This window comes from Eschrichtius robustus, chromosome 11 (genome assembly GCF_028021215.1).
Source record: "Eschrichtius robustus isolate mEscRob2 chromosome 11, mEscRob2.pri, whole genome shotgun sequence".
Classification (NCBI taxonomy): domain Eukaryota; kingdom Metazoa; phylum Chordata; class Mammalia; order Artiodactyla; family Eschrichtiidae; genus Eschrichtius; species Eschrichtius robustus.
In genome coordinates, this window is record NC_090834.1 from 107681212 (window position 1) to 107814829 (window position 133618).

General features: G+C 53.5%; 12 protein-coding genes, 1 long non-coding RNA gene and 1 other non-coding gene across 33 annotated transcripts; 7 read left to right on the plus strand and 7 right to left on the minus strand.

Annotated features, from left to right (window-relative positions):
- Positions 1–4887: 4887 nt before the first annotated feature.
- Positions 4888–14611, minus strand: LOC137772632 (uncharacterized). Its single transcript, XR_011075508.1, has 3 exons — positions 14254–14611; positions 6539–6822; positions 4888–5006 (listed from the first exon to the last, which is right to left on the minus strand). It is a non-coding gene; the product is annotated as an uncharacterized lncRNA (long non-coding RNA).
- A 1428-nt stretch (positions 14612–16039) lies between these two features.
- On the plus strand, positions 16040–25873 carry SNX32 (sorting nexin 32). Of its 11 annotated transcripts, none has more exons than XM_068556317.1 (13): positions 16349–16517; positions 21712–21816; positions 22208–22318; positions 22403–22560; positions 22757–22880; positions 23027–23131; positions 23326–23431; positions 23594–23669; positions 23901–23940; positions 24715–24801; positions 24907–25066; positions 25142–25227; positions 25554–25873. In XM_068556317.1, the coding sequence occupies exons 1-13, from the start codon at positions 16482–16484 to the stop codon at positions 25605–25607; spliced, it is 1248 nt and encodes a 415-aa protein (XP_068412418.1). In that variant the 5' UTR covers positions 16349–16481; the 3' UTR covers positions 25608–25873. The 11 variants fall into 11 exon arrangements, with proteins under 11 accessions (XP_068412414.1, XP_068412412.1, XP_068412418.1 ...); XM_068556318.1 differs by having other exon boundaries at positions 22439–22560; XM_068556313.1 differs by lacking the exon at positions 16349–16517 and adding exons at positions 16040–16324; positions 17024–17124 and having other exon boundaries at positions 24715–25227.
- A 1161-nt stretch (positions 25874–27034) lies between these two features.
- CFL1 (cofilin 1) lies at positions 27035–30743 on the minus strand. Its single transcript, XM_068555482.1, has 4 exons — positions 30492–30743; positions 28264–28571; positions 27931–28007; positions 27035–27706 (listed from the first exon to the last, which is right to left on the minus strand). Exons 1-4 carry the CDS (start codon positions 30726–30728, stop codon positions 27594–27596), a joined length of 735 nt encoding a protein of 244 aa, XP_068411583.1. The 5' UTR covers positions 30729–30743; the 3' UTR covers positions 27035–27593.
- A 2032-nt stretch (positions 30744–32775) lies between these two features.
- Positions 32776–38522, plus strand: MUS81 (MUS81 structure-specific endonuclease subunit). 5 transcript variants are annotated; one of them, XM_068554186.1, is made up of 16 exons: positions 32776–33176; positions 33270–33399; positions 33643–33713; positions 34218–34316; positions 34432–34500; positions 34661–34746; positions 35034–35174; positions 35347–35442; positions 35529–35650; positions 35744–35841; positions 36405–36521; positions 36616–36711; positions 36893–37021; positions 37098–37201; positions 38003–38098; positions 38178–38522. In XM_068554186.1, exons 1-15 carry the CDS (start codon positions 33042–33044, stop codon positions 38088–38090), a joined length of 1581 nt encoding a protein of 526 aa, XP_068410287.1. In that variant the 5' UTR covers positions 32776–33041; the 3' UTR covers positions 38091–38098; positions 38178–38522. The 5 variants fall into 5 exon arrangements, with proteins under 5 accessions (XP_068410287.1, XP_068410285.1, XP_068410286.1 ...); XM_068554184.1 differs by having other exon boundaries at positions 38003–38086; XM_068554185.1 differs by having other exon boundaries at positions 33270–33396; positions 38003–38086.
- Position 38523: 1 nt separating this feature from the next.
- EFEMP2 (EGF containing fibulin extracellular matrix protein 2) lies at positions 38524–45262 on the minus strand. The gene is made up of 11 exons (XM_068554190.1): positions 45178–45262; positions 44753–44870; positions 44478–44526; positions 43651–43857; positions 42924–43046; positions 42526–42642; positions 42262–42381; positions 40781–40900; positions 40567–40693; positions 40129–40324; positions 38524–39257 (listed from the first exon to the last, which is right to left on the minus strand). The coding sequence occupies exons 2-11, from the start codon at positions 44861–44863 to the stop codon at positions 39096–39098; spliced, it is 1332 nt and encodes a 443-aa protein (XP_068410291.1). The 5' UTR covers positions 44864–44870; positions 45178–45262; the 3' UTR covers positions 38524–39095.
- Positions 45263–48481: 3219 nt separating this feature from the next.
- Positions 48482–51881, plus strand: CTSW (cathepsin W). The gene is made up of 10 exons (XM_068556822.1): positions 48482–48570; positions 48819–48903; positions 49744–49857; positions 50253–50407; positions 50515–50611; positions 50694–50774; positions 50908–51033; positions 51240–51304; positions 51381–51590; positions 51676–51881. Exons 1-10 carry the CDS (start codon positions 48484–48486, stop codon positions 51784–51786), a joined length of 1131 nt encoding a protein of 376 aa, XP_068412923.1. The 5' UTR covers positions 48482–48483; the 3' UTR covers positions 51787–51881.
- Positions 51882–52108: 227 nt separating this feature from the next.
- On the minus strand, positions 52109–55838 carry FIBP (FGF1 intracellular binding protein). 2 transcript variants are annotated; one of them, XM_068556824.1, is made up of 10 exons: positions 55654–55838; positions 55254–55452; positions 54926–55052; positions 54321–54421; positions 53656–53810; positions 53226–53334; positions 53085–53148; positions 52749–52835; positions 52564–52661; positions 52109–52230 (listed from the first exon to the last, which is right to left on the minus strand). In XM_068556824.1, the coding sequence occupies exons 1-10, from the start codon at positions 55736–55738 to the stop codon at positions 52161–52163; spliced, it is 1095 nt and encodes a 364-aa protein (XP_068412925.1). In that variant the 5' UTR covers positions 55739–55838; the 3' UTR covers positions 52109–52160. The 2 variants fall into 2 exon arrangements, with proteins under 2 accessions (XP_068412925.1, XP_068412926.1); XM_068556825.1 differs by having other exon boundaries at positions 53677–53810; positions 55654–55837.
- Positions 55839–57723: 1885 nt separating this feature from the next.
- On the plus strand, positions 57724–58726 carry CCDC85B (coiled-coil domain containing 85B). Its single transcript, XM_068556828.1, has one exon. The coding sequence runs from the start codon at positions 57891–57893 to the stop codon at positions 58497–58499; it is 609 nt and encodes a 202-aa protein (XP_068412929.1). The 5' UTR covers positions 57724–57890; the 3' UTR covers positions 58500–58726.
- Positions 58727–59328: 602 nt separating this feature from the next.
- Positions 59329–65227, minus strand: FOSL1 (FOS like 1, AP-1 transcription factor subunit). Of its 2 annotated transcripts, none has more exons than XM_068556826.1 (4): positions 64918–65227; positions 62893–63090; positions 60855–60962; positions 59329–60404 (listed from the first exon to the last, which is right to left on the minus strand). In XM_068556826.1, exons 1-4 carry the CDS (start codon positions 65005–65007, stop codon positions 59985–59987), a joined length of 816 nt encoding a protein of 271 aa, XP_068412927.1. In that variant the 5' UTR covers positions 65008–65227; the 3' UTR covers positions 59329–59984. The 2 variants fall into 2 exon arrangements, with proteins under 2 accessions (XP_068412927.1, XP_068412928.1); XM_068556827.1 differs by lacking the exon at positions 64918–65227 and adding an exon at positions 63804–64909.
- Positions 65228–79104: 13877 nt separating this feature from the next.
- Positions 79105–81328, minus strand: C11H11orf68 (chromosome 11 C11orf68 homolog). 2 transcript variants are annotated; one of them, XM_068555812.1, is made up of 2 exons: positions 81195–81328; positions 79105–80526 (listed from the first exon to the last, which is right to left on the minus strand). In XM_068555812.1, the coding sequence occupies exons 1-2, from the start codon at positions 81311–81313 to the stop codon at positions 79770–79772; spliced, it is 876 nt and encodes a 291-aa protein (XP_068411913.1). In that variant the 5' UTR covers positions 81314–81328; the 3' UTR covers positions 79105–79769. The 2 variants fall into 2 exon arrangements, with proteins under 2 accessions (XP_068411913.1, XP_068411914.1); XM_068555813.1 differs by lacking the exon at positions 81195–81328 and adding an exon at positions 80807–81109.
- A 127-nt stretch (positions 81329–81455) lies between these two features.
- DRAP1 (DR1 associated protein 1) lies at positions 81456–83774 on the plus strand. Its single transcript, XM_068555814.1, has 7 exons — positions 81456–81744; positions 81988–82060; positions 82170–82263; positions 82557–82676; positions 82797–82890; positions 83117–83205; positions 83556–83774. Exons 1-7 carry the CDS (start codon positions 81703–81705, stop codon positions 83659–83661), a joined length of 618 nt encoding a protein of 205 aa, XP_068411915.1. The 5' UTR covers positions 81456–81702; the 3' UTR covers positions 83662–83774.
- Positions 83775–100669: 16895 nt separating this feature from the next.
- On the minus strand, positions 100670–100776 carry LOC137772772 (U6 spliceosomal RNA). The gene has a single exon (XR_011075574.1). It is a non-coding gene; the product is annotated as a U6 spliceosomal RNA (small nuclear RNA).
- Positions 100777–103762: 2986 nt separating this feature from the next.
- TSGA10IP (testis specific 10 interacting protein) lies at positions 103763–112367 on the plus strand. 3 transcript variants are annotated; one of them, XM_068555900.1, is made up of 9 exons: positions 103763–103909; positions 104789–104922; positions 105028–105725; positions 105895–106042; positions 108176–108346; positions 111185–111284; positions 111414–111429; positions 111470–111617; positions 112244–112367. In XM_068555900.1, exons 1-9 carry the CDS (start codon positions 103763–103765, stop codon positions 112365–112367), a joined length of 1686 nt encoding a protein of 561 aa, XP_068412001.1. The 3 variants fall into 3 exon arrangements, with proteins under 3 accessions (XP_068412001.1, XP_068411999.1, XP_068412002.1); XM_068555898.1 differs by lacking the exon at positions 111414–111429 and having other exon boundaries at positions 111493–111617; XM_068555901.1 differs by lacking the exons at positions 104789–104922; positions 105028–105725 and having other exon boundaries at positions 105939–106042.
- A 1106-nt stretch (positions 112368–113473) lies between these two features.
- Positions 113474–129710, plus strand: SART1 (spliceosome associated factor 1, recruiter of U4/U6.U5 tri-snRNP). The gene is made up of 20 exons (XM_068555462.1): positions 113474–113855; positions 115683–115740; positions 116117–116172; positions 116710–116836; positions 116954–117059; positions 117311–117388; positions 117513–117612; positions 117704–117846; positions 117940–118146; positions 118890–119014; positions 119094–119227; positions 119361–119494; positions 126068–126241; positions 126429–126539; positions 126865–126952; positions 127461–127551; positions 127641–127776; positions 128267–128356; positions 128458–128579; positions 128682–129710. Exons 1-20 carry the CDS (start codon positions 113540–113542, stop codon positions 128698–128700), a joined length of 2415 nt encoding a protein of 804 aa, XP_068411563.1. The 5' UTR covers positions 113474–113539; the 3' UTR covers positions 128701–129710.
- Positions 129711–133618: the final 3908 nt, after the last annotated feature.

A 133618-nucleotide genomic window follows, 5' to 3' on the forward strand; every position in this document is an offset into this window, starting at 1 on the left:
CCTGAGTAAGGTCATTCCTGAGGAGATAACATCTGTCACACTGCTAACAGGCCTCTCCGATGACCACATTTTCAGAACTGAGAATTGGTGGCAGTCTGACGCGTGGCCTGGCAAAAGGCCAGTGTCTTCTGTCTCTGAAATTGAGATTGTCCCAGAAAGGTGGTTGCCCACAGCACAGTGTGAAGAAACCTTTCACTGCTGCACTCAGCTTAATAGGTGAACCCAGGGATCTCTCAATCGTTTCACCCCTCAGCTCCCTCCCGCTGCCCACTCTCCTTGGACACCAGAGTTTATCACGTTGATTAAAGCAGACGTTCAAACAGTACTCCAAACTGACCTATCCACAATTTTCATTTTCATTTTTCCCCATCAAATCAGCGCCTGTCCCCCCTCCCTTTAAAAAGAGATATGTCAGCAGTACATGAACATAACTTCGCCTACTGATTCCCAGCAGGAGGTGTTTCTGCTCTCTATCGGACTGGCTCTTTCCAGATTAAAAAGTAATTCTTCCAAAAGAAGGTTTTATGGTTAAAATTAAACCACAGTCCAAAAGCTATTAGAACCTGGACTGTGGACAAATGCCAAAGACGACAGTTCCTGGGCATCTTCCAGACAGAGGAGAAAAGAGACCCACTAGAAGGACGAAATCTTCAATGATCACATAAAAAAGCTAAGTAAAATGTTGGAACCTGTTCAACCACCCTACTTCAGTTAGAAGGTACATTTTAACAACATTAGGAAAGCGAAACTAGCTGTGGGTGGGGTGGAAATGCTGCCAGGTCATCCCGCCTAAAGAAACCCCAAGATTGTGCCTACATGATGGACGTGCTGCGGTGGCACCACGGTGGCACCGCCGCACCACGCGGCCATGAGGATCACACTAGCATTTTCCGGACTCCTGCCCGGAGGGCTCTACCCATGTTTGGTGATCACTAGCTCATCACTTGAGGTCACTTGGGTTACTAGCCCTGATTTGTTATTCCACAGCATGATTAAGAAACAATCATCTAGGAAAACGATGTGTGCATGAAAAGGCCCGAGGGTGCTGAGAGCTTGCTGGGTCAGGCGTCTCGGTGGGAGGGTGGGAGGGGAGTGGGCAGGAAGGCAGGACCCGGGGAGGTCTGGCGAGATGACTCCGAGGCCAGCCTAGCAGCGCCCTCCCCTGGAAGGCTGGGAGCACGCCATCTGGGCTGGGTGGATGCTGACCAACGTCTTCTTCCAACCAGATGTGCGACTGCCCTCTATTGGAAAAAATGCTTTTCCATTTTGCCGGACAGATGGCTGAAGGGAAACATTGGCTAGAAGGCCCGCCAGGTGGCATTAGGCAAGGCAGGACCTTCTAAGTCTCAGTTTCCACATCTATAAAATGGGAGGGATGGTAACAGTATCTGTCCTTGAAAGGGTCATTATCAGGAGGAAATGAATGAAGTACCACTGTTTTCTACCTTTGCCTGCCTGCTCACTCTCTGCCCTGACATCATCCAGGTCACTTTCCTGAGGTGATCTTTCACTCCAGTGTCTCTGAACCAGAGGCACGATGATAAAAACAATATAGTCATGTTATTCTAAGGTCTAATAGCTAGTGGCATCTCACTTCTGGTAGCTTTAATAACTTCACAAATGTTTTAAACATAATTTTTTTTTTTTTTTTTTTTTTTTAGCAGTGCTTGCTGAAGCTGAAGACTTTTTTTTTTTTTTTTTAATTTACTTATGGCTGTGTTGGGTCTTCGTTTCTGTGCGAGGGCTTTCTCCAGTCGCGGCAAGCGGGGGCCACTCTTCATCGCGGTGCGCGGGCCTCTCACTATCGCGGCCTCTCCTGTTGCGGAGCACAGGCTCCAGACGCGCAGGCTCAGTAATTGTGGCTCACGGGCCCAGTTGCTCCGTGGCATGTGGGATCCTCCCGGACCAGGGCTCGAACCCGTGTCCCCTGCATTGGCAGGCAGACTCTCAACCGCTGCGCCACCAGGGAAGCCCTAAACATAATTTTCAAAGCATTTTTTCTTATAAGCATTTATATCATAATTTAAATCAATTTTCTGATAACTTATGTTCATTGTCTAAATCCCCCAGTGGATTATGAGTCCTCTAAATGCAGGGACCTGTGTGTCCTCTGTAACCCCAGTACCTACCCAGCATGGTGCCAGCTGCACAGCAGATGCCTGATAAACAATCTGCTGAATAAACACATGGATGAATCATAAGAATTGGTGAAGGCCAGCCAGGAAGGGCAGTCAGATATGGGGAAAAAAGTCCTTTTTCAAGAGTGGTAACATAAACTAATATTAAAAGTGAAAAGGCAGGGTGATGAAAGTTTTGGAACTAAATAGAGGTAGTCGTTGCACAACAGTGTGAAGGCACTAAATGTCACTGGATCATACACTTTAAAATGGTTAATTATACGTTATATGAATTTCACCTCAATAATAAAAAAAATGAAAGGGCAGAATCGTAATATAATAATTACGATCCATGATGATTTAGACATTCTACAAATACTTGATAAGTCAATATAAAGAGAATAATTTTGATACAGTGCCTGATGGTTTACATAAATGTTTCCACATAAGTGATTTCGTCTGTTCCTCACGACAAGCCCATGGACTTGCAGAGGAGGAAACCGAGAAGTGCAGAGGTCCCGGCAGCGACTTCCTGCTCCTCAGACAGGCCAGACGCACTCGCCACTGGGAGGCGCTGTCCGCGAGGCCTCCTGCCTGAAGAGGACTTCCTCCAAAAAGGACTTCCTCCAAAAAGGACTTCCTACTTCTCTCTCACCTCCGTCTGGGCCCCACTTGGAGAGTCACCTCATCAGAAAGGCCTTCCCCAACCACCTTATCTAAAAGAGCAGCCCAAACACCCCACTCTTGTCATTCTCTCTCCCTTACTCTGCTTGGTTTTTCTTCAAAATTCTTAGCTCATATTACATATTGACACAATTTTTCTGTCTCCTGCTTACAATAGCATAAGCAACAGAACAGGGATATCTGTCAGTTTTGTTCTCTGTTACAATTGTGACTTCTGGAATAGTGCCAAATAATAGGTGATTGATAAATATTTGTTAAAGAATGAATAAGTAGTAGAATTTTACCATGAACCTGGCTGGATCTTTTGGGGAGCCTAGGCTTTTTAAGCCACACCACAAAAATGAAACTGTAATGTGACTGAGATACAATACCAGTTGTTATAGTGGGAAGCAGCTGCATTGCACGGGGGGGTCAGCTCGGTGCTTTGTGACCAACTAGAGGGGTGGGATAGGGAGGGTGGGAGCGAGACACAAGAAGGAGGGGATATGGGGATATATGTATACATATAGCTGATTCACTTTGTTATACAGCAGAAACTAACACAACATTGTAACACAATTATACTCCAATAAAGATGTTAAAAATAAATAAATAAATAAATAGAGAAAGGTTAAAAAAAAAATACCAGTTGTTAGAGCACTATGACAAAGTGCTACGTTGTTCAGGAATGAGTCCCTTCATGCTCCTCTTGTCTCCAAGGGTGGGGCACCTGTCTCTTGTATCTCTGGCTCAGCACAGTGCCAACCACCTAGTATGGGCACTTGTCTATACGATATCAATAAGACATGATGGATTCTGGGCAATACAGCCGAGAATGGAAGAACTGAACACAACACGCGTCCAGGACCCACCCTGGGAGTGCACACCGGGGACTCTCTGAGGAGGAGAGGAAGGAGGAAGGAGAACGTGCTAGGCAGGGGTCAGAGTCCAAGGAGCACCAGGGTATGGCCTCGCAAGCCTTGAGTAATCAGGGTAGAAATGGCTCCTGAGACCAAATTGACCTGCAGTGCCAACCTTGTACAATTAATTCAGGCTCTCAGGGAAAGCTTGCAGGGCTGGCCTCCTAACAGTTGGGTCAGGGTGGTCTGACAGGATGGGTGACCCTTGCGAGATGGACAATGAACCTCTGAAACCCAGTGGCCATCCCAGAATGATACCCAGTGGCCTCTGAGAAATTCGTGCCCAGCAGCAGCAGCTGCCTTTCTTCAGCCTCTGAATCAGGCAGCCAGGCATGGTGGAAAACTGTCTGGGGTCACACCGATTAGGGGCCAAACTCCTGAAGCTCTGGTGTCAGCTCTGTTCCTTGCACCTGTTTGAACCTGTGTCTCTAAGTGCAGTTTTCAAATTGCGAACAAACTCACACAAGCATAAAAATCTATCATTTGTCCAAACTGACTGCTGCCATGGGCCTTGTTGCATCTTAAATGGAACAACATATTTAACATGGACAGATACCTGTTTGCCATCCTGTGCCTCACATTCTAACTTAATGGTACGGAAGCATGTTTTCAACTTTTAGTAAAGTCGTAAAATCTTTTAAAAATGTTCTGAAATTGAATTTCTGCAGAGAATTCCAAGCTATGTAAGCTATGATACACACACACACACACACACACACACACACACACGCATACACACACGTATTTTCTCTAGAAGCTTCCTTATAATACGTCCAAAGTACACAGCTCAAAATTCAAGCAAATTATTAATTACAAAACAAATTAAACAGAAAAAAATCACAGCATGATTTGTATAGCTGCCACTACTTTGGCCATTTTCCATGGGATGATTGATATTTCATTTTAATGGGTGCTGGTTTCAGGAACCATGACCATTCACCTTTGGCCTACACTGCCTGTATGTAACCCTCCTCCCTGTGGGCACTCAAGCATGGGTGGGTATTTAGTTTTTCTCAATTCCCACAGCATGAAAGAAAAAACAAACAAAGCAAAACACGTTACTGTTTTTATCTTATATTCTCTAACATTCAAAAAGAGTATTTGGTCATCAATGGAGGCCTCAGCTTGACACGAGATCAAATGCACAAGCACAGCTTGGCATCAAACTGGACCAGCAAACTCGGGCACCTGCAAATGTGGGCAGGGACCCCAGGCAGGCAGGCGGGCTCTGGCCAACTGCAGAGCACAGGAATGCAGACAGGCAGCAAGGGTTGCCATATGGGCCCAGGGTGGTCAGATCTTCTTACTTTTCAAGAAAAAACAGAAACCCAGGTTTTAATATGAACTCTAGATTTTTAAACATTAGCAGTTCGTTCTAAAAACTGCTTTAAGAATATTCTATCCAAACACTACACGTCTGTGGCTTGATATGGTGCTTGGGCAGCCTGTTCCTGAATCTGGGGAGTAGTAGGTGGTTCCAGTGGGTTCCGGCCTGAATCTGCCACTCATTAACTGCTCCCTGGTTGGTTGCGTCATGTCCCTCCCTTGGGTTCAAGTCCTTAGGTTCAAAGTGATGTACCTGCCTAATCACTTTGATTGACCAGTCCAGGCTCCAACTTCCTCATCTATAAAATGCAGATAGTAACACAACCCTGCTCATATGGCGATTATGGGAGTAAAGGAGATCCTGCAGGCAAAGCATCTAACTGCAAAGTAAGCATTTGGTGATAGATATCAGACACGATTAGCTGTAAGCTTGGTGCCTCCCTCCTCACCGTCATTCACAATTAATCAGCAAATCCTGTTAAATAGGTCTCCTAAAACCCTCTCCAGTCTATCCTCTTGTTTTCATCCCCACTTTCTGTGCCGTAGTTCATAGCCTCGTCCTCTCAACTCTGAACTGTTCCTTACATCGATCTAATGAACATACCTCCTGCTTTACTGAGCAGGGGACTCTGTGCCGGGGAGCTACTTAGTGTCCCACTTTGACCCACCCTCATACTGCGCCCAGCTGATTCGATCTCTCGGCTCAGCAAATTACTTAAAGCAAAGATCTGCTGGCGTCATTCTCCCTGTCACCTACAGAACAAAGGCCAACTTCCTTAGTCCTGCATTCAAGGCTGTCCCCAGGCTCTCCCCCAGCTCACATCCTACCGGTCTCTATAATCCTCTCTCTGCTCCGGCCACACCAAACTACTTTTCTCGCCTTTTCCAGAACGAGCCACACGGTTCCTGGTCATCATACATCAGCAACACTATTCTTTTTGCGTAGAATGTTTGTTTCTCTTCTTCTGACCCAACGTCAACACCTTCTCACCCTTTGAAGTCCAGCCCTAAATGGTCATCTCCACCATGAAGCCTTCTCTGATCAGCCCCCTAACCAGCCCCCAGAGTCAGGCCCTCCCTCCTCTGCGTTTCCCACCACACTTAGTACCTATGTCCCTTCAAGCCCATCTCACAATGTGTGGTAACTGGCTTACTGAGACATCTGTCTCAACGTGAGATAGACAGGAGGCCAAGGGCAAGAACCTGGTCCCTTATATTTGTTGCATTCCCAACTAGCACATGGTGAGTGTTCAGTGCTGGCTGAATGAATTAATGGGACCAAGAGGACATTTGAGCAAAAGCCAAACAATGATGTCATTTTTAATACAACCTGTTGTTAGAAACAGGGATCTTTGGGAATATGCAAAGAAAGAATAATAAAAATACATAAAATCACTCAGGAGCTCTTAATTCCCTGTAGTGTGTGCATTTTGGTTAAGTTTAGTAAAAAAGGATATTATATATATATGTAAAGTTGTAACTACCCAGATGATTGAAAATATCTGCACTTACAAAGCGGTGTCACAGTTTCTTGATCTTCACTTTTTCTTTCTGTGGTCTCGGTGGAATGCATCTGATATTCCAGGAGAAAATGTAATCCAGCCAAAGAACGAGTCTGATTATTTGGTTCACAATTTATATACTGCGAGGCGTAATCTGAGAGACCCACAAAACCAAAAACTGCTCGTCTTGACCTGGTGCCTGTGCAGGCTTCTTATAAGAAAGGCAACAATTTCTCGGTACTCAGATAATCACCAGAGGAGGCCAGCAGTGGATGGTCTTGGGAAGGCAGAGATCTGGGAAAGAAAATAAACATCATTTTTTTTTGGCATTTATGTTCTTAAAAACTTGTCTCTGAAGCGCTCATTCAACAAGCATTCACTGGGACTTCCCTGCCGGTCCAGTGGTTAAGACTCCGCACTTCCACTGCAGGGGGCGAGGGTTCCATTCCTAGTCTGGGAACTAAGATCCTGCACACCTTGCGGCAGCCAAAAACAAAATTTAAAAAACAAAACAAACAAAAAACAAAACAAAACAAAAACAACAAACATTCACTCAAGGAATGGAAGGGTGGCTCCACGGCCTCACTCCCCGCCCCCCAAGCAGGATGGCAGACCTCGCTTTGGCAGGCTAGGAGAACAGGTTGTGGGGTTTGGCTAGTAAGAACAGAGGCAGTTCAGCAGGGTGGTTTCCCATGCGGGTCTGGGGTCAGGCTGCCTTGGCTCAGGGCCTGGCCCGGGGAAGTTTCTAGTTGGTAGAGCTGATAGAGTGATAGTTCTTATCTCAGAGAGTTGTTGGAAGGAATAGATGATAGAGAACATGTAAAGCGCTCAGCATGGTGCCTATGAGATGATTCTGATTATTATAAGAATTCAGTAAATGTTAGCGATCCTCATTTGTTAAAAACATCCTACTAATAGGCTTAAGCCTTCTGCAGCTTATCTTTACAACTCTGCCCACACCCAATATCTCTACTTTATTGTCTTAACTATGAGATCAGAGCTCCTAGAGAATGGAAGAAAGAGCAAGCTATAAACTTCTGACCAATAAATAAGCAGAAATAATGGAGCCAAAGAGAAGAAAACAGCCCACATACACTGAACACCTGGTTGTGTACAGTGGCTCAAGCATAAAATAGATCTGGATGCTTGATGGCCATACTTGAAGGGAGATAACGAAGGGGCATGCCTTCGAACTGCTGAAGGAAATTCTTTACCTAGACGAGCCTAGACAAGTGTGGAATAAGACATTTTCAGGCATCTGAGCCTTCAAAAAGTCTGAGATATTCTAAGGAACAGCATAAATTATTACAGCAACTTCTCAATAGATGTTAAATAGTATTAAGACAGGTAAAGTCACTGGATGTGAAGGACTGATTCATACCACAAATACATGCTGAGTGCCTGTGATGTGTTGGTTAGACAGTGGATTAGAACAAGTAACCCAGCAGACATACGTCATTCCCTCATGGAGCTTACATTCTAGTGGGGAGAGATAGATAGTAAACAACCACAGAAGGGAAACTCCGATTCAGATGAATGCTCCAGAGAAAGAAACTGGGCCAAAAGCCCCAATTTTGGGTATACAAGAACTATAGCACATAGAACATCCAGCTAAATGACATCATCTAGACGCAATCAGATAAATCCAGAATGTTGGCCATCTATAAGAATACAGGCCAGAATTCGTTAAAAAGTCAAAGTTGTTAAAAACAAGTGGGAGATTAATGTAGATTAAAGAGTTAACAATCACATTCAACATATGAGCCTTGATTGGATCCTGGACCACGGGAAAAATTTTATAAAAGATATTTTGGGGACAAGGAAGGACATTTGAATATAGATTGAATATTAGATGATATTAGGGAATTATTCTTAATTTTTAATTTATTAAATTAAAAAAAATTTTAATTTGCTTAGGTATTATGGGTATGTAGGAGAATGTCTCTATTCTTCGGAGATATATGCTGAAATATATAGACATAAAGCAAATAGGGCAGGGCTTCCCTGGTGGCGCAGTGGTTGAGAGTCTTCCTGCCGGTGCGGGGGACGCGGGTTCGAGCCCTGGTCTGGGGGCATCCCACATGCCGCGGAGCGGCTGGGCCCGTGGGCCACAGCTACTGAGCCTGTGCGTCTGGAGCTTGTGCTCCACAACAGGAGAGGCCGCGATAGTGGGGGGCCCCGCGCACCGCAATGAGGAGTGGCCCCCACTTGCCGCAACTGGAGAAAGCCCTTGCACAGAAACGAAGACCCAACGCAGACAAGGATGAAAAAAATAAATTAAAAAAAAAAAAAAAAAAAAAAAAAGAATTCCTTTAAAAAAAAAAAAAAGCAAATAAGGCAAACTGTTATCAACTGCTGAATCTAGAAGAGAATATTTAATTGCCTATTGCTCTAATATTTCAACTTTTCTGTATATATTAATATGTCCAATATAAAAAATTGGATAGGTCTTCCCTGGTGGCGCAGTGGTTAAGAATCCACCTGCCAATGCAGGGGCCACGGGTTCGAGCCCTGGTCTGGGAAGATCCCACATTCCGCGGAGCAACTAAGCCCGTGCGCCACAACTACTGAGCCTGCGCTCTAGAGCCCGTGAGCCACAACTACTGAAGCCCACACGCCTAGAGCCCGTGCTCCGAAACAAGAGAAGCCACCGCAGTGAGAAGCCCATGCACCGCAACGAAGGGTTGCCCCGGCTCACCACAACCAGAGAAAAGCCCGTGAGCAGCAACAAAGACCCAACGCAGCCAAAAAAATATATATATGTATATATATACATATATACATATATATATGTAAAACTGGATAAAAAGGAATGGAGGAGAAGTAAGCATAGATAACTTTTTGGAGGAATTTAGCTGTGAAGGGAATGTATTAATTTCCTAGAGCTGCTGTAACAGATTACCACAAACTCGGTGGCTTAAAATGACAGAAGTTTATTCTCTCACAGTTCTAGAGGCCCAAATCAAGGTATTGAGAGAGGCCACACTCCCTGCAGAGGCTCTAGGGAAGACCCCATTGTGTTCTTTCCACCCTCTGGTGGCTATTAACATTCCTTGACTTGTGGCTGCCTCACTCCGGTCTCTTGCCTCTGGGGTCACACTGCCTCCTCTTCTTCTGTGTGTGTCTGATCTCCTTCTGTCCCTCTCCTTATAACGACACCTGTGCTGGCATATTGGGCTCACCCAGATTATCCAGAATAAGCTCCTTCTCTCAAGGTCTTTAACTTAATCACATCTTTCACCATATAAAGTAACATTCACTCTTCTGCCACAGGGGTAATAGTCACAGGTTCCTGGGGTTAGGAAGGGAATATATCTTTTGGGGCCGCTTCTGTGCCTAGCACAGGGAGGAAGAAAAATGGGACCGTAACTAGAGGGGAATGTGCAGCCAGAAAAGGTTTTGTTTGGTTTTTTTTAAGATACGAGAAATTATAGCATATTTACAATAACTGATTTGGGACAGTTTGTTGTACACTGCAGTAGCAGTACAATAATACAGTTGATTTGTTCATCGTGTTAGCCACTTGCACACAGGAAAATTCATACAGAAAATAGCAAGGCCATCATCAAAAAGCCTACAAATAATAAATGCTGGAGAGGGTGTGGAGAAAAAGGATCCCTCATACATTGCTGGTGGGAATGCAAATTGGTACAACAACTATAGAGAACAGTATGGAGGTTCCTTAAAAAACTGAAAATAGAGTTACCATATGATTCTGCAATCCCACTCCTGGGCATATATCTGAAGAAAACTATAATTCAAAAACATACATACACCTCAATGTTCATTGCAACACTATTTACAACAGCCAAGACATGGAACCTAAATGTCCATTGACAAATAAATGGATAAAGAAGATACGGTACGTGTGTGTATGTATGTGTATATATATATGTGTGTGTGTGTGTGTGTGTGTGTGTGTGTAATGGAATATTACTCAGCCATAAAAAAAAATGAAATAATGCCATTTACAGCAACATGGATGGACCTAGAGATTATCATACTAAGTGAAGTAAGCCAGACAGAGAAAGACAAATTTCATATTATAACGCTTATATGTGGAATCTTAAAAAAAAAAAAAAGAAGATACAAATGAATTTATCTACAAAACAGAAATAGACTCACATAGAAAACAAACTTATGGTTACCAAAAGGGAAAGGGGGAGAGGGATAAACTAAGAGGAGAAAAAAAGAAAATAGCAAAGTACCCTCAAGATGAAAATAACAGTTACTCTCTGAGAATTTGATTAAGAACAATGAAAAGGTAACGGAGGAGAACTTTTGTCAAACATGGCAGATTGAACAAATATATATGTTTATCTCCAAACCCCACCAAGATGAAAATAAAGGAATAAATATGGTATAAAAGCACAAAGACAGGGGCTTCCCTGGTGGCGCAGTGGTTGAGAATCTGCCTGCTAATGCAGGGAACACGGGTTCGAGCCCTGGTCTGGGAGGATCCCACATGCCGCGGAGCAACTAGGCCCGTGAGCCACAACTACTGAGCCTGCGCGTCTGGAGCCTGTGCTCTGCAACAAGGGAGGCCACGATAACGAGAGGCCTGCGCACCACGATGAAGAGTGGCCCCTGCTTGCCGCAACTAGAGAAAGCCCTCGCACAGAAACGAAGACCCAACACAGCCAAAAATAAATAAATTAATTTTTTTAAAAAACTTAAAAAAAAACCCACAGAGACAAAAGGAGCAGGAGAGCAGACAACAGTGGATCAGAGAGGTCAACAAAATTTTGGAGATGGAGGGGGAACTAACTTAACAGAGTGTGGGAAGCTGGGACTTAAAGAGGAGAATACAAACCAAAAGAGTAACAGTTCACTCTACTTGTCCCCCCAAAAGTTCAGGACCTGAAGGGACCAGATACCTCAGGTGGAAGGAGAAAGTCATGGAGCTGAAAACAGGGAAATTGATTAGAAGTCTGTATATAAATCAGTTAAACTCACAAATCCCTTCTCCAGCCCTTTTTAGCCTGGCAATGACCCCTTGCGGGATATCAGACGGTTTATTCTTTGGAGAAATTGAGTCTGCAAAACATTGACTCAGGGCCACCAGGCACAGCTGAAAGTAGTGGTGAGCACTGAGCTGAAAACAAAAGGACTGGGTGAAAATAGGCGTGCTGAATGTTGGATCCAAAACCCTACCCCCCTTGCCCTGCTGCCAGAACCTCAACAGTGGTGACCATGCAAATAATCCCCAGATAGGAGACTGGACAATCTTCTCTGGAGAAACTGAAGAGTTGCTGCAGTGTGATCTACAGATTCTGACATTTGAGGGTACCCACTAAAAAAACCCCGCTGCTCCAGTCACCTTAGAATGAAGCCCATCAATTAACAAGCCCCATCTGTGCACCTAGAGTTTCCAATTAGCTCTGCTCAGTGTCCTGTTCTTACATATGAATAGACAAATATCAAACATTTGAGGAAAACCTCCAACAACACACACACACACACACACACACACACACACACACACACACTCACACACCAGAAAGGGTGGAAGGGAATTCAGAGGAAACAATGTGAAAACCAGAAGAAAACTTAAAACCAGGAAAATTCCTCAGAGAGCTAAGAGCACATGTACATGAAACAAAAACAGAAATGCTATATGTAAAATAAGAAGCAATCAGTGAACAAGAGAGTTAAAATTAAAAATCTAATAGAAAGGATAAGAAGATAAAGTTAATAACATTTTCTATCCAGAGAGTAGAAGAAAAAGAGGGTGACATAAGTAGAAAAAAAGATGAGTATAATGCAGGCTCCCACACCCTGAAAACCACAGAAAATGGGGTGAGAGTGCAGGTTGGGCCGTGGTGTGGTAGAAAACAGGTAATTTACATATGAAAGGAAAACAGGTCACATCCATAGAGTTTAAAAAAGAAGACGAACAAAACTGTACTTATAAACAGCAGCACTTGGAAGTTAGAAGAGCGTGCCTTCGAAATTCTAAGGGAAAAACATTGCCAACCTAGAATCGCACACCCAGTTAAACTATCAGTCAAATATGAGAGAAGAATCAATATTTTCAGATAGATAAGGTGTTACAAAGTTTACCTCCCGTGGTTACTTTCTTTGGAAGCTATTAGATGATGTGGTTGACCAAAATGAGGCTGTAAAACAAAAAAGGGGAAGAAGATCTAAGATCCAGGCAGCAGGAGAACCAACACAGAAAAACAGAGAGAAGTGTTAAGAAGCTCAGGAAAGCAGCTCTGGAACAAGCCTAGAATGAGCCACCCTACATCAGACCCAGAGGACAAAGGACTCCAAGAAGGAAATTGCCAGGAAAAAAAAAAAAAAAGGAATTGATAGATTATCTGTTAGATTTGACTATATGAACAAAAATATGGCATAGAGTTTAACAGCACTTTTGGAGATGGGAAAATTAGGTAGGGGTGTGTAGAAAACTTAACAATTCAAAAACATGAGGCTATTATAAATTTGTGTTATGAGACTTATGATATGATGAAGTTTCTACCCCTTATAAATTGTAGACTTTAAAACGTATGTGGAGGAGAAAGGGTGACGTATTCCTTTCATCCTAAGTATCCATGACTGCTTTTTGCCACCTCTTAGATCCCTACCCAAGAGTCTTGATATTGATGCCTTGACACTAGATACTCAGAGAATCTTCTCTCTTCCCTGGGGTGACAATGGATGGTGGATGACATGTGGAAGACATAAAAGAAAGCCCCAAAGGAGACAGACACAAGGGGAAAAGTCCATGTGATTAGATGCATCATTAAAAGTCAAAGATGGAAATAATAATAATACAAAATAATTGAGACCGCTTCAAATTCAAATTTGATGTGGAGGTAAGGGGAACTTGTGGAAATGGTGATCATGGTGAAGTGACTAAAAAGGTGGAGCCCAGGGACTTCCCTGCTGGTCCAGTGGTTAAGAAACCCCCTTACAATGCAGGGGACGGGGTTTGATCCCTGGTTGGGGAACTAAGATCCCACACGCCACAGGGCAACTAAGCCCACACGCCTCAGCTACTGAGCCCGCATGCTCTAGAGTCTGCATGCCATAACCAGAGAGCCCACGTGCTGCAATGAAGATCCCTGCGTGCCACAACTAAGACCCGATGCAGCCAGATAAATAAATAAATACATATTTTTCAAAAAATAGTGGAGCCCGGGACTTCCCTGGTGGCGTAGTGGTTAAGAATCCGCCTGTCAATGCAGGGGACATGGGTTCAATCCCTGGCCCGGGAAGATCCCACATGCCGCAGAGCAACCAAGCCCAAGCGCCACAACTACTGAGCCTGCGCTCTAGAGCCCGTGAGCCGCAACTACTGAGCCTGCATGCCACAACTACTGAAGCCCACGTGCCTAGAGCCTGTGCTCCGCAACAAGAGAAGCCACTGCAATGAGAAACCCACGCACCGCATCGAAGAGTAGCCCCCACTCGCTGTAACTAGAGAAAGCCCGTGCGCAGCAGCGAAGACCCAAGGTAGCCAAAAATAAATAAATAAATACATTTATATATTTAAAAAAAAATAGTGGAGCCCAGCAATTATTCTGGATACAATCTGGGGGCTAGTTACAGGGAAGATCAGGGAGGCTGGGCTCAGTCCAGATATACAGGGCCCTGCGAGAGGCCTGTCCCCTTACACTGTAAAATTGGCTACATGGGAGAGGAGGGTACAGAAATAGTAAAGGAAATAACTTTAAAATCCAACAAACATAATCACTGTTGTGGGACTTGGCTTCTTACTTTTTTTCTTCACTTCTTTATTTTCTTATCTCTGCTCTTGCCTTTGTCACTTTGGAGCCCTTCATTATTCTTTAGGATCCTCTCTCAGAAACTGCACTCCAGCCTGCATCTCTGTCCACAACCTTCATGACCTATCCTTATCCTGCTGTAACTTTCCATTTTTCTCACTATGCATTCTCCTACATCTCATAAACCCAATCATGTGTTAAACTAAATCCTTCTAGCCTATCCCAAATCCATTTCTCAAACATTTCTCTATAAGCTCCTCAGTCACAGCTCTTTTCCAAGAAACCAATGTCCACTTTTCCTCTACCTATCAACACATTAACAAATCTTCTCTTTCTTCTCAAAATGTTCCATTTCCCTCTTTATCACTCTTCTTCACTTCCTTTGGTCCTGGTCTCCGCCTTCATCCCCAGTAGCTCTTCATTCCCACTCTCTCTTCTCTTAGGCAAAGATGCTCTCCTTTCCCTCTCATATTTACCCCTTCAGGGTCAGTAACTTTCTGCTTGTCTCTAATTTCTCCTCTCTGACTTGCAATACTTCCCCTATCTCCTTCTCTTTCCTTCTTTACCTTAAATCCTTCATCTGCCTCATTCACTGGTACCTTTGTCTATAATCTTTCTCTTCCATAGAAACGGATTCATCAGTATTATCATTCACTTCATCCAAGACATCCTCCTCAACCTCCACCCCTTCCTCAATCTCTTCATTGTTCTCCTCTACCTTTTCAAAAGGAATGTCCATCTCAGCATCAGTAATTTCTATCAATCTTTCATCACCAGTAACTTCCACCACTCTTTCAATTTTCTGTTCATTTATGCTCCCCATTCTTGAACCCTACAATTTCTCTCCACTAGTCCCCAGCTTCTCTCCCCTGGATCCCCGCCTTTCCCCGCTGAACAGCAGCTTCTCTCCACTTGACCTCTGCTTCTCTCCACTCGACCTCAGCTTCTCTCCACCTGACCTCAGCTTCTCTCCACTTGACCTCAGCTTCTCTCCACTTGACCTCAGCTCCTCCGCATTCTGCCCTAGTTCGTATCCTCTGCATCTCGAGTCCTCTCCACTGGTTCCCACGCCAATAAACTTCAACCTCTATTTAAACCCAAATCCCCCCCTAGACCCTGCTGTAGTCCCTGCATTCTCAGATTCAGCCTCTATTTCGTGTCTGACTTCTTGCTTTCCCCACACCTCGAGTTGTCTTTCCGCAAACCCGCGGAAGCCTGTAATGCACTTGCTACACTGCGCACTCGTTTCACATCCATCCTTTCCTGACTCCGGCCTGACTTTCCTCTCAAGACTGCCTTTTCCACATCTTCCAGTCTCCAGTCCTCAGACTCAAGCTTCGGGTCCCACATCCTAGGCTTTTGCGTGTTTCTACCCAGGAGCTCCATTCTCTTCCCGATCACGATGAGCCCGTTCCAGGGCATCCACAATTTTTCTCGCATCGTCTGCGCCCCTCTGCTTCCAGGCTCCAGTTGCGACCGCCCGCGGGTCCGGGCCTGGCTTCGGGCGCCCTGGCCGCGGGCCCTGTCGCGCCCCCTCGCCACCCTTTGCGGCTTACCCAGCCACTCCCTCATGTCCCAGAGCGGATGTCCAAACGGAACCCCTTTCTCCAAAGACATTAGCCCTTGTCCTCGTCCCTAGTCCGCCACCCCAACCCCGGCTCCCCATTCCCCTCACCCACGCCACCCTCCCACCCAGCCTTCTGGCCTGCCGCCCCGCCCACCGCCTGGAGGGCGCGAGACTACGGCAGTGCGCACGCGCAGGCCGCGCCAGGCCATTAGAAGGCGCGGCACAGAGGGGCGGCGGGCCGGAGTCAGCCAGCCTGGGGCGTGGGCTGACGCGACACTAGACCTCTGCGATCCTAGAGGCCCCCCGCCGCCCCGACTCCATCCCCCACGCTGTCGCCTGTTCCCGGCCCTCTCAGTTCCGTGCTGCCCCTTAAAAGCTGGGGCCTGGGCACAGGAACGACAGGCGTTGCAGCCAATGGCGTCCCGCACGGTAAAGCTGCTACCCAATCAAAAGGCGCGGCTGCGAGGGAACGGCGTGGAACCACGCCCGGCTCCAGGTGACTACTTGGCAGGGAGGGGAGAGTTCCTCTGTCAGCTGATAGGATCCCCGCTGGGTCCGTTTCTCGGGGAGATTTACCGGGGACCAACCTACGGGAGCGCGCGGGCAGTGACCCGCCGCGGAATTCCTGTGTGCTGTAGTCGAGAACGAGAGTGATGGAGGAGCATCGAGAGGCTGGGAAGGAGAGCAAGGTAGAGAAAGGATGCAAACACCCTCCCAATCTTCACCTCACTCCATGATACCCAGTGATGCCCAATCAGGGAGTGGTGTGTGTGTGTGTGTTCGTGCCCACGCATGAGCCAGAGAAAGGCGAGACCTGAGCAAGGGGGTGGGGCGCTTCTGTGGCATCAGCATGGGGGCTGGTGAGGATGCCAAAGGAGGCAGGGTTTACCGTGGCCCTGACAGATGGAAAAGGACCCGTCACTCTTACTCATCCCCTCCCCAGGACCGACTCATGCTGGTTTGATGGGGAAGAAGAAGGAAGGATGTTAGGGATTGAGAAGGGGCTGGAGTACCCTACTCCTTTCCCAAGATGGGGGAATACTGTTCAGCACTAATGGCTTCCCTTGTGTATCTATGTTCATGTAATCGTGAGACCATTCATTCTTTCCTCTTGACTTCATTCAACAAATAGTTTCTGAGCATCCTTGCGCCAAGGATGGTTAGGGGTGGGGCATACAGATGTGCACACTTTTAGGGGTAGGAGGAATGTGCCTACTGGTCTGTGACTGAGGATGAGGATGGAGCAGCTGTGGTCCACCTTTGAAGTCCCATCTCCCTCAAGCAGTTACCAAGCAGGTAGGAGACAGGGGACTTGGGGGCCTATTGCACCAATGAGCCAGACTTTGGGGGTGGGGGGCAGTTGGACGGAGGAAGAGCCTGCCATGGGGGTGTTGGAGAAGCCAAGAAGTGAGGAGTGGGGATCAAGTGGAATATGAAGAAGTGAGAGGGGTGAGAGACCAAAGTATGGAACAGAAAGCATCTGTTTCAGTGTTTATCTATGTTCATATTCACGGTTAAATTAGTTAACACAGGGACTTCCCTGGTGGTCCAGTGGTTAAGACTTTGCCTTCCAATGCAGGGGGTGCAGGTTCGATCCCTGGTGGGGGAGCTAAGAGCCCACATAGGTTGTGGTCAAAAAACCAAAACATAAAACAGAAGCACTAATGTAACAAATTCAAAAAAGACTTTAAAAATGGTCCACATCAAAAAAAAATCTTTAAAAAAATTAGTTAATATATATAAACTGCTTAGAGCAATGCCTGGCATATAGGTGGAGCAAATATAAGTGTTAGCTATTATATTACTACTACTGTTACCAGTAATAGTGGATGCTATGTGTTCTGAGGATATACTGGACTGTCAAACTGAAGGGTGCACCCCTAACATTTGTAGATGCCAGACTCTTTGAAAATCTATTATTAGACCATGTCCTCCAGAGTAGTCATTGCCTTCTTCAAAATTATCCTATAAATATAGAGAAATGAAAAGAGTAATAAATGAATATGTAAGTAAAAATATGACAGAGAAAATGAAATAACATAAAATACTTGACTAATCTAACAGAAATCAAGAAAGAAAGAATAAAGCAACTATACTCCAATAAAAATTAATTTAAAAAATAAAGAAAGAAAGAATAAAGGAACAAAAAAACAGATGAGATGAAGAGAAAACAAAAAGTAAGATGGCAGGTTTATAGCCTACTATATCAGTAATTACAATAATAATGAATGGAACAAAAACTACAGTTAAAAAACAAACATCTGGGCTTCCCTGGTGGCGCAGTGGTTAAGAATCTGCCTGCCAATGCAGGAGACACGGGTTCGAGCCCTGGTCCAGGAAGATCCCACATGCCGCGGAGCAACTAAGCCTGTGTACCACGACTACTGAGCCTGTGCTCTAGAGCCCACAAGCCACAACTACGGAGCCCAAGTGCCACAAATACTGAAGCCTGCGCGCCTAGAGCCTGTGCTCTGCAACAAGAGAAGCCACGACGATGAGAAGCCCGCACACAGCAACGAAGAGTAGCCCCCGCTCGCCACAACTAGAGAAAGCCCGTGCACAGCAACAAAGACCTAACACAGCCATAAATAAATGAATAAATAAATAACTAAATTTATTTTAAAAAATCTTCAGATTGGATTTTTAAAAAACAACTTAATTCTGTTAAAAGAGACATACTTTATAAGGACACAGAAATATTGAAAAACTGATGGAATATATACACTATGAGCACACTAACAAAAAGAAAGCTGGTGTGGCTTTATCAATTTCAGACTGGAAGACAAGAAAGAAGTATTACTAGAAATAAAGAGGAACATTTTATAATGATTAAAGAGTCAATTCAACAGGAAAACACTCCTCAATTTTATGCACCTAATAACAGTTTCAAAATATGCAAAATAAAAAATTACATATGCCACAGAGCAGCTAAGCCCGTGCGCCACAATTACTGAGCCTGCACTCTAGAGCCCACGAGCCACAACTACTGAGGCCCACGCACCGCAATGAAGAGTAGCCCCCGCTCGCCGCAACCAGAGAAAAACCGCACACAGCAACGAAGACCCAACGCAGCCAAAAATAAACAAATAAATAAATTTATATATATATAAAAAAATTACTGAGAAAAAGAAGACCTAAATCACTGGGAAGATATTCCATGTTCATGGATTGGAAGGTTCAGTATTGTAAAAACATCTGTCCTTCTCAATTTGATCTATAGATTCAATGTAATCTTAACCAAATCCCAGAAAGTTTTTTGGGGGTAGAAATTAACAAGCTGATTCTAAAATTTGTGTGGAAATGCAAAGGACCTACAATAGCCAAAATGATTTTGAAAAAGAACAAAGTTAATTCTACCTGATTTCAACGTTGCCTGTCAATTACAGTAATCAAGAGAGTGTGATATTATCAAAAGTATAGATATATACATAAGTGGAACAGACTAGAGAATACAGAACTGATCACACTTATGAATAAATAAAATAAAATCAATTGATTTTCTACCAAGGTGTACACTAAAACAAATCAATAGTGAAAAAATAGTGTTCTTAAACAAATAGTGCTAAAATCACTGGCTGTATATAGGGCAAAAATGAATCACAACCCATACCTTACACTGCATACAAAATGAATGAAATGGACCATAGACCTAAAACTGTTAATTTCTAGAAGAAAAAAATAGAATATCTTCATGACCTTGGGGTAGGAGTGCTTCTTCAAGAGTACACAAACCACAAAAGAAAAGATTGATATGTTGAGCTTGTAAAATTATAAGCCATTAATAGAGTGAAAAGGCAACCCATAGAGTAGGAGATATTGGCAAAACATATGACTGACAAAGGGCTTGTCTCCAGGATATTTAAAGAGTTCCTACAAATCAATAAGAGAAAGATGATCTGATTTTTAAAAGAGGATGGCAGGGAGGAGCAAAAGGCTTGAATAGGCACTTTACAAAAGAAGATATCTGAATGTCTAATAGGTACATGAAATGGTGTTCGATATCATTTCTCACCAGGGAGTACAAGTTAAAGCCACAATGCACTATTTTTTTTTTAAAGATGTATTTATTTATTTGGTGGCGCTGGTCTTTGTTGTGGCATGTGGGATCTTTTAGTTGTGGCATGCGGGATCTAGTTTCCCAACCGGGGATTGAACCCGGGACCCCTGCATTGAGAGCATGGAGTCTTAACCACTGGACCACCAGGGAAGTCCCCACAATGCAGTATTACTGTACCTCCACCAGTAAGGCTAAAATTAAAAGGACTAACAGTTCTGGGGGGCTTCCCTGGGCGTAGTGGTTGAGAGTCTGCCTGCCAATGCAGGGGACACGGGTTCGAGCCCTGGTCTGGGAAGATCCCACATGCCGCGGAGCAACTAGGCCCGTGAGCCACAACTGCTGAGCCTGCGCGTCTGGAGCCTGTGCTCCGCCACAAGAGAGGCCGCGATAGTGAGAGGCCCGCGCACCGCGATGAAGAGTGGCCCACGCTCGCCGCAACTAGAGGAAGCCCTCGCACAGAAACGAAGACCCAACACAGCCAAAAATAAATAAATAAAATAAAGAATTATTTTAAAAAATAATAATAATAATAAATAAATAAATAAATGGATCATCACGTTTAAAAAAAAAAAAGGACTAACAGTTCTAAATATTGGCAAGGATGTGGTGCAACTGGAACTTTCATTCAATGCTGGAGGGAGTGTGAATTAGTACAGTCACCTTGGAAAACTGTTTGGCAGTATCTATGAAAGCGTTCTAAACACATGCCTACCCTCTGACCAAGCCATTCTCGTACCCAACAGAAATGAGTACTTAGGTCCCTCAAAAGATATATGCAAGAATGTTCATGGCAGCTTTATTCATAATAGCCCCAAACTTGAAATAATCCAAATGACCACCAACAGTAGAATGGATAAACTACAATACGGTCATATGATGGAACACTACACAGCAATGAAAAAGAAACACTGCACTCAATGACATAGATGGGTCTCACTAAAGAACATGGACACAAAATAGTATATACTGTGTAACTGCATTGATATGAGGCTCAAGGCCATGTAAAATTAATCTATGGTGCTAGAAGTCTAAGAGTGGTCCCACAGTGTCCCAAATAAGTGCTAAAGCCTGAGAGGAGAGAGGGAGGCCTCTGGGTGTGAGAGGTGGGCAGGTGCCAGTTTATATACTGGTGAGTAGTACTTGAAGGGAGAGTGGCTTCTGAGCCTCTACCTCTCTCCCTAGTACCTCTTGGCACAATGGTGTGGACATAGCAGGTGTTCAATAAATGCTTGTTGAGATAGCTCAGTGTAAGAATGAACTAGTAACTTGGTGCCTCAGGGATCTTTTCACTTAGAGAAATACAAGTGCTTGGCCTCCAAGTCAGTGCCTCTTGGCACCAAACGTAGTGAATGGAATGGTCTCAGGAGCCCCTCAAAAGGGGTGGGACCGTCTCATCCAGCTCACTTTACACCTGGTGAAAGGTACCTGAGGTAACCAGCTGAGAAGGGGTGGGCAGGTAACTGAGGAAGTGCATGGGGTTTGGAACCGAGAAACTCTGTTCAAATCTGGCCCTGCCACTTTGCAGCTGTGTGATCTCGGCCAAGTTATTTCACCTCTCTGGTGGTCGCAGCTTCCAGGCCTATAAAACGGGGAGAGTTCTGCCTACTTCAGAGGATGGAGGGGTGGGAAAGTGTCGTTGTGAATCCCTGAGCAGTGACTTATCAGGATCCCTCGGGAGGTGGGGGGGGGGGAACAGCCGGCGACCCCAGGGCGTGGGGGAAGTAATGCTGCTGAGGTGGGCTCTGCAGGAGGACCAGAAGCCTGCGGCGAGGATGGGCGGGGGGGGCCGTGGTCAGTCATGTCAGGGAACCTCCCTTCCCCCACAGCCCTCCTCCATGTCCGTGGACCTGCAGGGAGACAGCTCCTTACAGGTGGAGATCTCTGATGCCGTCAGCGAGCGGGACAAGGTGAAATTCACTGTTCAAACCAAGGTGAGGCTGCACGGGAGCGGGCGTGGGGGGGAGTGGGGTTCACATGGCTGCTTCAGGAGCCTGAGGAGCCTCCTTCCCTCAGCCTCTGCTCGCCTGGCGCGCAGATGCCAGCGCAGCCTCTGGGCCCTGCTCCTCAACCTGGCTCTTGGCCCCTGGCCCTCTGAGAAAGAGGGCATCTTGTCTAGTCTCGTACAGCCTCTGCCTAAGGCCCCAAGTCCTACCATCCCCTGTCCACCCTCCTGAGAGTAGTCATGGATGTGTGAGCCCCAACTTGGGCCTCCCCTGGGATGTGGGATTGGCGAGGCCCAAAAGTGGGTGCCCAGGAAGCTTGGTGGGTGTAGGGCTTGGGCAGGGGAGGAAAGACACCTCAGATAGGCTCCCCGGCTTCCAGAGCTGCGTCCCTCACTTCGCCCAGACCGAGTTCTCAGTCGTGCGACATCATGAGGAGTTCATCTGGCTACACAATGCCTACGTGGAAAACGAGGAGTACGCCGGTCTCATTGTGAGGAGAGGCCGGCCTGGGCACCCGGGGGAGGCCGGGAGGCTGGGCCAGGCTTCGGGTTGCAGGTGACGCCCTTCTCAACAGCGAGAGGACTTCCAGCTCTGTCCCTCCTTGGAGCAGATCCCCCCAGCCCCTCCAAGGCCAGACTTTGAGGCTTCGAGGGAAAAACTGCAGAAGTTGGGTGAGGGAGACAGCTCTATCACGCGGGAAGAGTTTGCCAAAATGAAGGAGGAGCTGGAAGCGTGAGTGCCGCCCCCCTTTCCTGTCTGTGACAAAGCCCCAGCCCAGCCTCTCCTGACAGCCCCAGGGTTTCTCCCCTGACTGTCCCCCGTGGATGTTTAGGACCCTGCTCCTCACTCCAGGGCTGCCGAGGGGCAAGGGGGCAGGAGGGGGGAAGGAGCCAGGGAGGGCCCGTGAGCTGCCTGCTGTCCTCTGCAGGGAGTATCTGGCCATCTTTAAGAAGACAGTTGCGATGCACGAAGTCTTTCTGCAGCGCCTGGCGGCCCACCCCACCCTGCGTCGAGACCACAACTTCTTTGTCTTTTTGGAATATGGCCAGGATGTGAGCTGGGGTCCCCCCTGGGGGTGGGGGGCAAGGTTCTAAGTGGGCTCAGGCCTCTGTCTCATCAGCTTGGCGAGTGGTATATGCCCGGGGTGGGAGGTGCAAATGCCCACCCTGACGTTGCACCCTCCCTACGTGTGCCTCAGCTGAGTGTCCGAGGAAAGAACAGGAAGGAGCTCCTTGGGGGGTTTCTGAGGAATATTGTGAAGTCTGCAGATGAAGCCCTCATCACTGGCATGTCAGGGCTCAAGGTGACTTGGGGGGCCCCCTCTCTGGATTCAACCCAGGGCCTCAAGTCCCCAGCAAGGATTAAGACCCTGGGTGCCTGTGGGAGGGAAGCCACTGATGGGGCCCTGCCTAGAGGGAGATTGTGCCACGCCCGGGAGCCCGAGGCTGCGCTGCTCCTGGTGACTCGGTGTGAGTGGGTCCTGTCTGGCTCCCTTAGGAGGTGGATGACTTCTTCGAGCATGAGAGGACCTTCCTGCTGGAGTACCACACCCGCATCCGGGACGCCTGCCTTCGGGCAGACCGAGTCATGCACTCTCACAAGTGTACGCAGGGCCCCAGGGACCCTGGATTCTCCCCAGTGGCCCTACTCCCCAGGGGAGAGGAGAGAGCAGGAAATGCCCTGTGTCTGTCCGTGGCCACAAACACCAGGGGTGGGGCTTGACGTGCAGACCAAGGGGCTCTGATAGAGGGCTCTTCCCCAACAGGCCTGGCAGATGATTATATCCCTATCTCAGCTGCACTGAGCAGTCTGGGAACACAGGAAGTCAACCAGCTAAAGACGTGAGGACTCCCTCTCGCCCCTCTGCCCTCTTTCTTTGCCTGTAATACTGTGTCTGTCCATGAGGGGTCACTCCATGGAAGCCTACTATCAGCTCTAGTGGGAGATGCAGAAGCTCCTCTTGGGCTTTGGGAGAGAAAGAGAGGGAGGGTTCCCCAAGGGGGACCCAAGGGCAGGGAAGCTTTAAGCAACCCCTAAGACCCCTGCCCTAACTCCCCCCCACCGTCTCCTAGGAGCTTCCTCAAATTGGCAGAGCTCTTTGAACGATTAAGGGTGAGTACTGCCTTCTGTGTTGAAAGGCCACCCAATGATCCTTTGCAGGGAGGAGAGTGTCCCGGGAGAGGGGAAAGCTGCAGGGTCATTTTGGAATGTTCAGTGATAACTGGGGCTCAGTGAGGCCCTGGACTCGCTCTCCAGACTAGTTTAATAAGAGATGGAGTGGAGACAGGGATCCAACCTCAAGTGTGGGTGTGTGGTGATGGGGGAGGAGGTGGGAAGTGGGCTTGGCGAGGCACTTAGAAGGATGTGCCGCGTGCCTCTGGCAGACTGTTCTGTGCTGCCAGCATCCTGCCCCAGACACACTCTTCCTGAACTCCTCTCCAAGAAAGTCACCGGAGTGTGCCAGTCTTCCTAAAATGTCCGTTGGACCCCATCTCTTCCCTGCTCAGGGCCCTTCAGTGACCCTATCCCTCCTAGAAACTACCCAAGACACAAAGCTCGAAGTCCCTAGCTTGCATCTTAAGCCTGTTGTGATCTGGCCCACTGCTGCCCAAGTGCCCCACTGAACTTATGGTTCCCTGAAAACATACCAGGCCTGCACAACTGCAAAGCCTTTGGCTGTTGTCTAATCCCTACTCAACCCTCAAGATCCAGATCAGATGCCACCTCCTCTGTGAAGCCTTCCCTGGCCTGCTCCCCTGAACCTCAGGGCTTGACATAGCGTGGGTATCAAGTGACCCTACTTGGTATTTAGATGAACAGCAGCACCCCCAGTCCTTAGCTGCCCCCGCACCAGCTCCCTCCCCAGCCTCCACTTTCCTGATTCAGAAACTGGAGGGCCGAGTGGCTTCTGATGAGGACCTGAAGCTGTCGGACATGCTGAGGTACTACGTGCGCGACTCACAGGCAGCCAAGGTGAGAGGTGGCCCCAGAGCAGACCTCAGGGCTGGAGCCACCAGGGAGGGCGGGCAGGCAGGCAAGGGCCGTGGGCCAGGGATCCTGTGCCCCTGCCGGCCCCAGGACCTGCTGTACCGGCGGCTGCGGGCGCTGGCAGACTATGAGAACGCCAACAAGGCACTGGACAAGGCGCGCACCAGGAACCGGGAGGTGCGGACCGCTGAGAGCCACCAGCAGCTGTGCTGCCAGCGCTTCGAACGCCTCTCCGACTCAGCCAAGCAGGGTAAGCCCCACGGCCCTGGTGCCCCTGCCACTGCACTGCTGACCCTGCCGGGGTCCCCATTCCTCTCTTCTCCAGAGCTCATGGACTTCAGATCCCGCCGCGTCTCCTCTTTCCGCAAGAACCTCATGGAGCTGGCGGAGCTGGAGCTCAAACACGCTAAGGTGAGCCCTCCAGCCTCCCCAAGCCTTCTTGCTGCTTTCCTGGCCTCCCACCCCTGGGCCTCTAGGCTCTTATCAAGTGTCTTGGTGCATGGGGGGGTGCGGTGGAGCTTGGGGGGAGGTTAGGCTGCCAGGAGCAGCCCCAGCTGTTCAGGGCCACAGTTCCCCATCTTGGATCAGGACCATTCCCTTCTGTCATTGGTAGTGAGGCCTCAGTAAATGGTAGCTGTTATTGCTGAGGACAGGGATGGGGACAGAGGAGCTATCCAAGGTGGGGTAACAGAGGCGGTAGCAGCAGATGGGAGACATCAAGAATCTCTCCTCTGCAGGCCAGCACCCTGCTTCTCCGGAACACCCTTGTCATCCTCAAGGGAGACCCTTAGAGCCACCGGAGTCCCCCCAGACCTCCCACCCCAGCAAGATGCCTCCTTCCCCACCCCAGGAGCCACTCACCATGCCCCGTGACTTCTCAGGGCAAGGCCCACCCCTACCCCAAGGTGCCAGGCCCTGCAAGATAGGGCAGCATGGGCACCACACTTGGCCACAGGTAAGCAGAGCCCTCACCTGGGGAAACCCAGGGGCCCTGACCTCCCTCCCCAGAGGCTATGGGGCAGCCGCAACCCACCTCTGGCCCCCCAAATTCATTTGTCTCCAGCTTGTTCACAAATAAAAAGCCTGGTTCTGTAGCAAGGAGGCTTGCTTGTCCTGACTTCCCAGTTGGAGGGCCCACCAAGTACATCCTCTAACGGGGCACCATGGTAGAGACCAGATCCGGGGGGGGACACCCCTGCAGTTTCTTCAGCCACTTTTCAGAGTGCCAGTAGTGCTCTCTGTGGGAAGGTACAAGGCCCAGAACTTGGAATCCAGGAGCAGTGTTCAAGGCGTGCCAACACCCCCATAAACCCTGGCACAGACCACACATAAAACGAATTACAAATCCTCTACACCCACTTCCTAATCAGTAAAATGGAACTACCCCTTCCTGCCTCCCTACCAGAGATACTGGCAAGCTCCAAGGAACTAAGGAACCAGCTCTAACTCCAGGAGGCAGGGAGGGGGCCGGGTATAAATCCTCCATCACCACCACCCCTAGGGCAACACTTCCACCTTTACCTGCGGGGCAGGTGAAAGCCCAAAGCATGGGCTGGAAAGAGCCCACAGCAATGCCAGCAAGAAGCGTGGGGCTCCAGCCAACACCCTCTTAGTTAAACACAGGCAGGTGGAGCCCAAGACACTTGGGTCTGAAGTCCCGGACTCCACCTGGCTGGCCCCGCCCCAGACCCCGGCCACATCTGCAGAAGGCCAGAGACTCAACCTGGCGTCTGACTCACAGCAGCCGCTGGACCCAGCGCTCATAAATGAGTCAGCCATCCAGGAGAGAGCGCAGAGCAAAGACCAAATACTGAAGGTGGAGAAAAAGCTCAAGAAGCAACCAGTGACTTGCAGTCTCAGGGCCCACATCTGGGTGAGACTGCACAGGGATCAGAGAATGGGCCTCACTGTCCTGCTGCCCACCTGGGTCAGGGCAGCAGAAGAAACCAGTTCAGGGATTAAGCCCCTCTGTTCAAGGAACCCCTGCGGCCAGTAGCAGACACACCCTGGCTCAGCTACCTTCCGCACAGCCAGGCTGGTGCCAACTATGACACCAGCATGCAGAGAGGGAACTGTCAGAAGGGAGGCTCAGCTAGTCACTGGGGCCAAATGAGGGTGTGTGGGGCTGGCTGGAGGCAGGGTCAGGGAAGAGATGCTACTCATTCTCCCAGCCTACGCCCCCCCCAAGGTCCCCTGGGCCCCAACCTCGAAACAAACATCCCATTAGTGAGCCTTTTTATTGTTGTGTGTTTTTTTGTTTTTTTGTTTTTAATTGAGGGTCCCTTACTGGTCCTGCTTCCATGAGTGGCTGTGACCAGGGGCAAGGGGGAGGGGAACCAGGCGGCGCAGGGAGGGGTCATCTCCACAACATTCCATTTATACACAGAACTAAACAGACAAGCACAGAGTCACTATTGCGGTTAGAAGTTGGCAGCATGGGAAAAGGGAGGAACAAGGGGGGAACTGGGGTGTCGTTAAAAAAAATACAGGTCCCCCCCAAACAGGGGTTCCTGGGGGGAACTTGGTCTGTTTCAACCCAAGAGGAATCAGAAGATCAAAAGCGGTTTGGGAAGGCCAGAACCGTCAGGGATGGAGAGAGGAGGAGGAGGAGGAAGGTCCAGGGGGTGGGGGGGCTGTTTGGCAACTGGGTGAAGGGACTGCCCTCCCCCTGCTGGGATCCCCCCAGCCCCTCCGGTCTGGCAGGAAGGGGGCAGCCTGCAACCCCCATGGGCAGGTCTGGGGCTGCCAGATGCTCCAGGCAGGGGGCTGGAGGGGGCTCACAAAGGCTTGCCCTCCAGAGAGATGACGGCGCTGCCCCCCAGCTTCTCTGCCAGGGTGCAGCGGTCCTTGACCTCCTCGTAGCAGTTTGCTTGCAATTCATGCTTGATCCCTGTGGAGGAGAAGGGGGAGCATCTGTGAGGAGGAGCACTGGGGCGGGGGTGGGTATGCTGCGGCTGGGAAGGAGCCAGTAGAACAGATGGCGGGATAAGGCTACATCCAGCAGGCAGTGAGGAGGAGACAGAGAGAGGGCTCTCCTCCACCATGCCGTCTACCCCACCCTGCAGCCAAGGCCTGAACGCAAGGGCATATGGCACCACCAACGCTGGCCCTTACCCGTCAGCTTCTTCTTGATGGCGTCCTTGGAGCTGGCATAGATCATTTTGCTCTTAAGGGGTGCACTCTCAGGGGCCCTGGAGGGAAACAGAATCAGAGAACTTGCCGCAAAGCCCCCTCCTCCAAGTCTAGCAAGTGCCCTCAAGTGATACAGGACTTCCAGAAACCCCTGAGCTGGCCCCTAACATTCAAGCTTTTATCAAGTTCCTCACTGACAGGCATTTTATTACAACACCCTACCCTGAAACGCACACCTCTGGGTTAACAAGGAGCCACAGACCTTCCTGTCCTGAGAAAAGGGGGTGGGGCAGAGCTACGGCAGGAGAAGCTCACCAGAAGATGAACACCAGGTCCTCCTTCTTGCTCTCCTTGGTCTCATAGGTTGCGTCATAGAGGGCGTAGCGGCAGTCCTTGTCTGGCAGCATCTTGACAAAGGTGGTGTAGGGGTCGTCTACAGTCTGGCCCACATCACCTACCAGGATCTCCTTGCCCTCCTCCAGGATGATGTTCTTCTTGTCCTCGCTCAGGCAGAAGAGCACCGCCTTCTTGCGCTTCTTCACCTCCTCCGGTGTTGACGACTTACGCACCTTCATGTCGTTGAACACTTTGATGACCCCATCAGAGACAGCCACGCCAGAGGCCTAGAGGACGAGCCACACGCACCTCATAAGGAACAAGTTTCTGGGACGTGCCCTTAAGTCCTTCCTTTGCTTTCTTAGAAAATCTGTCTAGATGTCTATAATCCTCAGCCCCAAGAGGTCATTAATCCCCTTCCCAAGACAAGTATCACTATTTTCCCACCCAAGTCACTGTCAAAGGATCAGATGTGACACAACCCCAGAATAGCCGCCATAGAAGAGACCTCTGATCACATAATTCAACACCATTCCTCCCCACCCCGACGTCCTGCAAGCTAGATTAAAGACCTGTGAAAAGCAACGTCTTGGCCAAGATGTGAACCCAGAATTAAAAGAACCTACAAGCTCACGGTAAATAGAACCTACAGACTCACGGTACTCAGTCTCAGCTTTTGCATAGTGCTGACTCAGAACTTCAGAGAGTAGAGGGGACCCAGACAACCAGGTCATAGTCATAGATAGATCTAAGAGAAAAACAGGACCCACAACGCTAGATGGGTCACCAACGGTGCTCAACGGTTCTAGCAAGCCCATCAGAACTGTTCAACGCAGTTATCACACAAGGTATCCCTTTCTCTGCTGGGGTCTTCCTAAACCAAAGCAACAACAACAAACCCCTAATTACGGCCCTACCCGACAAACTCCCTGTTCTCCGGAAAAAAATGCAGGCCCCAAAGATCGCTGATAGAAGTTAGCAGTCCAAACTCAAGGGCCCACGGTCCGTGAGAGCTCTTTAAACTTCTATTCCGGGTCGTGCTGGGGGCCACCCTAGCCAGGAATGGGAGTGAGACTGTCCACGGTGAAATCTGCCCCCGCTCCCGGAACTGCAGAGGAAGCCGGCCACGTGATTGAGCCACTTCCGGAGTAGGCGGGGAAAGGAGATCGGCTAGACTCAGCCCCCTCCCCGAAAAAAACCCGTACCTAGAGGCAGCAGCACCTCCAGGGCCTCAACCCTAAGGAAGCGCCCTTACCGACAAGCTTATCGGCCCTCCGCGCTGCGGGCCTGGGCAAGTTACCCAAGCTTGGGCTCTCGCAGCCCTCGGGCCGAACACAGAGGACGGGGTAGTTTCCGGGCGGTGCCCGCCTGGGTCACTTCCCTAAACTCGGCTCCACCCTCAGGCCCCATCCGGGAAAGCCGACAGCCCCGCTGGTCCACGGCTTCGGGCCCAGCAGCCAGGCCTGACCGTGTGCGCACGCGCCGGCCGACAGCGCCGTTCCAGCCTCCGCCGGGTGTACTCTGCGAACCCAGCTCGCCTTGTGGGCTCGCTAGCTCCCGAGCACGGCCGTGATCTCCGCGGTGTCCGCTCTGTGCTGCGCGGTGCAAGTCCCTAATCCCAGGCGCCTGCGCCCGGACCCGGACACCCCCGCATCCCCACTAGCCGCGCCGCCCCCGCCCCTTGCGAGCATCCCTGCCACCTGCTCTCGAGACAGACCCGCCTGAGAGGGAGGGTGACGCGGAGACAGGAACAGCCCTTGGGTGGGGCGCGCGCGCCGAGACCGCACGCGCGCTTTTCCTTCGCCGCTCCCGGGCCAGCTTTGGATGCCGCGTGCTCCCGTCGAGCGCGCCCCCGTGAACCGACTCTCTTCGGCCCCGCCGCGGCGCGCGACACCGGCTGCTCAGCGAGGGACGGGCGCGCGCGCCCTGGACCCCTCCCCCACGGCCCTTGTCCGCGCGGGCACAACAGCGGGGTGGGGGAGGGGAAGGGAGTCCAGGGGGCGCGCGAGCGACGTCCAAGCCGGCCCTCACCGGCGCCCGCGGGCGCGCACGCGCGTCCCGGCGCCGCCCGCCCCTCAGCACGAGACCCTCATCCCGCCCGGGGAGCTGGGGGAGGGGGTTCCGACGTCGCTCCCCCGTTCCCTTTAGCGCGCGCAGATGATCGACTCGCAGCCACCTCCCCTCCGGCGCCGTGGCCTGCCGCTCACCATGTTTCCGGAAGAGAAAAGGAGATAGCAAGGAGAGCCAGAAAAGACAAGAGCCGCTGCAGCTGCTGCCGGGATCCGACTGAACGCGGCCTCTCCCGGCCCCTTCCGTTTAGTACGAGCCGCACAATGAGGGGCGGGGCGGGCTTCCGGCGCTCCCCCCGCGGGCCGACGGGAAATGAAGTCCGAGGGTCCTGCGCCGTCTTTTTCATCTGACGGCCTCCTGGCTCCACGTTGCATACTGGGAAATGTAGTTCAAAACAGCCGAGAGAGGCGGGGCTATGGCACGGAGAGCGCACCCGCTGGTCGAACTTCCCAGGAAACGCTCGGAGCTGAGCGAAGGCCTCGGCGTTGGGTAGTATGACCTGAAGATGAGCCCCGACTTCGCGGCTCTCTCCCCCCGAGGGAAACGGTTTTCCTAAGATCTATTTTGGCACTGTCTGGATCCTTTGGTCTGAAAATTTTCAGTGAGTTAGTATTTTGGTTTTCCGAATTGAAGCACCTATTCATTGGCCTGGAATCCAGTCCTAGAGCAAGGAGAATCGCAAGTATAAGGCACCTTCTATCCAATAAACATTCGTTAAGCATCCTCCGTGTGTAAAGCCACTCTTGTCTACTGAGAAAAAGCCATATGCAACGTCAATAAAATAAGAGAAAAAAACACAAGGGAAAGGCTACAAGGAAATCTTTGAAAATAGAGATTTGTACTTGTTTTTAGGGTGTTTGGCAAAATCATGAGGTAATAAAGGGAGAAGGACAGGGGTTTGTGCATTCAATTCAAGGATATGTGCCTTTTACTAAACAGTGAAAAGCGGAAATAGATATTAAACCAAACTTGAGTCTCATTCTCGACTTGATAACCAGGCATATGGTTAATTAGTACCCGCAGAAATTGAGACAGAAGCTCTGTGGGAGCATAACCTTCAAAAAAAGAAACTGGGGTGGGGGACTCCGGGAAGATTTCTTTGGCCTCGAACAAAGGCCATGGCCTCTTACTCTGCAGGAAGAGAAGACAGGGTCGCAAACAAGAGAACTGGGGGCATTGATCCCATATGCAGAATAAAGGGTGTAAATGAAGAGCCAGAAGCCTGGTCTTCAGGACCCGGGGAGCGACTCCCGAGAGTGGGGTACGTCGCAGAGCATGCCGGGGGTTGTAGTCGGGGACCTTCCGCCGCATCGCCCACCAACCGATCTCCCGGGAGCCTCAGGTGGGGGCCGCAGCTCAGCCGCCTCCCGCAAGCGACCCTGCCTGGAGAGGAGGCTGGCTCCACCTTTTTTGAGCTTCGGAGTTTCCTAGAGCAACGACGAGGGGGAGGGAGACTTCGCAGTTACCCTGGAGACGCGCTCCCGCCCGCCCCTAGCTGCGGGATGCCCTAGATGTCCTTATTAGGACATGTGGCTAGAGGGGGCGGGGCCAAACCGAACGCCCGCTAGAGGCTCCTTATAAGGCAGCGTCGGGCGGGAGTGTGGAGCAGGCTGGGGGGTGAGGGATCGAGGCGGGGCGGAGTTTGAAGGGGCGGGCCTGGAGCTCTGGCGCCCGCCTCTCCGCTCCAGTAAGGCCTCAGATCCGCACCTCGCCACTTCCGGTGTAGCAGATGAGGGCTGCTCTAATTTGCTGGCGAGACTTTCGTGTTCAACTGGGTCCCCTCTGCATAGTTCCCATCTTAACCTCCCTGAGGGTCCCCCACCTCCAATGACTCTCAAAAACGATGAAGTGTTTTCCCCTTGTCCGAGCTTCTTACTCCCAGGCTGCTACCCCGAATCCAACAACGTGCCCACTTCAGCCCCTCCCACATATCCCGATGTCCAGTACCTCCTATTTGTTCCCTCTTTACTTGTCCTCTGTCCCACTCTCCCCGTCCTGCAAGCTTTGGCCTTCCCTGCGTGTCCCCGACTTCGCGCCCCTCCCCCATGGAGGCCCCAGCTCGGGATCACCATTTCCTCGGAGGGTCTTTCAGCTGCTCTCGCGTTACCTTTGTGTCCTCATTCCCTGTACCCATTTCTAATGTCCCTCCGACAAAACTACCTGCAACCCATTTGTTCCCCCACCCCCACCCCGGACTCTTCATAAACCCAGTCTCTACACAGTCCTCCGCTAGAGCGAGCCTGAAACTGACAGCCTTATGTTACTCGGTATGCACCGCCCCAACCAGACCTCCCAGCCACAGGGCGGCGCTGTCCACCTTCCTCTCTCCTGCACAAAGAGGACCCCCCCCACACACACCCCCACACCCCCGCTCTCGAATCTGGGGTGGGAGGAAGGGGCGGGTCAAAGCCTGGGGCGGGTGGGGCGCGTCCGAAAGGCCCGTCCTGTCCCGGGGCGGCGGGAGGGCGAAAGGCGGTAGAGACTGCGCTTGGCAGCGACCACTTAGAGTAGTACGGGGGCGGGGAGGGCAGCAGAAATCAGTCCTCTGGTTAGTTCCCCGCGTGGGACCACGTGATTGGAGAGGTCCCGCCCTCCTCCGCCGGAACCAGGTGTTAGAATCCCGTCTCCAGAACTAGCGGCATTTCAGTCCTGCCGGCGTGAGAGCTGGGGCTCACACCTCCGGGCTCATGGCAGCGCCGGTCCGCCTGGGCCGGAAACGACCGCTGCCCGTTTGCGCCAACCCGCTCTTCGTACGCTGGCTGACCGAGTGGCGGGACGAGGCAGCCAGCAGAGGGCGCCGCACGCAATTCGTGTTTCAGAAGGTGGGTTCTGGCCGGGCCTGATGGGGGACAGGTGCTGGCCGGGCCAGATAGCCCCGTCCACCCTGACCCAGTACTGTACCTCTACCCCGCCAGGCACTGCGCTCCCTACGGCGGTACCCACTGCCCCTGCACAGCGGCAAGGAAGCTAAGATCCTACAGCACTTCGGAGACGGGCTCTGCCGGATGCTGGACCGGCGGCTGCAGCAGCACAAAGCATCAGGTGGTGAGCGCTGGGAGCAGGGGTCGGTGGTCCCCTGAGCCTCCCCCAGATGCAGCCTCTGTAACCACCTGGGATACTTTGGCTTCAAGCTCCCTACTCCTGTCCAAGTTGCTCTTTGACGTCGGGCTAGCGGCTGACCTTTTCAGAACCTCACCGCTCTCACCAACCACTTGAGCTGGCAGCGTCCCAGACCATCCTACCTGCTGGATTCCAGGGTCCAGGGTTGACTCTCTTCTACTCCCGCAGGTGACCATGCCCCATGTTCACCACCTGGAGCGAAGAGTCCAGCCCGGGAAAGGCCTGCGGGAGCACCAGGAGTAAGATTCTCTGGCTTGGGGGACTTAGCTGGGCTGGGTCCAAATCCCACCAGTGACACCTGGCTCTGGGCAAATGACTTATTCTGTCTGATGCTTAGTTTTCTTATCTGTAGGTGTAGATAGTGAGTTATAATAGAGTCAGTTGAGAGAATTCCATAATCAAACTATTTAGGGGGCCAAGCCCAGTAAGTTATGGAATTTGCTGTTGAGTCTTCTTGTCTTATCTCCTTTGTCCTGTGCTAAAACTGAGGCTGGGCCAGGCCGATTACACCCCTACCCCACCCCCCCCGTCCCCTGAAACTGTCCACCGTCTCATCCCAAGTTTGCAGGAGATCATACTATCACACGGCCCATTTTAAAGACACAGAAGCTAGAGAGGCAGCTGAGTAATTTGCTCAGGTCCATTTAGCCTGCTGAGGTAGAACCTGAACCTCAGCTTTGCCAGGGATTCCGTCTGCAACAGCTGGCTGGCTTTTGGCTTCAAAGGCCCCCTGTACCTTTCAGGGTCCAACCCAGCTCAAAGCAGGAGGCTCTGGCAAGTATTGGCCAGCTCGGCACTCGGGAGCTCGAGCAGTACTGCTGCTGCTGTACCGGGAACACCTGGTGAGCGCCCGACCAAATCGGGAGTCCGGGGAACTGAGGCCACGGGCCTGCGGCTCCTGTGGCAGGCTGCTCGGGCACTGAACCTAAGTTGGTTACATTTCTGCCTTGGTTACAGAATCCTAGCAGTCACGGCTTCCTAACCAAGGAGGAGCTGCTGCAGAGGTGTGCCCAGAAGGCTCCAAGGGTGAGCACTGAGAGGGGGAAGGAGGGAGCCAAGTGGCTCTGGATCTGACCCTGAGCCCACCACAGGCTGCCCTTCTTGGGAGCAAGCAGCGGGGTGGGGCAAGGGAGTGGGCAGGTGGTAGCCCTGGGAGCTCTCTAAGGGTCTCCTCCCCTGCGAACAGGTGGCCCCTGGAAGTGCTCGGCCCTGGCCAGCCCTCCGCTCCCTCCTCCACAGGAACCTGGTCCTCAGGACGCAGCAGCCAGCTAGGTGGGGAGAACTACGTGAGATGCAGGAGGCAGGGTCGGGGAGCAGGCGTGACGTGCTGAGTCTGACATGTACTTGTTGCCGACCTGAGGAGTGGCCCTGGGCAGGTCCAGAGGCAGCTGGTCTGAGGGGCGAGAACATGGCTAGCAGGAGGGGGGTTGGGCAGCCACTGGCCTTGTTTGCGAAGGGTCGCCCAGGCTGGTGAGACCAGCCTAGCTGGGGGCAGGCAGGGGAGCCCGCCAGGCATGAGTGAAGAAGGGAGATCTGTGCTCTTCTTTTCCACCCACCAGGTACTCACTGACCCCAGAGGGTCTGGAGCTGGCCCAGAAGCTGGCTGAGTCGGAGGGCCTGAGCTTGCTGAATGTGGGCAGCGGGCCAGAGGAGCCCCCTGGGGAGGAGCCTGCGGTGCCAGGAGTGGCCTCGGCTGAGCTGTGAGGAGGGGGAGGGGGGAGAACAGGGTTGCAGGAGTCGTCCCCAAAATGAGGCCGGGACCCCACCCTGTCTCCATCAGCTCCAGCTGAGCTGTGGCTGCCCCACCTCCTAGGGGTTAGAGCAGCAGCCCCGGCCTTGCACACGCTGACTCCCACCTCTTCTCCCTGGTAGTGGCGCCAGCGAAGGGAATGTCCAGCAGCCACCGCTGCAGCTGGGGCCTGGAGCGTACAGGGTGCTGTTGTGCGTGGACGTTGGCGAGACCAAGGGGTGAGTGAGGTGGGGGGAGGTGAGGGAGAGGATGCGGCGAGGGCCCTGGCCCGCCCTGTCTCAGGCCTCCCACCGTGCAACTCCAGGGCGGGACCCAGGCCAGAGCTGCTCCGAGAGCTGCAGCGGCTGCATGTGACCCACACAGTGCGCAAGCTGCACGTCGGGGACTTCGTGTGGGTGGCCCAAGAGACCAGTCCCAGGGACCCGGGTAAGGGGTGTGGACGGGCAGGTGGGGGTCAGAGGCAGGGCCTGGCGGGTGAGGGGACGTGAGCCGACGGGACCCTTCTTGGCCTCTCGGCAGCACGACCTGGAGAACTAGTCCTGGACCACATCGTGGAACGAAAGCGGCTGGATGACCTGTGCAGCAGCATCATCGACGGCCGCTTCCGGGAGCAAAAGGTTCCTTCACTGGCCTCACCACCCTCCCTGCCCCGGGCCCGCTCAGGGGCACTTCTGGGTGGTATCCAGGCAGAGCTCCCACACCTCCAGCCACACCCCCTCTAGAGCTGCTCCAGGGCAGCCCCGAGATCAGACCCCCCTCGGGCCCCTCCAGGCGCACAGTAGGTGTGCAGGGTCTCTGGGCGGGGCTGAGGAGCATGTGAAGACCCCTAGGGCGTCCAGCCCCTGCAGTCTGGGGTAAACAAGGCTCACCCCTCCAGGACTGGAATGCAGCAGCTGTGTGTCAGTGCTGGCTGCTAGGCTGACCCCATAGGCCACGTATAGGCCAAGGGAAACTTGAAGAATGGGCATCGCTCAGATGGTGGCCGGGCTTTCTGTGCAAGAGTAGCAGCGTGAGCAAACGTGTGGAGGCCACTCTGAGGCAGGTGGAGAAGCTAGGGAGGATGAGGAGGCGAACTGGTGTGACCAAGGTCTCGTGACAGTTTTGAGGGTGACCTGATGGACACCTAGCATGTGAGCATCCAGGTCTTGACCCACCTCACCCTCCCCAACTGCCTGCCCAGTTCCGGCTGAAGCGCTGCGGCCTGGGGCGTCGAGTATACCTGGTGGAGGAGCATGGCTCAGTGCGTAACCTCAGCCTTCCCGAGGGCACGCTGCTGCAGGCTGTCACCAACACTCAGGTGAGCCGGCAGGGCAGGGCCAGGCTGGCAGGGACCCTGTGGTCTACGGCTCCGCTCAGGAGCCACTCTCCTTCCCTTGGATGCTCTTCTCCAGGTCATCGATGGCTTCTTTGTGAAACGCACAGCAGATATTAAGGAGTCAGCAGCCTACCTCGCCCTGTTGACAAGGGGCCTGCAGAGACTCTACCAGGTGAGCAGGTGCATCTGTCCGGCACTGGCCCCTTACTTGGGTCCCGTGTTCCCTCAAGGAAGGCGAGGTGAGTGAGATCCCTGTTTCTCAAGCTGGCCCACTGAGGCCTGGAATGGGGCAAGGCCTGGCTGGGGGTTGTCCCCTAGAGCTCTGGCCTGGCCTCAGCTCCCTCTTCCCTCAGGGCCACACCCTCCACAGTCGCCCCTGGGGAACCCCAGGGGACCCTGAATCAAGGGCTGGGCCCTCCGCAAACCCTCTCTGCTCACTCCTCACCTTCAACGATTTCAACGCGGGAGCCATCAAGAACAAGGTACTGCCTCTGCCCAGCGCCTCCTTATAAGGTCCAGTCCCGGGCCGCTCCTCATATGGTCCTCCCCCGACCCCAGGCCCAGTCTGTGCGGGAGGTGTTTGCCAGGCAGCTGATGCAGGTGCACAGAGTGAGCGGGGAGAAGGCGGCAGCCCTGGTAGATCAGTACAGCACCCCTGCCAGGTAGGCCGCCACAGAGCCCCTGTCCTCTGCCCCCGCCCACCCTGCGTGGACGTCAACTCAGCCAGTGCCTTGCGGGTGGTCTGGCTCTGTGAGGGCTGGACAGACCCAGCTGATACCTGAGGAGTTCATGGAGGTTAGGTGGTGAGGAAGACAGAGCCAGCCAAGACCAGACAGAATCTCAGGCATTGGGAGGAGGGAGAGAAAGACATTCTACAGTAAGTCGCCTGCATACGAACAAGTTCCGTTCCGAGAGCACGTTCATAAGTCCAATTTGTTTGTAAGTCTAACAAAGTTAGCCTAGATACCCAACTAACACAGTCAGCTACATACTGCTGCTTGAAATAAAGATACTGTACTATTGTACTCTATACAGTACTGTAGAGTAAAGCACACGAAAGCACAACCACCTGTAGAGGATACACGTGAGTGAGCGTGTACACCAGACACGTGAACTAACTTACGTGATTGGACACGCGAACATATGTTCGCATCTTTGAAAGTTCGCAACTTGAAGGTTCGTATGGAGGGGACTTCCTGTACCTGGTGCAGCAGAGAAGGCTTCCTCGAGGAGTGGGTGGGCCATGAAGACTGGGCCAAGAACAGCCATACTTGGGAAACATTTGCAGGAGCATGAAAGGGTGAGCAGGATGGAGCAGGGCCTTGAATGCCAGGTTCAGGAAGTGCGGCCATGGTCCTGACTCCTCTAACCCATGCCAACCCCTTCCGGCCTGTCTCCCGTGATGGGCCGGTAGTCAGCCATTGCCGAAACTTAGAAACTCATACTCCCCACCCCACCCTCAGCCTACTGGCTGCCTATGACGCCTGTGCCACCCCGGAGGAAAAGGAAATGCTGCTGAGCACCATCAAGTGTGGACCGCTGCAGAGGTGAGGGCAGAGGTGAGACCCTGGAGAGAGCAGGTGGGGTGCGGTGACCCTCACCCAGGCCTGACCCTTACTTGCCTTTCTCTTTGTGCAGGAATCTGGGGCCCGCTCTGAGCAGGACCTTGTCACAGCTTTACTGCAGCCATGGCCCCCTGACCTGAGCTATGCCACAAGACAGGCCCCCGCCCCCATCTTCCCAGGCTATGCAGCCTTTTAACTGGGATCTTTGGGCTACAATAAAAATCTTAGGAGGAGATGCCAGGTAGGAACTGGGGAGACCATTGGGTCCAGTTTGTAAACTGAGCTCCTCAGGACCCCTGGGGTTCCCTGGCAGGGCACTGAGACTGCCAGGGAGATGAAGTCAGTGAGGCGTTGCAACTTTGAATCTAGTTTATGTCATCAGAGTTCTCTGATCAAATAAAATTTCCTTTGAGAAGAAGTTCTGTAGCTTGGAAAAGAAAAGTTTATAAAGCGCTAACAGTCCAGTTGCCTCATTTTATGGATTGGAACACTGAGGCTCAGGGAGCTACTAGGATTTCTCCAAATTGATCATTTGAGGCCAAGCTAGGATTGAAACCCAGGGCCTCCTGGCACTGTCTAGAGCAGGATTGTTCGGGCCCACTGCAGACCAGCCAAGCCCACGTTTCTGGGCTGGGGCCTGGAGTCTGCAGCCTCATTACCTCTTCCCTTCTCAGGGTGATTCTGATGCCCATGGTTTATAGGCCAGTTCCAGTCTTGGGGATGCAGCTCCCAGCTCCTGTCAATGGAGCCCTTCAGCCTGGACAGAGACACCCCCCGCCTTTAGGTGGACGTGGCCCGCCTCCCATGAGCCTGCCCTTTCCCCACTCTGGGGTTCACTGCAGTGTGACCCACCCACCTCAGCCACCAGGACTCCTTCTTTCTCCCTTTATTGCCTTTCTCTCTCTACCCTTCACAACAGCGTCATCCCTGAGCCCCAGGCTCCTCGGCTACAGGGAACCTCCCCCTCCCTGAGAGCTCCCCCGCCCACTCCTCAGAAGGTGTAGGCCCCCACGAAGACGGTGAGTCTCAGTACAGAGCTGGCCCGGTAGCTCATGAGGGAGTTCATGGTGACCATCTCGAGGTCCAGCACGTACTCCCGGGGGCCTGTCACAGGCCGCGCGAGGACCAGCATGGCGCTGACATTGTTGATTTGCTGCAGGGTACAGTGGGTGGGGGGACACGTAGATTGCGTCAACCTACGCACCAGGACCCTACCCCGGCATCACCTCCCTGCCCCGAGTCTGGTATCCACAACCAGTGGCTGTGAAGTGGAGAGAGCCCTGGCCAGCCTGGGACCCCAGGCGCTCATCCAGATCTGTGACTCCCTCGACATCTGCACCCGGGCTCCTGCCCTCAGAAACATCCCACTGGTGCTCTTCCCACCCTTTCCAGCTAGTTCTTCTTTTGTCTAACCACGGTCAACTGATTCAGGGCCAGGTGTGAGACTCTGGGGAGCAGTGGGGTCTTTGGTGACCTGGAGCAGGCAGACTCCCCTTCAAAGCACTCCATTCCAGAAAGAGAAAACCAGCACCGGAACCAGACAAACCCTTACACCCCTCTCACTGTGTCATATCCGGACCGTGCCCTCCTCCCACCTCCACCAGCAGAGAGCTGGATTCTCAGACCCCAGGCCCCTGCGCCAACCCCTGCTGCCTCTCTCTCCAAGATCCAGCTCCACTTGCTTGCCCTTCCCAGACTCTGCTGTGTCTGTTACCTCCAGCCTCTCATGCTGGTCCCTTGTCCTGAGGGTGAAGCAGTTGAAGCCAGATACGCAGACCAGCACAGGGACTCAAACCCCAGTGTCTGAGTGCCTTGCTAGAATTGTATTTAACAATCTGTAGTTTGTACCAAGAGAACTTAGAACACTCCTACCTCGCTACAGAAATTCTGACCCCTGGGGGGAGGGACACTGAGAGAAGAGGCAGGGCATGGTGGCATAGTTGAGTCTCCCACTTAAGGTTTCCTGGAATTCAGTTTTGGATTATGCAAGTCAGTTGAGGGGTGGGGTTAGGGGAAAGCCTTACCCTAATGTAGAAGTCTCCCTGCGAGTTTCCAGCACGGATCTGAAAAGCATTGTAGGCGCCAGGGTAGACGGAGGTCGCTTGGATTTGGAACACGTCGGCCGGTACGCTCCGCTCCGAGGTGATGCTCATGTAGCGGTGCACGATGGACGAGGGCTGCTCCCGGCACAGGGGGTTGGAAGCCGGACAGAGGCAGCGACTGGAGACCCCGAGATGGGAACACGAATGAGGTCATAGCCCATCCTCCAAATCTGGCCCACCCCCAAAATTAGGGATCCCAAAAGGATCCTCCCACTCCTGCTGTAACAGCATGTGTGGTTTAGTCGGACTACAACTCCCATCGGCCCTCAGAGCACTCGCCAGCCCGAACAGGTGCCAGTCAGCCGCAGAGCTCTCTGGGAGTTGTAGTTTCTGCCATGGCCTGGTGTCGAGTTGACTCACTTGTCCGACACCTGGACATAGGGCTCCACGCAGCGGTTGGTGTCCACGCAGCGGTAGCCCCCGTGGAAGTTGACACACGTTTGGGCCTCAGAGCACTGGTGCGCACCCGACTCACACTCGTCAATGTCTGTGCCGGGGGAGAGGGGCTGGAACCCGGATGCCAGGCCACCAGCCCCTGACACCACCCTGCCCGCTGCACCGGGGCAACCTGTACCTTGGCACAGGCGCGTGGCCAGCAACTGGTAGCCCTGCGGGCAGTGGCAGGAGAAGCGGCCTGGTTCGTTGACACAGCGGTACTGGCAGAGGTAACTGGAGTAGCTGCATTCATCGATATCTGGTTGGGGGGGGGGGTGGCGGGGCTGAGGACTGGGCTGCGGCAGTCCTCCAGCTCAGCCCCACACATGCTCATCTCATCGACTGAGCCTGGCCCCAGGTTAGGCTCAGTGTAGGAAGAAGCAGAAGAGACAGGCCCTGCGGAACTCAGCAGCGGACAGAGGGTTCGAGAAAGAACTGCCCAGAGGACTTTCCTGGCGGTCCAGTGGTTAAGACTCCACGCTTCCACTGCAGGGGGCACGGGTTCCATCCCTGGTCTGGGAACTAAGATCCCAGAAGCCACGTGGCCAAAAAAAAAAAAAAAGAAAGGACTGCCCAGCTCACAGATCTCTCTTTGCCCCAGGACTATAAGGTGATACTAAATGAGAGCACTGGGAATCTAGAGGTTTGGCTTTATATCCTACTGACTGAGTTTGGGGAACCTCAGTTTTCCTGTCAATAAAATCAGTGGCTTAGACTGATGAGCCCTCGAGGCATCCCAGCCTGCTCTGGGTTTCAGTACTTTGCCCGAATTCTGCAACCTACAATCCGCACAAGCACACAGTCACCTCCTGCCAACCGTGAGCAGCACAGGCAGGAGCCAGGTTTTCTCCTCTGTGCCCCTTACGCTGCCCGGCACCTAGCCAGGTACCAATGCGGCCTGCCTCGGCAGCAAAGCACAAAGCGTAACAGAAACAGCATACGTGGCCGGTTGACATGGAGTGAGATAGAACCCTGGCCCCATTGGGCAAGTCACTCAACCTCTCCTCATTGAAGTATTTTATCTTATTTTTTGTAATCCTCCCAACAAAACTTGAGGGAAGTATTAATGTCAATTTGCAGAGGAGGAAAAACTGCTATTTATCTCATAGGATTGTTGGCAGGATTAAATAAGGCCAAATATGTAAGGAAAGCATACTGCACAGGGCAGGTTCTCAATAAATGCTAATTCACTTTAAAGCGTTGCTGCTTGGGACTTGAAAAAGTCTGTCGTCATTTTCTCACTTAATTCTCAAGACAACCTATTCTACAGAAGAAGAAATGGACTCAGAGAGAAGAGTGACTTGCCCTGGTCCAGGATTCTCATGCACATCAGCCTGATTCCCAGGGAGGGGGGCACCTACATCTTCGTTCAGTCTCCCTACTGAGCTTCAGTGGGGATCTAACTACTCCCCTCTGTGCCTTCCCCACCAGGCTGGGAGTTCTGGTGGGCAGCTGTGTAGGTGCCCAGCCACCAGCTGGGGTGGAGTACCAGGAGGCACATGGGTGCAGGATGGACAGGACGTGGAGTCATCAAGGGGAGGGCTGTGTGGCAGGAGGTGCAGCATGACACAGGGCCTGGGGGACCAATGGAGGGACACGCGGCAGGGGCGGAGCTCTCACCACTGCAGGAGAAGCCATCCCGGTGCAGCTCATAGCCCTGGTGGCAGCGACACAGGAAGGTCCCATAGGAGTTGAAGCAGCGCTGCTCACACGGAGCCCCCATGTCGCATTCGTTCACATCTGGGGGTGCCGGGAAGAGGGGGAGGGGTGAAAGCCGAGGAGCAGCCCAGAGCCCCCGCTGCCCCTGGGCTGGTCAGGAAGGGAGCTCCCCCACCCCACACCACCCTGCTCAGGACCCAGTAGCCTGGCCCAGCCCGGCCTCACCCACACAGGAGCGGTTGTTGGGCCCCAGCTGGAAGCCCGGCTCGCACTGGCATCGAAAGGAACCAGGCAAGTTCACGCAGCGGTGCTGGCAGTAGCGGTAGCGGCACTCGTCTATATCTGGGATGGAAGCAGGGAAAGGACAGCAGAGGGCAAATATCAGGTGCGGCCCAGGCCAGCTGGGACTCATCACCCGTAGTCTTGCTTGTGTCTGGGCTGGGCCAGATCAGCCAGGACTCACACATACACGCATACAGTCCTGTGTCTGGGGACAGTAAGGCAGAGGTGGCAGGGGACTGGGGTGAAACCTGGGGGTGGGTTGGAATGGGGATCAGGTGCTAGAGTGAGAGCCAGGCCATGGGCACAGAGCAGGGACCAGAAAGGCCGCTCCCCAGACTCACCCACACACTCGGGCCCGATCTTGCGGTAGCCGTCGGGGCAAGTACACTGGTAGGAGCCAGGCAGGTTATGGCACTCCTGGCTGGGGCGGCAGTCGTGCAGGGCCTGGGCACACTCGTCCACGTCTGCAGGAGACACCACTCAGCCCCCGCCTGGCAGCCCATGCACCACCCGACATGACAGACACCTCAGTATGGGAGCACACAGGTCAGGTACCACTTACATGGATGTGTGGGTGACTGACGCACCCACAACAGGAACACGTGGACCCGCCCAACAGCACAAATAAGAGTCTACCAGCTTGGAGCCAATGAGAACGGCACCCCTACGCTGGGAGGCCTCATGCCAGGGAAGCATAGGATAAGGCCCTGCCCATACTCCCAGGAGCACAGATTCCAGGGCCTTCCTCCAAGGCCCGAGGCACCCAGGGGTGGGGTGCAGACCGGGAAGGGGCAGGGGCAGAGGCTGAGAGGCAGAGCTCTTGCAGTACATCTGCAGCAGTCAAGGTGAGGGTCCCAGAGGCTGGCTGGGCAGTATAACAGGAGCCGGGGCCACCTGCGGCAGGCCCCACGCAGAGTGAGGATCTGGACAAGGGTCTGGATGTTATCCTAGTGGCCCTGAGGAGGCTCTTGAGCAAGGGAGGAACACGAGGTGTAAGTTTTTAAGATGCAGTGAGAGACGCTCGGTAGAAGGGTTGGAAGCCTCAGTGCCAGGGTGACCCTTACTCACCCGTGCAGCTCTCTTGCTCATCGGGCTCATAACCCGGGAAGCAGGGGTTGGGGTGCTCAGCAGGGGGCACTGGTGGTGGTGGTCCCTCGCCATGCAGGTCATTGATGACAGCAGCCGAGCGGGGAAGGCACAAGTAGCCCCCATAGTGGTTGATACATTTCATTTCCCCCTTGCAGGCCTCCGGGATGGTCAGGCACTCGTTGACATCTGCGGAGAGGGGCCTGCTGGGCACAGCCAGTCTCCTGGGCCGGCCGTGGAGGGGGTGGGAGGCAGGAGCCCAGCTCAGCCTTCTCTAAGCTGAGTGACCCGGGCAGGGCCTTCCCTCTCTACTCAACAAGCTAAGGCTGCCTGCCCAGGACCCCTTCCCAGGGCCTGTGAGGGCTGATGGTGGGGCAGCTGTTCCTATAGCCACCCCCATTTTCTTGTCCCCAAGAGGGTCTCTGTCCCTCCCCAAAGCCCTGGCCCTGACTCAGCCTAAGAGTGATGTGCAGGCTTCCTTACCCACCCCCGCAGGCACTGCTCTCCTGGAGCCGTGATGGGACAAAGCTGGATAGGACAGTGATTAGAGGAGGTATCCAGGGCAGCGCCCTGTTGCTCTCTAGACTCCTGAGGGGGCGGGGGCGGGGGGGGGCGGGCAGGGTGTCCTGGGTATCTCTGAGAGGGAGGGGCCTGGATGGTTTCTCCAACCCTAGCCAAGCTGGCCCCCTGAGAACCAGCGCTGGCCGCGGCCAGGCAGAGCTGGGCAGGAGACAGAGCAGCTCTTGGAGGTGGGGTTGCAATCCCCTTCCCGGTTCTCGGGGGTGGCTCGGTCCCCCAAGCATCCTCACCCCGGCAGTGCTGGCTGTCAGGGTCCCACTCATAGCCGTCTGTGCATTCCTACAAGGGGACCAGAGGTGGCCAGTGGTCACCCCTGGCCCCCTCTAGCTGACCAGGCCAAGACCAGGGCCCAAGCCTGGCCACCCTCCCCGCCTGCTCCAAACAATGGCCCCAGCTGCTCCACCAACCAGCGGAGGGGAGAATCTTCCCCAGCAGCCGCCGCCACCCCAGGATCCTGGTCTCTGTGTCCCAGCCCAGCCCAGGCCAGTGACCCCACTGTCCCCACCGTGTAGCTGTCGGGCTCCTCGGAATCCTGGGGAGACGCTGCCCCCAAGAGCAACAGCAGCAGCGCCCAGAGCAGTAGAGACGCGGGGAGGCAGGAGGCGAAGGGGAGCATCCTGGGGCTGGGGGATGGTGGGCGGGTGTCAGGGCGCCTCTGCCACAGCAGCCCGCACTCCCGGTACCAGGACTCAGAGCCGTGGCCCCGGCCGCCTCCCGCCCGGAACTGTGCTTGGGGCCCCGGAGCCTCCCAGGGCCGAGGGCCGACTCCTCACGCAGGCCGGGGTTCAGGGCCCACCCGCCCGGGGCCGCCCCGCCCCTCGCCCGGTCCCCCAGCGGCTCCGGCCGAGGAGCGCGGGCCTCTCGGCTCCTTGCTGACGCGACTCGGCCGAGACTCTGGCTCGCGCCCTCCCCCCATGGACGGCGACTCACTTGGGCCCGCGACGGCCCCGCGGCCCGCGGCTCCGGCGGCTCGGCTGGCTTCGGCAGTGCCTGCGGCAGACGGACAGGCGGACGGCGCAGCTCCCTGGACGCGCGGCCCCAGGAAGCGCCCCCCGCCCGCCCGCCCGCCCGCCGCGGCGCGGCCCACCCCGGCGCCTCCGCCCGCCCCTCAGCGGATTCCTGAGCCCGCGCCAGGGGGAGGGACCCCGACCCCCCACTTCTCCGCCCCCAGCCGGCCGCAGGCCCCCACCCGGTCCCCCGCGGCGCCGCCCGGAGCCGCCTCCCGGCGCCGGGCCAGGGTCCCCTAGCGCCCGATCCTGGGGGCATTGGCCCTGATGCCAGGCCCCCGACTCACTTAGGAGCCCCCACGCTTTCACTTTGCGCACCCCAAAATGTCATCCTGCGCACCTAGACCCTACCTAATCTGCGCCCCCAGAATTCCTGTGCACTTAAGGCCGGGGCCCACAGACTCTTTCTGCGCCTCCCAGAATGTCATCCTGGGGACCTAGACCCCACCTAATCCTGGGACTTCCAGATGCTCACTCTGCACCCTCCCGAATGTTATTCTGTGCACGCGGACAGTCACTCTGGAAATACCAAAACCTCGTCCAGGGTCCCCAGACCCTCGCCCTAAGAAGAGACGCTCCCAGGTCCAGAACTGTCCATCTCGGTCCCTTCTCCCCTCCATCCCCAGGGCTGTCTTCAGCCAGGCGGTCCCTTCACTCCAGAACGGCCTCCTGCGAGTCCTCAGTCCGAGAGGCTACCTCAGTTTGGGGCGGGGGCGGCAGTTCACTTCTGGCCCAGAATGAATGGAAGCCCCTGAGAAGGCTGGCAGGGCCGAACTCGGGCGTGCAGGGTGCCAGGGTCCGGTGCCATCGCCTTCCTGGCCATCCTCCCACCAGCGTCCCCCGACCCCACACACACACCCCGCCCCCAGTCCCCGGGTTTCTGCCTCCTCTCCCAAGCAGAGGGAGAGCCCTCAGGGGAGGAGTTAGGGCGGAGCTGGCTCCCAGGAAGGGGTTGGGGTCTTGCCCTGCCCACGTCTCAGGGCGGGGCCAGACGGGAAAGGGCTGAGTGTCTAGGGATCCCCCGCCTGGAGGCAGACAGCGTGTGGGAACTGCCGAGCCCTCGGTTCCCTTTCCCACCCCCGTTTATCTTCACTATCGCCCCGCCCGGGGAGGGGGTGTAAGTAGGAGAGGACTTAACGGTGGGTCCTGGGGTGAGCCTTCAGGGTGCGGTGTGAACTGGAGAGCACCTCGCCACCCCCAAATCCTTCCCAGCACCATCCCCCAACGTGGGGGGGAGGAGGCTAAAAATAATAGTTCTTTAAAACCAAAAAGACAGACAGTAACAAGTGCTGGCGAGGAGATGGAGAAATTGGAACCCTCATACACTGTGGGTGGGAATGTAAGATGGGGCAGCCGCTGTGGAAAACAGTCTGGCAGGTCCTCAGAAATGTTACCACGTGACCCAACGATTTCACTCCTAGGTATATACCCAGGGGGATTGAAAACACAATCCACACACACACACACGAAATCTGTACACAGTGTTCATAGCAACACTATTCATAAGAACCAAAATATAGAACCAATCTAATGTTCGTCAATTGATGAAAGGATAAGCAAAAAATGGTAACACGGTGGACTGTTATTCAGCCATAAAGAGGAATGAAGTACTGATATATGCTACAACATGGATGAATCTTGAAAATAGTACACTAGTTGAAAGAAGCCAGACACAAAAGGCCACATATTCCATTTATATGACACAACCAGAATAGGCAAATCTGAAAGACAAACTAGATGAGTGTTTGCGAGGGGAAGGGGGAATGGGGAAATGACTTCTAATGGGTATGGGGTTTCTTTTCGGGTGATGAAAATGCTCTGATATTAGACAGTGGTGATGGTTGCACCATTATGCAAATACGTGAAAAACCGCTGAATTGTACACTTAAAAATGGTGAATTTTATGGTATGTGAATTATACCTCAATAAAGCTGTTATTTGAACCTCCAGCTCTGAGGGCTGACATGGGGCTTTAGTCATAGGTCACACACAGCCAAAACCAGCTTGGGACACATGCCTGGGATCTAGAATCATGAAGCCAGGTACCCCTCTGTGGATGGTCTGTCTACTGTATTTTAATAAAGGCAGCATCACACTTTTTTCCAAATAGAGGAGTCCCTTGGCTTACTATCCGGGGTGTGTGTGTGTGGGGGGGGGGGGCTGGGTGCAGCCAAACGAGATCTCACAGCTTTGGGAAGATTCCTAATGAACGAAGAAACGAGGTGGTGAACACATGAGTGGATGGATCCCTTCCCCTCGCTCCCATCCCCTTGGAACCCCGAGAAAGCCAGTTTTTTTCTCACCCATCTCTGGTACTGGGTGCTGGTTGCCAGCCTGGAGGCCCAAATGGGAGCTCCCTAGCCCAAGGACCCACTTAAAACCAAGGCAGAAGTAACAGGTGTCAACACCCTTGCCCAGCCCTTAGCCTCCGGCCTTACTCGTCTGAGATGCCACCCCTGCTATCTTTCTGCCCCCTCAGGCCCACCCACACCCCTCATCCCCACCCCCAGACTGTGACAGGAATGAAGGACAGAAGGAGGTAGTAGATGCCACTTGCTGTCCCCTGGACCCTGAACTTTACTGTTTAAAACCCATGACGACCAATCGCTCAGTCAACAAATCCCCATTGAGCCAGCTCTGTGCCCGGCCCCTTCCTGGGTGCTGAGGACACAAGCAAGGCAGATACCTCCGGTGTGGTTGGGACGCAGATGCCAAGTAGGCACAGGCACACCAGGGGCTCAAGGAGCTGCAGGTTACACCACAGGATGGGTGAGCTTCTTGGAGGTGACTTCTGAGCTGACTGAGCTTTGTAATAGGATGAACAAGAATGCTTCCCGGGGGGCACTGACCACCATCCATCCCCCCAGTCATCAGGGCCTGTGGCTTCCATAGCCCCCCGTTTCCCCCTCAGGCACTGATGGCCTTATATTGTCACTGCCCACTTAGGATCTGTCTCCTCCTGTCCCCTTAAGGACAGGTCCATCTCCATATCCCTAGAACTGCCCAGAACAGGGTGGGCAGAGAGCCTCTGTTGAATAAAGTGGTGGAGCTGGGTACAGGAAGGCAGGGGGCCATGTAGGCACAAAAGCCTGAAGGCCTCTTGTGCTTGGGGGTCCTCCTCCCCCTCGCAGACTGGTTTCCCCTTTGTGGTTTCTCCAGCTCCACCCTCTCAGCCCCTCCACCTTGCTCTGCATAGCTTCCTGCCCCTGACACTCTGGTCTGCGGCATCATGTCACTAACTGTCCATCTCTCCTATCTCCTGGCCCTGTTGGTGGCAGGCCTGGCCCAAGGCATCAAGGGCTCCCTCAGGGGCCAGGTAAGTGTCCCCAACCTGCTCCTCATGCCTGGGGCTCACCCCCTCAGAAACAGTGCTTTGTTCCTATTTCTCAGAGGGAGGAACTGAGGCTGGAGAGGTGATTGACGTGTCCAGGCCCACACAGGGAGAAGAACGGGTGAACTGGCTGCTCCCCTAACCCAGTCCTGGCACATCTGGGAGCTGAGGTGTGGTCCCAGCGATGACTCCTCACCTCTCCCCCTCCCCACTGCCCTTGGTTGTTTTTCCAGGACCCAGGTCCCCAGCCTCTGGAGCTGAAAGAGGTCTTCACATTGTTCCAGATCCGATACAACCGGAGTTACTCACACCCAGCAGGTATCATGGGGCGCAAATGTCTCTGGTCCAACCTCCCTTCTCCCATTTAATAGACAAGGAAATCAAGGCCCAGCATGGGGAATGTGCTTGGCCACAGCCACTCAGCAGGACAGGGACAGGGCTGGGGGTGTACGCCCTGGTTTCCCAAATGCACAAGCGGGGACACGATCATCCTTGGCTACGAACCTGGAGGGAGGCGGCAGCTGTTGGGGGTCCGACTGGTCCAAGAGGATACTTCGCCTCCAGGGCCACTTTGCTGTGACTGCAGGCAGCAGGCAGGAGGCCGCCATCTAGTCATGAGTTCATTCAGCAAACACCCAAGGATACCCATTTTGTCCCCAAGCTGGGGACTCCCTCTCCACCCCCAAGAGTTGCCAGCCCTGCCCCTGCCCTCTGGATCTCATCTCCCATAGGGGGATGGTCTTTGAGCACCTTTCAGCCCAGACTTCCTGTGCCATGGACCTGTACCCCACCCTCCCCCGCCTCGTTCCAGCCACAGACTTGCGGTCAGAGATGTGAAGTACAGAGAGAGATGACCTGGCAGGAAGCCGGTCTCTAACCATCCACTTTTCCCTTGAGTCACTCTGCCTTCCGACCCTTTCCTTGGCTTCTTCCCCAGCTGGGCGGAGATACCCCTCTTCTGGCCTCCTAGGAAAACCCAACCCTAGGGGCGCTGGGGAGCCACTTCCTTGGCCCAGGTGTCTGTAGCAGGGCCTGCAAGGACCACGGGAGACGAGCCAGTGCTCACCTGGGCGAGTGCGGATGGGAAGCCAAGCCAGTGACCACTTCCTACCCCTGGGGGCTTGGGAGCCAGCCTAGGACAACCTCCTTTTGGTCTAGAGCATGCTCGCCGCCTGGACATCTTTGCCCGAAACCTGGCCAAGGCTCAGCAGCTGCAAGAGGAGGACTTGGGCACAGCTGAGTTTGGGGTGACTCCATTCAGTGACCTCACAGGTATTGGGACCCCCTCCTGGCCCCTAGGTGGTAGGTGGGGAAGCAGAACCTTCTCCAGGGATACTAGCAGATGGACAGGGCAGGTTTTTGGCTTTTGTTTCCCAGACGGACTCTGAGGACCAGAGGCCTGGGTGCTTGGCCCAAATCAGAGATCAGGGGCAGGAACTCCGGAGGCCTGGGTCGCAGCCCAGCTCAGGGGGAGGCAGCAGGTGCAGGGGAGTGCACCCCAGCAAGGAACCTGGCCTCTCTCTAGGCCTCAGTACCCTTGCCTTGCTGTCTCCCAGGGTATTAGGGGGACTCAGATGGCTGAGGATGTGGATGGCTGAAGTGAGAGGCAGACTGTGGGGGAGAGGGGGTAAAAACTGCGAAACTTGGGGGCCCCATCTGTCTCCCAGAGGAGGAGTTTGGCCAGCTTTACGGGCATCAGAGGGTGGCGGGAGAGGCCCCAAGTGTGAGCCAAAAGGTAGGGTCTGAAGAGTGGGGGCAGTCGGTGCCCCCGACCTGTGACTGGCGGAAGAAGGCTGGCATCATCTCATCCATCAGGAACCAGGTATCTGCCCCCATGCGGCCTGGCCCAATCCAGCCCTGGTGGCGGGAGGGGGAGGAGAGGGGCAAGGCCTGCATTCCCTACCCCCACCCCCATCCTTCTACCACTAGCAAAACTGCAACTGTTGCTGGGCCATGGCAGCAGCGGGCAACATCGAGGCCCTGTGGGCCATCAAATACCATCAGTCTCTGGAAGTCTCCGTGCAAGGTATGGCTGGGGGAGGGGACCTGTGTGACTGAGACGGGGATGCCTGAGGCCCGGGCACCCACACTGTCCCTCCTTGCACCAGAGCTGCTCGACTGTGACCGCTGTGGGAATGGCTGCAAGGGCGGCTTCGTCTGGGACGCGTTCATAACTGTCCTCAACAACAGTGAGTGCCTGTCTCTCGGGGCAGGTGTGGGTGTGTGTGTGTGTGTGTGTGTGTGTGTGTGTGTGTGTCGGGGGGGGGGGTGGGATGTTCCGGAGCTGAGCCGAGTCTCCTCCGGGGCTTTGCCCATGTCCAGGTGGCCTGGCCAGTGACAAGGACTACCCATTCAAGGGGAACAGCAAAACCCACAGATGCCTGGCTAAGAAGCATAAGAAGGTGGCCTGGATCCAGGATTTCATCATGCTGCAGCCCTGCGAGCAGAGTACGGGCAGGATGGAGACACACGGGCGGGCCCAGGGGGGAGAATGACAGGGACAGACAGACCAGGACAGACGGGGCTACAGACAGAGATGGAGGGATTTGGGGGCGGGGGGTAGGGCGTGGGAAAGAGAAAGAGATAGAGATACCCATGAGCCGAGAGCAGGGGGCACAGGGCAGGCAGGGCCTGACGGCACCTTCCACCCCCAGGCATCGCCAGGTACTTGGCCACCCAAGGCCCCATCACTGTGACCATCAACATGAAGCTACTGCAGGTGGGATAAGGTAGGGAACTGGGGGGAGGGGTATATAGGGGAGGTGGCCCCCGACTCAGCCTCTCTGCCCCTGCAGCAATACCAGAAGGGTGTGATCAAGGCCACACCTACCACCTGTGACCCCCAGCTTGTGAATCATTCTGTCCTGCTGGTGGGTTTTGGTAAAAGCAAGTCGGTGGAGGGGAGGCAGGCAGAGGCGATCTCATCCCGGTCTCATCCTCATCCTCGCTACTCCATCCCATACTGGATCCTGAAGAACTCCTGGGGGGCCAACTGGGGTGAGGAGGTGAGTGTGATCTACTGGGGGCGGGAGGACAGGGCAGGACAGACCTCTCCCCACCGTCTGGCCCTGATGTCCCCTAACTTCCTAGGGCTATTTCCGGCTGCACCGAGGGAGCAATACCTGCGGCATCACCAAGTACCCGTTCACTGCCAGAGTGGACAAACCCGTTAAGAAGCACCAAGTCTCCTGCCCTCCCTGAGCCCACCTGGCTGCCCCTCAGCTCTCTCCTGCTGTGCCAGCTACCTCCCTGCCCACCCCACCCCAAGGTTTTTGCCTATTCTCCCAGTATTTCTGCTACGGATTGAATAAACCTAGACAAGACCCCGGTCTTCAGAGTGGACTCAGCTGGGGTGGGGAAATGGATGGGGAGTACATAGATACCATTCTCTGACATGTCCTAGTCCCTGCGGGGCCAACGGACACATACATCCTTAGACACTGTGACACTCAGAGACACGCGCGTGCAACCTGCACACACTCCCACACGCGGACCCATATGTGTACCCACTCACAGCCTCCTCCAAAGTCATGGCAACTTTATTGTCAATGTGGGCAGGGCAGGGGGAGGGGGCCTCAGTCATGACAGAGACGCAGGAGGCAGCCACGGAGGGTGCCCATGTAACGGTCCCAGAGGGCCTGGTGCCTGCAATGATAACAGTAACGGTATCGGCTGATGTTTACTGTATCCCCATCGTGTCATGACACTGCTCTAAGTGCTCTCTACACCTTCACTCGTTTAATCCTCACAATATTCCTATGATCCTTATCACCCCCAGCTTATGTATGAGGGAATTGAGAAGAGGAGAGGTTAAGGAACCTGTCCAAAGTCGGGGTCACAGCTTCCAAGAGGTGGAGCTGAGACTCTAGTCGACAGAGACTTCCACCTCCAGGGCGACAGAACAGGGAACTCTGAGTCTGCAGGAGGGCTAGGCCCCAGAAGGAGGCCGGCAGAGTGAGGAGGCCTGGGGTGTCTCACCGGAAGCCATCCAGGGAGTGGACCGATGCCGAATACTGATTCAGGAAGAGTCGCACATCGTTCAACGGCCAGTGATCGGAGCGGCAGGGTTCCACGAACTGTGGGCCCAAGGTAACATCTAGCACTGGTACAGCCCAGGGACAGGCCAGGATGGGGATCAGACGGCAGCGGGCAGGACAGCTCACCTTCTCCACAAGGTCCACAAACAGGTCTCTGACATCCTTATTGTGGGTCAGCTTGGCGGCCACATTCACCAGCCCCCGGGACAGGTTCTGTGGGGCAGGGAGCCTGGGAGTTCTGCCTTCTGCCCAAGAGGCTGGGGGCTGAGCCCAAATCTATCCACCTCCCTCAATCAAATAACTCCCCATTGTTTAAGAGCTGGCTCCCCGCTCACAGGCAGGCAGAGGGAGCAGCAGCGCCACCTGCCGGTCAATCTCAGGCATGAGCAGAGTTGCCCGGAGGGGACAGTGCTCTGGAGGCTGACGATGCCAATGGGACAGAGACTGGATTGGGCCACAGACCTTGAAGTTAGCTTCCATCTCAGAGAAGACCCCGAGCTTTCCCCGGAGGGCAGTGCACACCAGGCTGCAGGGAGACAGGGTCAAGCCCAGAGTCGCCTGGGCCCCCACTTCAGGCCCCGCCCCACAGACCCCAAGGGTCACCTCTTGTGCAGGTCCAGAAGGTCCTTGTCAGCAACAAGCACCTTGAGCTCCTTCAAGTCCTGGAGAAACTCCTTGTCTAAGTCCATGTCCATGTCATCCGCCTGGGGGTCTGAGTGAGGTCCATGAAGGGAGTTGGGGTGGGAGATAAAAACCCCTCCTGTGACATCCCGAGCCTTCCTCCCCCACCACCTCATTGCGCCCCATGAGACAAAAGAGCGAGTGGAGTGTGAGGGAGGCGGAGTGACTGGCCCCAAGCCACAGGGAAGCCGGGGGCCCTTTGTCTGCAGATGTGTGGGTGGGAACACTGGAGTGTGAGCAGAAGTGACCGGGGAGGGGCCCCGAAGAAGAAAGGATGCTGGCAATGGGGGCCTGCAGGAGAAACTGCTGGTGGGAAGCCAGGCCCTGAGAAGGTGAGGAGGTGTCCAGGCACCTGGGTCAGTGGGGGCCTCACCGACGGCTCCGAGGGTCCAGTTCTGGATCATGAGCTCAGCACAGAAGGCAAAGTCCCCAAAGCTCAGATACTGCAGTTTTTTCTTCCCTGTCTCAAAGCGATTGTTGGCAAAGAAGACGATGGCTGCATAGTCCCTGCAGGGAGAGGAGAGTGGGCCCATCAGGGCTTGAAATTCCTTCTTAGCAAGCAGCTCCCACCTGCAACACTGGCTGGGCATCCGAGTTCTGGCCTCTCTCTACCCTAACTCACTGTGTGATGTGTGTTTCAAGTCACTTTTCTCTGGGCTTCCTCATCTGGGCAAAGAGAAGGTTTCAGCCCAGGTCTCCTAAGGGACACAATGGGAGACCACAGGGTAACAGCTACCATTCACTGAGTACATACTAAGCCCCAGGGGTTGTGCCATCATGGGCTTTCCATGTGGCACCTCACAATAGCCCAGTTGGTGAATGGCCAGGCTGGGATTCAAACCCAGGCCAGTCTGATCCAAAGTACAGACCAGGAGTGGGACAACCATCCCCCCAACCCAGCCAGGAGGTCAAGCGGGTTGGGGTGGGGAATATGGACCAGCCTCAGGGGGCAAGGAAGGAGTGTGCAGGAGGGGGAGGCAGCTGGCTCCTCACCTAGCCCCTCACCTGGCCCCTCACCTGGCCAGCCGGTCGGACAGGAGGAAGTGTTGCTGGATGTTATCGACCAGGGAGCCCCGCATTTCCTCCACCACCTTGAAGACTCGCTTAAAGTTGTCAAACTGCAGGGCAGTTAGAGGAGGAGGGAGGACTGGTCAGAGGTTGCTCACCCAATAAGCTGTTTAGTGAACGTCCCTCTATCACCTACCCACCTATCCAGTCAACAGACACTGATGGAGCATTTGTTATTCCTTCAACAAACTATTAATTATTAATACCCGTTATCAATTCAACAAGTGTTCACCAGCTTCTGCCATCTTGCCTTGGATACATGTTTACTCACTCTTATCAATAAATTCACCCCCATTTTAGCATCATGTTCTCTAGTTCTTCACTAATTTGTGCTGAAACTGACCCTCCTGGCTAAGCCCCAGGAAAGCTAAGGTCAGATCTGGGCTTCTGAGAGGTCACTCTGGCTGAAGAGTAGGGGATGGCTTGGAAGGGACAAAAAGAGAGCAGAGTGGATATGAAGCCACTGCCACCGAGGTGCTGGAGGAGCCTGGAGGTGGGGCAGTGACCAAAGGGATGGTGTGAAGGGGCGGGCTGCAGATGAGTGTGGTGTCCACCTGTCTCCGGCAGCTCTTGAGGGTGATGCCTGTTTTGGTGCTGATGTCATCCAGGTCTTTCTTGGTGCCCTTGGACAGCTTCTTGCCCAGCACCTCCCGCACAAAGGCCTCGTCAAAGGCATAGTACCTGTGAGGAGTCAGGGGACACTACTGACTTTCCATAAAAGAGGGGAAAGGAGAACTGGCAGGATCTGGGTTTGGCCCCTTCTGCTCTCAAATTTCTCCCGGCCTAGATAAGCCCCGTCCCTCCCTGGGCCTCATTTTCAGCCTGCAAAATGGGTATCTGGCCAGACTGGTTGGCGCCCCCACCATCCCGCCAGGTGAGCACCTCTCGATGAGCAGCGCCTGTCGAGAGGGCGGGATCTGAAAGATGAGCTGGTGCAGCAGCTTGGGCGGGGCGTGTAGCAGGCGCTCGAGCATTTGGAAAGTACGGTAGTGGTCCATGGTGTCGCTCTGCAGCACCGCTGCTGTGGCGCCAGTCTGCTCCAGGATTCCCGAGCGCACCCTCAGGGCCACCGCGTCGCTCACTGGGAAGTGAGCGCTAGCATCAGGCCCCGCCCCGCCGACCCCAGAGGCCCTTCAGGGATTCCAGCCCCGACCCCTAGGTATTCGGTACTCCCAGGTCTCTGCCCACTGCCCTATAGGATGCCTACTCCTGGCTCTGCCCGCTCTCCCATCCAAAACAACAGCTCCGCCAAACCGGCACCCACAGACGGTCCCCCACAGACCCGAATAACCGTCCAGCCAGAGGCGATACACGTCCTCGTCGATGAGGGTCGTATTCCCCACGAAGATGTCCAGCTCGCTGGTCATGGCGACGCCCGGACCCGGGCGCTACCGCAGCCCCCCAGCAGGAGCAAGCACTGCCCGGGCCCGGCGCGCCGCCGCCGGGCCACTTCCGGGAGCACACACATTCGGCTCCCGGCACCCGGAGCCAGAAAAGGACTACTTCCGGGACAGAGCGAGTCTGGGCAGGAGCGGCGAGGAAAGAGGCGGAGGCGGGGGCAGTGGAGTAGCCCCTCCCTCCTCCCAGCGGGAGGGAGAATCTCAGGCTCTCAGTCCCCACCCCATCCCACCCTCACCCCGGCCAGGTTAGCTGGAGGGCGTCCAGAGTCAAGGTCTCCGGCCACTTTGCCCTATCCCGGCAACCTCTACCCTCACATCCTCCTGGTTTTTCTCTGCCCTTTTCGGGGCCTCCCTACTTTGACCTGTATCCTAAATTTAGGGGCTCCACTGGGCTCTATCCTAAGTCTTTTCTCTGAAAAAAAGGTGTCTGGCTCGTCCTCAAGGGCCCTTGCTGGGAGGGAGCCCCTCAGTCCATCCTGCAGACGAGCCCCGCTCTTGAACATGGGGCACCTGTTCCCATGGTTTTAACCACCCCCCCCGACACACACACTAATGACCTCTCTTATTCTGCAGCTTAGAGCTCTGTCTGGAAGTCCACATCCAGACGGCCACCTATGTGTGACTCCACTCTGTCCCCCACAGGACCTTCAAAAGCCAGACAGACCTGTGCGTCTCCCGGATCTGTTTCTTTCCTGCGTTCCTATCTCGGTGACAGCCCCACCATCCATGCGGTTCTCATACCAGAAACCTGGGCTTTCTCCCAGACTCCTCTCTCCCTACATTCAGTTCTGCCGATTTGCCTCCTGAATAGTTCTAGTATCTGTTCTGTCCTCTCCACCCCCACTGGCACTGTCCCAGCCCACTCCTTCTGCATAGCTCTCCTTGCCCATTGACACAGAGTTCTTAGTAATCTCTCTGCCTACATCCCCTCCCTGTGGTCCGTCCCACACATAGCCGTCCAAACAACCTTTTTAAAAAATGCGTATTTAAAAACGTTACTCTCCTGCTTAAATTCTTACTGGCCTGTGTAAATGCTCCAGCCTGGTATTGAAAACTCTTAAAAATCTGGCTTCTGACTACCTTTGTTACCTCCCTTCCTCTCTTACCACTTTCTCTAAGCACCTGCCTTTCCAAAACAAACAAATAAACAAAAAACCCAAAAAACAAGGTACTGTCACTGTTTCTAAAGCAGCGAGGCTCTTTCAGACCCCAGCGATTTTCATCATGCTATTCCCTCTCCTTGAAATAGCTCTCTCATTACTTGCCAAAGTCCTATGCATCTTTCAGGGCCCTTCGGATATCACCTGTTTTGGGAAACCTTTTGCAGGTAGGGGGTGGTCCCTCAAAATGTGCTCTTCTTCCATTTGCTTTTTGTTTAATGCAGCTTGTCTCCTCTGCCAGATTACGATCTCTTTAAGGACAGTATAAGGATATTGATTGTTTGTTTCTGCATAATCCTTACATACAATAATAGTTTATTGAACAAAAGAATCCCTTGTATGCCCCTCCCACTGGGCAGGACACGGTCCGTGAGAGGGAGAATAGGCTGATGGTGAGCCAGGACGTTTGGACTTATGTTTCCGTGGACTGGGAGCGATGCTCAGTGAGCCGAGACTCTTGAGTTCGAGCAAAGCTAGGAAGGAAGGAAAGGAGATCCGTCTGGATTTCGTCCGGGGGTGGGCAGGAAAGTCGGGGGCCGACCCCCGAATCTTGGTTCTCAGAGGGAGCTCGAGCTTGAGGAGGTTTGGAATTGGAAGGTACGAAGCTTCTGGTTTGCGGTTGACTGCCGCGGAGGTCGGTGACGCGGATACCGAGTGTCCGCGATGGTCGGGGACTCCGCGGTCCAGAGTGGGCGGGGAAGGGTCTCGCTCCCGGCTCCTAGGCCCCGCCCCCTTCCGAGGGAGCTGGCTCGGATTGGCTGTTCTTCCTAGACGTCATGCGGTGCCGCCCCGGCGCGCGCCCCGCCGCGTGCCCACCCCCGCGCGGCTGCTGCAGCCTAAGCTAGCTCGACCACAGCCTGTCCGCGGAGCGGATGCCTGAGCCCCAGCGGCGAGGAGCTCGTCGTGGGGCTCCTGGGCCGCGGCGGCGGGCAGGCGATGCTCCAGAGGCTTGAGCAGCCATGGAGGCCGAGACGGGCGGCCTGGCGGAGCTGACGGATGAGGAGATGGCGGCTCTGGGCAAGGAGGAGCTGGTGCGGCGCCTGCGGCGGGAGGAGGCGGCGCGCCTGGCGGCTCTGGTGCAGCGCGGCCGCCTCATGCAGGAGGTGAATCGGCAGCTACAGGGTCACCTGGGCGAGATCCGCGAGCTCAAGCAGCTCAACCGGCGCCTGCAGACCGAGAACCGCGAGCTGCGCGACCTCTGCTGCTTCCTGGACTCGGAGCGCCAGCGCGGGCGGCGAGCCGCTCGCCAGTGGCAGCTCTTCGGGACCCAAGCATCCCGAGCCGTGCGCGAGGATCTAGGCGGTTGTTGGCAGAAGCTGGCCGAGCTGGAAGGCCGCCAAGAGGAGCTGCTGCGGGAGAACCTGGCTCTTAAGGAGCTCTGCCTGGCGCTGGGCGAGGAGTGGGGCCCCCGCGGCGGTACCGGCGGCTCGGGGGGCTCTGGCGCTGGGCCGACACCCGAGCTGGCCTTGCCCCCCTGCGGTCCCCGTGACCTGGGCGATGGAAGCTCCAGTACCGGCAGCGTGGGCAGCCCCGATCAGTTGCCCCTGGCCTGCTCCCCAGATGATTGAAGGCACAGCTTCGCGCCGACGCCCGCCCGGATTGCTCCTCCCGCGCGGAGATTGCGGTGGACCTCGGCACCCGGACGCTGCGCACGAGGGGCCGCTGGCATGGACTTAGAAACCCTAACACTGAGGAGGGCCCCTGGCGCTCGCTGGCGGGGCAGGAGGGGGACTGGAGGCTGGAGCGGAGGGACTTGCTGGGGGCTGGGTGGAGGCTAATAAACTGTGGCGGAAGCAGAGCCCATGGCTGGGGCAGCGTCTGTTTGGGACTCGCCGGCGTTGGGACGAGGGCGGGGACGTTGAGACTGGGTACCATTCCCATCTGGAGGGACTGCAGAACTAAGGTGGCTGACTCCCCCATTACTTCCATCCTGGGGCGGGATGTGGGACCGTGGTAAGCCACTGGCTCCCCCCATCAGGCCCCAGGACAGGCCGTAATCCAGCCCCTGAAGTGGCTCCAGCTCCCTTCCCGGCTCCTTCCTGTCCAAGACAATGGGGCAGGAAGCAGGTGTTGGGGGCCTGAAACCCACTCAGCCTCCTCCCGGGAGGCTGGAAGGGGCATAACAGTGCCCTCCTGTGGGAGCGCTGTGGGCCCCCACCAGGAGGAGGATGGTAATCCTCTTGGCTTGGCACCTCACAGCACTTCTGTTCCTCCTCTCAGTCTTGGAGATGAGGCAGAACAGACGTAGCCTCACTTGTCAGATAAGAAAATCAAGGTCCAGAAATATCAAATAATTTGTCCAAGGTCATGTAGTGAATTGGTGGAGCTGAAATGGGAGCCTAGGGCTTCTGGCTCCAAATCTTCTCCCTTTAGCCTCTGGGTCCAATGAGAGCAGGCTAGAGCTGCAAGGCTTTTATTCCATTTTGGCAGGTTTGTATAAAAATACTCTCTTTAGGAAAATAAATAGCAGCTGCCCACGCTGTGGAGGCTTGGAGCTAAAGTCTTCTCAGAGCTGGGGGCTGCAGGTCAGCTCATCACAGAAACCTCTGGCACCCTCCTGAGCTGTTCCATTTAGGAGGGGCTGGCAGAGTGTCCTGGTTCAATAACCTGGTGCTGCTGGCAGTGGGGCTGGGTGAGTTAGTGTTCTCGGCGGGTAGAGCATCACCTCCTGTCAGGGGTAGGATTGGGTGAATCACAGGAAGAGGGTGATGATGACTATAGGGGTGATCTGCAGGGGTTTAGGGCTCCAGAGGACCTCTGAGAATCTACAAAGTCCCTTGGGAGCTGCCCGGAATTTTCTCCAACAAACAGGAACCATTTTGTCTCTGACTTAGTGCAAACTGTGCTAGAGAGGCCAGCTCTAGAGAAACAGTGGGCAGCTTTGGTAGCCCCAAGCTGTCACTACCAGGAAGCAAAATATGCCCAGTCTCATCTGGAGGGATGGAGAAGAATCTGCTGGGGTTGGACATGAGATATGGTCCAGGCCAGCTGGACCAATGGGCAGGGAAATATTGGTGAGGGTGGCACCCGCAGGGAGTGGGGGCTGGAGTGCCTCATAAGGCCAGGAGGGTTGGGGAGCCAAGGGGGTCAGAAGAGGGGTCCCCACTGCTGCTGCTACTCCTGCGGTGGGCTGAGGCACAGGGCTCCGGTGTGCTGGGGTAGGTGAAGACCAGACTGGGGGTGAAAGGAGTCAGGGAGGGTGTGGTCATGAGCGTGGGAGTGTGCAATGCTTCGGGTTCAAGCACAGGCCCTGGGGAAAGGGAGATACAAGGCACAGAGCGGGAGGGGGCTGGTGGGCTGCTGGTGCCACTGGTACTGCCTGTGCCGCTGGTTTCGCTCTCCTTGGCCCCTTCTGGGATTTTGCAGATGGGGCGGTGGGCTTCCAGCACCAGCTCCAGGCGCTCCTTCTGTTTCTGCAGCTCCTCAATCTCTCGCTGCAGCCCGGATTTCTCGTCCTCCAGTTTGTCGGTCTCCTGTGGACGATCAGGAGAGGAGTCAAGAGGATGAGGGCTGAATACCGCGGAGCCTCCCGCGGTGGTAGTGGTTGGGAGGTTGGGCCGCGGAAAGTGGGGGGTGGTGGCGAGGGGGCGGGGGGAGTGGGGCGTCTCCAGCAAGTCTGGACTACAACTCCCATGAGTCGATGGGAGAAAATGGGCACGACTCCCATCAGGCTCGGGGGGCATCTTCGAAGGACATTGTCGGTCCCAGCTTCAGCTCTTCTCTGTTCAGAGTGAGACGTGCTGCAATTAATTTTTAATCACTTTTTCCTCGTCGGAGTGCGCCTCCGACAGGGAGCCGGGTGGGGGGGGAGGGGACTTCATATACCGGCGCCCCCTGCGGCCCCGCGGGCTCTTGGGAACTGGGGGCCTTCTGGGGTTGGGTGGGCCGGGACCTGGGCACCCTCCGCACTCGCCGGTGCTCACCGCCTGCAGGAAGTCGGTCAGTTCTTTCCTCCGGTTCCTGCACTTGGCCGCGGCTAGCTTGTTCCTCTCGCGCCTCACTCGACGGCGTTCCTCCTCCTCGGGGCTGATCTGGGGAGGGTAGAGAGAGCAGTGAGGTGGACTCTGTGCTGCTGGCCCAGTGATAGGAGCCTGGCGGAGGGCATGGCAGCGCAGGGGCGCCCTCAGCCTGCGTTTTGGGACCTCCGCACCCCGACCGGTTCCCCGCTTTAGTAAGCTTGGATGAGTCATATTTCCTCCTCGCACCCAGCTTTTGCCTCCTATGATTTCTCTCGGAATGCCCTTCCCGTCCTTCTACAAACCTTAACCCTCTTCCTCTCCCAGGACTCAGCTAAGATCCCCTACCCGACCCCAGCCGTTCCTGGAAGACTTCTTTCATTCCGCAGCTATAAGTGGCCTTTCCTCCCCTGAGCCTCTGGGACCAGGCCACTCTTTTTAAAAGGAACCTCATTCTTTTCAGTATCTTGATAACCAGGTCTCCTCTTCCCCAGGGGCTGTAAGCACCAAGAGGGGCTAATGGGAGTTGCTAAGTAGTTGTTCATCGGGAATCTACTATGTGCCAGCTAAGAGCTTTACACAGATTCCTTTTTTCTTTTAATCATTTAAATTTTATTTTATTTATTTTTTATACAGCAGGTTCTTATTAGTTCTCTATTTTATACATATTAGTGTATATATGTCAATCCCAATCTCCCAGTTCATCCCACCCCACATGCCCCCCACCCCGCCGCTTTCCCCCCTTGGTGTCCATACGTTTGTTCTCTACCTCTGTTTACACAGATTCTTAACCCAACTTTTCGTGTAAGGAACTGAAGCCAAGAGAAGACGAATAACTTGTTTGTGGTTCCAGAGCAGAAATTAAAATCCACTCACTCTATTTAACATTGAGAAAGAGGCCAGCTGATGGAGACCACCTCCCCCGAAAGGATCCCACTCACAGCTCACAGCCCCAGTCTAGGAGTACCCAGGATCATGGCTGAAGGAAGTCCAGGAGCCTGCCTCTGGGGCTTACACCATGGTCCCCTTCCAGTTGGTCACAAAAGCCAGCCATTCTGTTTCTGGGGAAGTCACCCCTGGCCGATCGCACATCTTTCTTAGGATCCTGACGTCCTCCCCGTCCTCTACCCTGCTGTCAGAGCAAGCTCTTTAAAGTGCAGACCTCACCCACTATAGTCTCAGATACCAAAATGCCCCAGAGAGAGGAAAGAGGAACCACTCCCTAAAGACCCTCTAGCTCTTATTCATTTATTTTGGCACGGACTTTATTAGCAGTGTGCTGCTAAGAACCCTGGTTTGGGAGGTAAGAGTTCCCAGCTCTCTAAGCTTCAAGCCTTCTCTTAACCTCCTAGTGAGACAGTGTGGATTAGTGGTTACGATCTGACTTTAGAATTGGACAGACCTGTCTCATTACTCACTACTTGTGTGATCTTGGGCAAGTGACTACCTCTCTGTGCCTTCATTTCCTTGGCTGTAAAATGGGGAAAACCAGAGTTCATAACAAGAGGGTTTTCGTGAGGATTAAATGAGATAGAGAAACAGAGCCTCAGAGAGTAGCTGAAGGGAACCCTCCTCTTTCTGTTCTCTTCCCAGCAACATAGACAGCATAAGCCCGCCCTCTCCATACCTGTCAGCAGCTGGAGACCCTCTACTGTCCACACAACTTTCCACACATACACCTTACATGTTCTCACTGCTACCTCCGTTCCTGCTCCTGCCATCCCCTCTTCCTGGAATGTCTTTTCTTACATCTTTCTCTCTATTCAAATCCTACCCATCCTTCTAGGCCTGCAGGAAGCCTTCCTTGATCCAGAAGTGACTGCTTTTGCCCTCTGGGTCTCCCCAGGGGATCTCATCACTTTCTATCTTGGCCAGTAGTCACCAGTGGGTCTGTTCTCCCCATGCCCCTTCTAAGCCTGTGTTCTCCTTCTGGGCAAGAGCCTATGCTCTGCACCTCAGCACCCCTGTGGACACAAGAACCCGTGCAAACGCCACTGCTTCTTACCTGTTCACAGGGCCGGCGACGCACTGCTGGAGTTGGGCCCAGGGCCCGGATGACTCCTGGCCGGGGCTGTGGGGGACTGTACTGGGGGTAGGCCAGAGGCCTGGGGTAGCTGCTGGGTCCCAGGAAGTGAGGCTGAACCATCCACTGGAGCTCCTGGCTGCCACTCACAGTGTTGATGCTTGGCACGAGGTGGAACTTCTGAGGGATAAGACATGGCGGGCCAGGGATAAGGTCTCTGTGGATTGAGGGGCTTCCAGTAATAAAGTGTGAATTCCAGGTGCTGTCCCAACCACTTTACAAATACTGACTCATATAATTTGCACAACAGTATCTTCATTTTCCGACAGGAAAACAGTTGTCCCTAGACACACAGCCAATAAGTGGGAAGTGGGGTTTGGACCCAGGCAGCCAGGTTCTTCTTACCCGCTTTTGCACCCTGTCTGAGTCCCATCTACATAAAGAGGATAATGACAGCCCCTAACTTCGAGGGTGACTGTGAGAATCAGGTGAGAGAATGTGTGTGTGACAGAGCCTGGTAACTGGCAGGTGCCCAACACACAGGGGCCATGGTGGGCAAGAGCCACTGCTCTGGGTTCAAGCTAGCCCAGTTCTAATCTTAGCTCAGCCATTTACTGGCTGTCAGGGCGAATTATTTAACTTCAGTGTGCCTCCGTTTCCTTGTTTTTAATATTGTCATAGGTGAGGATTACAGCATTTCACTGATGCTCACAAGTTCCCTTCAGTAGCTCTGAAATCATAGTTGAATTGGCAACTTCTTTAAAAGAATTAGTGGCACAAAATAATGGTGGGTTTTAAAATCAGTGGGGTCTTGGATTCTGTGAGGTAAAGTAAATGAGGTGGAAACTGCCCATCACAATGCAAGGCTGCACAGTATGCGCTCCAGGTATTACCTGTCATGATACTTTCAGCCAGAAACGTGAGGAATGGGTTGAGATGGGGGCTCAGTGTTCCGGAGGAGAACTGGGTTCAAGCCCAGGCAAGTCTGGACAGCAGTGTCCCCGGCTCAGCGCTGCGGGCACAGTGACCCAGTGACCCCAGTTCCGGGCCGAGGTGCCGCCGGCAGCATCTCCCGCTCCCGAGGTTGTCCGGGCCCGGGACGCTCCGGGCCAGGAAGGGAGGGGCGCTCCGGGTGAGTCAGCCACCGTGACTCGGCCGCCGTGACTCGGCGGAACGGACGCCGCTTCTTCCCTCCCCTAGCGACACGTGCTCACGGCCCCTCGACAGGAAATGGGCACCTGCAGCCTCCCGGGTCCCCCCCCCCAGCCCGCAGCGGGCGCCGTTCGGGGCCGAGAGTCGGGGCCGCGGGAGTTGCCCGCTGCAGGACCTCGCGCACTTCCGGCACCCCGCGGTTTCCACCGGCCCCAACCCGTAAAAGGGTCAAGGGCCAGTCTCCCGGAGCCCACCAGGCTCCACTGCGCCGAGATGGGGATGAGGACTTGGCGACGGGGTGGGGAGGGACAAACAAACGGTCAGGCACACGGATGATCACAGACAGACTGCCGAGGATTCGCAGTCTGTCGGGGCTAGCCTGGCGGTGGATCCCGTGCGTAGGGACATCTCGGCGGCCGCGGCTCAGACTCCGGACCTCGGAAAGTGAGTCCGAGATGGATCAGACCCTCTCTGATCCTGTCGGGGCTAGGACTAATCCCGGACTAAGGGGTCCCCTTCCGACGCAGATGGGACAAAGAAATTACCGGTGAACAGGAAGAAGGAAAGAAGGTAACGGAGACGAAGGGACAGATAGACAGCAGACAGAGACGGGAAGGGGTACGAGCGCGAGAGGGGATGTTCGCAGATGTTTGCTCCGCCCGCCGCGCCCCTTCCGCTGGGTTGTGGGGGAGACAGTGCCCTTAGACAGCGGAGAATGGGCAGAATCCGCTGCCACTGCTCCGAGACCCATTCCCTGCTCCTTGTTCCCGGTCCCAGTCCCCGAGTGTGCGGGAGCGGCCCGCACAGTCCCAGGCTCCGTCCACCTGGGGATCCCAGGCGTCGGGTTCCTCTCACCTGCTGGCCTGTCGCCGGGGGATGCGCCGGGCCGCCGTACGCACCGCCGGCCCCGGAGCTCGGCCCGGGTTCCCCGTAGTCTCGGAACATGCCCTGGGCTGGCTGCTTTGTGGGGTCCGCGTCGGCGGCTTCGGTTCTGACTCACTCGCTCCTAGCGGAGTCTTTTCTTTTTATGAATGAGAAGTCCTCGGGCTGAACCACTTCCACTGGGGGTGGGAGGGGAGAGCGGGCGTATCGCAGAGGCTCTGGACAACTCTGGGCTCCACCTCTCCAGACGCACTGCCTTTTGTCAGTCCGCCCTGAACTTTTCATCGCCTCCTACGGTCCAGTAGCCGACTTTTGTTGGGCAAAAGGGGCGGACTTGGCGGCCCCCAGAGACAGCGGCGGGTCCGCCCCCTCTGACGTAGCTGCCCATACATGGTGCAATTTCCTCGCCGCGCCCAAGTGGAGCGAAGGATTCCCCTGCGGACAAACACACCTGAGAGCAGCCGGGCGCCCCGCCCCACCCAGCCCCGCCCAGGCCCCAAGCGCAGACCTAGACCCCCGCCGCCAGACTCCAGAGCCTCTCACTGCTTGGTCTGGCCTCAGTGTTTGCATCCGTAAAATGGGACGAAATAATCACATAGCGAGCTTGCCACGCGTGGGAAGTTGGAATGAAGAATGTGAAAGGGGTCTGGAAACTGTAAATCGGATTATAAATGTGATTGATGTAATTATTATCATCATCATCATTTACTGCCAGGGACCGTGCTACTGCCATTATTTCATGCCAGGAATCGTGCTACTACCATCCAAGTCATGGCGTGAGGCCCATTCACTGGCATTGTTTTCAGGTTCAGGTATACTAAAAAGTAAATAAATGATAAACCAGGGTTACCAAAATGGTGTACATTTTAAATGCTTACAATGACATGTTAATGCTTTGAACTACCCACAAATACAATGCAATATAATTACACTACTCACAGGATAATTTCAGGAGCTACAACAAATTTTAATTCAGAGCCCCTATAAGCAGTGAGAGCCTGTGGTGGGACACAGTTGTCCTGTGCTCTGATAAACGCCATCTTCTTTAAATACTGTAACTGCTCTTCCAGGACTGCGTAGTCACCAGCCTTGTTTGGGGATTATGTCAAAGGTCTGTGTGAATGTGAGGCCAGGACCAAATGTCAACAACCAAAGACCAACAACCATGGGAGGTAGGTGTCGTTATCATCCCCATTTTACAGATGGGGAAACTGAGGCTGAGAGATGTTGAAATGAGGTGCCTAAGATCACTAAGCCAGTGGCTGAAGCAGGTTGCCAAATCAGGGCTGTGGGAGCTCCAAGCCCAGGCTCAGGCAAGAGTTTTCAAAGCCCTCACAGACAGACATGTTTTCACACATGCACAGTATCAGTGCTGAGAGAACCACCCCAAAACTTCTTCTTTGCCTCTTCCCATTCTACAGATGAAGAAACTGAGGCCTGGAGAGAATACGGAGCTGCCAGTGTCACACAACTACAGAGAGAGCTGGGCTCTCCTGATTTCCACTGGTACCTCCTTTTTAAAAATTTATTTATTTATTTATTTATTTTTGGCTGTGTTGGGTCTTTGTTACTGTGCGCGGGCTTTCTCTAGTTGCGGTGAGCGGGGGCTACTCTTCGGTGCGGTACGCGGGCTTCTCGTTGTCGTGACTTCTCTTGTTGCAGAGCATGGGCTCTAGGAGCGCAGGCTTCAGTAGTTTTGGCACGTGGGCTCAGTAGTGTGGCTTGGGGGCTCTAGAGCTCAGGCTCAGTAGTTGTGGCGCACGGGCTTAGTTGCTCCACGGCATGCGGGATCTTCCTGGGCCGGGGCTCAAACCTGTGTCCCTTGCATTGGCAGGCAGATTCTTAACCACTGCGCCACCAGGGAGGCCCTCCACGGGTACCTTCTTTTGATCAGCTCCAGTTTTGTCCTCAGGGAAGGAAGATTTCAGGAAGGTGGGGACCTGGGCTGCCTTCCTTGGGGACAGAGGCCAGGGTCAGCGGACACATTCAGGACTTAGAGACAAGAGGCCAGCTTGGCCCTGGGCTTCCAGTCTCAGTACTACCATTTTCTGTCTCTGTTACCCTGGGCGGGTCACCTTCCTTCTGAGTCCCACTCCCAATGGGTATAATTGAGCCTCCTGCTGACCTCATGGGGTTGCTATGGGATCAGATGAGATCACAAATGTGAAAGTGCTTTGTAGGCTGTAAAGTGATGTGCACTCAGAAGGTGGTTACCAGCCTGGTGCCTCTCCCTTGCCCTTATTCTACTCAATGCTTGTCATTCTCTAAAAAGAAAAGGAACCACCAGCAGTTTACCAGAATGAGAAATATATGGGGGGGGTGTGTGTGCGTGTGTGTGTGTGTACGTGCGTGCATGAGAGAGAGAGAGAGAGAGAGAGAGAGAGAGAGATTTTTTGAGGCAGTGTGATTTCATGGAAAAGAACAGGTATGCTGGAGTCAGACAAGCCTGAGTTCTGCATTCGAATTCTGGTTAGGCTGCTCACCAGCTGTGTGCTCTGGATGAGGCATACAATCTCTCAGAGCCTCATCTGTAAAATGAAGACATAACGATAACTATATAGTGATAACATCTCAGGGTTGTCAGAGAATAGATATAAAATAATGTCACATGCTTCATACAGCATATAGTGAAAATTTGACAAATAGCAAAAATAATTACGTGTTAATAAAAAGCCCCAGGGGTGGTAGCTTTGGGGGCTCTGATCACACGCTAAGGTACTCATGCGCATGCACACACACTAACTGATATCTGAATTCCTTGGCTAAGTCCAAGCAGGACAGGTCAGAGTGACACAGGCAGCCAGGTGGTGGCACATGCGAGGCCTAACACACGTCAGCCTTGACTGCATTCGTCTGCCGGCTCCAGAAACACCACCCTGCCCCCACTCCCCAAGCAGCCTGGGACAGTGACTGAGCAGGGGCTCAGGTTTCGTGTGTGTGTGTGTGTGTGTGTGTGTGTGTGTGTGATTGCATGACTCTGAAAGTCCCTTCCTGCTCTAACCGTCAGTGGAGCCACAAGAGGTCCTTTCAGAGGCAGCACATTCCAAGCTCCTCAGTCACTAACGCCCGTCTCGTGGCTGCAGTAACGTTCCTGGCCCCTGACCTCACCAGCTCCCACCCAGGGAGGCCTGGTGAGAATCCCAGGGGGCCACAGTTGTTTCAGGAGTCTGGGGGCTGGAAGGTCTGAAAGACCCAGGCATTGTCCCTTGGCAGCTGTGTGAGCCTGGCTCAATCACTTTCCCTCTCTGAGCCCCTGACAATCCCCACCTCCTGGGGCTGCAATGAGGCAAAAGGAGGCAGTGGATGAGTGTGCCTTGCGCCCAGTAGGTTCTGTCAATGCTCCCAGGGCACTGTAGGTGATGTTTATGTTTTCCAGTTTCCGTTCACTTTCTACATTGAAGTTTATTTATTTTTAAAATTGAGGTGAAATTCATATAACATACAATTAGCCATTTTAAATTAAATTTTTTTAAAAGTCTATTAATTAATTAATTTTTGTTTTTGGCTGCGTTGGGTCTTCCTTTCTGCACATGGGCTTTCCCTAGTTATGGCGAGCTGGGGCTATTCTTCGTTGTGGTATGCACACTTCTCATTGCGGTGGCTTCTCTTGTTGCGGAGCACGGGCTCTAGGCCCGCGGGCTTCAGTAGTTGTGGCTTGCGGGCTCTAGAGCGCAGGCTCAGTAGTTGCAGCGCACGGGCTTAGTTGCTCCGCAGCATGTGGGGTCTTCCTGGACCAGGGATCGAACCCGTGTCCCTGCACTGGCAGGCAGATTCTTAATCACTGCGCCACCAGGGAAGTCCCTTCCTAGCCATTTTAAAGTGTACACTTCAATGGGATTTTGTGCATTCACGATGTTGTGCAACCACCACTCCTCTCTAGTTTCAAAACTTTTAAATTATCCCAGAAAAACAGTCCATATCCATTAAGTAATGACTCCCAATTAGCCCCTCCTCCCATCCCCTGGTATCCACTAATCTGCTTTCTGTTTCTACAGATTTGCCTCATCTGGACACTTCATATAAATGGAAAATTTACTGTACAATTTGTGACCTTTTGTGTCTGGTTTCTTTCACTTAGCATAATGTTTTCCAGGCTGATGAGTGTTGTAGCAAGTAGCAACACCTCATTCCTTTTTATGGCTGAATAATATTCAATTGTATGGCTATACAACAATTTATTTATTCATCAGTTGATGGACGTTGGGTTGTTTCTACTTTTTGGCTATTATGAATAATGCTTCTATGGACATTGTGTACAAGCTTTTGTGTGGACATGTGTTTCCATTTATCTTGGGCATATACCTAACAGTGGAATTGCTGGGTCATATGGTAACTCTCTGTGTAATCTTGTGAGGAACTGCTAGACTGTTTTACACAGTGGTTGTACCCTTTTACATTCCTACCAGCAGTGCCTGAGGGTTCTAATTTCTCTACATCCTTGCCAACACTTATTATTTTCTGTTTTTAAAATACATCCTAGAGGGTGTGAAGTGATTGTGTCTTTTTTTTTTTTTTTGGAATTTTATTTTATTTATTTTTTTATACAGTAGGTTCTTATTAGTTATCCATTTTATACATATTAGTGTATATACGTCAATCCCAATCTCCCAGTTCATCACACCCCCCCCCACCCCACCCCCCGCCGCTTCCCCCCCTTGGTGTCCATACATTTGTTCTCTATTCATTGTGTCTTGATTTGCATTTCCTTAATAACCAATCATGTTCCTTAATGACCAATGAACATCTTTTCATATGCTTGTTGGCCATTTGTATATATTTTTTGGACAAATGTGTATTTAAGTCCTTTGCCCATTTTTAATTAGGTTGTTTCTTTTTGTTGTTGCTGAATTATATGAGTTCTTTATATATTCTGGCTACCAAACGCTTATCAGATATATGATTTGCAAATGTTTTCTAACATTCTGTAGGTTGTCTTTTCACATTCTTCATAAAGTCCTTTGATGCCCAAAAGTTTTTATAATTTTTTTGAAGTTCAGTTCATCTATTTTTCCTTCTGTTGCTCATGCTTCCAGTGTCCAACTGAAGAATCCATTGCCAAATTTGAGGTCATGAACATTCACCCCTATGTTCTCTTCTAATAGTTTTATAATTTTGATTCTTATATTTAGGTTGTTGATGAAATTGAAGTTTAACATACCTACAGTAAAGTGCACTCATCCAACATGTTCAGGTCAATGATTTTTTACATGTATGTAAACGCATGTAGCTACCACCCTGATCAAGGTGTAGGGTATTTCCAACAGCCCAGGACCTCTTTGTGCCTCCTCCCACTCACCATCCCCCATCTATAGGTAACCACTATTCTGACTTCTAGAGTCATAGATCAGTGTTGCCTGTTCTTGAACTTCTTGTAAATGGAAACATACAGCATGTACTCTCTTGGGTCTGGTTTCTTTTTTTTTTTTTTTGGCCACACCATGCGGAATGTGGGATTCTGGTTCCCTGACCAGGGATCGAACCCGCGCCCCCTGCATTGGAAGCGCGGAGCCTTAACCACTGGACCACCAGGGAAGTCCGGGGTCTGGCTTCTTTTACACAGCATGTCTGAGGGAGTCGTCTACATTGTTGGGTAAGGCAGTAGCTTGGTCTTTTCCATTACTGTGTAGCATTTCATTGCACAAATATCCCATAATCAGTCTCTACATTCTTCTGATGATGATATTGGGGGCTCTCCAAGTTTGGGGCTCTTCTGAATAAGGCTGCTGTGAACATCTTTTTTTTTTTTTTTGGCTGTGCTGCACGTGACTTGCAGGATCTTAGTTCCCCAACCAGGGATCGAACCCGTGCCTCCTGCAGTGGAAGCACGGAGTCCTAACCACTGGACTGCCAGGGAATTCCCTCGTGAGCATTCTTGATATGTCCTTCGGTGGCCAGTTGCACTCACTTCTCTTGGATATGTGCCCGGGGTGGATTTGTGGGTCATAGGGTACCCATAAATTTGGCTTTGATTCTCTCCAACAGTTCTCCATCCCACCAGCAGTGGGTCAGAATTCCAGTCTCCCCACATCTGGAGGTGACATTTCAGTTCACTCCAACAAAAAGATTTCTTTCCCTTGGTCCTAGTCCCCTCCCATCTGTTCTGGACACTCTCCACAGCCTCCAGCTTGCTCCCTCCCCTCCACTTCCCACGAGCAGCCTGAGGAATTTTTAAAATCCTGACAATGTTCACAGAAGAATCTTTTACAATTCTGACCATTTCACCCTCAGACTTGGACCCTTCCGAGCCACCACGGCACACTTCAAATTGCTACACAGGAGGGTCTGAGGTCTGGGAAGGGGTGGGGTCAGGATGCTTGATACACTCTGTGTTCTTTTAGGTTGTCTGTTGATTGGGGGACTTGGAGGGCCAAAAGGGTCACACTAGCGGCTCACGCTCATGTAGCTCTTATGAACCAGGCACTGTTCAAAGTAATTCATTAATCCTCACAACAACCCTGTAGAGACAGATAATAATATTATACCCATTTTACAGATTAGGGAATGGAGGCATAGAGAAATTAATCAACTTGCTAAAAGCCACACAGCAAGGAAATTGTGGAGCCAGGATTTGAACCTAAGCAGTCAGTCTCCAGAGCCTGAGCTCCTCACTGCCTTACTGGTCTATCCTTTGAAAACAGCCAGAATCCTTAACATGGCATCCCAGGCCCTTCCAGGTGTGGGCCACCTGCCCAGGCTCCTCCCTCAGCAGTACCCAGTTACTCTCTCTGCTCCAGGCTTACTACTGGACCAAGTTTCTCACCTTTGCACAGGCTATTCCCTCTGCCCACAATGCCCTCCCTCATCCCCTTGCCTGGCCAACTCTCATCTTGCAGGTCTCAGTTTCCCCATCACTTCCTCAGGAGGCCTTTCATGAGTCCACGAGTCCTTTATTTATTTACTTATTTATTGGCTGCATTGGGTCTTAGTTGCGGCACGTGGGCTCTTTCTTCGTGGCATGCGGGCTCTTCTTTGTGGCACGCGGGCTTCTCTCTAGTTGTAGCGTGTAGGCTCAGTAGTTGCAGCACTCGGGCTTAGTTGTCCCACGGCATGTGGTATCTTAGTTCCCCGACGAGGGGTTGAACCTGCGTCCCCTGCATTGGAAGTTTGATTCTTAACCACTGGACCACCAGGGAAGTCCTCATGAGTCTTTTTTTTTTTTTAATTTTTATATATTTATTTATTTTTGGCTGCATTGGGCCTTCGTTGCTGCATGCGGGCTTTCTCTGGTTGCGGCGAGTGGCGGCTACTCTTCATTGTGGTGAGCGGGCTTGTCATTGTGGAGCACGGGGTCTCGGTGCACGGGCTTCAGTATTTGTGGCTCTCTGTAGAGCGCAGTCTCAGTAGTTGTGGCATGTGGGCTTTGTTGCTCCGCGGTATGTGGGATCTTCCTGGACCAGGGCTCGAACCCGTGTCCCCTGCATTGGCAGGCGGATTCTTAACCATTGCGCCACTAGGGAAGTCCCATGAGTCCTTAACCTAGGTTAGATCCCTCACGTAATAGAGTCCCATAGCACTATGCAGGCTGTTACATTTTTTTTTAACCTGCTCAGAATAATTTTTAAAGATTTTCTGTTTGGGGGAGACAAACACAAAACACTATATATACATAGTGTGTGTAAGAGAAAAAATTATTTTAAAACATGATTTTTATTTTTTACTTTGCCTTACGTTTTTAAATTTTTCATTGCATTTGTTTTTCAACTAGGTAATACATTTACATGCTTCAAGATCCAGAAGCTACACAAGGGTATACAGTGAAAAGCCTCCCTCTCTATTGTATTCAGTCTCTTGCCTATCTTTTTACCCAGAAGTTAGCCTGCTCTATACCCTGTTTTGCTCCTTGCTTTTTTGTTTTCTTATATCTTGGAAATGCTTCCACTGAGTATATATAGACCTGCCCCATCAAACAAAAATCTACTTCGTTGAGGTATATTTTACATTCAGTAAAATTTACATTTTAAAAAATGTGCTGGTCTTATGTTTGACCATTTGTATTCACTCATGTAAGCACATTCCAGTCAAGATACAGAATATTTCCATCCGCCAGAAAATTTTCTCCTGCCCCTTTGCAGTCAATCCTCCCTTACCCTAGAAAGTCACTTATCTCGGCTCTATCACCATAGATCAGTTTTGTCTCTTCTAGATTTTCACATCAGTGGAATCATACAGTGTGTGCTCTTTTGTGTCTGGTTTCCGTTTCTCACCATTATGTCTGTGAGATTCATCCAGGTTGTGGGTAGCAGTAGTTCACTTCTTTTGATTTCTGAGTCTGGTCCCATTGCATGATGGACACGTTTATCCATTCTCCTGAATTAACAGAGTTAAAGTTGAATGGAACCAGCAGTTGGGGAGGTAGGGAGGTAGACTTTGTCCTGGCCCCAAGGTGTTTACAGCCCAAAAGAGGGATCAGCTGCTGAGGAAAACATCCCTGGTGGAAGGTAGAGAGTGCTGGGGCCAGGAGCTGGAGAGCGCCAGGGGCATTACAGGAGCGCCCAGGAAGGAAGAATGCTTTCCTATTGCGAGGGTAGAGGGAGCAGGTTTCCTGGCTGATGAGTATCTGAAGATGGGGGAGATATTTCTGGATTTGGAGTCAGTAGGCTTTACAAAGGCCTGGGGGTTGGGGGAGGCGAGGCCTGGCTCCCTGTTGTCCAGGGCATGTGGTAGAATGTGTATTGGGACCATGATGGGAAGGGTGGGCCGAGTGAGGCCTAAGCCAGGGCACTTAGTCCCGTGTGAGGGGCTTGACTTGGGCTGGAGGACAAGCGGACCCCTGAGTGCTGTTTGAACGGGGAAGGGACCTATGCTCACTTTACTGAGGCTGGAGTCTGGGGAGGAGGGGGCTGGAGTCCCTTATGGGAAGGTCTTCTGGCCCGTGGGGTTGGAGGGAGCCATTTGGTGGGGTCCGGGCTGAGGAAGGGGGTGGGATGAGAAGGGGCTGGGCTGCTGCTTCCAGGGCCTAGGTATCACCCTCCTCATTCCCCAGATGCCACTGAGCACTGGTCCCTCTGCTGTCCTTTGAGCCTCATGCCACCCTGCTGTGAAGGCAGTCCTGTCCCCATGATGCAGAGGAGAACAGGAGGGAAAGGAGCCGGGCTAAAGGGTTACAGGGAGTCGGGGCGGGGCCGACCTCTCCATCCCAGGGTATTGGGGAGAGTGTTAACTACGTGGTCCCAGCTCTGGCTGCACCTCTGATTTGTGCTGGGACCTCAGGCCAGTCTTTTTCCCTCTGGGAGCCTCAGTTTTCCCTTCTTGCAGATTAGTGGTTTACATACGGTGATCCCTAAAACCAGAGGTTTCAGTAGAGGTGCGCTGGGGGGAGGGGCAGGGCAGACTGGGCCGTCATCCCTCTTCCAACCAGCGCGGCTCAGGGAGGCAGGAGGGATAACGATGTGAGCTCTGGAGTTGGATGGCCTGGGTTTGAGTCCTGGCTGTGTGACCTGGGTCATTCTCTTCTTTATGCTTGTTTCCTCACTTGTAAGACGGAGATCATAATGATTGTACACGCTCTTCAGGGGATTATTGGGGCAGTACACGAGGGAAGGCGTGGATGGCACTTAGCACGGGACTGGTATAGTAAGCGACCAATACATGTTAGTGAGGGATTTCTTGCTGTTATGTTTTGTGCCATGTGGACCATTTCCTCTGAATGCAGGACATCGAGGGCTCTGCTGTTGGTGCCCATGATGGCGCTCTGCCCACTCAGCCTGGCCTCTTATTTCTTGGAGTAGCTGCTGTTCCCTGCAGACCCAGGCCCAGGGAAGTTGGGGACTGCCACTCAGTTCTTGGACTCTCCTACCCTCCCAGGCCTGAGGCTTCCCGCCACCTCCGGGCTCCAGGCTCCGGGTGCCAGCTCTGGCTGTGGGCCAGGAGGGGGATGAAACTCTCATCCTGGGAGGAAAGGCTGACGGGCCTGGGCTGGGCTAATAAACCGCCCCACCCTCACTGGGAGGACCTCTGGGCACCCGTGTAAACTGAGTCATGGGGGGCAAGGGGGTGAGTCATCCGCTTGTGAGTGGGAGCCAGATGGGCAGAGGTTGTCTGCGTGGGGTCCTGGGCTACACGCCACAGAGCCACACCCTCAGCTCCCCTCGAGTAGCCAGCGGGCCCCTGGCCCCGGGCAGAGGGCGCAGGGCCGGCCTGCTGAGGGGCAGTGGCCTGGAGGCTGGACTCTCGGTGTGCACGTGTGTGCCTGTGTGTGCGGGCATGAGTGTGTGTGGTGTCAGGGCCGGGGGCAGGCAGACAGGAAAGGGAGGCTCTGACGCGGGGGGGTGCGGGGAGGGGGGAAGGATTGGGCTTTGGAAGGAAGTCAAAAGCCTCCAGAGGAAGATTTTGGCGGGAACGCCTCGCTGCCCTCTCCTGCCCTCTGCGGGTTAGGCTTATTTTTTTTCTGCAGGAGCCAGCTTTCTCCCTTTAGCCTTGGAGGAGCCAGGGTCCCGTGGGTGACCTGCCTGTTCTCTAGGGTTCCCAGGGGCCTGAGTTGGGACGTGAGGATAAAGGGTCCCCAGAGACCACTTCAGACTTCACCCCAGGGAGGTCTCTGGCCCCTGGGGCCAGAGGTGCTCAGGGAGAAGGGGGAGCACCCTGCCGCAGGGGTGTGCACAAGCGCTCGGGAGTTGTGGAGAGCCTCCGGAGCATTTCCAGCCTTGACCGTGGCTGTTACTTAACCTCTTTCTGCTCAGTTTACTCCTCAGGAAAACGAGGGCTGTGAGGACCAAAAGGGGTGAATGCGTACAAACTGCTTAGAGTAGTGTCTGGAACAGAGCAGGTCTGCGTGTGTGTTTGTTCTTGCTATCTGAGCCTCAATTTTCCCATCTGACAAATGGGTAAGGGGGGGAATGCCTGCGGTGCCCCTTGTCCGGCTGTGGCTCTGGTTCCAGTCTCTGCTGTTATTCCCTAGGAAGCTGCCCCGATGCCCTGCCACCCTGCCCAACTCTGTCCCTCTGTCCAGCCTGGGGGGTTTTCAAGCCCTATTGGGAGGCCAGTAATCAAGGAAAGGTGGGTTTGGTGGGTTTCTGGGCTAGGTGCCCTCAGGTTACTCCTCAGCACCTGGGGGATGCACGTCAGAGAAACGGGGAGTTTCCCTCCTCAGATGAATCAGCTGTGTGACCCAAGCCTGGTCTCTGCCAGGGCCCCTCCCAGTGGGCGGGAGTGGGGCGCAGCTGCCCTGCTGGGAAAATCCCCAAAACCTCGCCAAAGCTCTGGCTGAAGCTTTCTCCCGACTCAGCTGTTTCCTGTCCTCCTGGCCCCAGCCGGAATCAGGAGGTGGGCAGAGATTCTCCCCACTCACAGACTAGCCCCTCTGCAGCCTCCTGCCTGGGCGCTGGGGGTTCGCGGTGCATGTGAGCGGGAGTAGGTGCAGTGCGGGTGTCCTCCTTTTCCTGGCTCCGTCATCCTTCCGTGGTCTTATAAAAGCGAGCAGAGGACAGGGGCTTGTCCAAATTTACCCAGCCTGGCCTACCCCGGGTCAGGGCTGCTCCCTGACGCCTGTATGGGAACGGGCCAGCCAAACAGGACACAATCCCCTGCCAGCCTGAGTGGGTGGGTCTTGGGAGCTCTTGCCCTGGCAGGGGAGCAGTCCCCACTGTAGGCCCGGGAGGTCCTTCCTGCTTAGTAGGCTTAGTCACTCTACTCTCTGGGCCTCAGTTTCTCCAACAGTAAAATGGGAATCTTAGTCTTGGCCCAGCCTCTCTCTCAGGTGGTTCTGAGGACCGAACCTGTGTGCTTTACAAATCAGATCCTAAGTCCTTGCTGGATCTCAATTATCTTGGCAGCCCCCCCTCCCCACAGCACTTTCATATAGTTGGGACTCAACAGTGCACTGGGTGCTGTGGAGCTGAATGACTGGGATTCAAATAGTGAACTCTGTAACCTTGAACCAATTACTGAACCTCTCTGGGCCTCAGTTTCCTCTTCTGCAAAATGGCAATAATAATAGAGCTGGGCGAAGCTTAGGTAACGTAGGTACACACTTAGCACAGTGCCTGGCTCTTGTTATGGATGGAATGAGGAAACTGAGGCCCAGAGACAGAGGGCAACTTTCATTCAGTCACTCATTTATTCAATCATGTTTATTTGGCACTTATGCTAAGCCAGGTCCTATGCTGGATGCTGAGGACACCCTGTGGGATAAAGCGCAGCCACTGTCCTTGAGGGGCCTCAGATGCACAGATGAGAGCCACAGCTGCGTGTGCGTTATGGGAGCCTGGGGTGAGAATGGATGGGGGAGGGGGAACCTCTGAGAGGATGACACCTGAGCATGTGCATCTGAGATCTGGAGTCAGCCAGGGAAGCAGGTGAGGGTCAGGTATACCAGGCGGAGGCAACAGCATGAGAATACGCACAAAAGTGAGGAGGCCAGCGGGTGTGCAGGAAAAACACAGGCAGCTCATGGTTCTGGACCCAGAAGTAGTGAAGCAGGGAGTGGAGGAGATGAGGCTGCAGGCAGTGGCAGGGGATAGACTTGAGTCACTCATTCATTCATTCAATAATTTATGAAAAGATTGCTCTGGCCACACACTGTGCTAGGCCCTCTGGGGACAGGGCTGAGATTTAGGCATTGTTCCTGCCTTCACTGAGCATAGTCTGGGCACGTGGCTTAGGGGCCAGCAGCGGGAGAGAGACATTAATCCAGTGGTTACATAAGTAACCCCTCGATCCTTGCTGCAAGGCAGGTGTTCAAGCAGAAGGAAGAGCCTGAGGCCCAGGGCTGCCTGCCAGGGGTGAAGGGAGAGCCAGTTGGCTCCGGCAGGGTGAGCACGGGCAGAACAGGGCGCCTGAGGGAAGCTGGCGCAGCTGGGGGCGGGGGCTGGGCCATAATGGGCTCAGGGGAGTGGACTCTAAGTTGCAGGCTGTGGGGAGCCACAGAAGGGCTTTGAGTAGCAGATGGACACAGGCCGCTCTACAGGGCAGCGGGCAGTGGGGGGAGGGAGGGGGAATGGGGCAGAAGAGGCAAGTTGCAATGGTTTGGGAGAGAGAGTGAGGAAGGGGCTAAAGCAGGGCCATGACGATGGGGAACAGGCGCTAAGTGTGTGAAATGCTTACTTATGGAAGAAGAACCAGGTGGTGTTGACACCACTTGGGCATCTTTGTGGGACCCACAAGGGCCTGGCCAGGATCCTCCCAAGCCTTGGCCCCATTTGGGTAAGTGCAAGGCACTGACAGTCTGAGGGGCACCAGGCTTTGACCTGGAGACCACCCAACCCTGGGAACTTCCCAGGGCTGGGCTGAAGGGGACTCAGCTCTGGGTGCGGAGGAGGCTGGGGAGGGGGCCGAGCCAGCATCTATGACTCACCTACTTCCACCCAGTCAGCCTGGTGGCATCTCCGCTCCCCTGCTCCAAATTCCAATTTGATGAGGCTGCTGGAGGCTGAGTCAGCTCCGGCACGGCACGAGAGCAACGTCCCAAGGGGCTCCCTGCCAGGAGCCCCCAACCAAGCCCAGGGCCAGGGCCGGGGCCGGGGGCTATGAAGCCAAGCTCCCAGAAGCTATAGCAGCCTCAGCTGAGCGGTATGGCCCAAGGAGGTCATGTTGAGTGAATGTACCTGCTGGGTTGCAAAGAGCTAACTGCAGGTGAGGCCAGGGACGCCACTCTGCCTGAGAACTGGGGTGCAAGTCTTAACTCTGCCCAACTCACTGCATGACCCTGAGGGAATCTATCTCCCCTCTTGGCCTCAATTTTCTTGACCATAAATTGGGCCAAAATCTTCTCGTTAGGTTGCGAGAATTAAATAATCCATATGGGAGTGATGTGCAGTCTGGTGGCCTCTGTGATGGTCAGGGTGGTGGGAGAGGTGAGTATAAGTGGAAGGACTTCCAAGGCTTCTTAAGGTTGTGCAGGTTGTTCACTGCACAAGGATATCCAGCCTAGGCAGTTGAAACCCAACCCATCCTCTGCTCACCAGACCATGTGCCCTGGCCTAGGGCACTTTGCTGGGCCAAATCTTTGAATTTATGGGAAGTCACTGAGAAACTGATTCTGATTCTTGGGATGGAGGGGAAACAGGGCCGGCTTTGCAGAGGCTCTGAGAGAGGTTCCCAGCCTTGGCTGTGAGGCATATCTTACTACTGGAGGCAGTTGGGGGGCCCAATCAGAGAAGAGGGGCAGTCTCTCCTAGCCCTGCCTCTCTCCAGCAACCAAAGCAGGTAACCACCAACACAGTGTTTTCAAAAACACTCAAGACACAGACCCAAGCTGGGTTTTATTGAAATGCCAGGAGCAGGCATGTGACAAGGTAGCCAAAGAAAGGAGGAAGGTGGTGTGGGCTATGAGATGGCAGGGAGGGGCAGGCCCCGTATCCATGGCCCTGGCAGCCCCTGTCTCTGCCAGGGGCTGAGTGGAACCATCACCCACCCACCCCCAACAAAACGGCATGCTCAGGCCTGCAGGGCCTCTGCCCCCTGGACTGTGAAGGCCCCAAGGCGAGGGACTGGAAGCACGAGGTCTTCTCTCCCGTGAGGGAGAAAGACAAGGGGAGGATGCAGGAGGAGGGGGAGGTACAGCCAGAACTGAGGGTATGGCCAAGGAAGGCTCCCCTGCGGGTGTCCGCGCCCAGCCTGTGGTCCTGGATAACCAAGGGGAGCAGCGGCGAAGAGAGAGGCTGAGGGTCTGGCACTCAGGGAGCCAGAGCCTCCAGCCAGTGGGGACTTGAGTCAGCCCTGAACACAGGACAGAAGTTCAAAGGGTTCGTAGACGCAGGCAGTTCCCGAGTGACCCAGTCCTCAGAGCTGGGGACGCTCAGCCTTCTTGGGACAAGGAGGGGGAAGACAGACGGGAGGATCCATCCCTAGCAGGGGCGGCAGAGGGTGGTCTCCCCCATTTGGCCCCACTAGGTCAGTTCCACATTGTTGGCACGGTCCAGCACACGGGAACCACGGGCACTGCCCCCCAGCTGGAAACGGCTCTCATAGAGAGTGGGGCAGAGGTGCCAGCGGTTGGCCCGGTAGATGCCCAGGTAGGTGTAGACGTCAGGTTTGTAGGTGAGCAGACACTTAATGCCTGCTGCACGGATGGCTGCATCTGCTTCCAGTACACCCAAGCGGTCCGTGAAGTCGTCTGTATAAACACAGATGACCTGCCGCCCACCCTCCTTGGCCCGTGGGCTCACCTTGGCCACCTGAAGCCGGCCCTCGACCACGGCTCGAGCAATGCCAGCCCAGGCGTGGTCCAGCTTGAAGCCAGGTGCCAGGTGTATCAGCCATTTGCCAGAGAGCACCTGGTGGGTGATGGCCAGCTGGCGCAGGGTACCTGGCGTGATGGGCCGCCCGCTGGTCTGCAGAGCCTCCCAGGCTGCCTGCAGGCCCTGCACATCACCCGAGTTGGGGACGTAGCCCTGCCCGTATGCTGCAATCCAGCCCACAGGCTCAGAGTTGGGCGAGCCAGGGTCTCCATAGCGGGTAACTTGGGATGGTGGGTACTTGGCCAACCAGGCATCCAGCTCTGTGGCAGGTGTGGTGCGGGCGTCAAACACCAGCCAGGGGTCCATGTCAGCTGCCATGGCCTCTGCAGCCAGGTGCTCAGCAGTGAAGCCATCTTCACGACCACCTGGAGAGTCCTCGTCCTCCAGCTCCTCACCTGGTTCCATCCTGCCATAAGGGAACTGCGTTAGGGCAGGTCCAGGACAGACCCAACTTGCTGGGCCCTAGTGGGTGCCAGACACTGAATTAACTGTGTGGCCTTGGGCAAAACTTAAGGTCGCTGTGCCTCAGTTGCCTCATCTTTACAATACAACTGTTCCTGTCTCAAACAGCTGTAGAGAATTAAATGCCTGAGGTGGAACAAAAGCTGTGCAGATGTTGTTAATGTTATTACTACTCTCCCTGACCTACAGATGAGGAAACCGAAACTCAGAGAGACGGGACTCACCCAAGGTCACACCTGCAGTGAGTGACAGGGCCGAAATGTGAATTCAGGCGTGGGAACCTCCCGGCCCTGCCAGAGGATGGCAGCTTTCCCGGGCTCCGGGAGTTAATGGAAGGAGGCAAAGCACACGTTCGCGCAGCACCGCGGCAGGCCCCATGGCGCCAGGCCTCCGGGCGGGCGTTATCCAGCCCATTTAACGACGAGGACCCTGAGGCCAGAGACGGCAGTGACCGATCCGAGGCCAACGGGGCGGTGTCCGGACTCGAACCCACGGTCGATAGAGCCTGCAGGAGGGCCAGCCTCCCGCCCCGCCGCGCCCGCCGCCATTAGCGCCCACGGCCCTAGCTGCACCCCCGCCCCTCCCTGCCCCCTCCCGCCGCCCCGGGGTCACCTCCGGCCTTCGCTGCGCTCGGCGCCGGCCCAGCCCGGGGCCCGGCTCCGCTCCTGCCGGGGCTCTGCGCCGCCGCCGCCGCGCCCCGCCCCCGCCACGGCTGCCGCCGCCGCCGCCATCTTAGCGCCCCGCCGCTTCAACAACAACTTTATAGACAGGCGCAGTACAGTGGGGGCCGGGGAAGGGGCGGGGCCGTCGGGGAACGCGAGGAGGGGCGGGCCTGCGGGGGGCGGGGCTAACGTTCGTTCTTCTGGCCTTGTGGGCGAGCGGGAGTGGCGGTACAGTCCGGGACAGAAGCGCACCGCCTGGGAGGCTCTAAGGCGAGGGCGCTCGGGCCCTGCGGGCGGTGTCCTGACCGGCGGCGCTAGGACCCTGTGGGCAGCGGCAGGGGCGGAGCGGGCGGCACCAGGACCCGGGGGAGCCGCGGCGGGCGGGCGACAAGCAGGCCCGGGGGCCGGGAGGCTGCGGGCGGCGGCGCTGGGCCCGGCGCGGCGAGAGAGGCCCCGAGATGCCGAGCAAGAAGAAGAAGTACAACGCGCGGTTCCCGCCGGTGAGCACGTGGCCAGGCTCCGTAGGAGCGGCCGGGCCCTCGGGAGGCTCCGGCCCAGGCCCGGCTAGGGAGGCGGGCGCATCGCGATGTTCGGGGGCCCGGACGCCCCGCCCCCTTCCGTGCCCTCTCAGCGTTGGTGCCCCCCGCCCCCTTTCTCCTGGGATGCTCCCTTTCTCTCCCCCCACTTAAGCACCCTTTCCGGGACGGAGGCGACGGGGTCCGAGCTCTCTACCCCCTCCCCAGGCACGGATCAAGAAGATCATGCAGACGGATGAAGAGATTGGGAAGGTGGCGGCGGCTGTGCCTGTCATCATCTGTATCCTGTCGGGGGCTGGTCGGGTTGAGGGAGGTGGGGGAGGCCGGCAGCCCGGGGTCGCTTTGTGTGGGCTGGGACACCACCCGGCGTTCTCCTTGACCCCCCTGAGCTCGGGCGCTCGAGCTTTTCCTGGAGTCACTGTTGAAGAAGGCCTGCCAAGTGACCCAGTCCCGAAACGCCAAGACCATGACCACATCCCACCTGTGAGTGGCTCTGATCTGGGAGGGCCCGGTTGGGGTCCTCTTCCAGGAGTTTACACGCTTAGGGGAGGCTGTGCCCTGATAGTGCGGGAGGTAGGGGATGCTGGGAGATCAGCAAGGCCTCAAAGACTAGTGGGTTTGAACTTGGGAGGAGAGGTTGGGTGTTCTAGCAAAGGGGGGGATGGTTGGGATTGAAATTTTCCAGGCTCCATTCCCCTGACATCCAGAGAGCCCCTTGCTGAGGGCGCAGACGGCTGTGCCCCACCTGAGTGCCATCCCCTCCCCACCTCTTCCAGGAAGCAGTGCATTGAGCTGGAGCAGCAGTTTGACTTCTTGAAGGACCTGGTGGCATCTGTGCCTGACATGCAGGGGGACGGCGAAGACAACCACATGGATGGGGACAAGGGTCCCCGCAGGTGGGGAGCCGGGGTCCAGTGTCCAGGTGGGGAAGGCCAAGGCCCCTGGGGTTGGGGGTGGCTGGGGGGTGGCAAAGGAGGGGAGAGACCTCTGGGCAGATGCACTATACCTTCCTGAAGGGGCCGGAAGCCAGGCAGCAGCAACCGGAAGAATGGTGGGATGGGAAGCAAGGGCAAGGACAAGAAGCTGTCGGGCACGGACTCAGAGCAGGAGGTGAGTGAGGCCCCAGCCCCCTGTGCTGCCCCGCAGGGCAGGCAGGGCAGCCTTGCATCCGGCCAGGCCAAGCTGGCTGGAGGCCTAGTCCCATCCTCACCTGTGATCTTTTCGTTTTGGTTTGTTTGCTTGTAAATTGGGGCTACGGAGGTCCATCTCTTATTTCTGCTTTTCTGTGATGAGCCCATGTCTTTCTGGTCTTCTCTCATTCCTGCCTTGTTCCCAGGATGAGTCTGAGGATACAGATACTGACGGCGAAGAGGAGACACCACAGGCCCCACCCCAGGCCAGCCACCCCCCTGTCCACTTTCAGAGGTAAGCAGTTCAGTGGCACCAAGAGAGGGCCAGCCGACCCCAAGGCTGACTTGTCTCTCCTGGCCTCCCTGGCCACTTGGTTCTGTTGGTTGTAGCAGATTTCAGGGATAGGAGGGGAGGAACTGAGGAGGACTTAAAGGCTGAATACTGTGCTCTCAGAAGGTCTCCTCCCCCTGGGTGGGGCTGTGTGACCTGCCCTGGATCCTTCCCCTCTCTGGGCTTGGCTCCCTGTTGGTACAGAGGGCGGTGGGCTCCAGGGCTGCCTGTGTGGAGGACCGGGTGGGGCTGAGTGGGCAGGAATGGGCACCGGAGAGTGGCCTGATCTTCCTTTCCTGCTTTCTGCCCTGCAGCCCCCCGACACCCTTCATGCCCTTCACCTCGACTCTGCCTCTGCCCCCAGCACCCCCAGGCCCCTCGGCACCTGACGCAGAGGATGAAGACGATTATGACTCCTAGCGCCCTCTGCCCCCCAGGCCCCACCCCCTTTTAGTTGGTTTTAGTTGCTCTGGGGAGAAGAGAGAAGTTAGAGCTGTTCTTAAATTTATTAATAAAACAATAATAAAAGGGAACACCAGTGTCTGTCCCAGCTTGTGTCCAGGGCTTTGTGGCCTCCTTCCCATCCGTCCACCTCTTTCCCCATGCTGAGCTGGGGCCAGGAGCCATGGTGGGCTGGGCAGCAGCTGACTGAAGGGAGGGGCCGGAGGCCACGGTTCTGCCAGGGCAGGACCCGGGGTGCTGATGGAAGGAAGGCGGGTCAGAGTGGCGGAGGGCCTGAGCTAGCTGGTGCCGGTCATGCTGGGAGACAACCTGTCTCACTGTGCTGTGTGACCCTGGGCAGGTTTCTGCCCTTCTGTGAGTGGCCTCTTCTTGTCTGTCCAATGGAGACCGCTCTGCTCACTCTGGGCTGCTGCAAAGGGACAGACGGGACAAGAAACGGCAACAGTCTTGAAAACTAGAGCTTGGGCCAGTTGCCTTGCAGGGCGTGTGGGGAGGGGCAGTGGGAGCAGAGGTACGTGGGGTTGTGGTGGCCTTGAAGGCTGGCTTGTGAGTGAGCAGGCTGTGACCCTGAGTAGACCCTGGAGCTACGGGGCGTAAGGCAGACGTGTGTCTTCAGGGAGCAGTGGCTTGGTGAGGCGGGCGGGAGGCGTGGCGTGCTGTCGGGAATCCTGGACGCTGATGACTGACTGCATCAGGGGGAGGGTATCCTCAAGGACTCTCAGGTTTCTTTGGGTGGGGCTGGGGGAACATAGGAAGAAGAGGGTTAGCGAGATCTCGAGTTTGGCTGTGATGGGTTTGGGGTGCCTGTGAGGCCACTGAGGAGAGGCGTGGAGTGGGCGCTTGGATGTAGGGAGCTAAAGACAGGTGTGTGAACTTTGAGAGTCAGGGAGAAAGGGGAGGGCTGGGGCAGACCACCAAAGGAGACTGAAGAGCAGCCAGCCCAAGGGCCCCCCAGGAGCCACTGTGGTGCCCACCCAGGGGCGTCTGGGAGGAGGGAGAACTCAGCTGTCAAATGCCTCAGTGGCTTGGGGGTTGTGGACGGGACAGCGAGGTGAGAAACTTGGAGGTGGGTGGAAGCAACACTCAGAACCGTGGAGGGGAGGTGGGAAAGGGCAGTGGCTCAGAGTGAGGACGGAGGAACGGATTGGGAGTTTGTTTTTTAAGATGGCAGAAATGCAGACTGAAGGGGCTGAAGGGATGGGAGGGGGGACTGATGGAGTGAGGTGGGGTTGCCCGAAGCCAACCCCAGCCTAAGTGGGGAGAGGGGTTGAGTAGGTTTTGGTGGGGGACTGAGGTATTCAGTTTTTATCTGATGGCGTATGACTTTTTGGGAAGTAGGAGGCACTGTGGCAGGCCTGGATGGGCCCAGAGCAGCTGGAGCCTGAGGGCACGTGGGTCCTGTCTGCTTCTTATCTGCTCCTGCTCTAGGTGTAAGAAAAGAAAGCCCCCGGATCCTTTTGGGGAAACATCCCTACTCAGCCTGTGGTGTGTGCAGCTGACTGCACTCCGTGGGGTTGAGGCATGGGAACTGCCAGCCTGGCCAATCAAACAGGCTCTGGCCACTGTGAGTATGTAGGCAATGTCGTGACCCCAGTGGGCAACACACCTGAGCCCTGGGACTTCAGGTGGGACCCTTGGGAAAGGGTTTTGACAAGATCACTGGCTTCCCCGTGGCTCTGGTGGCAGCAGGGAACCCTCGCAGGAGTCCAGGTGAGGATGACGGCGGCCACACTGGGGTAGCAAGGCTGGCGGAATGGAGGCTGGTGGGTGCTGAAAGCTGCTTCCCACCCCAAAGGGTGATTTTGACTGAGCACAGAGCCAGCACAGCAGTGCCAGGAGGCTCAGAGGCACCATCTTCTGGTAACATCTGAAAACCTGGACCCTGACGCCTGTATACCTTGGACTTCCTAGTCACGTGAGCCAATAAAATATTTTTTTCTCCCTAGAAGCCAGCTGGGTTTCTGTCACTTGTAACTAAGGGAGCTCTGGTTGGCAAGGACTGTGAATGGGAGGTGCTTCCCGTTGGCCCCGGAGAGGGAGCAAGCGGTTTTCTCCAGCAGCAAGTTGGGCGCAGTCCCAGGGAGGGTGAGCTCCTGGGGGTCCACGGAGCCGAAGGCCTGCCGAGCCGTGCGAGGCACGTGGGTGAGAGACAAAGAGACCCTGGGAGCCCGTTGCTTGGATCTGTCCAAAAGGTGAGATTTTGCACAGAGAGGGTGGGTGATGTCTGGGGAAGGCAAGGAGGCCGGGGTGCAGGGAGCAGCCTCCCTTCATCCAGGAGCTGCAGGTGGGAGTGAGGTGCCCAGGAGCCGCTGCCCTGGGTCTCTGCATTCTCAGCCCGTTGGCTCAGCCTTGACAGAGTGCTTATGAGTAGAACCTCGTTAGTCCCAGGTTCAGATCCTGGCTTCTCCACTTATTAACCTTGAACAAGTTCTCAGCTTCTCTGTCTCAGTTCTCTCATTTGTAAAACGGGGCCTAGTTATTACCTGTGTTAGTTACATGTACTAAACTCTATGTACGAGTTATACCTATTAGTTAGGGTAAAGGGTTAATGTAACAAACTCAATACGTATAGGTTCAAATACAATAGAAATTTATTTCTTGCCCACGTAAGGTTCATAATGGGGTTTCTCTGCTCATTGGGCCGTGCTTCTCCAAGAGGGACTTCCGGTCCCAGGCTCCTTCCATCTTGTGGCCCCACCACCCTCAACTCATGGCTTTCAAAGTCACTGCGGAAGGGGGAGTCTCAGCCCGCGGAGGTTTTCCTGGGCCAGGGCTGGAAGTGGTCCCATTGCCTCTGTTTACTTTCCCACTGGACCTGTCACAGGGTCCCGCCCGAGTGAGGCTGGGGAAGGTGGTCTAGCCAACCTGGGTGACCAGCCAGCTTCTGCCGCAGGACCTCATGGGCCATTGGGAAGGCCCTGACCCAGCCTTTGACGAGTGTTAGGAGTGCAGCCTCCTGAGTCAGAGGGCAGGGGCCCCAGGGAGACAGTGCTTCTGGCTGGGCCTGGCCTCTGGGTGCTTTCTGGGAATGGGAAAAGATGGCTCTGCCCTGCCCTCTGGGTACCACTGGGCACCGGGAGGGGGCAGCCTGTCAGTACCCCATCTGCAGAGCTCTTCCTGGGAACCAGGTGATTGTCATTCTTTTTTTTTTTTTAAATTAATTAATTTATTTATTTATGGCTGTGTTGGGTCTTCGTTTCTGTGCGAGGGCTTTCTCTAGTTGCAGCAAGTGGGGGCCACTCTTCATCGCGGTGTGTGGGCCTCTCATTATCGCGGCCTCTCTTGTTGCGGAGCACAGGCTCCAGACGCGCAGGCTCAGTAGTTGTGGCTCACGGACCCAGTTGCTCCGCGGCATGTGGGATCTTCCCAGACCAGGGCTCGAACCCGTGTCCCCTGCATTGGCAGGCGGATTCTCAACCACTGCGCCACCAGGGAAGCCCCTGTCATTCTTTATTGTCTGTCCACTGGGGAGCCTTGAGCCTGAATGCCTCAGCCCGGCATCGACTGTGCCCCAGGGTGTAAGTGTGACCAGTTTGTGAAAGAGGGAGCAGCTTCTGAGGCCAGCGTGGCAGCCGGAGACTGTGACCCTCCTGTGAAGAGTATGGACCCCCCTCTCCCTGCCAAGTGGAAAGCTCCCCCTCCACAGCCCATTTAAGGATCCATTCAGCAGACGTTTATTAAGCACCCAACATCATCACCCAGCAGGGAAATGAGATACCACAGTCACCCACCAGAAGCCAGAAACTAAGAAGTCTGGGAATTCCCTGGTGCTCCAGTGGTTAGGATTCCACACTCTCACTGCTGCGGGCCCGGGTTCAATCCCTGGGTGGGGAACAAAAATAAATAAATTAGATAAATAAACAAAAAGCTCTTTTATTAAATAAATAAAGTCTGATACCACCTATGCTAGGGTAGAAGTGGCGACACCAGAAATTACACTGCTGAGGGGAATGGCAGTGGGTGCAACCACCTTAGAAAACGGTTTGGAGGAAAAAAAAAAAGACTTCCCTGGTGGCGTGGTGGATAAGACTTCACACTCCCAATGCAGGGGGCCCCGGGTTCGATCCCTGGTCAGGGAACTAGATCCCACATGCATGCCGCAACTAAGAGTTCGCATGCCGTTAACTAAGACCCCACACAACCAAATAAATAAATATTTAAAAAAAAAAAAAAGAAGAAAGAGAATGCTTTGGCAGATTCTCATCGAGTCTATCAACATACGCTTCCGTGTGACACGGTGATGCCACTCCTAGGCATATGGCCACCAAAAGACACGTACAAGAATGTTCCTAACCCCCAATTGGAAACAATCCAAATCCGATCAACAAGAGCATGAATAAATAAATGATAGGATAATATATAATAAAACAGAAACACAAAAGAACAAACCACTGTGACACACAGTATCAGGGCGAATCTTGTAGACATTATGTTGTGCAAAAGAAACCTAACAAAAGAGTACATGCTATGACATAATTCATTTAAATAAAGTTCAGGGACAGGTGAAACTAACCGATGGTGATGGAAGTCAGTATAATGATTACCTTGGGCTGGGGGCTGATGGGGGGGGGGCACTGGGAAGCCTTCTGGAAATGTTCCATAGCTTGAACTGGGTGGTGGTTATATATAAAAATATACTAAGCTGCACACTTAATGATACACGCACCTTTATGATACAACATAAAAACTTTATTTTATCTACATGTCCGTTGAGAACCTACTGCACACCAGATACCATTCTAGGTAGCGGTGATTACACGAAGCGTTTCTTGGAGTTCATTTCTGATGGGGAGAGACAGACAGTAAAGAAGATAAATAGTATGTCAGATGGCGATAACGTGTACTGGGGAAAAGAAAGCATAATAAAGGAGTGGGGAATCCCAGGCAGGACAGGACGGGTGGCCCCAGCCATTCTATGCAGCGTTCAGGGGAGACTGATAAGGTGAGATTTCAGTAGAAAGCCCTATTAAGTGAGGAGTGTGCAGGCCACAGGCTATCTGTGGGGAAAGAGCAGAGGGGACAGTGCCAGCAAAGGCCAGGATTGAGCTTTGATCCGGTCAGCTTTCCCTGTGGTCTCCCCCAGCTCCCACTTCCTCATCCACCACCCGGGACCCAATTCAGGAGGCACCAGGCCTGTACTCAGCCCACCTTGGCTAAGGGGTGTCCTTCTGGCATTGACGGCCCCTCAGGGTCCCAGAAGCTTCGTGGAGGGAGAGGAGGTAGTGGTGTGGGCTCCTCCCCCACACCTGCCCCCCGGGGCTGCCAGACCTGGAGGCCCCAGGGGCTAGAGGAGGAGGTGAGGGGGAAGGAGAGAGAGATAAGGGGTGGGAGTGACCTCACCCACCGCCCACTGGCCTGGTGGACTGATCTGCAGCGCTGTGTATCTGAGTGCAGCACGGCCCTGCGCTTGTTGTATCTGAGTCCACTCTCTCAGAGAGGTGTTCTCATCACCTCCCATTTTACAGAGGAGGAGACTGAGGCTCAGGAAGTGGGACGAGTGCCCCGAGTTTGCTCATTGGCACAGAGACAGGCAGGGGCTTGTACACAGGCCTGCCTAGGGGTCCAGAGTGTGGGGAGGTGGAGTTCTGAGGTCGCCCCATTCCTTCTCGGGTGTGGTAAGCTTGTCTCCAGGACGTGGATGGGACCAAGTTCCCACTCTTCTAGGCTATAGGCACTGCGGCAGGGGAATGGCACCTGTGATCCAGGTGCTCCACCAGGGGCCTGGTCCTTCCTCTCCCTGGGCAGAGTGTTTGGTGAGAGTGACAGGTAGTTCTGGACTCTCTCAGGGGGCTCCTTGTAGCTGGGGAGTGGGGCAGGACCTGGGCGACACTCCCCTCCCATCACCAGAGTGAGCTTTCTTTATTCTGAAATCATGTCCTTCCTATTTTGTGTGCTTGTGTGTGTTCAAATGTTATTTTTAGAAACGGAATAAGGGCTAAGATTTCTGCACCCACCCCAGTAATCAGAAAGCTACAAAGGAAAACACAAGATCTCACATGAGACCCGTCAGATTGGCAAGAACAGAAAGTCAGATAAGGGAATTCCCTGGCGGTCCAGTGGTTAGGACTCCACGCTTCCAATGCCGGGGCCAATCCCTGGGCGGTGAACTAAGATCCCACTAGTGCCAAAAAATAAAAAAAATAAAAAAAGGAAGAAAGTCAGATAAAACTGATGGCTGGTGGGGAGGTGGGTACACAGAAGTCTGGTGCTTCTGGTGGGAGTGTAAACTAGTGGGCATGTTTGAAAGGACAGTATGACAGCTAAGTGACTTCCGGCAGTTCCACTCGTGGGTAAAACCTCTCACAAAGAGAAAGACATGTCCTAGGCATGGTTAGAGGTGGTGAAGTATTACAGGCTGCCAAGCTGTCTGTCACTGGGGTGCTGCATGGCAGGTAGCAATGTGGACAAAGCTTCAACGTATCAGAAAAACAAAAAATGCAGAACAAGATCTATAGCACAGCAGTTTTTATGGAAAGTCAAAACACAGACAAGCACAGCAATGCCGAATATTTCTGCCATTTATTCTGTGACCTTGGGCCAGTGACTTAACCTCTCTGTGCTTCAGTTTCCTCATCTGTAAAGTGGGGGCAATAATAGCACCTCTTGGGCTTCCCTGGTGGTGCAGTGGTTAAGAATCCGCCTGCCAAGGCAGGGGACACGGGTTCGAGCCCTGGTCCGGGAAGATCCCACATGCTGCGGAGCAACTAAGCCCGTGGGCCACAGCTACTGAGCCTGCTCTCTAGAGCCCGTAAGCCACAACTACTGAGCCCGTGTGCCACAACTACTGAGGCCCACGCACCTAGAACCGGTGCTCTGCAACAAAAGAAGCCCCTACTCGGTGCAACTAAAGAAAGCCCGTGTGCAGCAACAAAGACCCAACTCAGCCAAAAATAAAATAAATAAATTTATATATAAAAAAAAAATAATAGCACCTCTTTCGGGGACGTATGATGAATAAATGAGACATGACATATAAAGTGCTTAGCACAGTGCCTAGCACATGGTAAGCTCTCAATAAATGGTGCCTGTAATTGACACAGATGGAAATAAATGCCTGGAAAGCAGACTGGAAGGACATGTGCTAGACACACAAGAGTGGGGTGCTGTGGGGAGCAGGAATGGGATTGGGGATGGGCTGAAGGGGAAAGTCCATTTTATTTAATTAATGTATTTATTTTGGCCACGCCTCGCGGCTCGCAGGATCTTAGTTCCTCGACCAGGGATCGAACCTGTGCCCCATGCAGTGGAAGTGCGGAGTCCTAACCACTGGACCGCCAAGGAATTCCCAAGGAAAGTCCATTTTAAAGGAAGCCTTTTCAGGACCCTGGTGATGCCTGAAGTGCTCAAACCAAGGAGATGAACAGCTAAGTCTATGCACCCCATGTTTAGAGCAAAACCAAAAAATATTGTCAATTGTCATCTTCAGAATGGGCCAGATGAATTGATCCTCCTAGACAGTGTCCTATAAGGACAAGTAAACAGTGGCCCTGCAGTGTTCTTGGGGTCATAGGTATTTCCTTCCTTCACTCACTCGACAAATATTTCCTGAGCACCTACTCTGTGCCAGGCGCTGCTCTGGGCTTTGGGGAGGAGAGCACAAAAGAAAAAGGTCAACCTGCTCCGATGAACAAATGTGCAAACAACCAGTTTGGGTGGGGGGTGCCGGTGAGGCCAGTGTGTGGAAGCAGCAGCCAGCAGGTGTGCGGGGGCCCTGGCCATTGGAGTGCTCACCGTTCCTTGTTCCTGTGAGGGGCTGGGGTGCTGCCCTTGTTTCCAGCCACTGATTCTCTCCCACCCCTACCCTGTGCCTGGTGTTGGTTTCACTTTCCCCTTCCCCTAAATTCTCTGAGTTTTGTTTCTGTCTGTGGGTTCCCTGCGCCCGCGCACCACCTTTGTCTGGAGTTACACCTGAAGTAGCAGGGAAGCCGAACAGTTTTGAGGCGGGGGACAGAGGATGAGGTAGGGGCCGGGGCCTCCATTGCTCCTCCAAAGGCCCCACTTCATCACTTACCTGGTCCCATCTCCCCCTCAGGATCCACCTCCCTACCATACTCCAGGGAGCAGAGCCCTCACCCCCACCAAGGAGTCTGGGCTCTGGGCTCATACTCCTTGTATGTATTTTGGTTCTAGCACCACCCCTTACCAGCCTTGTGGCTTTGAGCAGATAACCCGACCTCTCTGTGCCTCAGTTTCCTTATTATAAAATGGGCCTCATAAAAGGGTTGTTAACAGAGATATTTATAGAGATCTTCTGACCACCTGCTTAGTGCCAGGCTGTGCTAGGTGCTGGCCTTAGGCTGTGAACAAACCCAGTTCCTGGTCCCCGTGTACCTGACCCAGTGAAAGCGCGGAGTCCTAACCACTGGGCCGCCAGGGAATTCCCTTTAACCAGTTTTAAGTGAACAGTTCAGTGGCATTAAGTACTGTCACATTGTGCAACCATCACCATTCTCCATCTCCAGAATTTTTTTCACCATCCCAGACTGAAACTCTATTCTCATTGAACACCAACTCCCCAGTCCCCCCTTCCCACAGCCCCTGGTAACCACTGTGCTACTTCCTGTCTCTATGTCATCGACTATTCTAGGCATCTTACGTAAGTGGAATCATACAATATTTATCCTTATGTGTCTGGTTTATTTCACTTAGCATAAAGTCTTCAAGGTTCATCCATGTTGTAGCATGTGTTAGAATTTCTTTTTAAGGTTGAATACTAGTCTATGAATGTATATACCATATTTTGTTTATCCATTCATCCCTCCGTGGACATTTGGGTTGTTTCCTACTTTTGACTGCTGTGAATAATGCTGCTATGAACATGGATGTACAAATATCTATTCCAGTCCCTGCTTTTAATTTTTTGGGGTATACATGCAGAAGTGGAATTGCTGAATACAGTAATTTTGTTTTTTTGAGGAACCACTCTACTGTCTTCTCAAAGCAGCTGCATCATTTTACATTCCCACAAGTGATACACAAGGGTTCTGATTTCTCCAAATCCTCACTGACACTTGTTATCTTTTGTTTTTGTTTTTTGCATTTCCCTGATTGCTAATGATACTGAGCACATTTTCATGTGCTTATTGACTCTTTGTATATGTATATTCTTTGGAGAAATATCAATTCAAATCCTTTTTCCATTTTTTAAAAAATATTTATTTGTTTGCGTGGGGTCTTAATTGCGGCAGGCGGGATCCTTAGTTGTGGCATGCAAACTCTTAGTTGCGGCATGCGTGTGGGATCTAGTTCCCAGACCAGGGATCGAACCCGGGCCACCTACATTGGGAGCATGTAGTCTTAACCACTGCACCACCAGGGAAGTCCCCTTTTTTTCAATTTTAAATTCGGTTATTTGGGTTTTTATTGTTGAATTGTGAGAGTTCTTTATGTATTTTGGATACAAGTTTTTTATCAGATATATTATTTGCAAATATTTTCTCCCATTTTGTGGGTTGTCTTTTCACTTTTTTGATGGTGTCCATTGAAGCACAAAAGTTTTTGTTTCTTTTTAATTTATTTTATTGAAATATAGTTGATTTACAATGTTGTGTTAATTCCTGCTGTACAGCAAAGTGATTCAATTATACTTATATATTCTTTTTCGTATTCTTTTCCATTATACTTTATCACAAGATATTGAATATAGTTCCCTATGAAGCATGACAGTTTTAAATTTTGATGAAATAAATTTTTTAATTTTTAATTTTTTAATTTTTTAATTATTTCTTTGCAGGATCTTAGTTCCTCGACCAGGAATGAACCCAGGCCCCGGGCAGTGAAAGTGCCGAGTCCTAACCACTGGACACCAGGGAATTCCCAGGTGAAATCTAATTTATCTATTTTTTTCTTTTGTTACTTGTGCTTTTGGTATCGTATCTGATAAACCATTGCCTAATCCATGGCAATGGTTTATTAGATGTGACTGTTTTTTTCCTAAGAGTTTTAGTTCTTACGTTTAAATCTATGATTCATTTTGAGTTAATTTTTGTATATGGTATAATGTAAGGGCCCAACTTCTTTCTTTTGAGTATGGAAATCCAGTTGTCCCAGCATCATTTGTTGAAAAGACTGGTCTTTTCCCACTGAATGGTCTTGGTACCCTTCTCTAAAATCAATTGACCATAAATGTAAGAGTTCCTATTTCTGGACCCTCAATTCTATTCCATTGATCTATATGTCTATCCTAATGCTAGTACCACACTGTTTGGGTTATAGTAGCTTTGTACTGTTTTCAAATCAGGAAATGTAAGTCTTCTAACTTTGTTCTTTTTCAAGATTGTTTGGCTACTGTGGGTCCCTTGACTTTGCATGGAAATTTTAGGATCAGCTTGCCAATTCCTGTAAAAGGCAGCTGAGATTTTGATAGGGATTGAGATAAATCAGTTTGGAGATATTGTCATCTTCTGGGGTTTTTTAATTGACAGATATTTTCTCCTGTTATTAATCAGATTTTCCTCCTTCTTTGTATGTATATTAATTTTTTATTGGATGCCAAACATTGTGAATTTTACATTATTGATCTGGATTTATTGAATTCCTTTAAAGAGTGTTGTACTTTTCCTGGCAATTTGGTTGTTACTTGTGGGTTAGTTTGATCATTTCAAGATTTGTTACAAGCTCTTTTATGGTGAGTCTAGAGTAGCCTTCATTAAGGGCTAAACCCATAGCCCTGCTGGGTTCTCTACTGAATTCTCTGTGTATTCTGTGAGATTTCTTTACTCTGGAGATAATCTTCCTATAAAGATTTGTAGTCCTGTGTGAGCTCTGGGAATTATTCCTGCTTCCCTTTCTCAGGGATTACAGTCCTTTGCTACCAGTTTTCTAACATCTGAAATTAGTTGTTTCATATACTTTATCCAGTTTCTTAGTTGCTTGTGGCAGAAGGATCCACTTTACTTGCTCACGGCCAGGATCAGAAGTCCTCCTGTCTCCTCTGAACTCCCCAAGTCCTTTGCCCTTCCCTCTCCCAAAATTATGCTCATGCTCTGATTTGGATTATAATTGTGTGTGCATGTTTTATCTCCCTCATTGGACTGTGACCATCTCAAGGGCAGGGGGGCTTATCTTATTGATAGCTGCATCTACAGGTTGTTTCATAGGGTCTGTCACACGGTAGACATGTTTCTGTGCTTTGGTTTGCCCTGCCCCTCTCTTCCTTCAAGACACCTCAAATCACGTCACCATCTTTTTAAAAATGAATTTAATTAATTAAAAAATTTCCTTTTGGGCTTCCCTGGTGGCACAGGGGTTAAGAATCCACCTGCCAACGCAGGGGACACGGGTTCGAGCCCTGGTCTGGGAAGATCCCACGTGCCGTGGAGCAACTAAGCCCGTGCGCCACAACTACTGAGCCCATGTGTCACAACTACTGAAGCCCACGCACCTAGAGCCCATGCTCCGCAACAAGAGAAGCCACCACAATGAGAAGCCCGCGCACCACAGCGAACAGTAGCCCCCGCTCACCGCAACTAGAGAAAGCCCGCGCGCAGCAGCGAAGACCCAACACAGCCAAAAATAAATAAATAAAATCAATAAGTTTATTTAAAAAATTTTTTCCTTTTAAAAAGTTGAAGTATAATTGACTTACAATATTATATTCGTTTCAGGTGTACAACATAGTGATTCAATATTTTTATAGATTACATACCAAAGTAATTATACTACTGACTATATCCCTGTGCTGTACATTACATCCCTGTGTCTTATTTATTTTATAACTGGTAGTTTGTACCTCTTAATCCCCTTCACCTAGTTTGCCCATACCCTACCCCACCCCCTCCCCTGGCAACCACTAAGTTGTTCTCTGTATCTGTGAGTCTGCTTCCTTTTTGTTATATTTGTTTGTTTGTTTTGTAAACTTCACACATAAGTGAAAACATACAGTATTTGTCTTTCTTTCTCTGATTTATTTTACTGAGAATACTCTCCAGGTCCAACCATGTCACAAATGGCAAGATTTCATCTTTTTATGGCTAATATATATATGTATATATGTGTGTATATATATATATATATATATATGCATATATACACACACACATATATACATATGTATCTCACATCTTTATCCACTCATCTGTCAAAGGGCGCTAGATTGCTTCTATATCTTGGCTCTTACAAATAGTGCTGTAATGAACACTGGGGTGCATGTATCTTTTAGAATTAGTGTTTTTGTTTTCTTTAGATAAATACCCAAGAGTGGAATTGCTGGATTGTGTGGTAGTTCTATTTTTAATTTTTTGAGGAACCTCCGTACTGTTTTCTATCCTTAGAGAATTGCTCCTCCCACTCCACCCAGGAGGTACCACCAGGACTGTGATTGGTCCGGGGTGGCCATGAAACTCAAGGCAGGATGTGTCAGAATCCTTCCCTGGGTTTTTGCTACCTGGATATGTGGGAAGAGTCCTCTCTCTACTCTGGTGACAAAAGTCCAAGGACAGATACCTGGTGCTGCCTGCAACCAACATCCCCATTAGAGTGAATGAAGCCAACATCCCCATTAGAGAGAAATGAAGATGAAATGAGGAAGAGAGTAAGACACACACACACACACACACACACACACACACACAAAGGGACTCAAGTCTCTCAATCCAGGCAAAATTGAGGTCAGGCCCTTTTTATGATTTAGTAAAATAACCCAATTACTTATTTTATCCTTTTGACTTAATTTAGTTCTGTCAATTGCAAACCAAAGGGACCTAACTAGTACAAGGCATCTCCATATATTTGCTGAATGATGGAATTAATTTGCATACCTGCCTCATTCCCAATGTATGTGAGGTAGCGTCTGACAAGAACAAGGAAGATAAAATCTTAAAACAGAAATGGAGGGAATTCCCTGGTGGCGCAGTGGTTAAGACTCCGCGCTCCCAATGCGGGGGGCCCGGGTTCCATTCCTGGTCAGGGAACTAGATCCCACATGCATGTCGCAATTAAGAGTTCACATGCCACAGATCAGGAGCCTGCGAGCTGCAACTAAGACCCAGCATAACCAAATAAATTAAAACAACAACAACAAACAAACAAAAACCAACAGAAATGGGGACTCAAGAGAGCAAGAACATCAAAATATAAATACGCAGGTCTATTATTAAATAAAGCCCATAAAGTGCTCTATTAATTGAACATCAAATTTGGCTCTGAGCTTCCTGGCAGCCAAAGCAAAAAGGGAGATGTAGTAACTTACATTTTTTTTCCCCCCTTGGAGATAACAGAACCTACAAGTTCCTCAGGGGAAAGAAAATTTTCCTAGTCTTTAGCCACAAAGGAAAAGTTTCAGATGGGGCTCTGTAAGCAGGTACTGAGGCCAACGTCAGCCACATTCCATCAGTCAAAATCTGTAATGAGCCTTCTACATCTGGTCCTTGGAGTATGGGCCTAGGTAACAAGTGAGGTTGCCAAATTTCATTGTCAACTTGGTCAGCCTTGCCTTGACCTCTCAGTGGCTCTTGTCACAGTTGGTCACTCCCTCCTTTTTGAAACACTGTCTTCATTTGGCTGGGAGCCCTTGCTCTCTGAGCTCACTTCCTCCTCACTGGCCTCTCTTGTCTGTTGTCCGTGGCCATGTCTCCCCGTCCTCCCCTGACCTCTAAATGGTGGCAGGCCCATGCTCAGTCTCCAGATCTCTTCTCTTCTTTCCTCTCTCTGCTTCTCTGGCCCAAGTCCTCCGGTCCCTCTTCTGGAGGACGGTCCCTCTTTCCACCCTGACCCTCCAGTCTAAACTCTACACAGCAGCCAGAGAGAGCTTTTAAAAACCTAAATCAGGAACCCTGCCCACCTGTGAATGGCTGCAGAAAAGAAGAAATTAACACGTCCCCTCCCTGATGCTGGCCAAGCCACGCAAAGCTAATAGCCTTTTTACTTTACTTCCTCACTTGCCCCGCATCTCTGTTCTATAAAAGAAACTGGCATCCAGACCCCGATAAGATGGTTTTTGGGGCACACTAGCCCGCCATCTTCTCGGTCTGCCGGCTTTGTGAATAAAGTCGCTACTCCTTGCCTCAAAGAAAAAAAAAAACACAACAACCTAAATCAGGGACTTCCCTGGTGGTTCAGTGGTTAACACTTTGCCTGCCAATGCAGGGGGTGTGGGTTCGATCCCTGGTCAGGGAGCTAAGATCCCACATGCCTCGAAGCCAAAAACAAACAAACAAACAACCCCCATAAAACGGAAGCAATATTGTAACAAATTCAATAAACACTTTAAAAAAAAATGGTCCACATCAAAAAAAATCTTAAAGAAAAACCAAAAAAAGCCCTGAATCAGCCCCCATCACTTCCTCCCCTCAAAATCTTCTACTGTGATGGCTACTGTGATGATACAAGATGCGTGCGATATAATAAAGGATAATTTGTCTCCCAATGTCCCTCTAAAATTCCAAAGGAAACTTGTCTCTATGCCCTCAGATGAAGTCGTGACTTTCTGTGCCATGTTTCTTCACAGTGCTGGCCAGTTCCCACCATGGCTCCGCAGCCTTTCTGGAAGTCTCCTGTACCCTTGATCCACTGGGCTGCCAAGACTTCAGGGAGCCCATCTCAAGCTCTCCAGGCAGCTTCCTTGAAACAATTCTCCCAGATTTGGGATTAGAAGGCAGACCCCAGCCCTAGTCCCTGAGGCGAGTGTTGGGACTCCCTTTCTAAATCAATCTCATCACAAAATTTCCCTTCCAGAATCCACCCTCCCAACCCTTTATAATCTTGAAGTAGACCAGGGGTTTCGCGTGGCAAAATGGGTCTTCTAATATCCTCTCACACTTTCCATCATGCTTAGGACAAATCCCAAGACCTGCCCGTGGCCACTGGGCCACATGACCTGACTTCTGAGCCCACAGAGAAGTTTAAAATGCCATAATAACAAAGAATATTACAGAAACTGACACAGCAGTGTAAAGCAACTATACTCCAATTTAAAAAAAAAGAATGTTACAAATAATTGTATGTCACAAAAAATAAAAACTTAATCAAAGTGAAGGCCTTTTCAGAAAAGTGTGAAACGCCAAAATTGGTACAAAAATATCAAAAACTTCAATAGATCAATAACCAGTAAAGAAAATTATAATCTAAGACTCCAGTGCCAAAGAGTCCCAGTGGAGTCCACCAGACTTTCAAGGAACAGATAGATGGTCCTTATCTTATACCAGTTGTTCCAGAAAACAGAATGAGAAAAGGCTGCCCGCTTCCTCAGGTGACTCCCAAACCAGATAAGGACAGTATCAGAAAAGGAAAAGTGTAGAGCATTTCACTCTGAACACAGATGTTAAATTATGATCTAATAGTGTAAAATATAGAAGAATGCCCCACCTAGGGGTAGGGAAAGGACTTCTTAAGACATCCAGAATGCAAACCCTCATTCAAAACATTTATGGATCTGACCACATCAAAATTAAGGATTTCTGTTCCACAAGGCTATCAGAGATAAAGTTGATAGATAGCTGGTTGCAATCTAGTGAATGAAGGACTCCTGCAAGTTAATAAGGAAAAGCCAAGAAACACAGTAGAGAAATGGCCATGAACAGAAACAAGCAGCTCACAGAACTGGCCCAAAGGCAAAAAATTAATGAAGATGGGGTCAAAGAAGTAATCAGCACAATTCAGTTAAAATTACAATGAGATACCATTTTTTTTTAATTTATTTTTTTGTTCATTTTATATATACATATATGTATTTTTCTTTTGGCCACGCCACGTGGCATGCGGAATCTTAGTTCCCTGACCAGGGATCGAAGCTGTGCCCCCTGCATTGGGAGCACGGAGTCTTAGTCACTGGACCTCCAGGGAAGTCCCTAAAATTTATTTTTTTATTGAAGTATAGTTGATTTACAACGTTGTGTTAATTTCTGCTGTACAGCAAAGTGACACAGTTATACACATATATACTTTTAAAAAAATATTTATTTATTTATTTGACTGCATCCGGTCTTGGTTGCGGCACGCGGGATCTTCGTTGCAGCATGCAGGATCTTTTGTTGGGGCGCATGGGCTTCTCTCTAGTTGTGGCGCACGGGCTCAGTTGCCCCGTGGCACGTGGGATCTTAGTTCCCCCACCAGGGATTGAACCCGCATTCCCTGCATTGGAAGGCAGATTCTTAACCACCAGACCACCAGGGAAGTCCCATATATACATTCTTTCTTGTATTCTTTTCCATTATGGTTTATCCCAGGGAGATACCCTTTTATAACCATCAGGTGAGTAAAAATTCATAAGGTGAATACTGATGTTTGGTGAGGGTGTGGACCGACAGAACCCCTTATCACTTTTGCAGGCATATAAACTGGTACAGCTTCTTTTTCAAGCAATCTAAAAAGAGATATACATTTGTTTCAAGATCCCACACTCTCAATCCTTGGTAAATAAGCCCCAGAAATTCTCGTGCAGATGTACAAAGAGGCATATACAAGGGCATTGACTGCAGTGTCCTGTGTGGAAACTGGAGTTGGGGGCAACGTTGGCATCCAACCTCAGGGGAATGCACAGTAAAGCGTAATGGAAGCAAACTACAGAACGTTAGGCAACAGTCAGAAACAACAGTCAGACAGCTTCTCAAAACGTGGCGTTCAGAGAGAAGAGTAAGGAACAAAAATGAGGTCAACAGCATAATACATTTATATCAACTAAAACAACCAATGCATGAACATGATATTAAATATTTCACAGATCCATTAAGTGAGATGGGAATGAAGAGCAAAGATAAAGGAGAAAAAATGCTAAACCAAAACAAGAGATTGACCTTGTATCCATTGGTGATTCTCATACACTGTGAAATAAGGAACATAATCAACTCAGCGCCCTGTGCCCGAGGACCAGAAGAGAAATGTGCAAAGCATGCGAACAGGGAATTCACAGAGGAAGCACAAATGGCCCATAAAGATAGGAAAATATACGAATCTCACAAATAATGAAGGGAATGCAAGTTATAGCAACGAGTTCATCTTTTTTCATCTATGAGATTGACAAAGAGTTTTTTTTAATACGGAATGCTTCACAAATTTCCATGCCATCCTTGTACAGGGTCCATGCTGGTCTTCTCTGTGTCGTTCCAATTTTAGTATATGTGCTGCTGACGTGAGCACAAGAACGATTTCTTTCAATTATACTATGTTTTGCTGGTGAGGGTGTAAACACTGTGGATTGAAATCTATATTGATTGAGCATTTGGGGACAGTGATTAAGCATTATCAGAATTAAATTGCTGACAGCCAGCAAGTTTGCTTAAAGGAACTTATCTTGCAGAAATACCTCATGTGCAAAGGCGCATTTCCAGGGATGTCACTGCTGCAATGTCTGTCCCAGGGAAGCTAGCAGAAGCTGTGTGTGTGGTTGACAGGAGGAGATGAGTTTAGTACATCATGTCAGACATATGGTGACAACCAGTGTGAAGGCTGAGGTGGCTCTGCATGTACTGACATGGAAAGATAAGCATAATATACTATTAAGCAAAAAAAGTATGATGTCACTTTTGTTGAGAAATTACACACACACACACATGCAAAATCACAAGACATTAAAAAGGTCCACGGTTTCAGGTCTGTTTTGGCATCGAAGGCCAAGCATAAGTCAATAGTTCAAGGGCTCCCATGTTCCGAAGCAGGTGCTTGTGGTGGGACCTGCAGGTAGATGGGGCAGATGGATCACACAGGACCTAGGAGGCCATGGTAAGGACTTCGGCTTTTACTCCTCAAGAGATGGGATCCCGGGAGTTCCTTGGCAGTCCAGTGGTTGGGAGTCGGCGTTTCCACTGCAGGGGGCCTGGGTTCCATCCCTGGTTGAACTAAGATCCCACAAGACGTGCGATGCAGCCAAAAAGAGATGGGGGGAGGAATCCATTGGAGGGTTTTAAACAAAGACAGGACAGGCTCCGGTCTTAACAGGATCACTCTGGCTGCTGAGTAGAGAACAGACTTGGGGCAAGAGCAGAAGCTGGGCGCAGGGGCTACTGCAGTGATCCGGATGGGAAGGGGTGGGGGCTTGGGGGAGCGTGCTAATGGTGGTGGAGGGGAGAAGTGGCTGGATTCTGCGTGTATTCTGAAGGCGGCAGCAGCAGGGTTTGCTAGTGCTTGGGGTGTGGGGTGTGAAGGAAAGAGAGGAGTCCACAATGACGCCAGAATTTTGGCGTGAGCAGCAGGAAGGATGGATGTAGCCTTGACTGAGATGGGGCAGATGGAAAGTCTGAATTTCAACATGTCAAATTAATTAATATGCTCATTCATCATCCAAGTGAAGTTGTCGAACGGGCCATTGGATGTGAGTCTGGACTTTGCGGGAGAGGTCAGTGCTGAGATGCGTAAACTTGGGCAGAGCTGGAAGGTGATAGATGGCTTTTAAGGCTATCAGACTGGAGGAGCTCACTTGAGGAGTGAGTGTGGCTGGAAAGGTCTGTAGACCCCTCGTGAAAATATTGACCTGAGGAACCCAGACCCGTCCTCTGCCAAGGAAGGGAGTAGCCCAGAGTTTGTCCAAAAAATCAATTCGGTGGGGGTCTGGAGGGGACTTGCTCTCTGAAAATGGAGCAGCCCACACACTTGCCCTCCACCTGGGGTCCCACGGGTGACATTCAGCAGAGGAGGTGGATGGGCGGGGCCGACAGCCCACCAGAAAGAGCAGAGTTGACCTATTTTGAATGGAAAAGATTTCACCTGGAGCGTTATTTAAGTTGTTCAGTGAAATGTGCTCATTGCAGAGGTGCTACTGGGATGGAGTCTGCAAGCAGACAGGGGTCCACAGCAACAAAGCTCTGAGCAAAACATGCCCGTAGGGCATCTGCTGGGATTTACTTCCAGGAGCATTCTCACTGGGGCCGCACCGTTGGCTGATTAATAACAACTCTTACCTGGCAGTTGTGACGAGCTGTGGAGATGTTCCATGATGCATGTGTGTATATATTAACTGATTTAATCCTTGCCACAGCCCTAGAAGGTAGACACTATTATAACCAGCCCCACGTTGCCCATGAGGAAACAGAGAAGGTACGTGACACGTGGAGGGGCTGGGATCTCAACCCCGGTGCTTCCTCTGTTTGTTTCGTTGTTTTGTTTTTTGGCCATGCCCCGCGGCTTGCGGGATCTTAGTTCCCCCACCAGGGATCAAACCCGTGCCCCTGCAGTGGAAGCGCGGAGTCCTAACCACTAGACCGCAGGGAAGTCCCTTTCCTCTGTACTCCTGACCACTGTGCCCCGCTGCCTACCAATAGTCATCAGTCATTTTTAGCAGTTTTAACCAACATTTATCGAGTGTGTTGCCTTTGTGATTTCATTGAATCCTTGCAACAAACCTATGGGATTCCAGTCTGGCAGGGGGAGAAGCGACTTGCCCAAGGTCACAGAGCCGGTGAGAGGCTAAGCCACGCTACTCCATCTCCAGGGCCTCAGCTCGGCACCATGTCCCTACACTGCTGGTCATAGTGGTCAGCTCCGGGCATCTCATGGGGATTTACCATGTCAAGGCTTTTTGGCGAAGCTTAGAAGTTTGGAATAAGAGTTGCAAGTTCTCCCTCCAGAGCCTCCTCTGTGCCCTGGTTTGCCTGCTGCCTTGTTCCTGGATGTGGTGTTCAACTTCCTGGCCTTTCCTGTCCTGTCAGGACCTGGGAGGATAAGTGGTTTGAACAAGGTCTTGTTGTGAGGGTTCAGTTTGCCCCTTACATGGCCTCAGCAGGGGCTGAGGGGCAGCAAGGAGGCAGGCGGAGGGAGAGGGACACGGCAGGCGCCATCTGCCATCTTCATAGGGTGTGAGGACCCTTTGAGATGGAGAGTCCTGAGACCCCTTTGATAGATAGATGGTGAAACACAGGCTGAGCAAGGGCAGGGGAATTGTACTAGGTCAACAGGGAGTCCTGCAGAGTCAGGAGCAGAGGCAGGCCTTGGCCCTGGATCTCTGGACTCCCAGGCCTGGACTCTTTCTCAGCATCCTGCCCAACTCTCCCCTCCGGAAGGAAGTAGGCCTTATATATACCCTTCCTGGCCTGCTTTTGCCAGAGCCCTTGAGACTGGCTGAGGACTGGTTGCCATAGAGATGGTGAGACAGGCAGTTCCAAGGTTGGCAGATGCGGGGCGGGGGAGGGGGATGGGACAAGACACCAATATGCTAAACGCCCACCGACCGTTGGTCAGGACCGCATCGGGGAGACCAGGGCAAGACACACCACAGCAGGCTCCAGGGACGGCCACACGTCTACTCAAGCTTCTCTCAAGCATCCCCCAAGCTGAGCAGGTGAGGGGGGCCCCTTGGGGGGATAGCCAACTGCCCAGAGGCAGGTTGGCTCTCTGGGGTGGGGAGGCCAGGGCTGAGGGAGGCCCTTGAGAAGCCACGAGACTGGAGCTGAGGCCCAGGTGAGAGTCAGGGAGGCCCCAGGTGGGCAGGGACTATAGGGAGGCCTGAAGGATGTGGGGTGAAGACAAGGATGCTGCCCAGGGATGACTCCCAGGCTTCTGATGGAGGAATTTCAGCAACACTGTGGGAGGATCAGGATTTCGGGAAAGACAATGAGTTTTTCCCACTTTGGCGTAGTAAGTCCAGGGCCCTATGGGGCATTCAGAAGAGCTATCCAGAGCCCAGAGGCAGTACAGTGCAATGGTGACAAATCTGGGCTCTGGGGACAGACTCAACACATTCAGGTCCTGGCTCCACTTACCGGCTGTGTGAGCTTAGTCAAGTGATTTCACCTCTCTGAGCCCCAGTGTTCTCATCTGCATGACAGGGGTGATAGCGAATATCTACCTCATAGGAACCTTGGGAAGGTTAAACGAGTTAATACTTGAAAGTCCTGAGCACCCAGTAGGTGCTCAGTAAATAGCAGTTGTTGCTATTTTAATATTAATAATTCAGGTCATGATCAGTCAGTTTCAGTGGTAATAAGGGCCCAGAGGGGCCAGCCTGGACAGAAAAGGAGGGTCCTGGGACTTCCCTGGCGGTCCAGTGGTTAAGACTCCGAGCTTCCACTGCATGGGGTGTGGGTTCGATCCCTGGTCAGGGAACTAAGATCCCACATGCCGCGTGGCACAGCCATAAAACAAACAAACAAACAAAAGAACAGGAGGGTCCCCTGGGAGAGCTGCTCAGAGCTGGGCCTCCTCTCCTGCCTTTGCCCAGGGGAGTCTTGGGAGCAGTGATGGTGTAATTCAGGGCCAGCAGCAGAGGTCTCAGAGCGCAGGGCAGACGGCAAAGAAGGACCGGAGGCTCAGGGGCCGGAACAAGAAAGGGCAAGGCTCTGCTGAGGCTGAGGAGTAAGCAGCTGCGGAGGGGCCGGGGCGGGTGTTGCTGGGTGCCAGGCCCCACTGGGGGCCGGCGCACTGACCCTGACCCCTGCCCCCTGCCCTCTCCCTCCTCAGTCTGGTCCCCTCTCCTCCTCGGAAACCCTCCTTCCCCTTCCAGTGGGCCTGGGAGAGCTTCACCACAGATGGCCGGGCTCCGCTTCAGCCAGGCTCCACCTCGGCCCCTGGCCACCAAGCCCTGCCCTTGCCCCTGGCGGTCCATCGGCACAAGTCCAGGCACAAGTCCACGGCCAACATCCCGGAGGCCCATGGCTTCTGCCGGAAGACAGAGGCGCCAGATCTGGAGAGGAGACAGCAGCTCAGGGCCTGTAGCTGCATCCCCATCCCTCCCGGCAAAGCAGGGGGCCAAGAGCCGGAGCTGCCTGGGAAGAGCTCAGAATCGGGGTCAGAGTCCGAGGAGGCCGAGCCGGAAGGCCTGGGCGCTGAGGAGGCCGAGAGGGGTCTGAGCCCTGGGGAACTGCCCCAGCTCCCCAGAAGGGGGTCGATCTTGGAGGAGGAGCCATTTGCAGAGGCCACAGAGGAGGCCGAGGAGGGGGAGCACAGGGTCCCCCAGAGAAGGAGGGCTGGTTCTCGAAGAAAGGGGTGGAATTCTGGTGAGGAGGCCTGGGACGAGAGTGAACTGCGGAGCCAGGGGAGCGGCTCTAGCTCCAACAGCCTCCGAGGACCACAGAGGAGGAGGCCAAGGGCCAGGGAGCTGGAGGCGCCGTGGGACCTGGAGAAGCTGCAGAGGCAGCTGCAGCAGGAGTTGGACTGCGGTGAGCGTGGGGCTCAAGGCCCGGGTTCCCCCACGAGGCCGCGCAGTGCGGAGAGGGGCTGGAGCCGGCGACCTGGCTGGGCTGGGCTGGGCTGCGCTCCAGGTGCGGGGAGGGGTTGCCCAAGGGGCCAGGAGAGACGGCAGTGCCTGATTTGTCCCTCTGTGGACAGGTTCCGAAAAGCTGCCCTGGAAGCCATCGCGGGCTGCTGTTCAGGCCTCCCACTGGAGCAGGAAGGCCCATGCCTTGGGAGCTGATGAGACTTTCCTCTTTGCAAACTTCCCTAACCGCACCTTCCACAAACGACAGGAGGCCACCAGGTGAGGCGGAGAAGAAGGAGGGTGGGAGCGAAGTACAGGGACTAGAGAAGGAGTTAGTTCTTCAGGAGACGGTCATTCATCCTCTCATTTGTTCCTTCATTTATCCATTCACCAGCCTTTCTGATCATCCAATCATCTGTCCATCCATCCACCATCCATCATCCATCCATCCATCCATCCACCATCCATGCATACATCTGTCTGCTTGACCAACTGTTTATTGACACAAGCCAGTTTTCATTCACTTCCCATCTTCTATCCATTCATTAATTTATTAGCTAAGTGATTAACGCAACATATATCAGGTATCTGCTCATGGGTCCTCAGGATATAAAGGTAAAAAGACTTGGTTTCAGCCCTAAGAAGCTCAAGGTCGGCTGGAAAAGGAGACAGATGGGCAAAATAGCGACAATGGCAGAAGAGTTAGATCATTACTATACTTAGGGCTTGAACAAGAGACAGTGGGAGCAGAGGGGAAGACAGATGGGGGCTGTTGACAGTGTCTAGGTGAGGGTTGATGAGGGCTTGGACCAGATGGCCATGTGAGTAAAGAGAGGGGGATTTATTTAAAAGATATTTGGAGGCTGGCTCAGTGGGCCTCGATGACAAGTTAGAAATGGTAGGTGAGAATCCATTCAGCATCCTGATAGCACCCTTCAAGTCTTATCCTGTTATCCTTCCTTGAGATCTTTCCATGCTTCCCAGTGCCCTTAGGACAAAGCCCAGATTCTTCGGTAAGGTGTTGGGCTGTCTATCCATCCCTTTGTACAGATTGAGGGCTCCTCCATGGAAGATGCCAGCTCTTTTTTTTTTAATTTTATTTTATTTATTTATTATTTTTTTGGCTGCATTGGGTCTTAGTTGCGGCATGCGGGATCTTTTGTTGTGGCGCGCGGGCTGCTCTCTAGTTGTGGTGTGCGGGTTTTCTCTCTCTAGTTGTGGTATGCTGGCTCCAGAGCACGTGGGCTCTGTAGTTTGTGGCACTCAGGCTTTCTAGTTGAGGCGCCTGGGCTCAGTAGTTGTGGTGCGCGGGCTTAGTTGCTCCGCAGCACGTGGGATCTTAGTTCCCCAACCAGGGATCTAACCCGCTTCCCCTGCATTGGGAGGCAGATTCTTTATCACTGGACCACCAGGGAAGTCCTGGTGTCAGATCTTTTTGATCACAGCCCCCGTCTGGCACCCTAAAAGGACCTGGCACATAGTTGGTGCTCAATAAACATGTGCTGAGTGTGTGTCTGCATCTACCCCTCTGTTTGTCTATCTGTCCATCTTTCTATCTGACCATGATTCAGTTGTGCATGAACTCATCAATACTGAGTTTCTGTCTGTGTTAGGCACTGTGCTAGGTGCTGGGGATACATTGGTGGTGAAGAGGACAGACAAAGAATCCTGCTCTCATGAGGTTTACATTCTACTTGGGAAGGAGGATAATTAATAAAGAAATGAAGAAAATGTATAGCTAGAGATAGAAAGTCCCTGGGAGGTAGATGGGGTGCTGAGGTCTCATTTTCTCTGACCTTTGAGCAAAGACCTGATTGACCAGAGGAACTGACCATCAGATCTGGGGGAAGAACGTTCCAGGTGGATCTAGGTGCTGTCTATTCAACCATCCACACCATCCATCCATCCTTTCATCCACCCACTGATCCCATCAGCATTTGTTTCTTTTTCCCATCCATTCATCCGTCTGTCTCTCAAACCCGTAGGCATTACCCTAGCTCCTACCAGATATAGGGGTCAGAGAGAAAAAAAGATCTGGGCCCTCCCCTCAAGGAGAGCTGCTCTGCAAGCAGAAGTTGGCAATACAGGTGAGGTCATGGGTGTGTGTGCTGAGCTCCACAAGGCTAAGGACTGTCAGAGTTGGGGCACACCCCTGGCTGGAGTAGGCAGGAGGCTTCCAGGAAGAGTAGGGAAAGGCCTTGAGCTAGGCCCGAGGGCTGAGCCCCCCAGAGTCAGCCTGCATCCTGTCCAACTTCCACAACAAACCCCATTCCCCAGGCCCCTGGTTCTCTGGGCTGCAGCAGTCCCTCCCTCCAGGCCCCCATACGCCCCTACCTGCCCCTGGCCCTCCATGAGGCTCCTGGTTCCCTGCAGACTTCTCCCGCCCCTCTTTCTTTCCTCTCCGTGCCCAAGAAACCGGCTGCGGGCCTGGGAGCGGCTGCAGCAGGAGGGGCGGCAGCAGGCCGAGCTGCGGCGGGCCCGGGAGCAGCGGGTACAGCGGCAGGTGGCTCACTGCCTGGCAGCCTACGTGCCCAGAGGGAGCCGGGGGCCGGGGGCTGCCCAGCGCAAGCTGGAGGAGCTAAGGTAGGGAGCCCGGGGCTGCGGGGGGCCTGGAGGGGAGAGCGCAGGGAGGCGGTGCTGGGTGTCAGACCAAAGGACCAAGGAGAACCTGCCCTCACCTTCCCACGGGCTGAGCTTCCAGGGCCATCCTCCCCGCCAGGTGGGCAGGTTGGGCCACTTTACAGATGAAGACACGACACTGAGGCCTGGGAGGAGAAGGGCATGGGCCAAGGTCACCTTGTTAATAATAATAATTCCTGGGCTTCCCTGGTGGCGCAGTGGTTGAGAATCCGCCTGCCAATGCAGGGGACACGGGTTTGAGCCCTGGTCTGGGAAGATCCCACATGCCGCGGAGCAACTGGGCCCGTGAGCCACAACTACTGAGCCTGCGCGTCTGGAGCCTGTGCTCCGCAACAAGAGAGGCCGCGATAGTGAGAGGCCCGCGCACCGCGATGAAGAGTGGCCCCCGCTCACCACAACTAGAGAAAGCCCTCGCACAGAAACGAAGACCCAACACAGCCATAAATAAATAAAATTTAAATAATAATAATAATAATAATAATTCCTGCAGCTGTCGAAGGCTGAAGTTTAAAATGTTCTACTTGCATTAGCACACTTTCAAATCTTGTTTTCTGATTTCAAATGCCAGGCCTGCTTAGTATAAAAATTCAAATATTACAGAAAGGGTTCGTGGAGAATGTGAACAGTGCCTGTGATCCGGCTCCTGGAAACAGCCATTGTTCGTGGTCAGGGGAAGAGTCGTCTGTTTCATTTTCTTCCTATATTTTGATCATAAAAAAGCAAATTCATATTTAAAAGCAAATCTTTTTTAGACTCATAAGAGGCGAGTGAAGTAGGTATTATCACCACTCCCATAATTTTACAGATGAGGAAAGTCAGGCTTCAAGAGCTTAAATAATTTGTCAAAGGTCACAACAGAGTGGCAAAGCTGGGATTCCAACCCAGGCAGCCATTCATCTACCCTGCTATGCCGCCTCGGAGGGCTCAAATGCCCAATCTTCAGATAAAGTGCACCAGGATCTTCCCCCCAAAGCCCGAGCTAGGGAAACAGATAACTCAAATAAATGTGATCACCTATGCCATTGACACTGAGGACCTACGGGGTGCAGCTGGCACCAAGGCAGCCCTTTCATCCAGGGAGAAGCACTAGGTCAAGGTGAGTTGGGTGCTGCTGAGAGACCACAGGGTTCCTGCCCAGCAATGGGGCCACTGAGGACTCAGGGGGCCTCTGATCACCTACTCTTTGAGGCTCAGCCTTATCACCCCCAACTTTACAGATGAGGAAACCAAGACTCGAGAGGTCGCGTGTATTTTAAAGGAATCCTTGGCCAATGATCGGGGAGATGCCTTCTCCCTGCCGGACCTCAAGTTCATTGTTTTTTCACAAGGCAGGAAGCGGAAGGCTCAGACTCCAGTGGCAGATGTCAGTGAGAGAGTGTTCCAAACGCACTCCTTTCATTTTTGACTTGGGAGAGGATATTTCCCACGGGGTGCCTCAGCCCTTCCAGCCCGTGAACTTTGCTCTGAGCTTCACGGGAGACTCTGCCCTTCCCAGGAGGGCGGGCACAAAAGATATCGCCCTGTGGCAGGGAAGCTCCGTACCTTACTTTTATTCTGAGACAGGGCTGACATCCACTGCCATCACTTCCTTTCTCGCTTAGAGCTCCAAGACATGGGCTTCCTCTCAATTCTAACAGAAATAGCATCAAGAACCAAGCAGGAAAAATGTACACAACCTCACGGGCAAGACAGAGACTGAACGCAGCTCATGCTTCCCCCACTCCCCACTCCTTGTAACTGCTGTAAAATCCCCTCTTGAACAGTGAAGACTTCTCTTTGCCGTGACTTCTGTTCCTGGCCATGGTTTTCAAGTCCATCTTTTTCTCGAATGGAGGAAGTTTCCTTCCCTGGCGCATAGCCAACGGGCCTGGCCCAGCAAGCCAGTGTTTTCCACAGGGCTCAGAACACTTGCCGGAAGTCCCAGCATGAGTTTTGGAGTCTTGTGTGCCTCTCCCCTCCCGTCCTGTCTGTGGGTGCTGCCACCACACCCTTCGGCCTCTCTCGTGTGCTCCGCAGAAGGATGCCCGGTCCCGTGTGCGGTGTAGCCAGAGGTCCCCTCACTGCCAGGATGCACGGCTTGCAGAGCAGACAGATTTCCGCCAAGCGCACAGACTGGGTTTTTGTAAATGGGATTGTGCTTCTCCAGTGGAACCTAGATCTTTCTGGGATGTGTTCTTTCATTTGCAATATATTTCTTTAGTTCCTCTGTCCCATTTTCTAAACTATTGGCTTATAAGAACCACAGAGAATGCTGGCAAGCTTGTCCCATTCGGGCTATAGCACAGAGAAGAAAACTGAACCCAGAGCCCAGACTGGGATTTTGCCCGAAGCCACAGCCAACAGTCACAGCGTCTCCTCACAGGCACAGTGTGAGAGGGTGCAGGGGTGGATGTAGAGAGGGGAGGGCTGTGCATGCAGATGTCCAGTTGCTCAGAAGACAGTGCTGGCCCCTCTCCCTTGGGGATGGCTGGGAGGAGGGCCGAGCCTGGCACCGCCTGCAGACCTGGGTTCAGCGCTCAGTCCCTCACTTCCCAGCTGTGCAACCTTGGACAAGTCCCTTGACCTTCCTGAGCCTCAGGCGTGTCATGGGTAAAATGGGACAGATGATTCCCGCCCCACTGACCTCAGGAGGAATCCAGGGCAAGGACGGAAATCAAATGGTTTTGTAAAGCTAAGGGCAGGAGGACAGAAACAGAAAGTTCTTAATGAGGACAAGTGGGCTCAGGAGTGGGGGACGGCTCGTGTCCACGGTTAGCTGCCCGGAGGCCCGTCTCCCCGCAGGCGCCAGGAGCGACAGCGCTTTGCTGAGTACCAGGCAGAGTTGCAAGGTATCCAGCATCGGGTGCAGGCCCGGCCCTACCTGTTCCAGCAGGCCATGCAGGTGAGGCTAGCACCTGGGCAAGCATGTGGCTCCCCGAGAACAGAGCTTCTCACTGGCCGAGTGGGTAGGGAGATGAGGTGGGAGTGGGCCCCCTTAGGTGGGACCCCTGGGCTGCTGCCCATCTGGAAGCCCTGGGACCCCCTCGGTAAGCAGAGCCTGTGTCCTCATCAGCCCAGGTGAGAGAGGAACCCCGCTTCTCTCTCCTCAGGCCAATGCCCGGCTCACTGTGACCCGGCGCTTCTCCCAGGTGCTGTCGGCACTGGGACTGGATGAGGAGCAGCTGCTGGCTGAGGCAGGAAAGGGGGATACGGAGGGCACCCCCAGGAAACCCAGGTGAGGCCCAGCTGTGGGGAGAAACGGCATGGTCACCAGCACTCTGCCCTGCAGGGCCTCATCCAGCTGTCACCCTGCCCTGGGGAAAGGCCGAGGGGACTCCTTGGGCAGCCACATGGACCCACCGTGAATTCAGTCCTGCCCCGTCCACCCCCTGGCCTGGAGGACTCTGTCTAGCTTTCGCAGTCAGCAGGGCCTTCCTCAGGCACTGTCCTCCATGTCACCCAAGGAAGGCAGGGCCAGGGTTATTTTCCCCACTTCCGATGAGGAAACTAAGGACCCCAGGGGTAGGGTCTTGCCCAAGGACACAGGAATGAATAAGCAGCAGAGCCTGTCTGGGAACGTGCAGCCACCTGAGCGGCCACACATCAAGCCCCCACTGTGGGCTTGTGCCACGCTGGTCACTCCACGTACCCTTATGCTTTAGAACAACTTGGTGCAGAGCAGGGGTTATGAGGCTTGAGGAGGGGAAGTCACTTGCTCAGGGTCACACAGCATAGGAGTCAGATTTGAATCCACAACATCAGTGATGATGGCCTTTCCCCTTCTACAGCCCAGGTCTCCTTGGTTATGGGGGTGGGGAGCTGCACAGCCCAATGGCCTCTATCTGTGTCTTCATCTTTAAGGCGCCACAGGTCAGTGGGAGTGAGAATGGAGCACTCTTCTCAGAGTCCCCCAAAGACAGAACCCACTGGCAGCCAGCCTGACAAGCACTCCGCCCCAAGCCCAGACCGAGAGTCCAGTCCCTGAGATAAAAATTAAATGCTTTGTGGAAAATACAGTGTGGAATTTCTGGTGGTAGTGGAAAGAGGCTGCAGGTTGGGAGTAGGTGGTGGCAGGTGGGTATGCAGCGCTCTTGGCTTGTCCCCAGGACAAGGAACTCTGGCTGTTCTGGATGCCCCCTCCCAGCACACACGGCTCTGCCTCTGCCCTGAGGACTGAGTGGGGCATCTCCAAGAGCGAGAGCTGCAACTCCTAAAAATGCTGGGTGCTGGAATTCAAGAGTGAATAGGACAGAATGGCTTCCGCCTTTGGGAACCCCCAGTCCTGTGGGGGAAGGGGGAGGACCTTTAAAGGGGCGCACGATCACACCGTAACAGACGGGCCGCCAGAACGGGCAACTGTGAGGCGGAGGTGTCAGGAGGGATTGTGTGGTCTGAGCTTATACACTTAAGTAACTTCAGGTTAGAGCCCCTCTCCTCAAGGGGAAAAAGAAAAAAAGCTCAAACACACGGACGTGCCAAATTTTACATTCAATTTCAGGGGACTCAGACACGCAGAAGCTCATCTTGCCCTCGGTAGCAGTCACAGGGCGCAAGTTAAAAAACCCAATCCAAGGAACGGGGGAAGGCAGAGTGTGCAGACAATACTAGTTGTAGGGGTTGGGAGGAGGCTGGACTGTGGAGCTGGGGGGTCTCAGGAGGAGAACACGCTCGTCGTTCAACACCTGATGGAGCCACGACCCCAGGGAGTTCACTAGGAGGACGCCTACTGGAGCGGTGGGCGCTGCCGACGGAAAGTCCGTGAGGCAGTGATTGTCCCGTGACTGAGGGTGTGCAAGCGGAGGGAAGCGGGGGAGGGGCTTTTCTGCGTCGCCGATGCTGGCTTAGACGGCCCCTAGATCATTAAAGTTCTGTGATGCCGTCTTCCCCAGGACGGGTCGCACAGCACCTTGAGGCGCGCACGCGCATTTGAGCGACCTGCTCAAAGACTGCCCCACGGCCCGAGGCTGCCGCGACTGTGCAGTCGGGCTCCGATGCCGGCTTTCCCATGAGCCTTTGGGGCAGGTTCCGAGGCAAGCGACGGAAGTAGCCGCTCTTGGTTTCCGGCAATACGACACCGGCTGTCGGGCGACCCGGAAGTGTTCCCATTTTGCGTTGTCGGGGCTCGGCGGCAGCCGGGCTTGGGGTGGACACACCACCATGGGGTCGTCAAAGAAGCACCGTGGGGAGAAGGAGGCGGCCGGGACCACGGCAGCGGCCGGCACCGGGGGCGCCGCCGAGCAGCCGCCTCGGCACCGGGAGCACAAAAAACACAAGCACCGGAGTAGCGGCGGCGGCGGCAGCAGCGGCGGCGAACGACGGAAGCGAAGCCGAGAGCGTGGGAGCGAGCGCGGGAGCGGGCGGCGCGGGGCCGAAGCTGAGGCCCGCAGCGGCGCGCACGGGCGGGAGCGCAGCCAGACAGAGCCCTCCGAGCGACGGGTGAAGCGGGAGAAGCGGGAGGACGGCTACGAGGCCGGTGAGGGGCGGGGCCTGTGCAGGGGGCGGGGCGACGGGGGTTGTCGGGGGAGGGGTGGGCTCTGGGTATGGAGGCCGAGCACACCAGGCCGAGGCATCGCCAGGCTCTCTTCGTCAGTACTTTAAAGGGTCTTCCTATGGTTATTGGCGATTAAAGGTTGTCCTTCTCTGCTAAACTCCGTGAGGATAGAAATTTTCTGTTTTCCTCAATTGGCATATCTCAGGCCCTCCCTGAGTGTGTTGAATGAGTGAATGAAGTGTTGCCAGCACGTGCAGAGACAAGAAGAAACCTGGTATTGCGCAAGTTGTGTAGAGTTCACAGCAGAGACACGAGGCTGTGAGATAGGCCCTGTTAAGAAATTTGAACTTTGTCTTGAGAGTAGTAGGGAGCCATGAATTTGAGCTGAGGAGTGAGTTGATCATATTCATATTTGGCAAAGATCATTGTGTTGAGAACTGGGTCAAGGGCAGTGAAGATTGGAGGTGAGGTGAAGGCTGATGGTGGCCTGCACCAAGGCAGCAGCAGTGGGATGGAGAGGAGATTGGAAAGGTGTTTCGGAGGACGATGTGACAGAGCTTAGCACTTGGAAGAGGTCAGGCAGGAGAAGAAGGAATCGAGGATGCTCCTTGAATCGTGGCCTGAGCGGTTAGGTGGGTGGGAGTGCTGTCGACTGAACTTGAGGAGTTTGGAAGGGAAGCAGATTTTTGGAGGGAGACAGCGAATTCACTTTTGGAGAGTGTTGCATTTGATGTGCATAGAGCAACCCAGCGTTTGGGCCAGATAGAGCAATTTGGGAATCATGAGAGTTTAGGTGGCAAATGAAGTCCCCTGAGAGACTGAGGAGTGAGAAGCCAGGGTTGGGAGTAGAACCTGAGAAATGCCAATGTTTTAGTAGTGGGCAGAGCAGGAGGCTAGAAAAAGGAGATAGGCTATCCCCCAAAGCAGGAAAACCGTAGAATCTTGTGTCATGGGATCTGTGGGAGTGATCAACGATGTCACACACCACAGGAGACCAGGCGAAAACCAGAGCTGAAAAGAATCCATGGGATTTCGAATTAAGGAGGCTGGTGACCTTGGAGAGAGCCTGGAAGGGTTGGGATTCAGGGTCCAGGTGGGATAAAAGGGAAAGAGGAAAAGAGGTAGGTTGTGAGGTGGGCCTGCCGGAAGGATGAGCACGTGGTGGCAGCTGGTTGGGGCAGCTCCACCTGATGGAGTCTGGCTGCTGTCTCTGGTGTTTGGTGAAGTTATTTGCTGTTTGTGAGGTGAGTGAAGGAGGTCTGAAATGCCCCTTTATCTCTGTGACCCCGATATCATCATAGAACAGGCACCAATAAGTGTGTTTCTTGATTGCACGAATTACACAGAGGACACAGTTATGCTGCCAAGGTGGTTCCTGCCCTGTGAGGAGAAGCAGACCCAGAAATGACTGACCGTGCTATGCAGTGCAGGGGAGAGCAGTTCATGCTGATCAATAGTTGAACAGGACTCCACGAAGGAAGTGGCATTTCATTGTTGCATTCGGATAGGATTTTGTTCATCAGGGTGAGGCCAGAGAGGGCAGTACAGGTTGAAAATACAGAATGTACAAAAGTGAAGAGGCGGCAAAGTGAAGGACGTAGAAAGCTGAACCTTTTGGATCAGGAAAGGAAGGCGTGTGGAGAGGTGGCATTCTCAGAGCCTGGGACTCAAGTAGAAGGAGCTCCTGGGGAGGAGGAAGCAGGCCCAGGTGCTGGTGAGGGCCCCCCATCTTCGGCCCTGCAGCTGGAGCCAAGGCTGTGGCTGCAGGCCCTGTGTTCAGCTCCTGAGCCTTGCTGCTTCTTGTTGCAGCTGCCAGCTCCAAAGCAAGCTCAGGCGATGCGTCGTCACTCAGCATCGAGGAGACCAAGTAAGTACTGTCTCCTTTATGTTTCCCTGTTTTCTTACAAGCAGTTTCAGGGGCAGCTGTTTCGGGTGGCTTTCGCACAGTAACACGTTCTGATTGAAGTTGGAAGTTGCCACATAAATCATCTTAGCCAACCATTTGAGTTACAGAAGTGGGCACTCAAGACCCAAGAGGAAGGATGGCATTTCACTGGTTAGAGGCAGGCCAGGTCTTCCGCCTGATTGGGAGGCCAGTGCTCTTCCCAGTGCTGGGTCAGGCCCTCGGTTTGGGACCCTTAGGACCACTCAGTCCCCTCGTGTTTTCACCCCGTCTGTCCAGAAATGCATGCGGTGCTGCTCTTTCTTTGACAGCTCCTAACACTTGTATCTCTTGCCCTCAGTAAACTCCGGGCAAAGTTGGGGCTGAAACCCTTGGAGGTCAATGCCGTCAAGAAGGGTGAGTGGGGGGCTGAGGGTGGGGGAAGGGAGGGCATTTGGGGCCAAGGACAGAGGCCATCTGAAGGGGTCTTTGAAGAAAGTGGGCACAGGTTCAGCACCATTCAGCGGTCCCGTGTGTGTGCTGGCAGTGGGCGCGGGGCCCTCCTTGCTGTTGTGATGCGGATCTGGGACTCAGCTGCTGCTTGTAGTTTGAGCGGTTGGCGTCGTATTCTCAGTCTGGCTGTGAAGTAGCATTAGATGGGCCGAGGGATGTGCACAGTTCCTGCAAACGGATCTGGGCTGTTCAGGTGCTGGTTTTTTCATTTTGTTTTGTTTTTGAAGTATGATCAGAGGGGCTCTGGAAGGCATGGAGGGTCTCGTTTAGCTGTGGGGAGACACGGGAGGGTGGGGTCGCGTGGGAGTAGGGAGGCACGGATTCTTCCCCCACCCCTGGCCCCTCTGGCCCCCTGAGCTGGACGGGGGCAGCATGAGTGGCTCCCTCCTCTCCCCACCAGCCTTGGGCAGGCATAGCCTCACGCCTGGGCCTCCCTTCCAGAGGCGGGCACCAAGGAGGAGCCCGTGACCGCCGATGTCATCAATCCCATGGCCTTGCGACAGCGAGAAGAGCTACGAGAGAAGCTGGCGGCTGCCAAAGAAAAGCGCCTCCTGAACCAAAAGCTGGGGTGAGGGTCCCAGCCGGGTAGGCAGGGGGCGGGCCCGAGGAGGCACCAAGGAGCTCTGGAGTCGGGGTGGGGGGAGCAGGAGCTGGCTCCCAGAGCATCACTGTCTTCCCTCTTCAGGAAAATAAAGGCCCTGGGGGAGGACGACCCCTGGCTGGACGACACTGCAGCCTGGATCGAGAGGACCCGGCAGCTTCAGAAGGAGAAGGACTTGGCAGAGAGGAGGGTGAGGTGCTGGGAGCTGGGGCGTCGTTCAGTGCCTCTGGTGGCCTGACCGGCTGCTGAGGCAGGACATGGACCCTGGGGAGGGGAGACTGGGCTCAGAGCAGTAGGAGTGGTCGGCAGCGCCTGCGCTGGATTTTCAGCAGCTTGCCTGCAAGTCCTGTGCTTTTTGCCCTCACGTTTAGTAAGGCCCTGTATCTTCTGCTGATCCTGAACAGCCTGAGGTCATAGATCACCCCCCTCCCTGTCCCATAGGCCAAGCTGCTGGAGGAGATGGACCAAGAGTTTGGTGTCAGCACCCTGGTGGAGGAGGAGTTCGGGCAGAGGCGGCAGGTGAAGTTGCAGCAGCTGGGGGGTGGCGGTGGGGTTGAGCCTGGGGGTGGTGGTGGGGTGGTGGGATCCCAGTGCTTGGTGGGTTGGGCTCCTGACCCGGCTGGACCTTCTGCCTCCCTTCTAGGACCTGTACAGTGCCCGGGACCTGCAGGGCCTCACTGTGGAGCATGCCATTGACTCCTTCCAAGAGGGGGAGACTGTCGTCCTCACCCTCAAGGACAAAGGTGGGTTGACCTGGGGTGCTCTGGCTGGGGCCACAGGCACTGCTGAGTTGAGGGCGAGCGTGACCGGCCACTGCTTCCACCCCGGCTCCAGGAGTCCTGCAGGAGGAGGAGGATGTGCTGGTGAACGTGAACCTGCTGGATAAGGAGCGGGCAGAGAAGAACGTGGAGCTGCGCAAGAAGAAGCCTGACTATCTGCCGTACGCAGAGGACGAGAGCGTGGATGACTTGGCACAGGCAGGCCGGCAGCGTGGGCTCCGGGCCGAGACGGTGGCTCTGTGGCTTTTCAGGAGCCGGGTTGGGTCCTAACCTGTACTTCTTGTCTTGCAGCAAAAACCCCGCTCTGTCCTGTCCAAGTACGATGAGGAGCTCGAGGGCGAGCGGCTGCAGTCCTTCCGTCTGGAGCAGGGCGGCGTGGCCGATGGCCTCCGGGAACGGGAGCTGGAAGAGATCCGGGCCAAGCTGCGGCTGCAGGCTCAGTCCCTGAGCACAGCCGGGCCCCGGCTCGCCTCCGAGTACCTCACACCCGAGGAGATGGTGAGCCCCGAGGCCTCCACCCTCACTTATGACTAGAGTGGTGACCCTCCCTCCCCTCCCTCCCCTCGGAGGTCACAGGCTGCCAGAATGAGCTAAGGAGGGGGATCAGGTGATCGCATGGTGCTTGGTCCCTGTGGATGCGCAGTAATTGGTAGCCCCGAGGAAGAGCTGTGGGCAGGCAGTTGGTGTAGACAGAACAAGGACTGTGAGCCAGGCGGCCCTGTTGGTGTTCAGACCCTGCCGCTTAGCCAGCCTGTGCCTGGGGTGAGTGACGTGAGTACCAGGCGCCCCGTCTGAAATGGGGATGGCGGGAGCCAGCTCTTGGGGGCTGATACAAGGATTGGTGGTGATCTGGTAAGTGGTCATTTTACAGCTGCACGTGGCTGTCGCCTTTGGGATGGCTGTGTGAATTCGCAGGTAGACCACTGGCTCAGTAGGTTGCTTGGCTCTGTGGTTATGAGCAAGACTCTGGAGCCAGACTCCCGGGATTCACAATCCCGGCTCTCCTGGTTAGGAGCTTTGGACAAGATACATAATCTTTCTGAACCTCGGTTTTCCTCATCTCACAGGCGGGAGGATAATCGCCCACACCTCATGCCTTGCCTACGTACGTGAACTGCGTAGGACCACAGCCGGCGCAGAGTAACGTGAAGGCGGCGTTCGCTCTCGTGGGCTTGTGCTGCCTGCCTTCCCCCCACCACCACCCCGGCCTTCATGTTTCTCTTTTCCTCTCTCCCCTTCAGGTGACCTTTAAAAAGACCAAGCGGAGGATGAAGAAGATCCGCAGGAAGGAGAAGGAGGTGGTAATACAGGCTGATGACCTGCTGCCCCTTGGGGACCAGACTCAAGATGAGGACTTCGGTTCCAGGTGGGCATGGGGGCAGGGGTTGGTGTTGGCGCTGAGCCAGCCCCGGGGCCAGGGCTCATGCAGAGGCCTCTCCTCACAGACTGCGGGGCCGGGGTCGGCGCCGAGTGCCCCAGGCAGACGAGGAGGCCCAGGAAGAGGGGGAGAAGGAGCCTGTGTCTCAGCCCTTGCAGTCAGATGACACCCGCGTGGAGAACATGGACATCAGCGATGAGGGTGAGGGCCCAGCCAGACCGTTTCGGGGGGTAGGAGGGCAGAGGGGGAGTTGGGGGCAGGGGCGGAAAAGCAGGGACAGGAGCCCAGGGCCCCTGGAAGTGATCTGAGCCGGCGTCTCCCATGTTTCCACCAGAGGAGGGCAGAGCACCATGGTCTGAGTCACCCGAGGTGCTGGAGGAGGATGAGGCGGAGCTGGAGCTGCAGAAGCAGCTGGAGAAGGGGCGCCGCCTGCGGCAGCTACAGCAGCTGCAGGACAGCGGTGAGAAGGTAGGGGGGCTCCTGAGGCGTGGGCGGGCGCTGGCCCTTCGGTGACAGGTGTGTCTGTAGTGGCCTGTCCTTAGGAGCACGTGCTCCCGCGCCATCATAGGCAGCACCCGCATTTCAATTTGCATCCTCTTTTTTGTTTCCTATGGTGTTATTGGTAGATTTCTAGGTTTCTGCAGCGTTTTCCTTAGGGGATGCTTTAGTGGTTGGATCTTTCCCTCCTTTCTTTCCCTCTGGAGTGTGTATTGCATGCCTTACCGTGCGTGAGGCATTGTCCCAGGGCTGGGGAGTCATTGGAGAACAGGAGAGCCAAGGGCCCCTATGCCTTTCACGAAGGCAGAAGTGGCGGTGAACTTGTGAACACGAGCAAACAGTAATTTCTGATAGTGACTAGAGCTGAGCAGACGAGACAGGAGTCACCGGAGGGGTGGTCTCTTGGTTCGGGTGTTCAAGGAAGACCTTTCAAGGGGTGACACTTGAGCTGAGACTGAAATGACACAAAAGAGCCGATCTTGCACAGATTCAGTGTGGAGGTAGCGTAGACAGACGTTCAGGCCTTGGGGACAGCAGATGTCCTTTGGAGAGATGACCTTAGAATGTTGGAGGACCAGGTCCTCCAGGACCAGGAGCAGAGTGAAGGGCTGGTGGTGTGAGCTGAGGCGGACAGGTCAGCGGGGCCTTGAGGCCGTGGTCATCACTGACCCTCATGGGGCATTGACACGTGCCGGGCACTGCTTAAGTGCTTTATGTGCTACTTCATTTAATTCTCACAGCAACACCCTATGAGGAAGGTTCTGTTATCTCCATTTTATAGATGAGGAAACTGAGGCACAGAGGTGTTAGGCAAGTTGCCCAAGGTTACATGACTGGTAAGTGGCCGAGCCGGGATTTGCACAGCTTGACTCCAGAGCCCACACTTGTAACCCTGCACCTCCCACCGAGGGAGAAAGTGGGGCTGGAGACAGAGGCTGCAGCAGCAAACCTGGGGTGCCTACCGTGTGGGGTAGCATAGGAAGGGAGCCACAAGAGTGAGGCCTCCCTGACGCCAAGGAGGGGTTTCGAGGAGAGGGAGGGCGGCGTCATCTGACACTGCTGAGGGGCAGGTCAGATTTGGCACCAGAGGAGACAGTGCCCTGGCAGAGACAGTAGCTTCTAGAAGATTGAGGAGAGATGGGACTCAAGGAGGTTAGGGCAGCAGCTTGGGATGATTCCTCAGCACAGGAGTGTGAGCGCTTTTTGTTAAAGGGCCAGAGAGTAAACGTCTGAGGCTTAGATCTCAGCAGCAGCTGCTCAGGTGCTCTGCCTGCTCTGCCAGTGTAGCCAGTGGGCATGGCTGCACGCAAATACAGCTTGCTTTACGAGGACAGGCGGTGGGCCCCAGTTTGCCCAACCCCACTCTAATAGAGGACGGGGAAATGGGGCAATAGCTGAAGGGGGCGCGAGTTGAGGGAAGTTTTTCTCTCTCATAGTTAATGCGGAATAGCGTTAGTATTTAAAAATTATGTGCGAGTGTCCCAGAGTCTACGGCTGAAAGGATTGTAAAGGTTATGTGGCCCAGTGGGATTAATCACGATTGGGTTTTCTACTGGCTGGGCCATTTACTGAGATGGGGAAGACTAGGGGAGGGACAGGTGTGGGGGAGAAAAGCAAGTGTTTCCTTTTGGTTTAGTTAGCTTTGAGGTGCCTCCTTATTGGAGGTGATTGATATTGAATAGGCAGTTGGATGTATGACTTTGAACTTCAGGGGAGAGGCTGAGATGAGAGATATAAGCATGGAAGTCTGTGTAGCTGGGATTTAAAACCAGAGGACTGGATGGAATCACCAGGAGAGTGAGTATAGATAAGGAAGAGACGTAGGGCTCCAAGCGAGGAGGGTAAAGAGGAGAGGGTGCCGTCCTGGAAGCCATGTGAAGAAAGGTCTGGAGTGGAAGGGTGTGAGCAGCTGTGGCGCATGCTCCGGAGAGTTTGGATATCAGGAGGACGAGAACTGACCTTGGGATCGGGCAGCACGGAGGTCACTGATGCTCCCGTCTTAAGGTCAGCTCTGTGGGGTGGTGGGAAATGGGGACCAGATCATGCAGGCTTTAACAAGGTTGCTGGACACAAGATTAATAGATGAAAGTTGATTATGTTTCTGTACACCAGCAATAGGTAGAAAATGTAATTTTAAAAAAGACACCATTTATGAAAGCAACATAGGTGGTGAAGTAATGTGGATAAGCAAGAGAAGGCAATGTGGGAAAGGAGTAATCAGCATAGCAACAAAATAAAAAGGAATGAATGATTAGTAAGATCTATATGGGGAAGATTATAGTCCATTTTCGAAAAGAATTAAACGACGTGTTGTTTTAGTTACCGAGGGCTACCATAACAGAACGCTACAGGCCGGGTGACTTAAAGAACAGCAATTTATTCTAACACTTCTGGAGGCTGGAAGTCCAAGATCAAGGTGTTGGCAGGTTTGCTATCTCTTCAGGCCTCTCTCCTTGCCTTGCAGATGGCCATCTTCTCACTGTGTCCTCACGTGGCCTTTGTGTGTTACTTCCTGACATCTTTCCTTCTTATAAGGACACTAGCCTATTGGATTAGGGCCTACCCTTATGACCTCATTTGACCTTTATTATCTCCTTAAAGGCCCTGTCTCCAAATACAGCCACACTGGAGATGAGGGCTTCAACATACAAATTTTGGGGGGACACATTTCAGTCCATAACAACCATGTTAATGGATACCACTAATATTGTAAAGATGTCTGTCTCCTCGAATTAATTTATAGATTAAATGCTGTTCCAACAGAAATCCCAATAGAGATTTTTGTGGAAGCTGGCAAGGTGATTCTAAAATTTACACAGAAGATCAAAGGGACCGAAATAGCCAAGACGCTTTGGAATAATAACGTGGTGGGATTTGCTGTAACAGATATCAAGTCTTTTTAGAAAGTTGTAATTGAAGCAGCATGATATTGGCATAAGTGTGGACTAATAGGGCTGAGATTGAATACAGGGACCCAGAAACAGACTACTGAGCTAGGACACGTGGTGTCCCAGTGTGAAAGGTGCTCAGCTCAATAAGTGGTGGTGGGACAATCAGTTACCTATTTGGAAAAATGTGAAATTGGGTTTGTACTTCACACCTTATGCAAATTCACTTAGATTAAGAACTTAAAAGTAAAAACTTGGGCTTCCCTGGTGGCGCAGTGGTTGAGAGTCTGCCTGCCAGTGCAGGGGACACGGGTTCGAGCCCTGGTCTGGGAAGATCCCACATGCCGCGGAGCAACTAGGCCCGTGAGCCACAACTACTGAGCCTGCGCGTCTGGAGCCTGTGCTCCGCAACAAGAGAGGCCGCGATAGTGAGAGGCCCGCGCACCGCGATGAAGAGTGGCCCCCGCTTGCCACAACTAGAGAAAGCCCTCACACAGAAACGAAGACCCAATACAGCCATAAATAAATAAAATAAATTAAAAAAAAAAAAAAGTAAAAACTTAATATTTGAGGCCAAAGTAAAAAAATTACATTTATGACTTCGTGGTAGAGATTTTTTTTTCTTTTTTTTATTGTGTTAAAATACACATAAGATTTACCATCTTACCCATCTTCAGGTGTATGGTCTGTGGTATTAAGTATATTCACCTTGTGTGCAGCCGTCACCGCCATCCATCCCCATAACTCCTTTCACCTTGTAAAACTGAAACTCTGTCCCCGTTAAACACTAACTCCCCATTCTCCCCTCCCCCCAGCTTCTGGCAACCACCATTCCACTGTCTGTCTCTATGACCTTGACTCCTCTAGGGACCTCCTATAAGTAGAATCATAGAGTATTTGTTTTTATGTGACTGGATTATTTCAAGAGAAAGATTTCTTACGATATAAATGTAAAGCATAAACCATGAAGAAGAAAACAAACATTTTACTTAGAAATTAAATTTTTTAATTTTTTTTTTAAATTTATTTATTTTTGGCTGCATTGGGTCCTTGTTGCTGTACATGGGCTTTTCCTAGTTGTGGTGAGCAGTGGCTACTCTTTGTTGTGGTGCACGGGCTTCTCATTGTGGTGGCTTCTCTTGTTGCGGAGCACAGGCTCTAGGCGTGCGGGCTTCAGTAGTTGGGGCACACGGGCTCAGTAGTTGTGGCTCGTGGGCTCTAGAGCACAGGCTCAGTAGTTGTGGCGCACGGGCTTAGTTGCTCCGTGGCATGTGGGATCTTCCCGGATCAGGGCTCGAACCCATGTCCCCTGCATTGGCAGGTGGATTCTTAACCACTGTGCCACCAAGGAGGCCCCTTAATTTTAATTTTAAAACTTAGTTTTATTTAAAATACATTATGAAGGAGAATTCCCTGGCGTCCAGTGGTTAAGACTCCGCGCTTCCACTGCAAGGGGCATGGGTTCCATCCCTGGTCGGGGAACTAAGATCCCGTATGCCTCGACACGTGGCCAGGAAAGAAGAAAAACGACATCATAAAGAATGTAAGAAGACAGGCCAAAAGGAGAAGATATTTGTCCATATGCAGAATGGCATTCAGAGAATTAGAAGGATAAATGGCCACTAAAATACCCCGTGAGGCCCAACCTCAGTAGTGATCAAGGAAAGGTGAGCTGAAACAATGACAGACTGTGTCACACCCGCATCATTTGGCAAAAATGTCAGTCTGACAACATCAAGTGTCAGTGAGGATGTGGAGCAGCCAGAATTCTTAGCCACACTTTTCATGGACGTGTAAACGAGTCTAATCAGTGGGAAGACACTGACGAACCTTGCAGAATGAAAGTGAGTGTGTTCCGTGCGGCTCAGCGGTCCGCACTCTCACGTGTGCCCCAGAGAAATGCTTGCGTCAGATTGCTTCGGCTGCGTTACTCGTGGTAACAGAAAAAGAACATCCTTGGTGCACTAGATAACTAAATTGAGGTATGATCACGTCACGGAATATGATTCTGTAGTTAAAAGCTAATGAACTGTAGCCGCTCGTGTCAAGATTAACCTTAAAAAATACATATATACATATATATATATATATATATATATATATATGTATATATATATAAACAAGTCATAGTAGAATCATACAGTACGATTCAGATTACATAATGTTTGAAAAATGCACAACAAAATAACAGACTGTTCGTGGATAGGTCTTTATGTGGTAAAACTATAAAGGAAAGCCAGTGAATCATGACCACAGATATGTGGGGAAGAGACACTTGGGGTTAATAATGTTTCTCAGCCAGGTGATGGGGACATGGGCGTTTGTTTGGTGGTGGTTATTTTTAAAAATATGCATGTGTTATAAATAACCCTTTTATGTGTAGGATGGCATTCATTTAAAAATGTAGCATAATAAAATGGAAGGAAAAGGGTTGCAAAAGTGGACATGGAGGCTAGAAACTTCTCGGAGGAGTTTGCTGTCAGGGGGCAGAGCAGGAGGGCTGCGGTATTGAAGGAGGAGTTTTTTTTTTTTAATTTATTTTTGGCTGTGTTGGGTTTTTGTTGCTGCGCGCGGGCTTTCTCTGTTTGTGGTGAGCGGGGGCTTCTCTTGTTGCGGAGCACGGGCTCTAGGTGCACAGGCTCAGTAGTTGTGGCTCGTGGGCTCTAGAGTGCAGGCTCAGTAGTTGTGGCACACGGCCTTAAGTTGCCCCGCGGCATGTGGGATCTTCCCAGACCAGGGTTCGAACCCGTGTCCCCTGCATTAGCAGGCGGATTCTTAACCACTGCGCCACCAGGGAAGTCCAAGGAGGAGTTTTTAAAAGAGGGGAGAGGGACTTCCCTGGCGGTCCAGTGCTTAAGACTCCGCGCTTCCACTGCGGGGGGCGTGGGTTCGATCCCTGGTCGGGGAACTAAGATCCCACATGCCGCACAGCCAAAAATAAAAGAGGGGAGATCCTAGGTCATCCCTGTGTGCTTGTGGGAATGACACGATAGAGGGGACAGTGAGTGCAGTCAGAGGGGGGTGGTGTCAGGAGCAGAGTTCTGAGGGCCCTCGGAGCCGTGCCAGGCAGGGTGGCCTGAGGTGGGAGCAGGGCCGGGCGTCTGCTGTGATGGGAGGGCAGGCAGGGTGGGTGGGTGGTGGATTCTGTGCCAGAAGCAGGTGGAAGGTCCACAGAGCATCTAGCCTGCAGCCTCAGGGACGGGGTTCCGGGAGGAGGGATGTTTACGCCGAGTTCAGTTTAAAACTGGAGTTTCTCAGGTGAAGAGTGGGTGGCGGAGGCGTGGCGGGAGAGGCCCTGGCGCTGTGCTCCAGGCCCTGGAGGAAGGCGTGCGTGTGAGGCTGCAGGAGTGAGCTGAGGGGCTCTGGAGAAGGGTCGGCACAGGCCCGGTCATGAAGGGCCGTGTGGGATGTTGGATATTACTTCAAAGGGCAGTGGGGAGCCATTGACGACTTTGGAGGAGAGAAGCGAGCCAGTGAGATCGGTGCGGAGTGCAGAGCAGACCGGGGGTCAGGGAGGAGTAGAGACCGGTCTGGTCTGCCATGGGCAGTGGGAATGGCTTGTCATACTGCCACCAGGGAGGGTCTTGGGTTCCTGGGTCTCTGTGGCACCACTCCAGAAACTTCCGGGTTTGCCCACAGCCACTCCCTCCCTCAGGTGGTGGAGATCGTCAGGAGGCTGGAGTCTCGCCAGCGGGGCTGGGAGGAGGAAGAGGATCCGGAGCGCAAGGGGGCCATCGTGTTCAACGCCACGTCCGAGTTCTGCCGCACTCTGGGGGAGATCCCCACCTACGGGCTGGCCGGCAACCGGGAGGAGCAGGAAGAGCTCATGGTGGGTCCTCGGCAGCCCACCGCCCACGCGCTCCCCTGGCCTGCTCTGCTCTTGGGGGGCGGGGGGGGGGGAGCGGCGTGGGCAGCGGTGTCAGCCCTGCCGGTTCTCAGTGATGAGCCCCGGTGCGCAGGTGGGACGGGCCGGCTGAGGGCTGGGCCGCCTGGGCTGAGCCTGATCTGTCCTCTAGGACTTTGAACGGGACGAGGAGCGATCGGCCAATGGCGGCTCCGAATCCGACGGGGAGGAGAACATTGGCTGGAGCACAGTCAACCTGGATGAGGAGAAGCAGCAGCAAGATGTGAGGACAGGGAGGAACGGGGCTGGGGGCCGGGAGGACACAAGAGCGGAGACCCCGCTGCCTTGGGGTCAGGAGCTGGGCTGGAGACTCAGCTCTGTGCCTTCCTAGCTGTGGGGCCTCCACGTCTCAGAGCCTTGGTCTCCTCACGCATAAATGGAGTGTATAAACCTCACGGGGTTATTGTGGATTAAATGAGACGTCTTGTCGTGCAGGGCCCGGTGCATAGAAAGGTCCACAGTCCAGTTGGGGGGTGACTGTTGGGTTGGAGGGTCAGAAGAGCCCGTGTGGCCCGCTTACCACCCCCATCATTCTGTGCCACCCCCAGTTCTCCGCCTCCTCCACCACCATCCTGGACGAGGAGCCCATCGTGAATAGAGGGCTGGCAGCCGCCCTGCTCCTGTGTCAGAACAAAGGTAAGGGGCTCAGGGCAGCCTTGCTGGGGCCTGGGTGCTGTGGCGGGAAGGGCAGGCGAGGCAGGTGCTGGCGCGGCCTTCCCTGGTCCCCTCTGCTGCCTCTTCCTCGTTGTGATGCCGTGAGCCACTCCTTCCCCTGCACCCTGGTTCTGGGGCAGTCACAGTAGCGGCTGGCCTTTCTGTGCTGCATCACCCCATTTTCAATGCCCGTGCTCACGTATTCCCCTGCAAAGCATCCTTTGAGGCTCGGTGTCTCCTCTGGGGAGGAGTGTGGGGAGCTGAAGCAGTCCAGGCTGTGGCACAGAGGCCTTGGCATTAGGATCCCAGTCCTGCCTTTTACTTGGCCAGTGGCCCCTGACAAGGACCTGACTCCTGTCTCCGTTTCCTCTGTCTACACAATGGGCCTGATGTCCATCCACTCCCACAGCATAGCTCTGAGGGTCTCCCAGTGGCCCCGTGCTGTTGGCGGGTGCTGGGCAGCCTGGAGTCTCATAACCCCCGTCCTCAGGGCTGCTGGAGACAACGGTGCAGAAGGTGGCCCGGGTGAAGGCGCCCAACAAGTCCCTGCCGTCAGCCGTGTACTGCATCGAGGACAAGATGTGAGTGGGGCGCCAGCTGGGGCCGTGCTGCCTGGAGCCCGGGCCGGGGGGGCAGCGGCTCACACTGAATCCCCGTCCGTCTCGGGCAGGGCCATCGATGACAAGTACAGCCGGCGGGAGGAGTACCGAGGCTTCACCCAGGACTTCAAGGAGAAGGACGGCTACAAGCCTGATGTCAAGATCGAGTACGTGGACGAGACGGGCCGGAAACTCACGCCCAAGGAGGTGAGTGGGGCCTCTGAGGCGGGGCCGCGAGGCAGAGCCGCGCCCCGGGGTCTGGGCCGGGGGGCTGGTGTTGTCTGTGTCTCTGGCAGGCACGGTGGTCCCCCTCGCAGGCCTGGCGGGAGGGTGCCTTTGCCCGCCTGCCCCCTCAGAGGCCCGCCCTGGCCTGACCCCTCACTCTCACCGCCGGCGGCCCTCACGGGGCGGCCGACCCTCCCGCCTTTTCTTTGTCTTCCACCCGCCAGCGCTCTGCCCCACACGCTCCCTGGGTGTGCTGCCCCCTCGCTCCAGCCCCAGCCCCGGTGCCCCGACGAAGTCCATCCCTCCCACTCTGCTGGGGGTCCCAGAAGGTGCCGGGGCCGCTGGCCTTCTCCCATCCCCTCCCAGCCACCCCGCCCCACCCTGGGCCTAGCGCTGGGTTGGGTGAGCCGCTGCCCCTCCCCTGCCCCTTGCGGCTTGGGCGGCTCCAACATGGTGCTGCCCCCCGTCGCAGGCTTTCCGGCAGCTGTCCCACCGCTTCCACGGGAAGGGCTCGGGCAAGATGAAGACGGAGCGGCGGATGAAGAAACTGGACGAGGAGGCGGTGGGTGCCCGCGGGGTCGCGGGGGCGGCCTCGGGACGCGTGGCAGGCGGCTGAGGTGCGAGGCCCGCTCCCACCCGTGTTGACCAGCCCTGCCCCCGCAGCTCCTGAAGAAGATGAGCTCCAGCGACACGCCCCTGGGCACCGTGGCGTTGCTCCAGGAGAAGCAGAAGGCCCAGAAGACACCGTACATCGTGCTCAGCGGCAGTGGCAAGAGCATGAACGCGTGAGTGGGGAGGCGGGGCGGGCACAGGGCCTCGCGGTGCACGCGTGGGGTCGGGGAGGTGCGCAGCCGCTCTGCAGCCTCACGCCCCTCTTCTCTCCGCAGGAACACCATTACCAAGTGAAGCCGACCTCCCTTCTGATCCCCTCCCGACTTTAATATTAAATAAAGTTCCCTCCTTATTTTTCCCCCCCGGTCATGGTGCAGATTCCAGGGTTAGACCTGGGAGGAGGGCAGGTGGAGGAGCATCGGGGACACTGCCCTCAGGCTCCGTCACCACCTTTGTGACTTCAGGCAAGTCACTGAACCTCTCTGGGCTTTAATTCTGCCATTTGTACCATCAAGACACCTCTGCTTCATAGGATGTCTTGTGACAATTAAATGAACTCATTCATTCACCTGCAATGCGAAGGTGAGCGAGACCCCTCAGAGGTGGCTTAGAGTGATGGCCTCTGCCAGGTGAGACCTGGTCGTAGGTGACACAGATAACTGAACGGAGATGCAGGGAGAAAGCTAGCCTGGATCCTCTAAGGCGGTTCTCCAGCCCACCCTGGTCCCCAGCCAGCTAAAGAGAAGCCAGCTGGTTCATTTTCTCGCCCCCTCCCCTGGCCGCCTGGTGTGGTTGCACGGGTCCAGGCCGTCTGTTGAAGGCCGTGCCTTAATCCTGTGCAAGGCTAGCTTTTGGGTAAGAAGTGGAAGGTGTTTTAGAGGCTCAGTCACCCTGGTCTCTCCCAGTCTCCGGAGCCACAAGTGGCACTGCCCTCCCGGCCAGGACGGGTGGGGCAGGGACTGGGGGCAGCGCAGGGCGGAGGTGCTACCCGAGGCTGCTCCGCGATCCTGTACCGCCTTGGTGTGTGTGGAGCGAGAGGCCGAGAGTTCCTCGGAGCGCCTCCTGGGAGCCGTGTCCAGTGAAGCAGGGAAGAACTCTGAGGGACGAGCAAGAGCCTGAATCAAGGGAAAGGTGACAGCTGGCTCCCATGGGAGTCGGACCAAACCAGCGCCCACCCCGACGTACACCTGGATGCATTCCAGACGCTTCACGGAATTTTTTTTTTTTAATGAAACAAAAGAGTGGATAACCTTAGGGTGAGAGAAATGTAAGCAAGGGACAAAAATACAGTTGCTTAACACGTTGCCTTTGATGACAGTTCTTGCGTGCCAGACCCACCAAGCACCAGCCCCTCGTGCTTCCTTGCGCTCATCTCCTCGTTTTGAGGTCTGATTCTGATTTAATTTTCATCTGGGCTGCTTCCTCACGGAGGGTCCCCGTAGGATGTCTAGCCCAGATCTGGGATTTGGGGAGTCTCGGTCCATTTCTCCCGGAAGCCTCTGAGGCACGTCCGGTGTTAGGCACGGGCAGTGTCCCTGGTGGCATAGCACCAGCTCTGGCCGAGCTCTTGTTGAAGCTCACACCGTACGCTCTGCAGCCTGTTAGGAGGCTGTCACCGTCATCAGAGCCAGAAACGACCAAGGCCTAAAGCAACAGTGGACCAGGGTCAAATTGACCAGGTTTGGCCCAGGATGCCTCCCAACACTGACCCTGTGACTGAGGAGACAGTAAATAGTGAACCAGGGACTAGGAGGGGCTTCCAGGGACTCTCAGGGGCCTCTCCGGGAAGCCTCCCTGGTTGGCCGTCCGCTTCCTCTCTGAGACATCCTGTGGCCTCTGGTCCCCAGGCCCCGTGCTTGCCCTTCCCTGCCCTAATGCACGCTAGTCCCCTCCCCAGGCTGTGCTTGCCCCTGCCGGGGGCTTGGTAGCAGCAAGGCATCGGTTCAGCTCCCTGGAGGTGGGAGGGGCTGGGGGCCACCAAATCTTTTGAGGCCTGAGCCCCCAGCGCAGGCAGAACCCAGGGAGAAGGTGGGGCCCTGCCAGCATCACTTGCCCCTTCAGGAATTGCAGGCAGTGATGCCTCGGCACAGGCTGGTGTGAGGGTCGCTGAGGTCTTAGCCAAGGGCCTGGGGGCGAGCCCGCTGGGGCACTAACTCATCTGGACTGCTTTTGCATTTACAAGCTGTCTGACCTCGGGCGAATTACCACTGAGTCCGTGTTTCATCTCAGACTTCCAGGGCTGGTGTAAAGCAGAGTTAAGAGCGTTCATCCTTTCATTACTTCAGCAAATGTTTACTGAGCGTCAGGGCTGCTGGGCCTGAGGATAAGGAGCAGGGCCAGACTGGCTGCCTGGGCCTGTGAGGGTCTGATGGGTGAGCAGCCGTCGAGCAAGGACACCACCAGATGTGAAGGGGATGGGAGGGAGTCCATGCCCTTCCACGTGACACAAGGCCTTCAGAGGGGCTCAGAGAGCCCAGCTTTAATTTACAGAAGCCCATACATCTGCCTCTCTGCCACCAGCCCACGTGGCACCCTCACCAAGGCACAAAGGCCTTCCCAGGACCCTTCGCCACTCCGTGCCACTTCATTCCCTGGCCAGCCCCCAAGAAGGCCCTTTCTTCTGGGCCTGGTGATGGGAACCTCGGCCCAAAAGCTGATTATCCGAAGTGGGTGTGGCCTGCAAGTGAAACGGGCAGGATGGGTCCCCTCCTCACTCAGGTGGTCCTTTTCCCTCTGAGCTGTGCCCACACCCTGCCCAGGTCCACTGAACCCCTTCAAGCCCCAGCAGCCATACCCAGGCTGTGGCTCCTGTCAGCTCATGGTCCAGTTCTGTGTTTCCCCGCAGGACCGGGAAGCTGCCCCTCCCAGGCCCAGCAGGGTCCCCTGCCTTCTCCCCTCCCCCTCGCCAGGGCTGATTCAGAAGCCTCCCCAGTTCTTATCCTGGAGGCCCAGGCAAGCCCTGCCAGTTCAGGCACCCTTCTGAGATTTGTTCTCTGACCCCCTGGGATTCTGTGAGTGTATCAGTCAAAGTTCTCCAGAGAAACAACCGTTAGGATATGCACACATACATGAGGAGGTTTATTATAGGAATTGGCTCATGTGATTATGAGAAGCCCCAGATACGCCATCTGCGAGCTAGAGACCCAGGAAAGCCGGTGGTGTGAGGCTCAGTCTGAGTCTGAAGGCCTGAGGGGTGAGGAGGAGACGGGTGTCCCAGCTCAAACAGAGCAAACTCGCGCCCCCGCCCCCCCCCCGTCCTCCTCAGGCTCTCAGGGTGCAATGGGTGAGGCCCACCTGCATTGGTGAGGGGGCCCTTCCGTACTCAGTCTACTGCTCCAAATGCTAATTTCCAGAAACACCCTCACAGATAACACCAGATGTAACGTTTTACCAGCCATCTGGGAATCCCTGAGCCCGGTTAAGTTGACACACAAAACTAACCATCACAATGAGTCACCTAAAATGGTCTAGAAAATTTCTGTTTAAACAGAGTAGTTTCTGTTCTATACGAGTAATACTTTCTGTTTGTCCTGTTTCTCTTGCTTTTCTCCTTTGCTGTCTTTTTGAGTGATTGAGTTTTTAACACCTTTTCTTCTTACTGGCTTGGAAGTTATCCACTCTTCCTATTCTTTCGGAGATTACCCTTAACATTTCAACGTATGTATTAAAGTCTAAACTTGGTCAATAGATCTATCTCCCTTCAAACTATACAAGGCCTTTAGAACCCTTTAATTATGATTGCTCCCTCTCTATTCTTACATGGGTTAGTTTTTTTATTTTTTATTTTTTTATTTTTGGCCGCATGGCTTGCGGGATCTTAGTCCCCAACCAGGGATGGAACCGGTGCCACCTGTGGTGCAAGCGCAGAGTCCTAACCACTGGACCGCCAAGGAAGTCCCTATTCTTAGGTGTTTTTATTCTCCAGGACCTTATCTTGACTTTCTAAGAACCACCCCCTAGTCAGACATCATCATCATTGATGAACTTGTTCCTCGTTCCTTCTTGCCTCTCAGATCTCTCCTCTGGAGTCATTTTCATTTTTTTCTGAAATTCGTCTTCTAGAAGTTCTGTCTGTTGGTGATAAACTCCCATATTCTGCTTCTCTGAATGTCTTCATCTTGGTATAGGATGGAGATGGCTGTCCTCGCTCACAGGGCCGAGGTGAGAGCCAAAGTCACTCCCCCAGGGCCATTTCTCCAAGGCCCTAACGCCCTGAGTAGTCGGAGTCAGCCTCACTCGGGGTCTTCACTCCGGTGGGTCCCAGCCCTTCCTGCGACACCCATTTCCCCCTCTCTGACTCCTGACGCACCAGGTCCTGCCATCTCAGGTGACTCCCATCAAAACCCCCTAGGCTGGCACTCCAGGCCCGTACCTGCCAGACTTAACATGCCCCTGCCCAGTGAGACCACGTTACCTGCCCTTCCTCAGACCCCTGCCCTTTCCCTCCTCTGTACACCTGCTCTGGGGACATGAAGAAAAGCAAAATTGCCCTCTGTGTCAATATATGCTCCCCTGCGGGGGTGGGGGGAGACAGGAGGGGTCCCAAAATGTGTCTGATTTGTCAGCCTTGGACAGAAAGGGAAACCGAAAAAGGGGAGGACCTCCCTGCAGAGGCCCCCTCCCGCAAAGCTCTGTGTGAGACAGATCAGTCAGGGCAGATACTGCTGTATGAGTTCCTCTGCACCCTGATTTGGGTCCTTTAGAACTGGAAGAGGACTAGGGCAGCTCCCCACCACTCTCCAAGTGCTCTTGAGCACATACTCCAGTCTGCGTGCTGAGGGTTGAAAGACTAACGTCTGGGTAAGTGAACTCCCCTCGGGTTGTGGAACTTGTTACCAGTGGCCAACCAGTCACAATTGCTCTTGGGGCCCTTGCACCCTATGCTTGGACCGAGACTGCTACTGTGTTACTGGATTGTATCATCCGAGTGGACCGTTTGGGCTGCTGCAACCCAGGGCAAGCGCTGACTTACTGGTGGACATGCTTATTGTGACCCTGCTGGCAGCTTCTATGAACGTTGACTGAGTGTAGAGCCAGGAACTGATTACACCCCTCTCACTTTGGCCAAGGTCATGCAGTTCGAACCCCAGGAAGAAAAAGAGTACTCTTCTCATACAAGAATTCATGAAAACAGAGTGATACACAGCGCTGTCTCCATGCTTAACAAGCTGCACTGGCTAGAAACAAGGGTTTCAGGTGCTTGGCACCTCAC

Bases quoted from the DNA above. Each gene is read 5' to 3' on its own strand.
- SNX32 (XM_068556309.1), top strand. From the start codon at position 16,482: ATGGAGGAGCATCGAGAGGCTGGGAAGGAGAGCAAG. The intron at 21,817-22,207 runs GTGAGGCTGCAC...CCCGGCTTCCAG, and splicing joins AATTCACTGTTCAAACCAAG to AGCTGCGTCCCTCACTTCGC. The intron at 23,132-23,325 runs GTGACTTGGGGG...TGGCTCCCTTAG, and splicing joins CTGGCATGTCAGGGCTCAAG to GAGGTGGATGACTTCTTCGA.
- CFL1 (XM_068555482.1), bottom strand. From the start codon at position 30,728: ATGCAACGTGGAGCCAGGAGGCCGTCAGATGAAAAAGACGGCGCAGGA. The intron at 28,572-30,491 runs GTGAGCGGCAGG...CTCGTCCTCTAG, and splicing joins TTTTCTCTTCCGGAAACATG to GCCTCTGGCGTGGCTGTCTC. The intron at 27,707-27,930 runs GTAAGGGCCAGC...TCTCCTCCACAG, and splicing joins CATCAAGAAGAAGCTGACGG to GGATCAAGCATGAATTGCAA.
- MUS81 (XM_068554184.1), top strand. From the start codon at position 33,042: ATGGCAGCGCCGGTCCGCCTGGGCCGGAAACGACCGCTGCCCGTTTGC. The intron at 34,501-34,660 runs GTGAGCACTGAG...CCCTGCGAACAG, and splicing joins GTGCCCAGAAGGCTCCAAGG to GTGGCCCCTGGAAGTGCTCG. The intron at 37,022-37,097 runs GTACTGCCTCTG...CCCCGACCCCAG, and splicing joins CGGGAGCCATCAAGAACAAG to GCCCAGTCTGTGCGGGAGGT.
- EFEMP2 (XM_068554190.1), bottom strand. From the start codon at position 44,863: ATGCTCCCCTTCGCCTCCTGCCTCCCCGCGTCTCTACTGCTCTGGGCG. The intron at 44,527-44,752 runs GTGGGGACAGTG...GTCCCCTTGTAG, and splicing joins AGGAGCCCGACAGCTACACG to GAATGCACAGACGGCTATGA. The intron at 40,901-42,261 runs GTGAGAGCTCCG...CCCCCCAACCAG, and splicing joins GGATGGCTTCTCCTGCAGTG to ATATCGATGAATGCAGCTAC.
- CTSW (XM_068556822.1), top strand. From the start codon at position 48,484: ATGTCACTAACTGTCCATCTCTCCTATCTCCTGGCCCTGTTGGTGGCA. The intron at 48,904-49,743 runs GTATCATGGGGC...CTTTTGGTCTAG, and splicing joins GAGTTACTCACACCCAGCAG to AGCATGCTCGCCGCCTGGAC. The intron at 51,305-51,380 runs GTGGGATAAGGT...CTGCCCCTGCAG, and splicing joins TCAACATGAAGCTACTGCAG to CAATACCAGAAGGGTGTGAT.
- FIBP (XM_068556824.1), bottom strand. From the start codon at position 55,738: ATGACCAGCGAGCTGGACATCTTCGTGGGGAATACGACCCTCATCGAC. The intron at 53,811-54,320 runs GTGAGGGGCCAG...CTCTCCCTGCAG, and splicing joins CTGTCCGACCGGCTGGCCAG to GGACTATGCAGCCATCGTCT. The intron at 53,149-53,225 runs GTGACCCTTGGG...GTCTCCCTGCAG, and splicing joins CTTCTGGACCTGCACAAGAG to CCTGGTGTGCACTGCCCTCC.
- CCDC85B (XM_068556828.1), top strand. From the start codon at position 57,891: ATGGAGGCCGAGACGGGCGGCCTGGCGGAGCTGACGGATGAGGAGATG.
- FOSL1 (XM_068556826.1), bottom strand. From the start codon at position 65,007: ATGTTCCGAGACTACGGGGAACCCGGGCCGAGCTCCGGGGCCGGCGGT. The intron at 63,091-64,917 runs GTGAGAGGAACC...CTTATCCCTCAG, and splicing joins CCCCGGCGACAGGCCAGCAG to AAGTTCCACCTCGTGCCAAG. The intron at 60,405-60,854 runs GTGAGCACCGGC...GATCGTCCACAG, and splicing joins TGACCGACTTCCTGCAGGCG to GAGACCGACAAACTGGAGGA.
- C11H11orf68 (XM_068555812.1), bottom strand. From the start codon at position 81,313: ATGGCGGCGGCGGCGGCAGCCGTGGCGGGGGCGGGGCGCGGCGGCGGC. The intron at 80,527-81,194 runs GTGACCCCGGGG...CCCTTATGGCAG, and splicing joins GAGCGCAGCGAAGGCCGGAG to GATGGAACCAGGTGAGGAGC.
- DRAP1 (XM_068555814.1), top strand. From the start codon at position 81,703: ATGCCGAGCAAGAAGAAGAAGTACAACGCGCGGTTCCCGCCG. The intron at 82,264-82,556 runs GTGAGTGGCTCT...CACCTCTTCCAG, and splicing joins ACCATGACCACATCCCACCT to GAAGCAGTGCATTGAGCTGG. The intron at 82,677-82,796 runs GTGGGGAGCCGG...ACCTTCCTGAAG, and splicing joins GGGGACAAGGGTCCCCGCAG to GGGCCGGAAGCCAGGCAGCA.
- TSGA10IP (XM_068555900.1), top strand. From the start codon at position 103,763: ATGGGACAAGACACCAATATGCTAAACGCCCACCGACCGTTGGTCAGG. The intron at 105,726-105,894 runs GTGAGCGTGGGG...CTCTGTGGACAG, and splicing joins GCAGCAGGAGTTGGACTGCG to GTTCCGAAAAGCTGCCCTGG. The intron at 111,618-112,243 runs GTGAGGCCCAGC...TTCATCTTTAAG, and splicing joins GGCACCCCCAGGAAACCCAG to GCGCCACAGGTCAGTGGGAG.
- SART1 (XM_068555462.1), top strand. From the start codon at position 113,540: ATGGGGTCGTCAAAGAAGCACCGTGGGGAGAAGGAGGCGGCCGGGACC. The intron at 126,242-126,428 runs GTGGGTCCTCGG...TCTGTCCTCTAG, and splicing joins AGGAGCAGGAAGAGCTCATG to GACTTTGAACGGGACGAGGA. The intron at 126,540-126,864 runs GTGAGGACAGGG...TGCCACCCCCAG, and splicing joins AGGAGAAGCAGCAGCAAGAT to TTCTCCGCCTCCTCCACCAC.